Source organism: Apis cerana, linkage group LG8 (assembly GCF_029169275.1).
Source record: "Apis cerana isolate GH-2021 linkage group LG8, AcerK_1.0, whole genome shotgun sequence".
In the NCBI taxonomy this organism is placed as follows: domain Eukaryota; kingdom Metazoa; phylum Arthropoda; class Insecta; order Hymenoptera; family Apidae; genus Apis; species Apis cerana.
The window spans coordinates 7,870,229-8,014,407 of NC_083859.1; the positions used below are offsets into that span (position 1 = coordinate 7,870,229).

A 144,179-nucleotide genomic window follows, 5' to 3' on the forward strand; every position below is an offset into this window, starting at 1 on the left:
TCCTAATACAAAGTGGAATTTTTGGCCAAAATGTCTAAATTCAAAATTTTGCGAAAAATTTCACGTGCCACCTCCTCACTGATCATATTCTCCTAATACAAAGTGGAATTTTTGGCTAAAATCTAAAAATTCAAAATTTTGCAAAAAATTTCATGTGCCACCTCCTCACTGATCATATTCTCCTAATACAAAGTGAAATTTTTGGCCAAAATCTAAAAATTCAAAATTTTGGGAAAAATTTCACGTGCCACCTCCTCTCTCATCATATTCTCCTAATACAAAGTGGAATTTTTGGCCAAAATCTAAAAATTCAAAATTTTGGGAAAAATTTCACGTGCCACCTCCTCACTGATCATATTCTCCTAATACAAAGTGAAATTTTTGGCCAAAATCTCTAAATTCAAAATTTTGCGAAAAATTTCACGTGCCACCTCCTCACTGATCATATTCTCCTAATACAAAGTGGAATTTTTGGCTAAAATCTAAAAATTCAAAATTTTGCGAAAAATTTCACGTGCCACCTCCTCACTGATCATATTCTCCTAATACAAAGTGGAATTTTTAGCCAAAATGTCTAAATTCAAAATTTTGCGAAAAATTTCACGTGCCACCTCCTCACTGATCATATTCTCCTAATACAAAGTGGAATTTTTGGCCAAAATCTAAAAATTCAAAATTTTGCGAAAAATTTCACGTGCCACCTCCTCACTGATCATATTCTCCTAATACAAAGTGGAATTTTTGGCCAAAATCTCTAAATTCAAAATTTTGCGAAAAATTTCACGTGCCACCTCCTCACTGATCATATTCTCCTAATACAAAGTGGAATTTTTAGCCAAAATGTCTAAATTCAAAATTTTGCGAAAAATTTCACGTGCCACCTCCTCACTGATCATATTCTCCTAATACAAAGTGGAATTTTTGGCTAAAATCTAAAAATAAAATTTTGCAAAAAATTTCATGTGCCACCTCCTCACTGATCATATTCTCCTAATACAAAGTGAAATTTTTGGCCAAAATCTAAAAATTCAAAATTTTGGGAAAAATTTCACGTGCCACCTCCTCTCTCATCATATTCTCCTAATACAAAGTGGAATTTTTGGCCAAAATCTAAAAATTCAAAATTTTGGGAAAAATTTCACGTGCCACCTCCTCACTGATCATATTCTCCTAATACAAAGTGAAATTTTTGGCCAAAATCTCTAAATTCAAAATTTTGCGAAAAATTTCACGTGCCACCTCCTCACTGATCATATTCTCCTAATACAAAGTGGAATTTTTGGCTAAAATCTAAAAATTCAAAATTTTGCGAAAAATTTCACGTGCCACCTCCTCACTGATCATATTCTCCTAATACAAAGTGGAATTTTTGGCCAAAATCTAAAAATTCAAAATTTTGCGAAAAATTTCACGTGCCACCTCCTCACTGATCATATTCTCCTAATACAAAGTGGAATTTTTGGCCAAAATCTAAAAATTCAAAATTTTGGGAAAAATTTCACGTGCCACCTCCTCACTGATCATATTCTCCTAATACAAAGTGGAATTTTTGGCCAAAATCTAAAAATTCAAAATTTTGCGAAAAATTTCACGTGCCACCTCCTCACTGATCATATTCTCCTAATACAAAGTGGAATTTTTGGCCAAAATCTAAAAATTCAAAATTTTGCGAAAAATTTCACGTGCCACCTCCTCACTGATCATATTCTCCTAATACAAAGTGGAATTTTTAGCCAAAATGTCTAAATTCAAAATTTTGGGGAAAATTTCACGTGCCACCTCCTCACTGATCATATTCTCCTAATAAAAGTGGAATTTTTAGCCAAAATGTCTAAATTCAAAATTTTGGGAAAAATTTCACGTGCCACCTCCTCACTGATCATATTCTCCTAATACAAAGTGGAATTTTTGGCCAAAATCTAAAAATTCAAAATTTTGCGAAAAATTTCACGTGCCACCTCCTCACTGATCATATTCTCCTAATACAAAGTGGAATTTTTGGCCAAAATCTAAAAATTCAAAATTTTGCGAAAAATTTCACGTGCCACCTCCTCACTGATCATATTCTCCTAATACAAAGTGGAATTTTTGATCAAAATGTCTAAATTCAAAATTTTGGGAAAAATTTCACGTGCCACCTCCTCACTGATCATATTCTCCTAATACAAAGTGGAATTTTTGGCCAAAATCTAAAAATTCAAAATTTTGCGAAAAATTTCACGTGCCACCTCCTCACTGATCATATTCTCCTAATACAAAGTGGAATTTTTGGCCAAAATCTCTAAATTCAAAATTTTGGGAAAAATTTCACGTGCCACCTCCTCACTGATCATATTCTCCTAATACAAAGTGGAATTTTTGGCCAAAATCTCTAAATTCAAAATTTTGCGAAAAATTTCACGTGCCACCTCCTCACTGATCATATTCTCCTAATACAAAATCGAAATTTTTGATAGCAAACTTTGGAAATTTTAACTTTTTATTAGGAGAATATAATGAGACAAGAGGTAGCTTGCAAAATTTTTCTAATATTTTCAAAAACAAGAATTTTATTAAATTTTATATACTTACCTGAAATACTTACCTGTGAAATACTTACCTTTTCCATACTTACCTCTTGCAGCTATCATTTTTTTATGTTTTTTATTGTTTTTTCAACAGTTCTCTTAAATCTAAGTATACTTACCTTATATACTTACCTGTTATAATGAGAGATCATCTTCTTGCAGTATTGGTGAAGCTTTCTATAGTGTTTTTTTAAATCTAAGATTAAAGAATGTAATGAGTAATATTTTTATATTTGGAATATTTTATTTATTTTTTGTAATAAAAAATACTTCAAATAAAAATTATATACTTGCAATAAAGCTTGCAATAAAGCTAATATCTTGATATTATTAATTTTTTTATAATAGGCTGCGCAAAAAAAATCTCTGAAGATCAACTTTGTTTCTTTATATGTAATAATATTCTTTTTAATCCTTTGTTAATGCTTCTGAATATTCTCTAAAAAAAAAATGAAAATATTTAAATATAAATTTAATAAATTTAATAAAATTTAATAAAAACGAGATTAACACGCCACAGCGATTCATTGAATGTCTATCTAACGAAAGAAGAAAGTAAGAAAGACTTCTGTATCTTTCTATCGATTCCTCGATCGATGCTTGCGCAATAGTGTCGAGAATCACTCTGGTTGCATCGAGCAGGGATGCATCTTTCCTCTGTCACGCCGAATATCGATAGCCATCGTTCTCCGCCGCTTTCGCGAATGCCGCCGACTTATCTCGGCCTCTGATTTACATGTTAACACCTCGTATCGACTTGATAACGTTTAATTAACTCGCACCTGTTAATAAAGTCCTTGCTGTTTCGGCCCAATTGAAAATGATATCCCCTTTCGAATCGTCTCGGAAAAACTTACCAACTCCTCGATTCTTATCCTTAAAAAAATTCCTCCTTTCGTTTTCAAGAAACGGTGAATTAAGAAGAACGAGAAAAGAACTGTTTGAGATCTCATACTTGACATTTATTTCATTTTTAATTTTTAGCTTATAGACAGATTCATTCGTGTTCATGGAATATAATTAAATGGAAATTAAATAAAAAAAGAGAGAGAGAAATGTGTACGAGAAATTAGAGATTTAACGATTAATATAATTCTTACAAGGCTAACAAGATAACAACACCAGCAGTGGATTCTATCTTCTCCAAATACTAACATCTCGTGTACCATCCATAATTAACACGATCGAAAGACTCGTATATCTTATTTATTTTCTTAAAATATCTCTCGAGTATCAAATATCGTGACAAAAGCGAGGTTTTAAAAAAAAAACCATCGTGCTTAATAAAATAAGAAGATAGAAACAAAAGAAAAAAAAAGAGCTTGCGTGAATTATGCGTGAATTATCGTTAATTTATTTTTAAGTTAAAACCTTTTTTTACAACGATATCTTACAATGTCGCTTTATACATGTCCACGAAAAAATCAGTGTCGCCACGAAACGCCCATCATCGATCGAACATTCGTCGAATCCACCGTCGAGACATTCCTCTCGCGTCCTCTTCCTTCCTTCCTTCCTTCCTTCCTTCCTTCCTTCCACGAGATGTGACCACCGATACACGCGCCTGGATCGTATCTTCCATCCATTACACGCCTCCGCTTTCGTCCTGTCACCCTTTCCCGTCCAACTTTCGTCTCTTTTTCTCTTCCCCTTCGCTACAGTTCGTATATTTTATTTTTTTCCCCTTTCCTCTCTCTTTATACAGTCTACACGCTACTCCCTAATAATACTATTTTTTTTATTAGAATAACCTCGTCTGCCTCTCCCTTCCTCCTGTCCTCCCTTCGTCCTCTTTACCGAACTGTGATCCGATCGCGAGAAAATGGGGCGGGCCGGCGTCTCGCGGACAAACATCCCTTTCTTTCTCCCTCCTTATACGCTCGTCAGTCTTTTCTTTATTTCTTTTTTTTCTCTTTTTCTTTTTCTTCGACATCCCTGTCGTCGTTGCCGGTTTCCTTCGAGCCCCGATCTCGAACAGATTCGCGGACATTCGATCCGTCGCATTTCGACTTCGAGACCAGTGCCTCTCCGCGTTAATAATTCTATTCTCTTACAAAAATTTCTTTTTTTTTTTTTTTCCGACCGTACTAAAAATATCGAGGCGACGCAAAGAGGCTGCCCGCTTCGAAACACTGTTCTTCCAAGTTGTTGTTTTCATATTCAAAAGAGCCAGGGGTATTTGGATCGTCGTTTCTCGATCGAACCCGACCACCACTACCACCACCCTCCTCCAAATCCTGGTAGCAAAATGGATGCAAGTACAAGCTCGAGCGAAAAACACGATCCAAAGTATTCAAAGTTCGGAGCGATATGTTAAAAATTGAAAAAGGGAAAAAAATTCGAGAGCAAAAATTAACACGAACACGGTGGGGTAACGGTAAAAGAATGGTGGGAATTTTGAAATGCGAGGGATCGATCGATCGATCGATCGATTCGAACGCGAAGAGGGCGGAGGGTTTTTTACCCCCCTTTTTCGTGGTGAAAACGCGGTCTCAGCGAAGATCGAGAAAAGAAAGGATCGCAATTTGCGGCGTGTCTTGGCCGGCTCGTGCCGAGTGTGTATGTGCCCGCGCGATTAATTAATTAATTAATTAGAGAAGGAGAGATTAATGAATAATCGGCGATACCGGCCGATCGGCGACCACGATAATAGTAATAAGAATAATAATGATAATCGTCATTCACGGCTATTAACCTTTCTCGCTCGCGATAAATCGTTTTAATTACCATCGCGCGCTCCGACTATCTAGATGCAAATCTTACGATGCGCAATTAACCGCTAATTTATGCACAATCACTTTTACTCCTCTCTTCCCTCTCCCCTCTCCTTTTGACTCATTTTGCTTTTCGCCAGCCGCGCGCGCAAAACGCACGCGCACGCACACGCACACGCACACACACACCACATGCACGCACGGATACACACGACATTCACGCAACTCGCATACGCATACGCGTCTTCTCTCTCTTTCTTAATTATTATTTATAATATTTATAATATTTATATTCATTTTTATATATATATATATATATAGACTTTTTTTATTTATATATTTATAATATTTATATATATATATATGTACTATTATTACAATGATAACGGTACACAATCTCGAAGATACAAAATTTACATTTCGCGAATTTTATTTACCCTATTTTATTATTATTTTATTATTTGTTTACTTATTTATTCTTTTTTTTTTCCTTTTTTCCCTTTTTTTTGCATTTTCGCTCTGGCATTTCTGCCTCCTAGTGCTCCGTCTCTCGTGTCCACAGTCCCATTTCCCATTTCTTCCCCCCCTCCCCCCTTGTATACAATTTTCTTTTCCTTTTTTTTGTTTTTTTTTTGGTTTCTACCTTGGAAACGATTATGTTTCTTTTTTTTCCTTTTTTTCCTTTTTTTATCTAATTCTGAATCTCGGGACTTTCTCGACTCCGCGATCTGGATCACCGGATCAAAAATCCATATAATTTACCGACTTTTTTTTTCTACGTGTGCTTTATACACCTAACGTTGCTGCTCGCTATCGCTAAACACGACACACGACGCGATGGCTCAAACGACTGGACGCCGATTCTCGTGCACGGGAAATAAAAAGATCGAGCATTGTACGACATCACAATTCACCGTAACTACACTCCGTTGAAACGAGCAGAAAATATCCCTTCGATCGATTGTCCGACTAATTTCTCTCCTCGCGTCGAACGCGATTGAAAGCTTCCATTTAACGGCACTCCATCGCTGGATTAATCGTGGACGAGTATATGGCGCCACAATCGCGTTCCAAGTGGAGGGGGAAAAACTCATCGCGCCTCGTTGGAACCGTAGAAAATATACTTTCGATCGATTATTTAATTCTTCTCCTCGTCGAACGCGATTGTTGAGATTGGTTCCATCGTTGTAAAGTATCGACGAATAGATCGCGTTCCACGAGGAAGAATCGTCAGGTTGGAAACGTTGGTACGTATAAGACAAGTCTCCGTTTGCTACTGAATTTTGTCGACGAGCAGATGGCGCCACCGCGTCGCGTTCCACGGGCAAGCGGATCGTCATATTTCCTTCTTCGAATAACGTTCATGCAAAATGTGTATTCGATCGCGTTAAATTCGTTCCTCGTGGAACGAAGGGGGAGGAATCAAGAAAGGAATGAAATGATGAATGAAAATCGGCGTCCAATGGCCCTTTCCCTCACGCGGGAAATTCTTCGCGTTTTAATAAAAAGACTTTTTAAAATTGCACGATGTTTCGCACGATGTTGGATGATATACACGCTTACAAACTAGATAATACACCTCGGCCTCCGAAGACCGATTCCGGTTCCCAAGGGTTTCATACCCTTTTCGAACAGAATTGAACACGTCGTATATATATATATATATATATCCTCGAATAAATAATTTTAATCCCCGCTCGTTCATCAGTAAAAGAAATTCGTCTTCGAAGGGGCGATCCTCGACAAAGAAAGGAAGGGAGGGGAGGTTAATAACCCCCCATTATTTTTTATTCTCTTTTATTTCACGCCATGCACTCACGTTAATAGAAACTCTTGTGATTTTATAGAGATATATATATATATATATATATATTATTATATATATATATAATTGTCCGTCTATTTACAGGAGCACGTCTAATTAGACACGATACGAGTTATTTAGCTTGACTTCGTTTGTACTTGGGGCCTGGGCTCGACTGCCCTTACCTTGTGCGAAACTTTACATATTTACATTCGATATTTCGAGATCGCGAAACGAAAAAGGGATTCGAAAGAAAGAAACGAAAGAGAGAGAGAGAAAGAAAGAAAAAATGGGGGAAACATGCGTTTTCGCGACTCGTCAATTTTTCCATTTTCGTATTCCTTCGTTTCTTTTCACCGCGCCTCTCGAACGTCTCTCGATACAATTCGCGGAGAGAGAAAGAGAGGAGAGCTCGGGTCTCGCGATCTACGTTAGAACGAGAGTGGTGGGCTGCGTCCTGAGCTGTTGATCGTTCACGATTCATGTGTACTCCGATCGCCAACCGGTCTGAAAACAGGCAAACAAGAACAAACCATGGTGGTTTCTCTCCTCGTAACCACTCCCCTTTCCGCGAGGGGGTGGGTCGACGATTATCAAATTAAATTCATCAAATTTACACATCATCGTATTCTCGCTTCTTTGTTATCCCAACTTTTTTCTCGTTATCCCAACTTTGTCAAAACACCCTTACTACCCCTCGCGGGCAATAATTTCATTCAAGTTTGAATAATTTTGGGCGAGGCGCGAGAAAGAAGGGGTTGGTCAAGTCGGACTCACCATCGCGTTCGTCGTGGCTGCCAACTGGAGACCCTGAAGACTCGTCATGTGATGGGAATGGGAGTGCGAGTGCGAGTGGGGGTGGATGGGTGGCGGCGCAGGGGGCGCGAATCCCTGGTGAAGCCCACCCGCGACCCCCACCCCCGTGTGATACATATAGTGCTGCATCGCTGGGTGCATCGTGTGGTGATGCTGCGACGTACCTGTAATCACCATTATCATCATTATTATTCATTTTTCCCCCCAATATATATATTTTTCCATTTTTCCAATGTAATTTTCGAGCGTAATCGACAGATTGGAAAAGATATCGAAAACTCGTATCGCGTAATTAATTATGCATTCGTACGTGTAAAGAGTCGGGGTCAATTATTAATGGAGCTATAACGGAGAGACAGGTTCGATACTGAATGATATAATGAATGGTGTGAAAGCAAACAGGAAAAGAAAATTCGATCAACTCTAAATAGACCGTTCTAGGCTCGATTCTTTGACTCAATTCTAGGCTCGTTTAGAAAAGCGTCGAAACGAAAATTGCAAAAAGAAAAATACGTTATCGTTAAAAAATTATCGAATAATTATTTCGATTATCCTGCGCGAGATAACAACACTGTATGTAACCGTATCAAATTAATCAAAGAAAAAATATAGGAGGGGAAAAATTTCGCCAACTTACTCATGGGTGAACCGAAGCCCGAGTGGAAGGGTTTGTTGTCGAGGTCGAGGTGGCCGCTGGCTTTGATCATATCGCCCATCACGCCACCAAGCCCCAGACAACCGCCAGCCTTCTTCTTCTTGCTCTTCGACGACAGTTTCCTGTTCCTCGTCTGGATGCCCTCCTTCTTCATCGTGAGCGGCCGATTCACCTGCAAGAGTCGTAGCCAACAATTCGTTGAGTCGATCGGTTTTAATCTAAACGTGGCTTCCGGATTCGGAGAGGAACGCCTCTGCCGTGCGAATGACGTACTAAACCGGGAGGGGCGAGCGAAGGGGATCTCGCCGGGTTAATCACCGCGTTTCAACGCGTAATTAAGCGATTCTCGTCCGCGTGCGTACATTCTCGCGTTGGTTCTCGTGCAAACACATCTCGCCAAGGTGGAAAAATCGTGTTGGAAGGGAAGGGGAGGGAGAGTTTTTCTCCCACGACCGGTAATTTTCGTCTAGACGCGGTGTTTCCCATTTCTTTATCGAGAGATTTTATCGACTTTTGTAATAGCCGAATAAGTGCAGCGACTTCCCTGCAATTACGTAGAAATGTATTTTTAATTCTTGCGTAAATATCTAGATTCGGTTAGTCGATTATATTATTATTATTTTTCTCAACCGGGAGAAAAAGAGAGAAATAACATCTATTCGATCAATTTTTTCGCTTCCACGATGAATGAATTTCGAGTTGAAAATCCTTTGAAATTTTATTTATTCACGATCCATAAATAAGAATGTCCTCATCGGTTACTCAACAACCACTCTCGATCAACCACACTGTTACAAAAATTACTTTTAGCTAATCCAAAGAAAACCAAGATCACCCAACTTTTTAACAAACGTATAGTCCTTCCTATATTCAACACATATACATAAACAAAATCGTCACGACACGTAATGATAACTGGAGACGTCTGATACCGGTTCAAAAATCAACTGCGCGCAATGAATTGGAGAAGAGACGGGCCGTGAAACACGCGCGGCGAGCACACGATTCTCGCGTAATCCGGCAATTTCGAGCAATCGCGTGATTCCGAAAAGAGTCGTTGACCGTCTGGGGCTTGGGTGTCGCGGGAGAACGAGATAAAGAAGGCTGGAAACAAAGAGGGAACGGGCGGAGGGGGAGGGGTGGAGGACGAGGGAGGATGATGGCTCGGCCGCCACCTCCGGAGAGGCCCTCCTCGTCCGTCGTTCGCTTATCCCGCAATACCGGGAACCTTTTCCTTAAGTTGGCAGTTGCGTCACGTCGCGGCAACTACAAAGCGCTCCGCCGCCTCCTCCTCCTCCTCCTCCCTGCCTCCCCCCCGACCCGTGCATTTCCTTCCAACGATGCGGCACACCACACTTGCATACCTAGTTATTTCGTACTTAAAGCATTGCACGCGCATCGCGCGCGCGCGCGCGCATAATTGGTCCTGCGTCGCGAAAACGCGCGAGTGTCGCGAGCCGCCGCTACGCGGCGCCCCTGTGTTATTGGCGATCAATGGCTCGCGGTGCGCGTCGCTTCCACGTACGCACGCACACAACGCGAGGATTATTCACCTGTTCCTGCATTTCCGCCGAAATTGTAATTTTCGACGCGATCGTTGTATTTGATTGAAATTAAGAAATTAAGGAGGATTGTATCGTTGTTTTCGTGGAACTTTGGTTATCGTGAGATTTGTCGAAAAGTTGTCCAAGAAATCGAGGATTCTATTGAAGAGTGGTTGAAGAGTAGTCGAGGAGTTATCGTGAGATTTATGTAGAGAAATTGTCGAAGAAATTAAAAAAAGTCTACGTTGAAGAATAGTCGAGGTGTTATCGTGAAATTTATGTAGAAAAATTGTCGAAGAAATTAAAAAAAAGTCTACGTTGAAGAATAGTCGAGGAGTTATCGTGAGATTGTAAAAGAGTTGTCGAAGAAATTAAGGAAAATCGAGAATTCTATGTTGAAGAGTAGTCGAGGAGTTATCGTGAGATTTATGTAGAGAAATTGTCGAAGAAATTAAAAAAAATCTATGTTGAAAAATAGTCGAGGAGTTATCGTGAGATTGTAGAAGAGTTGTCGAAAAGTTGTCGAAGAAATTAAGGAAAATCGAATTCTATGTTGAATAGTAGTCGAGGAGTTATCGTGAAATTTATATAGAAAAATTGTCGAAGAAATTAAGAAAAATCTACGTTGAAGAATAGTCGAGGAGTTATCGTGAAATTTATGTAGAAAAATTGTCGAAAAAATTAAGAAAAATCTATGTTGAAGAGTAGTCGAGGAGTTATCGTGAGATTTACGTAGGAAAATTGTCGAAGAAATTAAAAAAAAGTCTACGTTGAAGAATAGTCGAGGAGTTATCGTGAAATTTATGTAGAAAAATTGTCGAAGAAATTAAAAAAAGTCTACGTTGAAGAATAGTCGAGGTGTTATCGTGAAATTTATGTAGAAAAATTGTCGAAGAAATTAAAAAAAAGTCTACGTTGAAGAATAGTCGAGGAGTTATCGTGAAATTTATGTAGAAAAATTGTCGAAGAAATTAAAAAAAAGTCTACGTTGAAGAATAGTCGAGGAGTTATCGTGAAATTTATGTAGAAAAATTGTCGAAAAAATTAAGAAAAATCTATGTTGAAGAGTAGTTGAGGAGTTATCGTTAGATTTACGTAGAAAAATTGTCGAAGAAATTAAAAAAAATCTACGTTGAAGAATAATCGAGGAGTTATCGTGAGATTGTAAAAGAGTTGTCGAAGAAATTAAGGAAAATCGAATTCTATGTTGAATAGTAGTCGAGGAGTTATCGTGAAATTTATATAGAAAAATTGTCGAAGAAATTAAAAAAAGTCTACGTTGAAGAATAGTCGAGGAGTTATCGTGAAATTTATGTAGAAAAATTGTCGAAAAAATTAAGAAAAATCTATGTTGAAGAGTAGTTGAGGAGTTATCGTTAGATTTACGTAGAAAAATTGTCGAAGAAATTAAGAAAAATCTATGTTGAAGAGTAGTTGAGGAGTTATCGTTAGATTTACGTAGAAAAATTGTCGAAGAAATTAAAAAAAATCTACGTTGAAGAATAATCGAGGAGTTATCGTGAGATTGTAAAAGAGTTGTCGAAGAAATTAACGATAAAATCGAGAATTCCACGTTGAAGAGTTATCGTCGAAGAAATATAAGTAGGATTGATACACACGTTTTATAATAAGCGAATATTTGCCCACTCGATATTAAGATTAATCATTCAGATAGCATTTGCTATGATAGCTACGAAACGCTCAGATACATACTGATCGACTGATGAAAACCATCGTTGCAACATATTCATAATATATAGCAAAAGCAAACGGCAACAGCGGTTGAAAATTCTGGTGAATTTTCTAAACGTGTCTATATCTTTGAAAAAATTTTCAGAGAATCAGTCGAACAGTATCATTGAAATTTCACTCGCATTTATATCAATCTATTATTACATATATATATACACGATTAAAGATCCTTTTCTTAAAAGAGAATATCGACACGAAGTTGGAAAGAAGAAAAAAGAGGGAAAGCATAATTGCCACGACAATCGTAAATAAAAAACTTTTCTTCCTTTGCCAAATCTTCCATTCAACCGATTCCATCCACGATCAATCTACACGATACGACAACCGTGACGACAAGAGGCAGCAAGAGGGGTGGGTGAGTCGAAAACGCAGTATTTTACAGGATCGACGGATGAAGCTTAATGAGCGAGCAAGAGGGAGCGACGTAACGGCAGCAGCAGAAAGAGCAGGGAGGGTGGACGACGAAAGAAGAGAGCTTCGAACCGATTTGAATACAATACGCAGCGGCTTTAATAGGAACCGAGCGACGAAACCGATCGCGAGGTGCAAACAAAAGAGAGACGGTGGAGGGAGCGAGATGGATCGAGGGGAAGGAAGGTGTATGAAGAGAGAGGGAGAGAGAGAGCCATCCGCGGAGATTCGAAATGCAGATTGATGTGGTCACACACGATGCAACCGCACACCGATCGAATACGAAATCGCGCCAAGAAGAGCCTGCGCCCGCGGGTGGGGTCAATGAATGAAAGATCGAGAGGGGAGGCTCGGTCGAATTTCCACGCCGATCCCTCCCCCGTTCCACGTTTCCACGAATTTCCAATTCCCCGTTGATCGACAAACGTGAGAAAACAAGATGGGCGAAACGAGGTGTTGGAACGTGTTACGTGTCGCGAGATAATCGAGTCGATCATTTCGAAATAATTTATCGAAAATTGTAGTAAATTAGGAAAGATTAAATTTATTGTGCGAAATTATTTATAAATCAATTTTAAGAAATTTAAAAAGATTTTTATTAACGCGATATTCGAAAATTTTAAAGAATTAAAAATTCGAAAATCGAAAAATCGAGCATCGCCTATCGTCTTTCGAAAAAAAAAAAGGAAGAAAATTATTGTGTGGAATTATTTATAAATAAATTTTAAAGAATTATAAGATTTATAAAAATTTTTATTAACTCGATTTTTATTAACGCGATATTCAAAAGTTTCAAAGATCGAAAAATTAAAAATTCGAATCGAAGAATCGCTTATCGTTTTTCCGAAAGAAAGAAAGAAAGGAAGAAAATTATTGTACGAAATTATTCATAAATAAATTTTAAGAAATTATAAAATTTAAAAAGATTTTCATTAACGCGATATTCAAAAATTTTAAAGAATTAAAAATTCGAGAATCGGAAACTTCGAATCGAAGAATCGAGCATCGCCTATCGTCTTTCAAAAGAAAAAAAGGAAGAAAATTATTGTGCGGAATTATTTATAAATCAACTTTAAAGAATTATAAAATTCATAAAAACCTCGATTTTCATTAACGCGATGTTCAAAAGTTTCAAAGATCGAAGGATTAAAAATTCGATAATCAGACTTCGAATCGAAGAAGCACCGCGTATTATCTTTCCGAAAGGAGCCGGCGAAAATAATTCAGGACAAGATCATCAAGGATACATACATATATATACACGTATAAAATTATTAAAAATCGAGAGAAAGGCGAATTAAAAAAAAAAAGAAAGAAAGAAAGGCGTGGAAAAATGTGTAGCAGAAACGGATCTCTCCGCTTAGGCTCGGCTAAAAACGTTCGCGGAACGAGGCACGGAGGAATGTCTCGTAGCCGGCTCGTCGGGGGCATATCAATTGGCGGCCCTTTGCGCCCGACGCCCCCCTCCTCCCCTCCCTCTCCCCCCCTCTTTGCGCGCGATTTTACAACTTCCTCGCGGGACACAAAGCAGCGCGTTCGCCGAACGGAGGAGGACTCTCGGCTACTCCTCTCCGTCCCACGTGATTTATCCGCGAGCCGCGAGTCGAATGAGAAGGAAGTGTGAGAACGCTTTTGCCGCTTTCGCCCTCCCCACCCCTCCGCCAAAACCGTCGCCCGAAATTCTCCCATTCCCCGCGTTTATCGCGTTCGTGGATCGAAGCGCGAGGGGGCCACACGCGCGCCGCGCTATCTCTCCCCATCGGGAGAGATACGTATCGGGAAAAGGACAAGGGGGGGGTCTGTTTAACGGATTCCTCGCCGTGCCTATTTTCGTGTCCGCTTTTCCATTTCAAATTACAAACGCGGGGCTCTGTGCGAATGTCTATCTGCTCGTCTCTCTCCGTCTGTCCTTAGAGATCGATGAGAGAGATTGGTAGTTTCGATTTTTCGAAAGATGGAGAGGGGACGATCAAGAAGTGTGAAGGTATATTCTTTTTTTGTCTTTTCGAACAATTAAGATTTTTCGAAAGATGGAAAGAAAATGTAGAGGTATATTTTTTTCCATTTTGATCTTGGAGATTGTTGATTATAGGAGTTAATTTTTAAATGTGGTTTTTATTGCTTTGTATTCGTAGAATTTCCTCCCTTCTCCATTTCAATACTGTGAATATTCTTCTTCTCATCTTTTTCGAAGGATGCGAGGTTGATTTCGGAAAATGGAGAATCAATTTACATCGGAGAATTAAAAATGTGTACGATGATCCATTTTTGTTTGTCGCGTGATGTTTTCGTCGCGCTTTTCCATTTGAAATTTTAAATTTGGATTTGGAGTGAATTTTGAAAAATTGGAGAATTGGAGGATTGATTTCGTTGGAGATACTACAGGAGGATATCTGTCTGCGTTATTTTAATTCATAAAAGGCTAATCACGTAATCTCGTAAAAGTTAAATAATAATTGTATATGTAGCCATATTTTAAAGGGTTTCAGAAAATTTTTAGAAAAGTTGATCGATTTATCTTCTAAGCGGCTCATTTCCATATTACGTGCGCGTAATAATAATATACCTGCAGCATAACAATGTTCTCGTGTCTAACTCGAAAGAAGTTGTTCTCCTCCTTTCCTCCGTTAAGCGAACGTGATTTCCGGAAAATTTTCATCGCGAGCCGATCAAATTATCTCCTAAGCGACTCGTTTGCATATTATTTGCGCATCCAATAACTCTTTACAACTCGATATCCTCGATAAATTTTCAGAAAATTGAAACTTGATACGTTTAAACCTTCCAACCCCAAAAAATCCTCTCTTTCCTCTATTATATTTCCAAAAAAAAATTCCTCATCGAAAACGAAAGAACATTCTACGAAAACGGGATTTCGATTTATCCTCTCATTTCCTTTCTCTCTCGAACTTGACCTAATCCGCTCCTGTAATCCACTTATATCCAATGAAATAAAGCGTTCCCCTTTCCCACTACAAAAAAATTCTTTATCGAAAGAACATTCCACAAAAACATGATTCCCAGAAATCTTTTCAAATCTCCTCTCCTCCATCGCGTTTCCAAATTTCCCTCCCAAACTCCCAAAATCGAATCCGCTCCTGCACCATCTAATATCCAACAAAATAAACTGTTCCAACTCGAAAGCTCCCCTTTCCTCCATTGTATCGAACATTAAAAAAAAAATAATAAACGAATTCGAAAGAACATTCTACAAAAACAGATTTCCAGATTTTTTCCAATTTTTCATTGAAATTCCCTCTTCGAATCCTTGATCGAATCCACTCTTGCACCAAAATAAAGTGTTCCAACTCGAAAGCTCCCCTTTCCTTCATTGTATCGAACATTAAAAAAAAAATAATAAACGAATTCGAAAGAACATTCTACAGATTTCCAGATTTTTTCCAATTTTTCATTGAAATTCCCTCTTCGAATCCTTGATCGAATCCGCCCCTGCACCATCTAATATCCAACAAAATAAACTGTTCCAACTCGAAAGCTCCCCTTTCCTCCATTGTATCGAACATTAAAAAAAAATAATAAACGAATTCGAAAGAACATTCTACAGATTTCCAAATTTTTTCCAATTTTTCATTGAAATTCCCTCTTCGAATCCTTGATCGAATCCGCCCCTGCACCATCTAATATCCAACAAAATAAAGTGTTCCAACTCGAAAGCTCCCCTTTCCTCCATTGTATCGAACATTAAAAAAAATAATAAACGAATTCGAAAGAACATTCTACAAAAACAGATTTCCAGATTTTTTCCAATTTTTCATTGAAATTCCCTCTTCGAATCCTTGATCGAATCCGCTCCCGTATATGTATATATATATATATATACATATCCAATAAAATAAAGTGTTCCACCTCGAAAAAGAAGCGTCCCCCATTACGTGAACGGGGTTTCCGGAGTGACGAGGATCGTCCTCGTTCGAGGAATTTCTCCATCGACCCCGGCGACCCTCCGGCCAGGATTTCGAGCGGCGATTACCATATTTCGAGCAGCCGGTAGCCCGACGCCGAGAGCACGAATAATCCGTGTATTTTCGACCAGCCACGATGGCTCTCGTCGGCTCGCCTCGCCTCGCCTCGCCTCACCTCGCTCGCTCGCGCGCCACAGCTCGCGCGGCTCGCTATCGGCCCGCTCTATCTTAACGACGCCAGATCTGTCGTTCCCTGTCCCCCCCTCCTCCTCCTCCACGCCGTCTATCTCGAATCTCGGGACAAGCCCCGTATACCCCTCTGGTGGCAGGTACAAGAGAAACTGCCGGAGACGGTGCTCTCGAAATGATTGATCTCTCTCGCCCGTACCTTCCTTACGCATACTTGGTAGCGGCCATCGATTCTCCTCCTAGTCTTTTTCCTTTCTTTCCTTCTCTTTGCGCGTGCGCACCGTGTCCACAGATTTTTCCTTCGTACTTAAATCTCTTTCTCTCGACGATTGAAGGATCTCGTTGTATTTCGAATATTCAATTGAACGAATTGAATTTCGAATTTATCCATCGTATTATTTTTCTTTTAACTATTCTTAATAAATATTTAGAGGGGGGAGAGATGTCAATTTTTGTCAAGCGTTGTTGCGCAAATGGACACGAGTTTCTGGATCATCGAATTTTCGATATCGGCGAAAGATCGGATAGGCGTTCGAGAGGGAAGAACCTTGGACGAGTGCAGGGACCCCTGGTTAATCCTCGCCGTCCGATTGTTCGACGTGGCCGTAGGGGAAGAGATTCGGAGACTGTAACGTGTCGGCTTAACGTCACCCAAGACAGTCGCCTATTCCACAGCTTACCCGAGGAGCGATCCTCCTCTCTCGACTGTTCCTTCCCCAGGAACAACTCGAGGGAAGAAATGGCGCGATGAGTTTCTCGCGTTTTCGTCTCGTTTCTCTTCCAGAGAAAGAGAGAGAGAGGGGGAGAGAGAGAGGGAAAGAGAGATGAGAAAAGAATTTGGAGAGAGAGAGAGAGGAGAGTGTCCGAATTTATTCTCTCTGTTGGTGGAGCGTGCACGGCGTCCCATGTCGCTAGGCGGGGCGGAAGGGAGCCCTACGCTTAATTAATGATTACCAGGAAACGTGTCTGGGCCCGGCCTTTATGCCCGGCATTAACCAACGCGAGGATGTCGCTTGCTGGTAAGTCGCTGTTGGTCACTCTGCGCCACCCTCCCTCCCTACACCCTGATTCTCGCCAGATAAACGTCACGAGGAAACGCGAATCGGGATCTTGTAGCCTTTAACCCTTTCGGGGGTAATGGGATGAGACGGTTGAGGGGGAGTCGAGGTGAAATAAACGAGTTGTTTTTTCGTAAATGGATAATGGATGGTCTTTGCTCGAGTCAATCAATTGACCGAGTTTCGATATCGTTGCTTTAAATAATTTATCTGAAAGAGCGACAAAAATTTCTACTCTTTCCAAATTTTCCAAATTCGCATCTCGATCTAAAACAATTCAATCTGTTCAAAATTTGTAATTTAATCCTGGTTTAAATTTGGTTGAGCACTGCAAATCATGTAAAAGTGTTAAGTCGATGCAAAGAATGCAACAATTGCTTGGAACCGAGTAGTACTCGGGAGGCGTATTCAACGATACGTTGGCGCGTCTGTCTTCGAAGCGCAGATCGACATAGGCCGATAAGCCGGTAGAGTAGGAGGAAAAAGCCGCGTAAATTCGAACGGACCATTTGCTCGGAGCCGGGAGGAGAGGACAGTGGGACCCGTTGTGTCATCGTGGGCCAATTAGGCGAGCTGCAACATACGGAATCTTATCAAGATCCCGCGAGAGAAATTTATTTTTGACCCGCGAAAACTCGAGAGGAAGGATAAAGGAAAACCGAGAGACAATCCTCGTCCACGAGGAATTATAGCGGATGTAGCGCAGCGAGAGCTATCGAGGTCGACGCCCACCCATAATCCACGACGAAGATTTCCGCAAGCGATCGTTCTCTCCGCGTGAAATACGCCGAGTTCCTGAGAAAAACTCCCAGCAGGATGTCCGTTTTTCCCTCCTCCCTTTGTCTTCCTCCGCTGCTTCCTGTGTCACACGCCGTTGAGCACGCTCCACCCCCGCCTCATCGTCTCTGGCGACACTCTTCGCACGTCCGCCGACTCCACAGAGCACCCTAATTGTTGGCACAACAGAGGGTCGAATCGCGTAGACGGAAGGGCTCGAGTGGCCGTCCCGCTCGAGTTTATCGAAAACAAACGAGAAACGCTTCGATTTGGGACAAGATTTACTTCCAGCGGTTGTTTTTTGTCTTACGAACATTATACAATGGAATTTTTAATAACGAGGATGAATTATCGAATCATTTTTACAAGATTACAAATTGTAATATCGATTAGAAATAATTATAATTACAATTCGTCTCGTTTGTGTATCACAATTTGGCACTGAAATACCATATATATATATGTATATATGAATTAGAGTTCACTTGCGAGAAAATAGAAATCAATAAGCCATCCGGCGGCAATCATCAGAACTAGTGAAACGTATTAAAGTTCGAATGAGAAACATTTGGCTAGTGTCTATTCCAGACACATTCGAGGACACGACAATTGCAACGATTTCAGAGAGGAAAGTCGCGAAGAATGCGAGTAGATTGTGGTCGTAGAGAAGAAAGAGGATCGAGGAATTAGGTTCCACGGTACGACAATGGATGCTCGAGAGAGGCTCGCCGCGACAATAGCGATCCGATATTACGTTACACGGGCCGGTTTACGATCAGTGGCTTCGACGGTGGCCAAAGAAACGACCTTTTGCCTCTGCTGTTTATCGAAGGACTGCTTTCATTCGCCGGATCTCGTATCTACCGTTTAATACCCGAGTCCCTTTGTCGGCCTCTCCCTCCTCGAAAACATTGTATCGAGTGGCACGGATCTTCCGCTTTCGATCGTTCGCTCCGATTCCGAACGGAAGTCCCCCGATAAATAAAATGCCATATACCCGCGGATCTCTTGTTAAAGAAATTCAAAAAGACCCAAACGATATTTCAAGAGACATGGATTTAGTTACATGGACGGTAAAAATTGGATAACTGCACGTGTGTTTTTACACACACGTGGAATGTTGATACATTCGTGAGACACTTTTGAAGAGTTGATTCTAAACAAAAAATAAATACGAAAGTTCAATTGAGAATTATTGGTTAAATCGTAATTTGATGTTCGTAGATAATCTTTATCTTTGTCATATGTCTCACTTTATTGTCATTTAATATATAAATTTCAATCAATATTCTGTTTATTTTAGCTTCTAGAATCAATTCTCTAAATATATTAACATCTTATATGCATAAAGAAAATTCAAATTCTGATTAAACTATATTCGGATTAAGAATCCATTACAATTGTCGAGCAGTAATCCAATTTTTACTATATATATATATATATATCGAAATGTATTTAACAGGATTCATTGCTCGATTTCGATCGAAAGACTGGTTCATTAGTCGTGGCTAGGGATCCAGCCGAGAAAACGTCTATGATGGAGGTTATGTATGATCGATTACTTACGTTGTGCAGCTTGTAGTAGAGGCCGCACGCGTTGCAGACTGGCTCTCCGGCCTGATTCCTTCGCCAGAGCGTGGTGGTCGCGGTCTTGCAGTTGGCACAGCTGGTGCCCGCCCGCCTCGCCGCACTCTGCAGCGACAGTTTTGGAAAAGAAAACAGACAGATATCACACCTGTAACGTATTGGAAACCGAGTCGTTCCAATTTCGAAAATATTTAAAGAATCACGAACGACTCGGTTTTACCTAATAATCTGAATGATTTCGTTCGAATTAACCCTTTTGTCTCTAAAGATTATTATGTCACATTAAAAAATAATATATAAAGATGCTTTACATCCTGATCAAAACCGTCTAATATGCAAAATAGAATCTATCAGAAATTGTCTGATAAAATAGGTTATGTTTCTATATACGTAGGCAACTTACGAGACAAAATTTCGCATCAGAATGCAAAAACACTATTAAAATTTTTTGTCTCTGATAAATTAACATTAATTACACAACGTTTAACGATGCACAAATATTTACACTATACACCGTTCTACACTATTGTTCAAATAGCAAAAAGGATCGAAGACGCAAGCGCGAATAAATATCTCTTCATAACCTCTTCATAACACTTTCCAAACAGTTTTTCTAACCCACAGAGTTATTCATGGAAGAAGAATCGAACAGCTTCCAGAATCAAGAAGCCACGAGAAGAGCCGGGATCGCGTGAAATCGGCCGCCCTTAATCCCCCGGGTTCAGAGGATTGGAAACGCGAGCCCGTGTTCGTACCTGACCCGGGATCGTGAAAGGACCCATCTTCTCTCTACACCTGTTTCTCCATCGACAAAGGTATACCTCGCCTCATTTCCGTCTCGACAGTTACCACTTACACACAAATTCCACGGACCCACTTCTCGCAACTTTTCACGTAGGAAGCTTCTTCCTTCGATAGTTTCCATTCACCGGCCACTTAACCTCCTCTCAGCGCGGAGAAAAGAGACCAGGTCGTGCGCATTGTCGCCGCGCAGGCGGAAGGGAGAGGGGGAAGTTCTTCTAATGGAAAACCGATTGAAAGCTGTTTGAGCGAAAAACTCGCCATCGAAATTGCATCCCTCTTTGTGAACTCGTCACAATGAATCTCTCGAGCGCGTGTCCACGAATATAAAATGTCCTGTTTTCCCTCTTTTTCTTCGCTGTCTCTGACGTATCTTTCTCTCGAGAGTGCTCGAGGACGAGGTGGGACGTGCCCCCTTTGCATTGTCGGCACGATGTAACCGTTTTCGAGTATCTTTCTCTTTTGATGGAACGGTGGGATAGAGGGCGCTGTCGGATGAAGTACGTTGATGAAGTGCGCCATTTTTAACTTGCATTACGTATTGGATACGTGGATAAGTAGAAGTATCTATATATGGATTGTGACAGCGGTTTTTTTAACACGTGGTCCAGAATTAATGATCTGTATTTTAAATATATAAATTTTAATCTTGGGGATTTCTTAATATCTTTTAAGACACATAATTCTCTCATTGTAACAATCAAATAATCTGCGAATCATTTTATGAAAATTCCTTTAAGGATAGAGATTTAGAAATTGAAATAACATTTAAAGATTTATGATACAAAAAAAAACAATACAATTATTCTAAACAAACATAATTTCTCCCATATTGAAACATAACCACGATATCACTGTTACAATTAATGTAATCTATACATCGATTTTTCCTTATATCCTTATATTTCTTTATAAAATAAAGATATATATCATATAAACTAATCGAGCACAGATAAATCTTTCCTCGACTCGAACAATTTCTGATCCGGAAAAAGGTAAAAATAATAAAATTCTTTAAGCAAACGCAATGAAAATTTTGATTCATCCAAATCAATGAATAATTAATTACGTGGGAATTCGATACTGGACTTTTGGTCGCCCCATTGAAGACTGAAAAAACGAAGCCAACCATCAACGTTGGAAGACTGTTTACACAGTCGGTGGGCGATACGAAGAGTGGAGAGAAAAACGCGAGTGAGAGGGAGGGGGTGGCTCGACGCGGTGTGTAATCATGGCTTATCTGACCGATCTTATCGGGGTTGGCGCGTAGCAAAAGGGGTCTGCAGGGTGCTCCGGGCCCCGGCGAAACCCCTCTGCCGTGGAATCAATACGCGGAGAGCCAGCTCATCAATATAGAGGCCCCCTATCTGCTCTAGATCTTTCACACCCTCGCCGCGTCCAGCCTTTCACCTTTCTCGCGCCCGCCGGCCTACACAACACGTGGGGGTGAAAATCGTCCGAGGTCTCCTGGCTCTAATGGTTATTAAACCGACGAGGCTGCCCAACGAAACGAGTTTTCGAATAATTAATCCGCAATTCAAGAGGAAGATTTTCGAATTTCTCCGCATCGCGAACAATTTTGCTAATTAATATATCGCTGTTACACCCCGATCGAGCATTCTAAAGAGGTAAAATTTCGAAACGACGGTGAATTCTGTCTCGAGGAGTTATAAAATTAAAGTCGAAAACGTAACTCCAGGGACGGTGGACAAAATCGATTTGGACAGAGCGTTCAATTTGGAGGATGACGCGAGAACAACGAGTGAAAGAGGAGCCGCGGTTGTGCGCGGACGAAAAAGGGGCGGCAAGAAGGCCGACAGGAAATAAAAGCACGAGCGTGCCGGGTGGAAGGAAGAGGAGCCTCCCTTCGGCGGAGGGACCGGAGAGACCGGGTTTGCGCGGATGGAGAGGGAAAAATAAAATCGACGCGCGAGTCTCGAGGCATGGACAGGGGGAAGGGGCGAGGAGAAAGAGGGAGAGAGAGAGGGAGAAAGTGACGTGGGCCAGAGACGAGCAAAACGAGATAATAAGGGAACAAGACCGGCAGAAAAATCGAATCGAAATAAAAGGTAAAGTGAAGGGGGACGTCGAAGGAGCGGAGGGGAGGCAAAGTTGGGCAGCGTGCAAAACGAACGAGAGGATGAAACGTAGATGGCCACGAACTTCAGAAATGTCATATCCGTCAGTGTCCACGGTTGTGTGCCTCCTCGAAGGCAACCGGTTCCCGGGCTGCCTCTCGCGGGGCTCGGTGTCGCCCCCACCCTTGCCACCCCTGCGAACCACCATTGCACTACCAATCTCTTATCTTCGATTCGAATAATTCACGATCTCGCGACTTTGCCATTCCCTGCATTGATTTTATATTGATTTTTAAGAAAGACCGGCAAAGAATCGGGTTATGACGCTGTGAATGTATAAAATTCGAAATGGATAAATTGCGACGAGATAAAATTAACGATAAATGGAAGAACAAGTGACGACTTATGGTTTCTGGAGTAATTTTATTTTAGAAAGAAGGCCCAAGAATTGCAGTTGAAAACTCGGAGAGCTTCGATGATAATCTCTTGTTAAACACTTGTTGGTTTCTTCCTTACGCACGGGATTTCGAATTAGAATTGGTAAACTCATAAGTAAATAATCTCTAAAAAAGAAAAATCTGTGTATCGAACCGATGCATTTTCTTGCATTGCGTTTAGGGGACAATTGAACAAGAGTTTTTCGATTGTTCGGCGGATTCTCCTACTAGCTCTCTAGTCTCGCGTGATTCCACGGAACCAGTCTTCTCGCGGCCAATTCGATCAAGGCCGCCTCCCGAGGGGAATATCCTACGCAGTTCCAACCGCCTAATCGCTCAACAATGCGTGCACGGGTGTCCCGGTTGAGCAGTCGCTCGTTTGCCCGCCGCACGATCCTTCTCGTCCAGCTTTATTCTTCTCGGCCAATTTTATTCCCAGAGAAAAACCCATCCTGCCTGCCTTCTCTTCCCACGGGAAATCGATCGACTCGATCCAAATCAAACGTGAATATCCGAGATTGAGGTTAAGGTCTTTCTAGGAGAAAAGCAAACGCCTCGAAACTGGTATAAAACTGCTCGATCCGATTAATAACCGATTTCATTTACATTTCTAATGTAAGATATTTGATAATTTATTTCTTATTTACGAATAATACAACCAACCATTTCCATTTTATCCAAACTAAATATCGGCGTGTGCGAAATTCATTCGCAAATTGAGGTCGGTAAAAGTGTAAATTCGGTTTAAGGGGATCGAATAAAGATCAATAATGGTTCCATTTTTCACTCGAAGGAGAAGGCAGGTGGCGCGCTGATCGTTTTCGTCCGCGGGAATCTAATATCGCGGGGCGGGTTAAGCGAAGAAAAAGAGAGGAGGGGAAAGGGGGAGGGGTGATCCTTTGGAAACCGGATCGTACGTGACTCGAGACGATTTTTCAAAGTTAATTGCCGGCGAGTTATCGATCGCTCGTGACAGACGGCGCGGGAGTAATTATTATCGTTCTCCGATCCAATATCCCCGAACTCGAAACCCGCCTCGAAATCGTCACTCGCGCGCGTCCTTCTCCTTTCGATTTCTCGGAACAGCTTGCACAAGAACACCCGATCGTCTCCCTCTCGATCGACATGATACCAGCTACTTGTACCGATTATTAATAAACATTTTAATAAACCGATGTGTCCGAGGTATGATTTAACGTTTTCCTTCTTTTCTTTATAGGTAGATTAATGGCGTTACGATTTAAGGTAAAAGTACGACAGTTAAGTTTTATGTATCTCTATCTTGTGTCTAATGTATCCAAGATATAATTCAATCGTGGGGATTATATTCGGTTATATTTCACATTTTCCAGTAATCTGATTTTATCTTCGTTATTCAATTCAGTTGTGTTACAATTCAAGGTAAAATTACGATAATCCTGCCTCGTTACATTCGCGCTTCCGATCGAAGGGAGGCGAGCTGTGCCCCCGATTGTTCGAGGATTATTCCGCGAAAAGCAGCCAATTCGGCGAAAGGCATTAATCGATCCCGATGAAAGACGCGCTGTGGTACGCGGCTACGATCGTTAATCACCCTATCGGGTTAATTAATAACGCTCGACAGACGCATCTTGCGTGGATCGGTATCGATAGCGCCGTTTCCTTTTCCTCCCGCGCCGTTATCGCGCACCGCACACGGATTGGACGCATCATTGTCGCTGGCTTCGCACCTTTGTTTGGGCGAATCAACGATAATTCTATTCCGCGACGATGGTCTCGTGATTCTTGGAAAGAATTGATCGAAAGAATATTTTATAATTTTTATAATTACGATGAAATACGTGGAATCGATGGAACCACGGCACAAGTTTATCCAAAGTTTCTGCAAAGGCGATTTGATTCAAAGATTCTAAAATTCCCGGAATCCTTTACACAATTATTCCGAGAAGAAGCATCTGCTTAAGGACACGGTCGACCTCCCCCCCTCTCTCTTTCTCTCTCTCTCGTTTCCTTTCTCCTCCCGATTTTATTTATTCCCCTATCACGGGGTCCGAGCCGCATCGGCATACGAGCAATTTGTATCCCGATGAGAACAATGTTTGTATCGAGGTTGTATCGGCGCACTCCCTCCGCTTCTAGTCACGATTTAGTCAAGGATACATCGTTCGATCGTTATCGGGCCTACGCTCGTAAAACGATCGTTTACTCGTATACTCGTACACCGGCCGAGATCCCGGCCGGAAAAGTCTCGATCTCTCTTATACGGCCGGCCGGCCGGCCTGGTAATCCTCCGATTTACAGCAATTCTCTTTGAAAACAATGGGGAGGGGCATCGATTCGACGCGCAGTTCCCTCGCGGCGAACGGCACTCAACGGCCGGGGGACCCTGATTTTATTTTAATTGCGTTTCCGATCCCATCGCGCCTCTCATACACGCGATAATTTACGTCTCGTAAGTTTCAGCTTATATACGCGCCTGCCTGTATATACGATATATACGCAAATATTCTCTCTTTCTCTCTCTTCCCTCTTTCCCTATTTTTTCTCCCCCTCCCCCAGTAAGAAGGAAAGAATTTCGAAAGATTTCGGGCTATGCGTTAAAATTGAAGAAGGGCGGCGATTGGCCAGGACCTGTTACGCGGGGGCCAATTATCGGGTAGGTCGCGCGGGATGCGCGCGCATACGGGGTTCAGGCAGCAGGCGAGCGAACGGTTTACGTGGCCGGCCAAAGCGTTCGATACGTACGAAAGGAGAGACGAACGCGCGAGGCGTCGTACCTCGCCTACCGGGCCAACTAACTCGCGCTGCACTTATATTCAACCGCGTATAATACAACGTGCCGGTGGTACGGTGCGCTTGTGACTGTGACAAGCAGTGGTACCACATTCCTAACACTAGCGCGCGCGCTCGACCCGCCGCTGCTCTCGGTCCACGCACGCTCTCTCATTCCTCTTTTGTCTCTCCTCTTTCTTCCTCCCCCTCCCCCGTCCGTCCCGCTGCTGCCGCCGCCTCCTCCTCCTCCTCCTTCGCGATCTCGCTCGCTCTTTCTCTCTCCCTCCCTCGTCACCCGCCCTCCTCTCGCCCTCGACACCAACGAGATAGGGAGAAGGATACGAACGCGATTCGAGGGTCCCGGTGTGCAAAACGCGACACAAACTACGCGCTACGCGCGCGTATACAAGAGAAATATTCGTTGCCGGGATTGTCGTCGTGTTTTCCACGATTCCTTGTGATTCAGCTAAGGAGAGGAGGGGGAGCGTGGCTGGTACGGGTATATACGTGTATTGTATATACCGACTGCCTTGACGAGGTCGTGTGATAATAGTATATTTTATTGTCGGCCACGTGAACACGGTCTGATTTCTTCTTGATTTTAATATTTATGCGGTCACGGAAAGCGGCCTCGTGTTTTATTGTGCGCTTTTAATTGGCCGTTGGCCGGGCACTCGAGAGTGGAAAAGGCAAATAATCGTGATCGAATATCGAGAGCGAACCACCTCTGCACCGCATTAAAATTTTATCATATATATATATAGATTGTATATCTCAACTCGATCGAAGAATTCGTATTAACTTAACATCCACGCATTTTTCTTTCCTAAACGTTAAACACGGTAAACTCATTTTTCTGACAACTTTTCACCTTTCCACTCGTCCCCGGCCGACTTGACATCGGCCAGAAGTGATCGAGCCAACGAGAGGGAAATCGATCCAGAGAGGAGTGGACGCGTTCCACGAATCTTGCCACGGGTTCTCACGTATCGGCAGCGCAACAGGAGGCAGTTGGTACGCGCTCTAGCCACGAGTATGCCGGCCAATCTATATGATAAACAGTCTAGTTACGCGGACACGCGTTCGATTAAATAAATCGGTTAAGACCTGGCCTCCGAGTGTCGATGCGAATTCGGATTCGAATCGTGCGGATGAATTCCACGATGACGCTTTATTCCCGCGATTCATCGATGAATAATATTCTATTAAGGGGAGTTGCATCGTGGCCGATCATTGCTTGGTAATTGCAATTTATGAGTTAGTAATCTTGGCTCGGTTCCGAGAACATGTTTAGTTTCGTGTTTTATCGGTGTATTAAAAACTTTGAAGAATTTCCTGGAAAAGAAATTATTTGTTTATTTACAATTTTAAAAAAATGTTAGAAAATCAATTTAGTAACGATATTAAAGGTGTGGAGAGAGATTTTAACTTCGTAATTTACGCTGCAAATATCCAATCGATCAAAGGCTCCTGTAACAGACACACGATTAACCTCGATGCTCCAAGAGTACAACAGAGCCGCATTACAAAAATATCTAATCGAATTACCGTTTATCGAAAAACCTGAACTCTCAACAAAAATCGTGCCGATGGCGAAAGAACTGCATATTTGCGCATACAAAAATCAATAATCAACCACGCGACTTGACGATAGACGTTGTATCGCATTGTTAAACCTCTGATAAAATCTCGACAACTGCTGTACAGAGATATTCAACCGGAACAAGTTCAAATCCGCTTCCAGCCGATCGATTTAAAAAAAGGAAAATCACCCACGGCATCCAATTAATCCCGAGCCGAAGAGAAACGGAGCATCGAGGCGCCTTTCCTTCCCTCTGGCCACGCTCGCGAAAGAAGAATTTTCCCGCGGATTCGATTAATTCCTTAATTGCTTTTCCTCCAAATAAATCAACCCGGCTACCCCGGGGATTTATTGCGCGAGCTCTCTCGGCGCGACGACGCCGTTTTCCTGCCGCCAGAGGAGCCGGGAGGACGAGACATTGAACAGACCTTGGGTCCACAGCCGGCCAACCTTTCACTCATCTTCCATCCGCTCGATCGACGTGGCAAACGATTTTCACCGCGGTGGTGCAGGCCGCCTGTACACGCTCGATACACGCGGCCACGCCGCGATCGAAACTCTCTGCCTTTCTAATCACTCGAGCCAGCCTTAATTCGTCATCCAGGCCTCGGTCGACGTTTACACCTGGCCGGCTCGAGTTCCTTATCGTTCGACGCGCACGAATCGCGGCCGAATTCCCGATTCTTTTCCAATCGCTCGCCTATTCCGAGAGAAACTTGATAACTCGACCGTAAAAAAGCTCAAACAACTCTGAAATCTATCTACTTTTGTCTTGCATCGTTATTCAGATTATGGACCGTGAAACGATAACCATGATGACTCCGCATCCGGTTACAAATGTAAATGCAAATCTTTTATTAACAAATAAAACCGATTCTGATCTTAATTTATTAGATGCTCCTCTCAAATGCTGCCGTGCTATTTTTCCAGAAATTTATTTCATCCATTCGTGGATTGGGCTCGTTTCACTTTCCACTGTTTGCACAAATTGAACGAGTAAGTTAATTGGAAATAAATCGAACCGTTGATAAAGATATTCTTAAACTTGAAAAATTTTCCGAAAACATGAAAGCAAAAACTAGATTGAACTTGCTCCAACGTATCATTCCTGCTTAGATCTCGCAAATCCTATAATACCCTCCTCCTTCGGAGACGATCCTTCTCCGAAAGCAACGAGAGCGCGACAACGGTTGCTCCCAAGAACAGACGTGGAAGAGATAAAGAGCAAAAACGAGAGAGAGAGAGAGAGAGGGAAAGCTACGAATCCCGAGTCCACGCGGGGACACGGTGAATTTATTTAAATTGCGAGCAATGTTCCAGCGTGTTCAGCAGCTTCTTCTGGGTCCCGGCGCAATCGAAATCGAGCAAAACGAGCAAGGAAAGCGTGCTGGATCGCCAGGTTTATACACAAGGCGGCCAGAGAGAGAGAGAGAGAGAGAGAGAGAGAAGTCGAACGGTGGGTTCGCCCCGTGGGACAACGCCACCGAACCACCTCCACCGAGTGTCCTCTCCCTTCTTCTCCCTCCCCTCTCCCTCCCTCTCGTGTTTTTCTTTTTCCGAACACATGGAAAAAAAAAAGTTGCTCCACCGAAGACATTAAACGAGAGCCAAAACCCGGATGGAACCGAGCCATGCGCTCGCGAATTGCCGCGAGAACAAGAGGAGGGAGGGAGGGGTCTCATACACTCGCGCGGAAGAATTATTATCGCGAAGATTATAAGAGGTTGGGGTAATAAAATAAAAGGAGAAGGTACAAGGAACGGTAGTGGCGATTTTTGCGAGGCAACGTCGAGGGAGGGAGGGAGGGAGGAGTAACGTCGTTAAATAGATACCCAGAAGCCATCGAGCCGGTTTCCGGCTTACGCGGCCGGCTGCAAACGCACCTCGATCGGCACCGGGATCCCTGTCCTCCAAGGATTATTAATTGGATACGGGAGGAATCAAGGAATTGTAATACGTTCGATATTTTCGATGGAAATTGTTTGGAGAGAAAGAGGGGCGAGGAGGAGGAAGTTTCGATGAGGATATGGAACGCGCGTCGATTGTGTCTTTTGGAAGAAGAGAGAGAGAGAAGGAGAGAGGAGGGAGGGAAAGAAAATTACAGCGCAGAATCCCGGCCAGACGTAACGGTACGCGTCGAAGCAACGAAATAAAGCAACCGATAATTAGTTGCCGTCGTACGGAATTCTCTCGTACCAGAACCGTCTACCTACTAATTGCAATCGGTTCAGAAGCTCGACTTTCTTTCCGTTCCTTTTGCATCGCTTCGAATGAAGTTTTTTTATGAGAAGGTAGATAGGATACGTGCGAATATTCTAATATGCGAGAGCAAAATGAAAATATCATCTCAAAAAGATCACCAATTTTTAGGAAAATGTTCAGAGAAATGTTCTTCTTATAGTTACAGTTTTTAGATGCAGACGTTACTGATCAAAAATCCTGAAGTTAAATCCTCGAGATTAATACGATTATCACACCGATGATTTCGATTCAACTAAATCGTTTTCAAAAAAAAAAAAAATCGCCGATCAATTTTTACAAGAAGCTTCCTCACGACGAATTCAAAATTGGCGCCATTTCTCGCGCGGAGGAGACGAAGGCAGGGACCCGGGCGAAATAAAGTGGCGTATTTACACGATGAGGGCCACGGTATGCACGTTTACGTTCAGCTGTAAATTGTACTGTAAATCGTGGCCTGTTATTTGGGCCGCGGAGCTGGATCCGAGCGAGCGAGAGAAAAGTGGAATATGGAGCGGGACAAAGAGGCGCACGGGCAGGTTTATGGGGCGCGAGATGATTTACGGGGCGATAGTTGAAAACAACTCTCGCGGATCAAAGGACGCTTAAATTACCGCATCTTCCACTTGCCTCTAAGTGCTACCATGCGATAGACAATGGGTTAATAACGTGTGCCTGGGAGAACGGCGTGGTGGTTTCCTTGGTGCCCCGAACAGGCGATTAGGATCTTGGATATTTCGAGAAACTGGAGTTCCCGAATCTTTCATCGTATCTTGATTGCGGAATTATTGTTTCGTCGATGGCCACCTTGTGGATCGAAGGAAAAAGAAATTATGAAAAATTGATTCGAAAGGCCCTCTCTTCAACTTAACGTAATATTTGCGATAAAAAGTTAAAACATGTGATACATAACGTAGCATATCATCATACGGAATACATTTTTAAGTAAATCTCACCATGGATGTTCATTATCCGTGTAACCTCAACTTATCCAAACAACCAGTTTCCCGATCAATCGATCCTGTAATAACCTCTATCGATAAAAAGCCCGTAAGAAAATCCACCTCGATCGTACCTAACCTCGAATCTCGAACCGGCAACTCCATCACACGATATCTACCCTACGTACCGATCCCTAAATCTTCGATCGCTATCCGCTGGAAGATTTCAGTGACTCGAATCATTGCCACCAATTAAACGCAACGAACCGAGGGGAGGAGTGGGATCCGACGCGAAAAAGAAATCGACGCACGAAAGAGACTGAAGACGGATGGAGGAATAAACGGCGGTCGACGCGACGCGTCGCGTCAAGCGAGCGTACTAACGTTTCCTGGTGGCTCCGCGCCGCGCGCAATTAAGGTCAGCTCTTTATGCACTCAACGAGGTGACACGAGATTCGTTACAGTTTTGCCGAGATGGTGGAGAGAAAGAGAGAGAAAGAGAGTTGGCGCGAAGCTCGTTCAGCTGCCTAAACAAATATAAAGCTCGCCGGCCTGTTCGTTAATTATTACGCCAGCAGGAAGCGGCGCCGGCACGATCGAGCGGCGTACCACAATGCAGCCAGTTACACCAGGATGCGTTCAAATGCATTGCACCGCTGCATGTGTACCACCCACGCGCGCGCGTGTATATGGGACACGGGCATTAAGGTCGCATACTAAATTCCAAATTAATTTTCGCTCTATCGCGGACCGAACGCCCTCCCCCGTCATTAAAATACATTACACAGGAAATTAATCGCGGGACGGCAGTGCTCCGATTCCGATGTGAGCCGTTTCCTCTAACTAACTCTAAGCGTCCTCGACACTTTCTCCCCGTGAAAACGGGGAGGAAACGGCGTGGGCCGTGAATTATGAGGTTGAACTTCTGTTTTTAGGGCCTCGAGGATTTGATTCGAAACTGGCAAGTGCACGATCGCATATTATTTGAACGCTTTGCAGCAGTTGATCCTTTTGGAGATCGGTTCGAACGTTCGATCGACGTTTTTCATGTGACGGAAAGAATTTTGAAACAATTTATAATCGTTTTTGGAGGTATTGATCGTAAAAGAAGTTAGATAGAATTATTTTATTTAACACGTTATCACGAGATTTTTCTGAGATTTTTCATTATTGTTGATAAAATACTTATATGAAGAAAAAAAGCTGGATATTTTAAACGAAATTAGATTCTGTCTTCAGAAGAAAAAGATTTTTCCACCATCGGCTATTTCCCGTCTCGTTCGTAACTGAATATGCCAAGAAAAACTTTCCGCCTCACCTGGCATAAATAGCAAATAACAAGGTAGTATACTGCCTTAAAAGAGGAGTGTTCCCTGTCCTCGATGTACGTAAACTCGAGCAAAAGAAAAGAGGGAAGGAGGGTGAATTATGGCGGGCCACCCCTATCTACGCTGGTACAATGCATAAAGCACGCGCGTTCCGCGTGCGTGTGCGTCCCGTGGTCGCGATTCAGCTCTCGAAACTCGATTTATGACTTCGACTCTGAAACTGCTCCCTTTCCCCTTTCCAACGGACCAGCTTAAACGCTACGACCAACCGTTTCTTCTCTCTGTCCCTCTGTACCTCCTCTTCCTCCCCGTAATTACCGCGTCTCCGCTTAGGACACGTCCTTCTTTTACCACGATACAAATAATCTCACAAATCTTGAAATCGTTGCAATTCGCGAAATCGAGACGCGAGAAACGCGTGGAAAAATTCGAATTAGGTGTCGTTGTTACACAGATACGACGAGTTTGTGAGGTTAAGCGCCATCTCCAATTGTCGTGATTCAAAACTTCGATTCTCGGAATTAGCAATTTCTCACGTTTGAACGAAATTTGAATGATTTTGACTTTCAAACGATTTGCGAAATTCTTGAATCTCCGTTCGTTTGGAGAGAAGAACGAAGCATCGATCCCGCGAATCCGAGACACAGTCTCGACTCTCTTATGACACAGAATAGCTTCTCGATTTCAACCTCTACGGCTCATTGTTGCTCCGGGATAGTGGCAAGCGTATGCGGCTTTCCGCAAGGATAGCCATCTACGATTCAAGGCGTTACAAGTAAACGGTCCCGACACGACATAAATCTCCACCGGCTCGATCTTTCAATAGCGAACTTCGTTCGACACGGATTTCCACGTATTCTCCCAGCCGAGCGTCCCGCCACCTTGTTTCCACCTTGATCTTTTCCTCCGCGAAGCAGGTGAAGCTTGCGCAATCGAATTCCAACGAATAATAAACTGCGAGTTGTTTCGATTCGGTGCTCTTCTTCTTCTCCTTTTACACAATTTTCTTCCCAAATATCCCTTCTTCGCGAGATTTTACGAACACTCACGTCGCGCATGCGCACGCGAAAAACGTATCGCGCATTCTTTTCCTTCCTTTTTCATCTTTCTCTCGAAATATACATTCTCACCAACTTTGACGAATTTTCGTATCGCGCATGCGCACACGAGAGACATCTTTTTCCTTCTTTTTAGAGAATACGCATGCGTGAAATATAGCGTACTCCTTTCCTTCAAATATCTTGCAAGATTTTGCGAATATTCACGCTACGCATGCGCACGCGGAAAAAATATAGCGTACTCTTTTCGTCGCTCTTTCATCTTTTTCGTTAAATATCTTACAAAATTTGTATACGAATACTCACGTTACGCATGAAAAAATGCGTCGCGTATTCCACTTTTCTTTTCTCTTTTTAACCTTTCCTCCAAATATTCGTCCTTACAAGCTTTTACGAATTCTCACGTCGCGCACGCGAATAAACATAACCTCCACCATCGTCCAAGCGCGTTTTTTTAAATACGCATGTTTTTTTAAATTCACTGTCCACAGCGCGAGGACGGCGGACGATTTGAATAGATACCGTTTCTCTCCGGGGCGGAATTAGAATATTGAGATCGGGCGAATTGTGAAGTGACTGCAACGCGATTACCAAGTGAAATTCCACGGATCACTGTCCCTGCTCCAAGATTCTCGTTGAATTGCAAAAAAAAAAAAAAAAAAAAAGAATAGAGCCATGGACTCGATATGGGAAAAGTCGAATACGGTATTCCTACGGTATTCGACGCGCGTTACGGAGAATTATTCTGCGAATATTGCCCCGATATATATTTTTATCGAAACTAGTAAATGATAATTGAACTTTTACCCTCTCGATGCAATTGTCTGCTATCTAAAAATACCTGTCTAGCGTGAAGAATTCCACCGTGTGTATAAAATATATTCGTCTTAAACGTTGAGCAAACTACCGTCTAATGATCGGTAAAACGGTTGCTCGTCGATAGGAGGCGCGAAACGATACGAGGCGAAGACGACGCGGGATAATTGCGATTCGCCGTCCATAATCCGCAGTTAGATAATATACGGTATACGTATATATATATATGTATGTGATAGGACGACTAGCCCGATTACCATACAGTCGAACTACGCGCGTGTAGACACGTGTATACACGCGTGTGTGGTCCCCCAGACGAGAGCGAGCGCGCACGGCTCGGCTCGATGCCACTTTAATGGCATCATCATCATCATCATCATCATCATCATCATCCTCGTTCACGGCCTCAAACACTATGTTACGCGATTTCATTGACTTAACTGATTTCTGTAATTTTGCAATTAACGAGCCGCGTCCGGAACGAATAAATCGTCGATCGAGCGAGCAATCGTCGTTCTCCTCGCGCAAACGATATCGTTAATGCCATTCAGTCGCAGATATATCCGTAACGCTTCGGTGGAAAAAATGACACCACGATTAATTCTTTTTTCCTCCTTTTCCTTTTTTTCTTTTTCTCTTCGACTTTTGAATATTTCTTATTGCGTTTGAAAGATAATTTTTCGTATTACCGAGGAAAAAGATTTTTATTTTTCCGCGAAGGAAAAATAACGCGAATATTGGCGAAGTCGTAAATTAACGAGATTATAAAGAAGAGGAGGTTCGTATATATGTGTATATGTGCACACCTTCGAACGAGACGCATTTTTCTAAATCGTATAGGAAATTCTAGCGTAGAAAGAAGAATACGTGTTCGCAAATGGAAGGGTATATAATAATAAAAGTACCCGTGAAACGGTCTAAATGTCACTGTTACGTGTCTATGTGTTTCGCGTTAATAATTCAACGTTCAAATATATACGGATAAAATCGACGAACGTGGAAAATGAAAATATTCCTTCGACTCGACGGTGAAACACGCTTTCCTCGACGTCCCCTTGAGAAACGATTGGCAAAGGCTATTAATCGCGTCGAGAGGATGCGCAACTTATCCACAGCAACGTATCCACGGAGGAGCATTTAACGTCGTCATCGATTATTACACGCGTATTACATAGAAATTGCTCGAATTTCCACGTCGTTGGAAAAATTTGGAAGGAAAAAAAAAAAAAGAAAATCGCAAGGACACCGATCATGGCCGGATCGAGGCTCGATCGAGAAGAACAGGAATCGACCGCGTGCTCGATATGCAAATGCGCGCGGCCAGTCGACCGAGATCGCGATATTTAATTTAACTTCCAGGTAAGAAACTGCGACGATTGTTAATTCGTATCGGTCGACATAGGCGGCTTAATAGACGATTCGAATTTTGAGCTCGAATTAAAAAAAAGAAGCGTAGGAATTGTTGGATCGAGGAAGACGTGAGTAATCGTTCTTGGGAAGCAACTCTCGATGCGGCCTGGAAAAATTTTAATAACGAAATGGTAATAATCCGTGATGAGGCGTGTCTCGTCTGACGAGGTGGAGATCGCTTCTTTAACGTACATCGAGTTAAATCGCGCGGATCTAGAATTTCTTTTTTTAAAGCAATGAAGTTATACCGGTCAGATTTTCCATAAGACGATAAAAGATATTTGTCAGAAATTATTTACTTCGAATTTCATCCGCGCTTCCTTCCCAACAACGCGTATATACCTGCAATATCGGGCAGGAGAGGCCTCGTCTATCTCGCGGAGAAAACCGCGTGTTAAGTGTGTTAAGTGTGCTCTAGTGAACTTTTAGTCACGGCCACACCCAGCCTCCGTCCGAGGCAAGGCTGGACCTCTTACACACACCCACACTCGGCACTTACTTTCGTCCAGGCGTATCCGATGTACCGGGTGGCCGAAACGTGAAAGGACGAAAGAGAGATCCCTCCCTTTTCGTGGGCAAGGAAACAAGTCGATAAAACCGCGAGAAAACCGTGAAATCGAGCAATTTCACGGAGAACTCGAATAAGATGTTAAGAGAATTCAATTTAGATGGTTCTAAGGATCGCCATCTTCGAAATCCTTGGAAGATTTAGAAGAATTTTCCAAATTTGAAAGTTGAGAATTTTCGAAAACAGTTTCTAATCTAATCGAAAGAAAATAATCTTAATTATTTCTATGAAATTTACCATCGTTTCCAGGACTGATCGAGCATCCTGCCGTCGAAAATAACGCTACTTGCATTCACAATTCGAGCGGAGAAAGAGATATCATCCCTAACCTATAAATATATCCTTCAAGAGAGGAGTAGTAAGCAGGCGAGTTCATGGGATACCGAACGAACGAAGGATCGTTACCGGCCGCTGGTAAATTAAAATCAATTCCCGTTATCAGAAAATTGCAATGTCGTTTACCGGCCTATTACAAGACAGACGCGATCAACGTGAAAGACAAGATCGCCTAAACGATAATTGAAAATCGTAGCTGCCTTTACGCGATGATTTCCCGTGCGGCCGTCGATCGTGACAAATTGCCACGATCCAATTAGGAGGCGGTTTTTTTCGCCGCGGTTGACGACCATGTTGCAAGGAAAAATTATCTTGTCCGCGCGCCCGAGCAGACCTCACTCCGGCGTTACTCCCGATCGGACGTTAATCGTTTCACGAGCGTCATTATCGCTGTATATTAATGCCGCGCCACGGCACGCCGCTTATCCATTATGTTCTCGCGCGCGCGGATAGGCTGTTTCCACAGAGAGAGAGAGAGAGAGAGAGAGAGAGAAACGAAGAATTTTGTAAGAATTTTTAGCAGTTGAAGCTTCACGCTTTGTTGGTTTGGAAAGATGAAATGCGAGAGCGGATATATCTAGGGTACCCTAGGGATCTGGATGGTGAAAAGACAGTAAGGGCGATAGAAAATTCGAAAGGCAAATTGAAATTAATTCGATTAAGCTTTAGAGCTTTAGAGAAGCGTTGAAGAATTGTTGAAATTTTGATATCGACGAAGGAGAAGAGAAGCAGACCGTTAACTTTTCAAGGCACTTCGTGACGCGGGCGTTTGATAAAATTGTGTGCCGAGCCACGAATCGGGCACGTATCGCATAAACATCTCGCTTATGAGCACGAAGAAACGTTGAAGAAAGGTTGGATCTCCGAATCGTGATCAGGGTTACGCGCAATTGGCCGGTATTACACCGGCCTCGACACGAGAAAGTTCGAGCCTAGCCAGTGCATTAATTACGTCACTGGACAAAACTTCGCCACCGCCGCCGACGCGTACAACGCCGCGTGCACGGCCCTCTGTCTCTCTTCTTGTCTCGTCGACTACACGTGCGTCCTTGTTCGTGCACGTGCGCGCGCGCGCGCGTGCAAAAAGCGACGCGTAGCCGAGCAACACAACAGACGAGTATCATTATCCAGGTGTGTAACGCCGCCGGTGTGTGGCATTTAAGTCGTTTTACAACGCTGCTCTCTTGCCACGACACCTAGTCGCCCGCGCATTCGTAACTAGACACCGTCGTTCCAACTTCCACCGCGATTCCTTCGTCGACGTTGACACGGGTCACCTTTCTTCTGTTCCCGAGTTTTCTAACTTTTCACTCTTGATTCTTATTTTTTTTCTTTTTTAACCTTCCACTAATCTAAATTCGATTCGTGTCTGCAAGTTTTTCTTCTTTTATTTTTTCGGAATCTAGGGGACACCAGAGAGAGAACCGAACGAAAAATCGTACGAAACGAAATTAACGTAACAATATTGGGAAATATCGCGCGATGAATGAACGAGAAAGTGGATTATACGCATCTCTTCTTTTATTGCAATCCTTTAATCGATATTCACAGACGAATAATACTCGTTTATTGCGGTCGTAAAACGTCCAATTAATTAACCACTAATCGTTTTCCATTTTCTTTTCCGTGTAATGCGCAACAGAGGAGCGTTCTACCAGCCGTCTTAAATTTTACCTCTCAAAAATCTCTCCTATTCCTCCAATTTTTCTCGTATCCTCGTCGTACCTGTTAGCCGTCCCAATAATCTTCATCACGATATTATACACCAAGAAACTTGCGTTTAATATTCCACGTAAGATCAATTATCCCGGGTTTCAATTTTACACGTAATAAAAAAAAAAAAAGAGAATTCCTTCCACCTTTTCTTTTTCGTCTTCTTTCAATTTACAACACATTCAACCTTTCCTTCCGCGTCTCGACTCGACTTTCCACTTTCCCAAATATTGATCCTTAAACGCTTTCTCGCGAGTTAATTAAACATTCGTGCAAACGATTGTAATTAATTTAGAATTCGCAATTAAAATTTTTCCTCGACGAAATATTTCTGGTGGACGAGCTGGACAGAACGTCGGAGAAAGAACGTTCGGCCACGTCGATCCACGCCAATCATCCGCGAGAGCGATCGAGGTAACTCAACTCCATCGTCGCGGGCAAGTGGTTACGAGGCGCGCGTGTACACGTAAAACCGTGTACAGGTAAATATATCGCGAGTTTGTCGTGCATAAGCGTGCCACGGATTGTGCAATCGGGCCGTGTGCACGTCAGACAATATACAACACGGCACACGGCCGACAACGGGACAGGATTGAATATCCTGTTCAAGCTTATTGGGGCAAGGTGGCCAGCCTTGCCACCTTTGATACCGGTATCGGCACCGATAGCACTACGCCATGTATCCAATGATGGGATTCCAAACGCGCGAGAAAAGTCGAGGCCTGTAATTCCAGGCCTAGAAACTGTTGTCGATTAATTCGATAATGAGGAGTTTCGACGGCATCTCTTTGCGACAATTTTCCAAGTGAAATCGAGAACAATTTTTTGCGAGATTGCGAGAATCGAGTTAAAATTAATTTTTTGAAAATTGGAAACTGTTCCCAGTGTCGATAATTTATACGAGGAGTTTCGATGGCATCTCTCGTAATGATGGATTCTATTGTACAGGTTTCTTTCGCAAAAATTTTCACAAAGTTTTACCTTAAAATCCACTTGGTTATCTTTCTTCTCTCCAAGCGCGTATTTCGAGGTGAAGAACTATCGATCTTCGTTTCCTGATATTAAATTTATCAAGATTTTTGAATTTCGTAAATTTCGAACCGTTATCTTCGATTCCAAACGCATCGAGGCGAAGGTCTTTCGACGTTCCTGATTCGTTTCTTGATTTTTCACCAGATTTAATAAAATTTTCGAAAATTTTATCTTTCGAATTAGGATAAAATTAATTTTTTGAAAATTTCGAATATTATTATCTTCGATTCCAAACGCATCGAGGCGAAGGACTTTCGACAATTTTCGAAGGATTTTATCTTTCGAATTAAAATTAAAATTTTATCTTTCGAATTAGGATAAAATTAATTTTTTGAAAATTTCGAATATTATTATCTTCGATTCTCCGCGATTCCAAGCACACGCATCGAGACGAAGAACCTTCGTTTCCTGCGAGATTTATTAAGATTTTCGAGAATTTCATCTTTATCTTCGATTCTCCAAACACGGAAGAACGCTTCTTTCCTGACATCTTGCGAGGCTTACCGCGATTTTCCAAAATTTCATCTTTCTACAGTCGCGGCAAAATTAATTATCCGAAAATATCGAAGTTGAACTTGAGTTATCTCCCCAAGCAATTCCAAGCGAAACCAACTCGAGGCGAGGAACTCTCGACTCGTTCGTTTCCTGATTCCTGGAAAGACGGAAAAAAAGGGGGAAAAAAAAATTATCCTTCCAATCGATTCTATATTAAGCATCCGCCTGCGTCGATTTATGCGGCTCAACGTGATTGCCTAGGCGTGTGTACGGCTCGATTTAAATTTATAATGAGCGTTTGCAAAAAGCGACCGCGAAGGCGATTTTTCTCGCGACTTTTCCGCTCAGATGGAAAACGCGACGCGTTTCCACGTGCCACGCCATTCATCAACACCGTTTTTCTTACCTCTCTCTCTCTCTCTCTCTCTCTCTCTCTCTCCCCTCTCCCCCCTTTTTCGATCCACATACGCGCGCGCGCGCATACACACACACATATATTTTCAGGCCACTGTTATTTGTTCGGTCAACGATCACGAGATTAGTCGCCGGTAATTATTCAACCGCTGTCATCCAACGTGCCTCGTGACAATCCGTCTTGGCTTGTCACGTTGGCCAGGTTAATCGTATCAACCATCCACGATGGCCTCCTCCTCCTCCTCCTCCTCCTCCTCCACTTTTGAATCCTTCCCCGCTCCCCGCGTTAACGTTAATTAGATAAGACTTTATAGATCGGTTTCTCGAATACATTTTTACGTATCCATCTCGTACGTATGAATCCGTCGGTGCGCGGACAGGAACGCAAATTATCCGAAAGACTCTCCATTAATGTTATTAACGCGCGATTTTGCACGCGAAAATATAATATATTATTCGTATCAAATAACTGCCTCATCGATCGATAATCTTAACTTATACGACTTGAAGGAGGACAGCGCGATGACGCAACATGGCCGACTCGATTAATCAATTCGGATAATATAATAACTGCACACACTCGAAAGGTTTCTCTACGGATTTCGTTTCTCTCCTATCAACTTCGAGTAACAGTAACAGTCTCTCTCTCTCTCTCTCTCTCTTTCTCTCGAGATTTTCTCGAAACGTTCAACTTTCCCGGCTAAGATCGTCCAATCCCTCCCTTTAATCTCTCGATCTCTCCGGTTCGGTCCCAGTCTATTATAATTGTTAATGGAAGAAAAAATATCCGTGTATCGTCCTTGATTCCTGCCGTCGGCAAAAAACGTTCGATAATTATGTATTCTTGATCGTGTGCCTCGAGAACACAGGCGAGTAAAACGAGAGAGGAGAGACATAGAGAGAGGAAGAGAGAGAGAGGGAGAGGGAGGCGCGAGGACGAGAGAGAGAGAGAGAGAGACCCGGTCAACATTTACCATACGGTCTCGAGCCGCAACAACAATAGAGACAACATAATGACGCTATAAATAAATAATAATGCCACGGTCTAAGCACGGTAGAAAGGCCTCTTTGTTGCGGCGTACCCACTTGCCTCGCGTTTATTATTCCACCGAGGACTGGGCACGCTCCAACGGTTGCCGGATATATCGGGAAAAAAGAAGCGATGTGTATTTCGGCCAAAAAATCACTCGCTCTCAGAGCCGCGGATGAGGATTCGAGCTCGATTGTGACGGAAAGGTGAGAGAAAGTTTTATTTTTTCTTTTTGGTCGTTCGATAAAATTGGAGAAACGTCGGGCGGAGGCGGAATTCGAATTGTTTTAATATTCAAGGCTCGGCCACTGCGACGAGCTCGTGTGCAAAGTATGCAATTTATCCGTTTTATTATTTACGTAAGTATAATGAGCGGATTAAACGATCAGAGACGAGGAGGAGGTGAATCAGCGCGAGGAATAATCATTTTCCTCGCCTTTTATTTCGAGAGAACGAGTCTTTCTTAATAGACACAGTTCGTTAAATATTCTCGTAACGAGAATATATACGATTATGATTTTTCTTTTTTTCAAAAAGAAAGAAATCTGAGTCAAGGAAAATTCAATGGAAAAAGTGGAATCTATCACGAAAATTAAAATATCGAACTCTCTCTTACGGGTATGATTTCGCGAAGAGTAATCGAAAGTCCTCGGCATTCAAAATTAAATTAATGTTTTTAATCGTCTAAGAAGAACTCTTGCAATAAAAAACGATAAAATTAAAAATCTGTTATCTTTTCTTCAAATCCAGCTAGATCGTTATTACGTATATTCCCTTATCGATTTATATTTTAAGCTTAGAATTTTATCACTGGAATATTATTACTAAAATGAAAAGAATCAAAAAGTCTGCAAGTTCTGTAGCTAAGCATAAAGCGTAAAAATAATTTTTTCCAAACCCAACGATGATATTTTCCACTCTATTGAAACTGCAATAAAGAAAGCGGATACACTGGTCGACACGGTGCTCGATAATCGATCGAGTTAGTGGAAAGGAGCGCAAATTTATTCCGCGTAACGTTGAAATAAAAGGCAGGACGGGCGAACGAAACAGATTGGCCGTCCTAATGAGCCAATACCTCGATTAATATTTACCATAAACGCTTTTTATCGACCATAATTTATACTCTATATACTTATCGATACACGTGTACCGGCTCTGCTCGACTAGGTGTAGAACCAGGGTTGGGCCACGTTCTGCACGCCGTTTATTCCCCGAGCGTCGGCCAACCGGCGGACGTTTTAATGATGAGAATGGTAAGTGTATCTTAGCGGTAAAGCCCATGACTGTCGCCGGGAATAGTTGTTGCGCGTTCGTTCGCGTTTATACGGCCGCGATAAATTACATTCCCCACGGTTGCACCGAGACTTCCGAATATCCACCGCGACTCCATCGATCGTACGGCTCCCAGCTGCTTCGGGCAACGTCGTCAACCGAGGAAACATGGCTTCTGATCCCTCCGAACAGTTGCGATTTCACTTATCTCGAGGCTCGCTGTGTTTTGGATTTTAAACGATAAATACGAAAGAAAAACATTAGTTCGAGACTCTACTAACTCTTGTACAAACAGATTGTTGGACAACAAGAACACATTACTTCAAGTATCGTTGTTTTATTTCGACTCTACTTTTTCACGACAATTATTTAGAAATTACGGACGGTCAGATTCTACGAGATGCTTCGACGAATAATATATCTCTAATGATAATATTAATTTTTGATTTCGAATGTCCCAAAAAATCACGTAACGTAGCTAATTCCGTGATAGATACGAGAAGAACTTCGAATCTTAACTTCGATTCTTAACTGGACAAGAACTTTATATAAAGAAGCGACGTAAGCGATCACTTGCGAGAAAGACAATTGGCGGAGTGAGACATCTGGCGGTGACGAGTTTTAGATTAGAGTCATTATAAGACAATTTGGTGACTCTTTGCCCAATTTTACACGCAAATGTGCTCGATTATACGATAAGGGTTTATAATTTCAAACTGTCGACGATAAGACGAAGAGGATCGCCGGTTAATAGGCGAGAGAGGTTCGGTGTTGTCCGAGTTTAGAGCGATCGTCACGCCGTTTATTCAGTCGCGCGACTAATCGCCGGGACAGGCGTGAGCGAGCGCGAGCACGCGGTCACTTATCGGTGGAAATTGCCGGTGCGCGCCTACGTGTTCGCGTGTGCACCGGGACAAAGCGATAAATAACGTCCGCGGCGGCCATTACTTGTCGCTCACCCTCTGGGGGTGCGCACAACCACCCCCGCGCACGCTATTATTCGTTTCCCGACTTTCCACCGGAAACGCTCGAGAATCGATCACGAGTGACCGGCTTCGTCCCTTCCTTTCTCCGCTTTCGCCTTCCTTCCTTCCTTTCTAACCTCTAATCGGGGAATTACGACAGGGAAAAAAACGGAAAAAATCTGGAAAAAATGCAAAGACTCGATAAGTTGAGAGCGAAAGAAAAAAAAAAGGGAGAATCGAAGAGAATTGGACGATTTTGTGCCCGACTCATTGTCGGGTTTCGACAGCCTCTCGATGGAGGAGAATGACAAGCAAATTGTCCGGTAGAGGCAATTCCACTCATATTAATCGCGCGTTGTTGCGCTTTTTGTCTTCGTTAACGATCACTCTGGTTTCGAGTCATTCGGCCTATTATTAGCTTCTGTAACGTTCTCATATACCCGAGAGTTGCTCGTTGTGCGTAAAGGGGTCGGCGCACTTATCCCCGGTGAATGTATTATTTCGTCAAGTGCACTTTCGAGAACGCACCTGACCGATCCTTGTTGAATCGAGCCGCGTTGCCCGAGTGAAACAGTGATTAATAACCTAATCCAACCATGCATTGTCCACGCATCGTAAGAAAGCGTACGTAAAAAAACTACCAAGTGGACCAGGTTTCTATCGATTCTGCCGAAATTCCACCGTTGCGGACGGAAGGAAACCAGCGATGTCGTCCCGACGGCAAGATGGAGCGACGCCAACGCCGCGCAGCGCCGTATCTCCGCCATGAGCGTTGGCGTACGTTACAATTGGCCAACGGCTGGCGTCTGCGCGGCATTCCACCCGCGTATTGACTTTACACCCTCTCTCTGCCCTTCTTTGACAACACCCCTGTGTAACAACAACCACCAACCAACCAACCAACCCTACTCTATCCTATCCTATACTATCCTATCCTATCCTATCCTATCCTATCCTGCCCCTCGCTTCGCCGCGCAACGAAACTTCTCGCTCTATCCAACTTGTCTCCCTGCTTCTCCATTTCGTTCGAGCGTACGGCGCGCGTGCACATACGCTCCTCACACTCGCGCACACCCTTCGCACATGAAGCACACGAGCGCGCAGGAACAAAGAACGAACGCGGAACGAGCGAGCGGGAGGCACGAGAGGGAGTGGGTGGGGAGGGAGGGGGGGCACACAAAGGAAGGTGACTCGGTTCACGGGTAACGCACGAAAGCCACGAGAGCGCGAGGAGGGGAGGGGAGGAGGGGAGGGGGAAGGGAGAGCAGCGGAGATGGATAGAGAGGATGGAGGGAGAGGGGGAGGGAAGGGTACACGCGAGGCGAGTGTCTTACAATTGATTTTCACGCCAGTTTGATTTATTCGAGCGCGCCACCGGCAGCCGCGTTTTTCGTGCCCGCGGGCCCCAACGATGGAGGAGAGCCCGGCCAACCAGTCGGCCTACACCGTCCACCCGCTACACTCCTCCCTCTCTCCTCTCCTCTCCTCTTCTTTTCTCTTCTCTCCTCCTCCTCCTACTTCTCGTTCTCCGCGACCCAAGATTTATGGACTTCCACGACGATTCTTTTTAGATCGACGAGACCCTTTTTCTGGTAGCCGTTCCGCGCCAGCTTCGCCCCGGATACCCGACCATTTCCGAGAGAATGATTCTGTTACGAGATGAATTTTCTCCAACCGTGTTCCCTACCTCTTTATTAGTCGAGTAAACGTATCCACTGTAATTCTTTTTTCCTTTTCGTAATATTTAAATGGTTGCACGAATGGTAAATTGTTGATTGTTCTTAAGTCGGAGATGTGATTCGTGTAAGGAATAAGATAAGATTTTTAAGCTAATCGTAATTGAATTACAAAGATTATTTCTCGAGTTGATCTACGAAGTCAACGATTCGACGTAAAATAATAATTTTGCAATAACACATTTTTTAATTCGTAATAATATTCGAGATGAACGTACACGCGTCACCACGAACGTTTAAATCGATACCGTTCCTGAGCAGAAACTATCGATTATCGCTATATATACGAGATAAAAAAAAATTCCCCGGACACGTGTACCTAGTAACTTTTCCAGAATCCAGGGAGAAGAGAAGAGATAAGAGAAATCCGGGCAATCTCGAAACTTTCAGAAAACTACGTTTCTCTCCGAGGATTTTTCTCCCCGTGTAATTTTCGTCCGGAAGCAGCCCCGAAAATCGAGTCCACCCCAACCAGTGATCCTCTACCCTCGTAGCATGGGAAAGACGCGGCAGGATTGGTCCTCGATCGCTGGAGGGGTCGTTTCCCGGACTCGGGTGGGATCCATAGAGATCGCGACCAATGATAGCGTACGCAGCTGCCCTGGGGAATCCACGAATCCTTCTTCGAAGATCCGGACCCCTTTTGACGAGGGGCAAGCGAGGCTGACGCCTCGAAACGCCGATAGGGCCGTGGATTACCCTTGCCAGGGCTCTCCTCGACCCCTAACAACCACGCTTAATCATGCTTACATGTGGGAAACGATAACAATTTAGCCTGGGTGAATGGAGGCAGAACGATCGAGGACAATGGAGGGAAGGATCGTGGGTCTGGGGCAAGGTGGAATGGATGGTTTTTCGCGGATTCACCCGGCAATTACACGGAGAAACACTTCCACGGGTGAAACATTCCTGCATATAAATCGCCAACTGCACACACGATCGATCGTCGTGAAACATGGTTGCATCGTGCACCTGTGTGCACGAACGCGGTGCGGTGACCTCGAAACAATGCATTCTTCGGCAGCGATCGACTTTTCCATCGGGCGGCGAATCGAGTAGACTGCATTTTCACTTCGTCCTCTGAAAATTAATTTCTTCTTTATTTCGCTAAACGTTTCCCCTTCACGCGTCTGTTTCGCTTATTTTTCCATGGATCGTTATCCTTCACGATCGGAGACGGTTTATCCGAGACAGAAGTCAGAAATTTTTCTCTTTGATAATTAATCTTCTTTAATAATTATTTATTAAGGCGAGATTTCTCGAGCGAGGAATATCGCTCTAAACACCGGTCGGCACGGAAACGAACGAACGAACGCACGCGAGGAAAATTCTTTCGTACTTTCTCGCGTGGTTACGGTCCCGCAAGTTTCACGCGCAAGATCCCTCGCTGCTACAATGTTACTCACATTCGCCGGCGTTTCACCTGCAATTTGCTCGAATTTTTTTCTCCATCCTTCGTTCCACGCTTTATTCTATATCAGTCGCGTGGAAACCTTGAGCCACCTCTTAAGGTATATGTTTATATACTTTGAATCCATTGTTTTTCAAGTTCTACCCTTTTTACAATAATGTCTGAATATGTGACTGCGATCGGTTCCGAACGATGCCGAATACTGCCGAATAGTGCCGAACCGAATGGCCGTACAACGAGAGAATAGACCTGTCGCGCGTGCGTAGTGAGAACGAGTCTAATCTCAAATTAATTGAATCACGTAATCACGTAAAAATTTCACTAATGAATCTTAAACAATCTTGTAGCGATTAAATAAGAAAATGTAAAAAGATTATTTTTTTTCTCTCGTTTCGATAAATTCAATAACAGTTAAATCATCGTAGATGCGGATCACAGATAATAGCGAAACTTGTCTCGAGTGGGCGATATATTAGGAAGTGGTGGGGATAACTCGTGAGCATAAGCGGACAAATTCACGTCCGTATATCCGGACATGGCCGCGTTTCTTTTTCTTTTTCACGGCGTAAGAAGTGGCGTATGAAAATTTCCCAACAAATCTGTCCCGGGATAAAAAGGGGAGCGATCGAGGCAAGCCGAATTGGTCGAGGTAAATCAATTTCGAGTCCGTCGCTTGTACAAGCACGGTAGTTTATCGAGCGAGCCGATTGTTTCTTTGTGTCGGTGAATGATCGATCGACTTGTCGGACAGTCGAAAACTGGTCGTCCAATCGCGGCGTGCCGAATCTTAAGTAGCCGGCCGGCCACGAGAAAAAAGTATTGCCCGGGTTAACGGTGTCCACTCTCGATTCGACTCTCTTATTATCGCGTCGATTGCGATTCAAATTCGAACTCTGGATCGCTCCCGGTCACCGAATATATTCCGCGAATGCGATTTTTGACACAGGGAAACGAGCGGAAAGAGAAAGAAACAGCGATCGTTCAATCGCGAAGTTAATAACCAAACGGAAAGAGTCGATGAAAAGAAGGAAAAGAAGCGTAGGTAAGAAAGATAGAAAATTACGGTTGATAGGTGACGAAGGACAAGGTGCGAAGAAGCCTTTAGGCCGCAAAAAAAAAAAAGAGACGAGCCAATTAGACGGTGGGACGGAATAAATCGAGAGAAGGAGGACGCGTAACGAATCGTCCTAACCTATTAACTTGTAAATTGCTTCCGACTGGCGCGCGGAGGCAATCCTGGCCGGGCATAAATTCGCGAAATAAATCGTTTGGCGTTTGTCGTCGTCCAACAAGACGCGGTTGTTATTAACCGATCGGCGAATCGCTCGTCGTTGATTCCACGTTCGAGCTCCACGTCCTAACCTAACCTCTCCTCTCGACCTATAAACTATACATCCTCCCTCCTTTTTATAACTGAAATTTCACCGACGCCCGTTTCATTAAAATTGCAAATGGGGAAAACATCCTGCAATCTCCGAGGACACCACTCACTCTAATTCCCGATTCGAGCATTCGATAAGGAGGATACGCCAGGATATTCTAAGCGTATAGTCTGACGAGATGGAGAACCTGTTTCTCGCTTCGATCGAAATAGGAACTTTTGCTCGAACCGGTGACGAGCGTGCGATAAAGGGGCGAAGAAATCGACAGGAATACTATCTCGGATATCACCGATACCATCTTCTTGTTCTTATTCCTTTCCTCTCCCCCTCCCCCTCGACTCTTCTTTGGAGAGAAAGAGAGGGGGAAAAAAAGGAGAGCAGCGATGGCGCGGTCGTGGTTGGACAGCGACGTTATTCAAAGTGTGAACGGATGCAAATCTCGTCTCTCATGAGCGGAATTTTCAAGGAAGCTGAAAGATGGATGGAGCACGCCGCCGGCACCGGACAATACGACGACATTTGCATCTGGTACATAATTCAGTCGCCGTTTCTGCCCCCGACCACGGCTGCGTGTGCTGCTCATAAACCACCATGCCGATCTCACGAAATCCGCCTCCCAGGGAAATCGCCTTTCTTTCTCTCTCTCTCTTTTTACACTTCCTCCCACACCTTCGATTCAGACGAGATTCTTTTATTCCTTTATACGAATACGAGCTACGAATTCTTTCTATCCCTTGCATTTCTAATCACACCGTTCGTTGCTTCGTGACGAAGATCATTGGATCATTTTTCTCGTCCAAATTTTTTTCGCTTTTTTTATCTCGTGATCGTTATCGAGAAACACAATATATGTAGCATTTGGGGGGAAAAAAGCATATCTTCTACTTGAGATAATCCAAGTGTCTAATAATAATCGAGACGTTTAATCACGAGACGTTTAATCACGAGACGTGATTAGATTAGATAATTAATTCTGCCACGTAATTGCGGATAATATAATCGCTAGAGTGTTCTAAAAAAAGAAAGAAAAAAAGAGTCATTGTTACATATCAATAAATCAGAGAAACTTAATTAAAGAGATTTGAGAAAGAAAAAATAAAAAAAAATTTCCAAGACCAATTAGACATTCGCGTCTCGTATAATTAAACTTTTTCACTACGCCGAGAAGAAAGCGAACGGAATCATTAATAACCAAATTAATGTTCGAGAAAACTGAAATCAACGCGTACTTTTCCCTTCAAAATCATTCGGGTATGCTGATCTCCATAATTAATCCCGTGATAGCACGTGATAATCTCGGCTGCATTCGGGACGAAAATTTCTCGTTCACGGAAAAACGCGACACAACAAGTTTTACTTTCAGCCGGCGAGGCTGAAATTGGACGACGCTTTCGACGGATCCTACGTCGCGGATCGGACACAATGGCGGCGGCAGATCGCGCGGATAACGCATTGTGCGAGGGCAAACGACATTTTCCTCGGCCGACCGACGAACGGGTTCATGGTTCGGTCGTTCCAAGCGGATTCTTTTCTCGGAAGAGTCGTCGCCCGATCTCTGCTCGCACGTGTCTTGGAAATTTAGGATATTCGAGCGGATTTGCGGGAGTGAAGTTGGTAGGCGTGGTGACGAACATGGCTTCTGAAATACAGAGAGCAGTGTCAACGAATGTTCTTGGCAAGATTTCTTTATGATATTCGCTTCGATTGTATTATATGTTGCAGATGGAGAGAGAGAGAGATTTACTTCGATTTTGTTGTGCATTGCGCTGAAAAAATAAGGAAGAGAGAATTTAATTCGCGAAGTGATCGTAACGTAACATTAATTTTATATATATATATATTAAACTCACGAATGGAAATTCGTTCAATCAAATTGAACTTACGTAACTTACGTACATGTACATCGTTGCTCAAACTCTAACATAGTTTATATTAATTTGAAATGTGCGAAAAAATCAATTCGTTTAACTTCTTAAAATCATTATTTCTGAAACAGAGGCGACAAAAAATTATTTATTTTCGTTTCGTATCGAAACGAAGGAATCGATGATAACTAAAAAAAAAAAATTATCCAACCATCCTTATCCGTATTTGGACCATAATAAGACCTCAGATTTTTTTTTTGGATCGTTTCTCTTACAAATATCGGGACGACGGAAGGATGAAAAATAAAGGAGAAGGATCATTTTCAATTTTCCTTCCCCCCTCCTTCCCCGCTTCGTTATTTAATCGCGGCTGAATTCCCGAGAAAAATGTCAGAGGGCACGCGATACGGCTTCGAGAGTTCGGCGAAAAAATTCCTCTCCCCGGGTGGATTAACGGGTCCCGCGAGCGACGCTGGCGCTTCTGTTGCCACTGGAATGTCCAGGAACGCCCGGAGGACCGTAACTCCGACGAGCATCGCGCGGTGTTGCACGGCGTGGCATGGCGCGCGCGATAACCATCGGCCAGGACGAGAAGGAAGGAAAGGTAGAGAAAGACAGAGAGAGAGAGCTCGTGTAGGACAGCCGTTAACGAGCGATTCCGCGCAGAAACCCGGCCCTCCCCTCCTTCCCCTCCCCCGCCGTGCGTCCACCCTTTCTCCGCCACACTTCAAGGATCGTCGAGGATTCGCTCGTTGGAAAACCTTCCTCTCCTCTTCTTCAAAAAAAGGAATATTACCAGGGGTGGCTGGCTCTCGCCCCTTGTTGCGCCCCGAATAAAACAGAGACATCCAACCGAGCGAGGAAAAAAAAAGAAAGAAAGAAAGCAAGAAAGGAAACGACGCAGAAGAGAAAGGAGGAGGAATAAAAAAAAGAGAGGAAAAAGAAAAAAGCAGCGAAAAGTTCCCAGCTGTTCGAGGCCTATCTCCACGATGGATCAAAGATGGCGGACGGTCGGTTGAGCGGCACGAGAAGAGAGAAAGAGAGGGTTTCAACCCTTGCTATCTGGCCCATCGGGGCTTTCGAGCACGTTGGACTCTGTACCCGGTTCATAATAAACGCTCGGCTGGAATTTCCGTGGAAGAGACACGTCGGCACAATGCGTTTTCACGTGAGCCCGATATGTGCCACGACTTTATTATTTCGGGAGGGGAGGAGAGGCAGAGAGAGAGAGAGAGGAGAGAGAGGGGGTGAACATATACCTGGTGGTGGCCGCCCTTTGTTTCGCTGATCGTATCGGCGACGGCCCTCTTTCTCTCCTCTCGTCACATCTGCGACCGGATTCGCTCCCACCGCTCGGTCGGTAAAAACGCGACATATTGTGCGAAAAGCATATGGCCCTCGTGGCTCCTCCTATTTTTCGGGGACCGTGTCCCCCTTTTTCACCATCTCCCGAGGGGGTCGAGGCCGCTCGATCGTTAATCGACCGGATTCTCCACGTTGCTACCTTCGTTCAAAACACAAGTGTGTTTCTCCTCGAGATATACACGTATATATATATATCTCGGTACAGAGAACGTCGTAACGCGGTCGTAAATCGTTGTATCAATCGACGGTGCAATTGACGTCGCGATGGAATATATATAACGTTGTCGGTAATCGGTACGAGTTGGGATTTTTTGCTCGATCGACTTTACGGCCACGATATATTTCTAGACGAGCTATTATAACTTGTAACAGATCGGTGATTAGACTTCATTAAGCGTGGATTAGCATTCTTACAGATCGACTATTAAACTATATATCGCTCTTACAGATCGATTTCTAGATATCGCCACTTCAAACTTCAACCACCGATTCCACTCGAACGGAAGATATTTCCTGCAATTTTTCCTTTTATAAATTTAAATTGATGCAGTATTCGAATATTTCTGTGTATAATGCTTCGAGCGACGAGAAATCAAAGATTCGACACTGTACAATTTCCAGCAAGTATCTTTTCACGGCTTCTGTCGAAAAGAATAAATTGGATAAAAGAAGAAGAAATATTCGCCCAATCAATTATCGAACACGGTGCGTTTATCCCGTCGTGATATTTCCCGTCGTAACGTAATATCGAGGGCAAACTTTCGTCGAAGCCCGTGGGTACGCTCGGCTCGATTATTAAAATAAAGGAGAGAAACTCGCGGGGAGAGAAAAATTACAGCGTCGAGCCGAAAATGTGACACGCGTACGGCGATAAGGCGACGCCTACCGATTTAAACCGATACATATTTTATTGGGAAGGCTCGCGCGAACAGATCCACGCGAGTCTCGGTTGAATGATAGGTGGGCGGGCACCGCTCGTCCTGCTGTCATAATATTTGGCGGGTTCACAATTTTTTGGCCGGTTCTCGAATTAACCGTTTCCCGAAAAATTATCAAGATTAATTATTATTCGTTTGCGACAAGTTCAAACGTGTTTGAAAATCATTAATTTACTTTGTAATTACTTTGCGGATATTATTGTTAGATTTACTCGTTCGTTTTATTTTATAGACTAACCATGATTTTAAGGCTATAATGAGTATAATATTAAACTTGTTTAATCTTTTCTATCTTGATTAGTAGATTTATTTAGCGAATATTTAGATATTTATGCAAAATTTTATAAAAAGTTAGGAATATGACACACAAAAAGATACGAAATAGTAGCAAGTTATACTTAACATTTGAGGATAATAAAGCAAATTTCTATTCAAGCCCCTCTGTTCTTTTTTTGGTCATATTCACAAAAATTTAATTTTGCAAAAAATATCTGCGACCTAATAATAAGCACTATGCACAAATAGAAAGGATAGATTGAATGGAAAGGTAATTAAGCACGATGACTTTTCGTTTTTTGTGTTAACAGTTGAAATGAAAGATATCTATGATATTCCGATATCATAATTATAAAGAGAAAAATTTGAGAAAAATATATTACCATACTTGCACGTTATTACGAAACACGTTTGAACTTTATAGATTCTTTGCAAGAAATAAAAACGAACAATATAGAAACTTCTGCATCTATTCAATACGTTTGAGTTATCGACGATTAATTGTCGTTTCGAAGAAAAGTTCGATCAATTTCGACTTCTCTCGCGATATAAAAATCGTGGATTGAATCGTGAATCTGATCGAAGAACGCGTCGGATTGATAGAGTGAAGGAACGGCCGACAAATGATGGCAAAAACGTGATGATTAATAAATCTAAGGTGCGTGAGCGGCGTAATTAGAGAAGCGAGCAGGTGGCGGCTAGAAAAAGCTTGAATCCATCAGCTTTGCTCTATCGCGCACAGGAGAAAGCGCGCGAGAGGGATAGTGAAACGTCACTGGTCGGCTATGCGCTTTTGCATCCGCGGAATGCAGTCAGTCTCTTCTCTCGAGATCGTGTATTAAGCCTATGATCGAACAACGAAGCACTTACTTTCCCTTTGAACCGACTCCTCGTACATTCTTATTAATCGTGATTCGAATCCGATTGTAAAATTCTTAGATATAAACTTGTGGATGAGAATTTCTAACTGTTTCTTAGTATTTCCGAGTTTAATTGAATCTGTAATAACGAATAATTATCTGTACGAATAATTATGAATGTTTTAACCACGAAATTATACGTGATCAATCAAATAAAAATAAAGATAATCTCATTTACTTATTAAATATCATAATATTTGTTTAAGGATAAGCAAGCATATTAATATATGTCAATTTTGTTTTTTTTTAAATGGAATCATAAATTTTTCGATAATAATTTATAACGATTTTCGACAGATTTTATAATTATTCGAATGAAAAATTTCAAATAAGATGTAACCTGCATAACCTAAATCCAACACCGTATTGAATGTCATTTGAATTCATCCGTAAATATTGAACTTGATCCGTTTAATTCTTCAGCGCGAAACTCTTCGATGAAAAATTCTGTTGAATAGACCACACAGGTTAGAATTTATGAATCTAGGAACGAAACGAGGGAAGACGAGACCGATATCGAGTTTCGCCATTTCGTCTGCGTAGGTGCCAGCCTGCTCGACGAAAATAGATCGAATTCACACGAACTATACGAGCCGATTGCACGAAAGCCTCTCTGTTACCCTTCGTGGTATCGATCCTAGGCTAAGTCCTACCGATATCCCCCGTAATCCCGAATTTCCATTTCTAACGCGTTTCCCTCGTGTTCAAATCATTTTTCAAACTGCTCTACTCGACGCGTTGTTTTCTTTCATAAAAATAATTTCACAAATGCACGATATAAACATAAATCGTAAATACGCGATCATTTTCACTCGTCGATTCCACTTTTGAGTATATATAAAGAACCAAGAAAAAGAAAGTAAAATAATTTCTAACCTCTTAAGAAATCTGTATCCATCGTCAAGAAGTCTTCTCGTTAATTCCTTTTATTTCCTTATTATTTCACTTTTATTAATTCAATAAGTGCGAATTATATGTTGCGAATTATGTTGATGTAATCATGATTTTTGTTACTTTTCATCCTTTTAATCACATAACATATTTTCTATTCACTCGATAGAATCTTGATTCGACTATTACACACTTCGCATCGCGTGATCTTCTATTTCCTAATTGTTTCGTATGGTGGCGTTCTAGTTACCTTCATTACCTTCGGAAATTGAAATTTATTATTCCATTCTCATATTTTACGTTTCTTTGAATTTCATTTTATACATTTTTTTGGAAAATTTGGGCCACGTATTTACATACATACGTATATATTCTAATCGATGATGAATACGCAAGCAGGAACACACCGTCGCGCGTTAATGGTCACGTACAGGAAATTAGCTTGGCCTTGTTTTATCTTGCATTCTGATGACTGCATCTGCGTATCGCGAGAAACACATAACTCCGTTGCACCGCGAGCACGTATTAATTAAGCATGTGCGGCTCGATGAGCTCCAAGGAAACGATCAAGGACACCGCTTTTACGAGCCAGACAGGTGCACGAAAGCTTTTCAACGAATCGTCGATTCCCGTTCGACGAAAAGGGACAATGATAGGCTCTGCGTCGCGTAAAAATTTCGGTTTTTACATCAAGTTGGAAATATAATAGCGGGCTTGAGTAATAACTAATTCTAAATATCTGGAAATATATTTCCATAATGATTTTTTTTGTTTCATCAATAATTAAGTGCTATTTTACCATATAATACTACTAATTTTATATGCAATTTATTATTCGATAAATAATTAGAGAATTTCAATGAGATGTATCGTTATATTCTTTTGATCTTGTCTTTTTGAATGATTTAAAAGTTAAATTAACCTCACTTTTTGACATTATTTTCAATTTTGACGTCAAAATGTATAATTAATGCCCAATTTTTCTTAAATCAAATAATGTATTTTAATAGAGTTGATCACTCCTTTAATCCAAAACGATATATTCGAAAAATATACGAGGAAGTTCATAGAATTAAACGAGCAACATGTAGACGAGGCAAAAACTAAATGAATATATTACACGTGTTACGTAAGAGCGACAACCTTTATACATCAATCTAATACTTCCGAAAGGCGGATATAAACAGAGATCTCCGTTACGTGTACACGAAATATACACTCTTTATCTCTAACAAGATTCTGATATTTTTCGTAGACACCTCGACCAAAGTTACGTAAAGTTTCCTCTCCGCGTGGATTTACAATTCAAATCACGAACATTGTATGCGTCTTCGATCCTTCCCGACCGAAACTATCCACGCCAAATGTATCGTGCAAGTAAATAAAAAAGAAAGAAAGAAAGAAAGAAAGAAAGAAAGAAAACGGTTCAGCTTAGGTACTTACCAGCCGTCGTTTCGGCTTGATGAGAGGTCGGTTCTGGCCGTTCATCTTGTAGTAGAGGCCGCAAGCGTTGCAGAGGTAGTGACCGGTACCGTCTCGTCTCCACAGTGGCGTCGATGTCGCGCCGCAATTCACGCATTCGCGGCCCTCTATCGGAAGAATACCGTGGAAACGACGAATTCGATTAATCACGCGATTTTTAGGTTATATATTTTGGGACAAGCGTTCAATGATACCGATCGAACGGCCGATAAAACGAATTCTTCTCGCATTAAAATCTATTAACTGTTTATTATTAACCTTTTTCTTTTTTTGGTTGCTTTATTTATTCCAATATAATAATCGAGAAAATTATGATTTTCAATCGTGATTGGAAGAATTCGATTTAGGTATTGTTCGATCGTTCGATCAAGTTACAAAAAAGCTTGTGCACGCTGGTTTCTCGAGACGATACGAATAATCGTAAAAATTTGAATATAAAGCGAGGAAATGATTCGAGAAAATTGAGCGATTTCGAGAATCCAACGTGCTCGAAGCGAACACCAAGTCGCGAAGATCGGTGATGAAAGTGGCATGCAGTTGCAGACATACCATATCAAGCGATTACCAGAGCAAAAGCAGAGTCTTTAGGACCGTGGATCGAACACGTTGGTCCGATAGCGGCTTGTTAATACAAGGGGACTGAGAGATTCAGATCAAAGTGGAAGATGGAAGGAAGAATAGAACCTGGTATCGTTAGTTTCAACCCCCACCAAACAACATGGGAACAAGGAAGGAAGGAGTTCAAACTTTCAGGCAAATTTCTCGTCGTTCTTTTCATTATCGTTTCCACGCGTGTCGGGGAGAAAACGTGCCTGAAATTTTTCGGAATATTTTTCGGAATATTAATGGAAGGGGGAAAGGAATCATTCGATCCAATAATGGAACAAGAATTTTCCTCGAACCGTGAAATCCGCGTCTCTCGAATTGATCCATCGAGCTGCATCCTCCTCGAGATTGGACCGAGCGTTCTCCATTTTACTGGAAAAAATCCGATGACTTGGTCGTTTTGACGTTTTTTTTTTTTTCTTTTTTTTTTCCGCTTCGAACCTCTCGCGACCGACGTGGCCAAAGGATTCGAATATACACAATGTTTCGTCGAAACATACAATTTAAAAGATATTAAAAAAAAAAAAAAAAAAAGAGAGAGAGAAGAAAGAAAGAAAAGAGAATTATAATAATCCACCGATACACCTGACCTAATTTAACAACAGCAATTCTCGTTTAACAGGATTTATATGTTGTCGGAAGCCCAGACGTTCACTCAGAGGCGACCACTCGAGATTGTTTTAATTGCCATCGTTGATTGTTGAACGTCTCGAACGTACGGAAGAAAAGTAATTTTTACCGAGAAAGAGGTTTTTATTTCGACGAAAAGCCGACTTTTGCCGAGAGGAGGAACGAGACCAAAGCGAGCCGGCTGCCTCGCGCCACTTTTGCCATAAACGGATGAATTATGATCCAGGACGAGGAAACCGGCGTTCCGTCATGAATTTCGCCCGGCCAATTTCTTGTCTCTCTCTCTCTCTCTCTCTCTTTATTATCGGCCGATCATTGCGCAGCACAACGATCATCATTCCCAACGTGTTAATATTCTAACCAGGCGTTCTAACGTTCTTAATAACAATCTCAACGTGTTGTTTTGAAAATTTTCTCCTTTCTCGTAAACCCTCGAACCGAATCAACAAGTGGAAGTCGGAAGTCTCGACCGCTTAATAATTCTTGATCTTAAACGTAACGTAACGAAAAAAAAAATTTTTTTCGCATTTATCCTTGAGGATATTTTTAAATTGAACCCAGATCCGCTGATTTACATTGCAAATTTTAGAAATTTTATTATATCGGGGAATTATTAAAATTAGAAACTTAATAAACATTGAAAAATTGTAAAGATTGTACACAGTAGAATAGAAATTTTTTTTTTAAGGAATATGAATATTATAATTGAATTGCCGATCCTTATCGCGGGGATCCTTATTGCTTACTTCTTCTCTCTTCCCCGGGAGGGAGAAACTAATAAAACGTGTCAAAAGAATAAAATTAGAAATTTAATTAAATTTGCAAATTTGAATTAACATGCAACGGGCATAATTAATCCAGCCTCGGGAGGCAAGGGTTAAAAATCGACTCGGTACACAAAGGACCACAAGACCAACAAGCATCGAATCAAAAAGCGTGAAACGTGTCGAGGAGAAAATCGAGTCGAGCAAAATCTGTCCGCCTCGTTAATTGCGATTTTCACTCCTGGCAAAAGGAGCGAGAAAGAACGAAAAAGAAAAAAGGAGGGGAAAAGTAACAGAATCACCTCTCTTCGTTAACGATTAATTAATAAAACCATCATTCTCGAACAAGAGAAATCTCTCCGGCCTACACCTATTAAACGGGCGAAACATAATTTTTAACGAAGATGAAAATTATACATCGTGCATGCACGACGTGTACCGAACACTCTCGCGAATTATAAATGCTAAATTTTTACTTTCGACTCGTGTTTCCAGCGGGGAAAAAAGCTTTACGTTCTCTTAAACACCAATCGCGATCCACCTTGTCTCGATTCGTCTTGCCACATCGCGGCCGAGGTTTCTTCTCCGAACGCGTGTGTGCGTGCGTGCGTGCGCGCGCGTGTATACGTGTGTTGCGTGTGTCGTAAGTCGATTTAATTAGCGGACTTCCACGCCGCCAAGCCGGGCCATTGTTCCCGGAATTAGGATTTTTACCACGCCGTCCTCGGCGCAGACCGACTGTTATTACAGCAATCAACGTATCCGGCATTTTTCAACCGTTTCATTCCCATTCCCCCTCCCCTTTCCACCTCCCCTTCAGCGACCCAGATTCGCCTCTTTCCTCCCTCCTGATTTTTCTCAGTTTCCAACCTCCACCCCTCTTGTCCAATTTCTTCCCCTTGAAAGGGGAGGGGTCGGTGTACCTCGAGTGGTCTCTCTCTCTTTTTGCCGTTTCTTTTCGTCCAAGTACATCGACCTGTACGATGCGAAAAACATGGATGAACTTTAGAAGTACACTCGATTAATTTACTTTCGATCCTCCAATCGATGCAGAATAATTGTCGTGGAAGATATTTTTTTTCTTTCTTTCTTTCTTTCTTTCTTTTTCGATACAAAATCATACGACGAAAGTTCATCAAGAGTATTTTTTTCGCGTACCGTTCCCTTCGATGTCGCGTTCGAGATCGAAGATCGAAGACACTTCACTCTGGAATTTTGGTAAGTGTGAAGAGAAAAAATCGTGCGAGTAAGCACGGCAAAAAGACGCACGCGGTTGGTCCGTGGACTTTTTTTTTTTTTTCTATCTTTCGAGAGGGAGATTCTATTTTGCCAGTGACAAAACCAAAAAACGGTAGCATGTAGCCACACCACATCGAAATAGAGATAGAAGACAGATAGAAAGATAGATGGAGAGAGAGAGAGAGAGAGAGAGAGAAAGAAAAAAGAGAAGAAGGTACGTGTGTGCTGATTCGCCCGCGCTTGTGTGTATTACACGCGTGTCTTACACCTGTGTATTTATATAAAAAATATCGATCCGTAAAGAGAGAAAGGTATACTGTAGAGAAAGGAATGCGCCGTGTCGAGTCGGCCGTTACTGGACGCTCGATACTATCCTCGTCGTATATTTTCGAAAAAGATGCACGAGAATCTTGAAATTTTTGATAGAAAAGAAAAAAAAAGGAAAAAAAAAAGAAGAAGAGAAAGAAATTGGGAGAAAATTTTCATAAAATGTTTACTCGAGGAGAAGTTTCGTTCTCGTTAAAGAAATAAAATTTGTCGAACAAAATTTTACAAACAGTTCTAGTAGATCGGGGTGCGAATCTCAAGTACATTTTCTTTTTTTTTTCTTTTTTTGTCAACAATTTGGAAAATTTGCGACAAGCTTTTCGCGAGAAGATGGAAAAACAAGATGTCGGCAATGTCTATGGCGTTTCCTTTTTCGTTCGTGTCCCCCACCCTGTGCATCGGCCTTAATCACAAAAATCAACCAGGTGTGGTGCTGTTCACGCTCGACGTTTCGCGGGTGCCACTCAAAAAAACACACGGGTGAGGCAAAAATACAAAAATACACGTCTTGTGTGTCTCCCTCTCGCCGAACAACACTCAGCTCGTTCGATAAAAAGATAAAGAAAAAAAAACAAGATATATATATATATCAAACGTGTTCGCCGTTCGTCGTAATCAACGAGTCGCAAGCGAAAAACGACCGCCACCAAAAGCTCGTCGGGGGATTTTTAAACGAAACGAAAGAAAACGTAACGAAACGAAAGAGGAATTCGTTGAAGAAAAAGAAAAAAAAATAATTTTGGTGCATTCCTCCACCAAAACTACTCGTTTCTGGGAACGAATGGAATAAAATCGATAAAGTAAAAAAGAAAAAAAAAAAACCGGTGTGACAAAAGTGAAAGCAAACCGAGGATACTGGAACTCAAAGCGAAAAGACGCGCGAAACCCGTGTGTGCTTTCAGAAATAATTAGCCGCACGTACGGGGTTCGCGCGTAGAAACGCAAGGCGTATGGAAACAAACGAAAAAGCGTTAATTGTCAAACCAAAGGGAGAGAGAAAGATAGAGAGAAAAGAAAAAGAAAAATACCCTCAGAGCACGGTCGTTTCGTACCGACCACGGTAAGAACCATCCCAAAATTTACACCGAATTATCCGTCACAACGTGTAACGTAACCGACACCGAAAATATAAAAATATTAAAATACCCGCTTCAACTTGTCGACCCGAAACGACCGCACTCGCCGCAGCCTCGTCTCTCCCCGACTCGGGAGAAGAACGAGGCGTTGGAACGAGGGAGAAAACCCATAACCGAAAGAATACGTGTACGTACGAAAAAAGGGGGGGGAAAAAAAAAAAAAATACCCGGCAGAGACAAAAAAGAAAAGTGGGAGGGAGAGGTTGGTAGGCGTGCCGCTTACCGGCGGACGTTCTCGACTTGTTCCTGGGCTTTTGCTGCTGCTGCTGCTGCGCGGAAGGCGAGCTCGGCGTGTTGGCGTGCACGTGGCCGACCAACAGCTTCGAGTCGACGTTAACGCCGGCCACGCCGGCCGCGTTCCCGGCCGCGGCGGCCGCCGCGGCCGCCGCCGCGTGGTGGCCGAAAATACCGGAGACCGCGGCGGCCCCGTTGTGCGGATTGTGGGACGAAGACGAAGAAGACGACGAGGAGGCGGCGTGATGATGGTGGTGGTGGTGGTGGTGGGTGGTACTAGGATACTGCAGGTGCTGGTACATGTTATACGCGCTGGTTGCCGGGTCGTACTGGGACCCGGAGGTCGCGTGGTGGGTGTTGGAGGCAGCCGCGGCCGCGGCCGCGGCGGCGGCGGCGGCGGCGGCCGCCGCGTAACTCTCCCTGCACGAGGGCGAGCTCGCCCCCCCGCCGCCGCCCCCGCCACCCCCGCCAGCCACGTTGCTCCCCTGATACGCGGCCTCCTGCTGCTGCTGCTGCTGCTGCTGCTGCTGCTGTTGCTGCTGCTGCTGCTGCTGTTGCGCGGTGCTCGCCTGCTGGCTGCCCGACTGATTATTACCTTCGCGTTGCTTCACCTGCCCGCTCGCCCCGCCGCCTCCACTCGCCCCTGTCCCGCCGTTCCCGCCGCTCCCCGTCCCGTTGTGCTGCTGATGGGGCGGCGACGGCGCGCCGTGGTGATGGCTCAGCATCACGCTCGGCTTCACGTCGCACGAGCCCGCTCCCCCGCCGCCCAGCGCGTCCTGGTGGTGCATGAACGCGCCCATCACCGCCGCGTGGGCGACGGCCGCCTGGTACTCGCTGCTCGCCCCGCCGCCGAGCCCCGACAGGGGGTTGTTGGCGTTGTTGTTGGCGCTGGTCGTGTTGTTGTTGTTGTTGTTGTTGTTGTTGCTGGCCGAGGTGGTGCTCGCGGTGATGCTGTCGGGGGTGGCGTCCTTGGGGGGCGTCGGAGGGAAGGAGAAGAGGTGGTGGCCGGCCCCCGCCCCGCCGTGGCTGGACAGGCTGCCGGTGCTCGGGGGCAGGGAGGAGCCCAGGGGGCTCTGGGGCTTGTCGTCGGCCACCCCGCTCCCGGCCGAGCCCGTCGTCGTCGGGAATCCCCACGGCGTCTTCGACGTGTCCGCCCCGCTCCCCGACAGCCAAGGGTGAAGCACCGAGCTGTGGAAGTGCGGCCGGCACACCTGGCTCACGGGGCCGCTCGTCACTCCGCTGCTCGACATCCTCGCTGCAACAATTCATCCTCGCTTTACACCTTTTTCACCACGTCTTCCCGTACAATTGCGTAGTTAAACGCTGCTCGACGTCCGCTAATTCTCTTTTAACCTCGTTAAATCGCGTTATACTTCCGCCGTCGAGCAACGTTCTCCTTTTCGTACAATAATCGTCGAGTAATCCTTGTTCTTTCAATCTCGTTTTTCCCGATCTCTAAAATCAGATATTGATATTAAGTAACTGCTCGACATCCCCTGCAACAATTAATCGACCCTTGCTAATCCTATTTTAATTTTATCATATCGTGTTATTCTTTCACGAACAACCCGTAGAATTACCACGTAAAGGATGTGGATCATCCCTGATGAGCGATTCAACGGGATCTTTTTCGTGATTAGCGAAGCAGAAAATGTATACGAGAAGAATTTTAAAGGACTTTTACACCTTGTAATAGCAATGACACGAACCGAAATTGCTCCTCGGTCGATCCTAATTCGAGGCTGCTCTCTCGCCTTCGAAGACAGGAGCGTTCGAGCTCGCAAAGGGAAGGGAAAGAACCTGATCCGTGCGTGCGTGCGTGGAATGATCGGGTTTTACCGATCGCGAAGCCGGCTAATTGCCGCGGACGTCTTAATTGCGTGTCTCCCCTCCACCCCCGCGAGGCTTTCCTTCTCCTCGACTCTCCTGGCCTCCCTCGGCCCCGCCCCCCGTAATTAGACGATAATTCGTTGATTATCGAGATTTGAAAAATGGCGATCCAGGCGAAATGCTCGAGTCGGGCGCCAGAGTGGAGGGGAGGGCAAGTTGGGGATCGATATTTATCTCGGACGCTTCTTGCCACCTCGGCGGCATACGCTGCCGATAACGAGCCGATGTTTTGCCAAACTCCTCCCTGCCTGCCTCGTTGGAACACTTGGAGCATTAATTCGTACTTGTGTCTGACGAAGGAAAGCAAGTTTCGTGATTTTTATCGATTGGAGGAAGATAATATGTTTGAATTATTTTAGGGGAGGATGAGACAATTTTGCGCCAATATATTTTAATATTTTTGATACGCCACCTTTGTCCTCTTATTCGCAGTTATTTAGAATTATTTAGAAAATTTTTGCACGCGTGAAATTAATATTTTGAACGCCATCTTAGAACCATCACAATTAGGAAAAGTTTCGTGAGAGGGAAGAATACATAGGAAACTTTTGTCGAATATCCGTAATAAGCCATCTTACTCGAAGAATGGAAAAGTTTTACACGCTAACGAAATCAATATCTCGAGGCGACATCTTCAGTCATCCCACTTCCCCAAGCGCCATCTTCGTCCCTTATTTAGAATTCAAGGATACATCCCGAAGCCGCTCGCTTCACCTTCCACCAAAAATTCTCACCAAGCCTCGAGAATAGAACCAAGACCCCTCCCCTTTTAACAGTTTAAAATCCGCGAGTGCGTCAGGATCGGCGCGCGTGCAAAGTCGTCTAAATTTAGGAGCGTGATATCGCGTTAACCGGGGACAAGCGGGACAGCTGCACTGTCACGCAATTAATCGAATGCCCCGCCTGTAATTGGATCTGCCGCATTGGAACCGCACGTGAAAGCGAACGATATCGAGAAACCTCGTCCATTTTCCTTCCAAGAAAGGGAGAAGAGGGAGCGAAAAAGTAATATTCTTAATATTCGAACAACGACACTTTTTACTCCTCCCTTGCTTTGCTTCCCAACAAATTTTTCAACCCTTTCGAGGGCGTCCAGACGAACGGGCGCCTGTCATTCGTCTTATTCGTTTCAAAGCAAAAACAGGGCGTTCGTTCGATCGAGTAATGTTGCGTGCAAACGCGAAAATGAACGCGTTCGAGGAGGATCTCTGACGTGTTTCTCAGTTTTTTCTTTTTTTAGAAAATAAAAACGAGTAATGGAACCTGGTCGAGATTTTTAACGATTAATCGACCCGATAAGATCCAGCCCGACCACTCGTTTCTTCCCTCGCTCCTGCGTTTCCGGATCTATCGAGGGAAAACGAAGGAAGAGAAGGAGTTGGACACGTTTGAGAGATAATCTTATTCGTGGTATCAGAGATCACCTAGTCGACTCATCTCCAATTATCTCGTATACAATATTTGTATTCGCGATTAATTTCGATTGCACACTGGAAAAATCGAGTTGCTCGAGTGAATCTTCTTCCCTATATTCTTTATATTCTTGCGTGAATTGGCAAACAAACAGGGGGACGGGAGGGAGGAGAGGGGAGAAAAAGGAGCGAGCGTCTCATTAAGGCGGTCTCGAGGAGCTCCTTAGGCGTCGATTCCCAAGGCGGTCGTTTCGAAACAGGTCGCCTCTAATATGGCGCCGCTTTTCCACGCGCGGATGCCTTTTTTCGCTTCCCAACCATTCCCTCCAACGAATGCTCTCCGGCTAAAGTTACGTCCCCAACGGAGACATCCCTCGAGAAGATTAAAATTCGAATGCAAAAGTCTCGCTTTCTTGGATATGCATTCACGAAAAACGTATTTTCGAGATTAGGAGGAGGAATTCTTCTCGTCATTGAACGACGAGGTACAGTTTAGAAACGTGGTTTAGATTTTTGATTTTTGGGCGAAGACGCGAGAAGTATTCAAGGGGATTGTAATAGTAAGAAAGGGGAAGCAACAACAACGATAAACGGACAAAATAAACGAAAACGAATCAGCCGTTTCGAAACCTGTTTTCCACAGGAAGGAATTTCATAGGAACTCGATATTTCCTCTCGACTAGACCAGACGTCCTCGAGGGGTCTCTCTCCACAGTCGTATTATACACGTTCACACACATATATATATATATATATACACATTGCGATCGAGCCTCGATAATACCGCGAGATCTAGATCGGATCCATTAATCGCTTACTCGATCGAGACGACTCCCTCGGCTCAGACTACGCCCACGCGCTGTGAAAATATTCCGAACCAATAAGTCACGCACACTCGCGCTATATAACACATTCCTCCTTGTTAATATGATAATCGAGCCGTCTCTGAGTATATCCACCCCTCTCTCTCTCTCTTTTTCTCTCTCCTGTTTTCGCACGAGAGGGGAAGCAAGATTCGTTTTCTACGTGGGCGCATAATACCAATTGGAAACCAGAATCAGAAACTTTTGTTTTCCCTCTCGGCGAGTTTCGAAGCGAAGAAGTTTCCTCGGTCGGTAAATAAGATCGCGGGTAAGAAAGGAAGGAATTTCTTCGTATCAACTCTCTCTCTCTCTCTCTCTCTGTCTGTCTGTTTTGTGAAAAAAGAGAGACAGGAGGATCTTTATCTCAGTCGAGAAAAATTTCCAGGGGCAAGTGGGAAATTTTCTCGGCCCGCCACGATTTATTACACCAGCGTATTGAAAGGTGGCGCGATTCATACATAACCCGCCCGGTTCGGGTCACACCATTCGACGTCAAAGCTCCACTTCGAATAATTACGCCGCCTCGAGCGACTCTTTCTCTTTTTTTTTTATGGACAGGCGTCGAGAACTCGGTTCAAAGGATTCAAAGCGGCGAGTCTCTTTCAAAGGACGAGCTTTTCCCCCTCCCCCTATCGACGTGTACGGACGAGAAAGAGACTGATTAAAAGAAAGAAGAAACCAAATATTTGCAGAGAGAGAGAGAGAGAGAGAGAAGAAGGCGATTTTCGAATTAATTCGAATTACAGGCTAGAAAAAAAAATTGATCCTCTTCCCGCTTTCAGCTCCCTTTTTCCTTTCTCCCTCCCCCCTCTTCTTTTCCCATTCACAGCCGAGATCGCGGCGGATAACGCGTTTCATTCACGGCGAGCCGGAGAGAATCGCAACGAGAAAGGAAATCGCGTGAATTATTGCGCGGGGATATTCTCTCGTTGGTATTCCGCTCCGCCACGATCCCAACCATTTCCAAGATCCTCGTTTTCCAGACCCCCTCCCCTCGACTTCTCCAGGCTAATTATTCCCTCGCCTCCTCCTTTCCAAGCGAGCTGGACTAGGCTTCGACGATTGAGCCATCCATCAGCCGCCTTTAACCGGCAACGATCACGGTCGAAGCAGCGTTCGGTTCGGGTTTCGGTTGCCGGCAGAGGGCAGGAGCGAGTTAGGTTCATCGAACGTTCGGCTTTGGACCACTTTCCCGTCCACCGTGATTAAGGGAAAAAAGGACGGTTATTCGAGAATAGAGGCGCGTAGAGGCACGTCGTAAATCGTGGAATTACGAAGGGGACGGTTAATAAGATTCACGGCGTGTATACACGAAATTCCAGGAGAAAATAACGTCTCATTTCGCCACGATGCTCCTTTCTCGTAATAACATGCAATTTCAACCCCCGGATACGCTTCATCCATTCTCCCTCTTCCTCTTTTCCTCGCTTCGAGGAAACCTCTCCTCAAACCCTCTCAATTATCGCTACTCCATTATTCTTCCCCCGAGCGAGGGTCCACGAAAATCGGCCATTCTTCTCGCTTTCCCGAATTTCCCCTTAAAAAATCGAAACATCGTCAACTTGCTATTATTACGTTACCGTTTGAAATTCGATTTAACTTCTCTCGACGAGAGAAAGTAAGGAGAAAAAGGGGAAGAGTCCGTGAGCGACGATGGTCCAGTTTGCCGAGCTCCGTTTTAAAAGGAAAAAAAGAAATCCTCGCAACCTGTACGCCGTCGAATCGTGACATCGAGCTACCGAGGGGAACGGATTCTCGAGAAGGGAGTGCTGTTGGGCAGAGGAAGACAGAAGGAACAACGAGGAATAAGATTGATCGCGGCGAGGCTGCATCGCGAGCTGCATCTGCCGCCCGCGATACTTTCCTCTCTCTTCAGGGGGAGGAGGGAGAGGGAGAGAGAGAGAGAGGCTGGCGAGAAGACGGACGCGGAGAAAGAGAGAGAGAGAGAGAGCCCTGGGGAGAGGCTCCGCCTTCGGTTGGCGTGTGCATTTGCGCAAGATGGCGGCGGTCGCGCGTTTTGCACGACCCGCGCGCCGCTGGATCCTCTTCTCTTTCTCGAGAGAGAAAGCCGCTAAACGAGACCTCGACGTATCCTTTACCTCCTCGAAACCTTTACTTGCTTCGACTTGAGCACACAGAGATATTTGGATAGATTCGAATGATGCACGATTCTGAATCGAATGTTTGATGAATGATCGAACGTTATTTAGCGCTGCTTGTTTATGGAAAGATAGCGTGTCTTCGGTTGCCTCGACCAGGTATATTTCGATACTTGGATGCTTAGTCGATTTAAAGTTGAATAATTGTACATTTTTATATCTTTATTCGCTTCGATTACGCACATTTCGATGCTTGGTATCACATTTAATGGGTATTTGGATATTTAATGTCGCTCGTGGAAAGGTTTTATGTCCTCACTTGCGGCTATATTCTTAGTTGATTTGATAATTTGAATAATTGCACGATTTTGAATCGAATGCTCGATGAAATTTTAGTATTTCGATGTTCGGAAAGCTGGTCTTCAGTTGCTCGGACTTGAGCATCGGCGAGATTCCGATATTTGGACGGTTTAGATTCGAACAGGTTCGAGTAGAACGTTTGACCAAATTTTCCACTTATTTGGGCAGCGAGCATATTCGAAATAACGAATATTTGATAAATTTAGATTCGTATCATGCCTCTTCTGGTATACCTTCACTCGAACTTGAGACACTTGGATGTTTACCTTAGAATAGTTGAACGATTTTGAACGTTCGATGAAACCTTGTTACTTGAATATTATAGCGTTGCTTATTCACTGGAAAGCTAGTCTTATCTTGGACGCTTCGGATTCCAATAATTGGACAATGAAATCTTGTTACTCGAATATTTCTAGTATTCTTTCGAAAGATAATACTTTGTATGGATAGCTAGTTTAGATTCGAATGCTCGCTCTTGTCTACTTGGACAGAATTCTTGGATATTCGATTTGGAATACTTATTTAGACGCTTATCGAATGTTCACTTGGATCTCACTATACAGATAGATCCGAGTGTTCAGCTGATCTAGATATCAATATTAGAGGAACATTACTCTTACTTTCATATACGAGATCAAACTTCGAATCACCCCCACCATTATTCTCCAATCTCTCAAATTCATCATTCGCCGAACTCTCCAAGAATAACTCGATCCACGAATAATCCTCTCGAAAAACTCAAAGCATCCTGCTCACGAGAGAGTCGAATCAAAATTTACCTGCCATAATTTGAAGTGTATCAAGTAGCTGAGAAGAAGAAAAAAATCAATTCTCTTTTCAACATCCTTCCTTCTCCCCAAGGTATCGATTCGCGCATTCGTGAATCGCAAAGGCGGGAGAGAGGGGGGTAAATAGAGCAATTAAGCGAGCGGAGGGGAGAGGAAAGCGAGAGGGAAAGATGGTGGTGGACGGAAAAACTCGGGGCGAGAGATGGAACGGGCGAGATAAACACGCACGGAGGGAGGGGAGGAGGAGGAGGGGTAACCTACAAAAGCAGCGCCTCCCGCGTGGCCTGCAATTACGTATGCACCTCTCTGAGAGAGGCCCGTGGCGGCTTCGCGGTTGGCTGCGCTTCCTTCCTGTCTGCCGCAACCACCTCTGCGTGTGCGTGCGTATTATCCATCCGCCTGCCTTGTTTATTTTTTCCTTCTCTTTTTCTTCTTTAGCCAAGCCACCCTACGCGCCCCCGATTCACCGTTCGTTTCGACGATCGATCACTCGGGGACGGGAACATCCTTCTTGGATCGGTTGCACACGAAGAGTGGCCGCAGTTTCGGAAATTCGGAGGGTATGCTGGGTTTGAAGGAGGGGTTTGGCGAAGATTTTCGAAAGGTTTGCAGGGATTGGACGATTTTTTTGTGAAACTAATTTCGATAAAACGATCGTTCGTGGATAGGTGCATCTTCTTTGGAGTTGGTTCAAGAGTGGTTCTGAGATTTGGATTACAAGTTTGGAAAATTTGTGTTGAGGTTTTGGAAAGTTTAGAGGTATATAGGAAGCATTCAACAATTTTTTGGAGAATATGAAATTGTAGGTAATGTGAGATCATTCGTGGATAGAAGAATTCTCTTTAGATCGTTGGTTGACGAGTGATTCGACTCTGAGATTTGGATTACAAGTTTGGAAAATTTGTGTTGAGGTTTTGGAAAGTTAAGAGGTATATAGGAAGCATTCAACAATTTTTTGGAGAATATGAAATTGTAGGTAATGTGAGATCATTTCTGAATAGATGAATTCTTTTTAGATCGTTGGCTGAAGAGTGATTCGACTCTGAGATTTGGATTAAGAGAAAATTTGGAAAATTTGTGTTGAGGTTTTGGAAAGTTAAGAGGAAAGATTCGACAATTTTTAGGTATGAAACTGTGGATAGTTTGAGACGATCATTCGTGGACAGGAGCATCCTGTTCAGATCGCTAGTTGAAGAGTGGTTGGACTCTGAGATTTGGATGATGAATTAAAAGTTTGGAAAATTTGTGTACAGGTTTTGAAAAATTAAGAGGTATATAGAAAGGATTCGACAATGTTTTGGATGTAACTATGGGTAGTTTGAGATCATTCCTGGATAGATGAATTCTCTTTAGATCGTTGGCTGAAGAACTCTGGTTGGACTCTGAGATTTGAACGATGGACTAAAAGTTTGTGTAGAGGTTTTGGAAAAATTAAGAGGAAAGATTCGACAATTTTTAGGTATGAAACTGTGGTTTGAGACGATCATTCGTGAACAGGAGCATCCTGTTCAGATCGCTAGTTGAAGAGTGGTTGGAGTCTGAAATTTGGATTAAAAGTTTGGAAGCATTTGACAATTTTTTGAAGAGTATGAAACTGTAGGTAACGCGAGATCATTCGTGGATAGATGAATTCTCTTTAGATCGTTGAAGAACTCTGGTTGGACTCTGAGATTTGGATGATGGATTAAAAATTTGGAAGGATTCGACAATTTTTTAGAGGATATGAAACTAGTCTCGAAACGATCATTCGTGGCTGAAGAGTGGTTGGACTCTGAGATTCGGACAATGGATTAAAAGTTTGAAAAGATTCGGCAATTTTTGAACGTGAAACTAGTCTTGAATCATTCGTGGAGCATCCTGTTCAGATCGTTGGAAGGAAAGTTTGGAAGGATTCGACAATTTTTGGTTACGAAACGATCATTCGTGAACAGGTACATCTTCTTGGAGTCGTTCGCTCTGAAATTTGAATGATGAATTAAATGTTTGGAAGGATTCGACAATTTTTGAACGTGAAACTAGTCTCGAAACGATCATTCGTGACAGGACAGGAGCATCCTTTTGAAATAGCTGTCCGAAGAAAGACATTCCAACATAAGAACGGATATGATAGATTAAAGGTTTGAAAAGATTTGTGTAGAAGTTTCGAAAAGTTAAACGGAACGTAGAAAGGATTCGACAATGTTCGAGTGTGAAACCTGTTCTTAGGAACATTGTCTGAACAATGGCTCTAATATTTGAATGATAGATTACAAATTTGGAAAGTTAAGGAGGATTGGAAAATTTTTGTACGAAACGATCATTCGTGGACAGGACCTTTCACGATGACTGAACGGTGATTAGGCTTCGAGGTTTGGACGATTAAAAGATTGGAAGGATTTGCGATGATGTTTTGCGGGCAAAGATAGGACCTGTCCAACACTTCAAATTTGAAGAATTAGAACGAAATCGGATTGGATTCCGAATTGAAGACTAATTTTGGAATAATTTTGGAAATTTTTCTCTTGATACCATTTACCCACGAAGATCGCGTGGAAAATTTTGGAGAGTTAAAAAAACCGACACACGAATATAATCCAAAAATATTTGGAATCCTCGATCGGATTCCAAAAAGAAAGAATAGTTGGCCGTGAAACGTCCGAAGGATTCTCCAAGGAATTTTTCCACCGATTCCGAGATCCATCTCGAGAGAAATTCTTCACCCCTTCGCTCATTCCTTCATTTTTCTAACCGACTCGAAAAAAGAGAAGAACGCCTTCCAACTTCTCCAATTTTCATTGATAAAACACTCTCCTCCTAAAATACTCCCTCCATCCCCCCTCGACACTCGGCTCGATTTAGCCAGAGGAAGAAGAAGAAAAATCCAAGGGGGATGCACACGTGTAGCACACCGATCCATATTCCACGAGGGCCACCGTCACCTGTCAAAACACGTATACCGTTACACCGATGGATGAGAAGCAAGATGCAGGTTTTCGATCGAGGCCGATAATCGAGGAGATTACACCTCTCTCCTTTTCTCTTTCTCAAGCTCTCGCATGGTGAGCTGGTAGAGGTTCTCCGTGGCCCCGTGTCAGAAGGTCATCAGCACCGGCCGCCTCTCGCAGGCCTCGAGAGAAAGAGGGTCGTAAGAGAAGTCGTAAAGAAGTCGCGGAGATTCCGGCCAGCCGCTTGCCCAGCGACAGATAGAGATTTGATTCCGATTAGGGGAGGGGGGGAGGTTTGGTTTTTTAGCGGAGCACGGGTTAACAGAGGGCCGAGTATGATCCATGCGCGTCGGCGAGAATCAGGGATATCGCGTTCCAGGGACCGGAGATCCGACCGGCTGTATCGAGTTTCGAGTGGCGGCCTCCTCGTCCACTTTTTGGCCCCCTTTCCTTTCTCTCTCTCTCTCTTTCTCTTCCTCGAGCGATACTCCTCCGCTTTTTTCACGCTTGGCAGGCGACGGAGAACCGAGAACTATCGGCGTTACTTAGACCGTACGCGCTATCGCTTCTCTGCTAAAAGAGAATCGAGTTGTGCGGATCAAGTATACATATATGTATATAATGGAATTATAGAAATACTGCACAAAGGATATTGTTCTCGATGACTGAAAATTAGGGCTTGGTATGTCGAATCTTGTACGATATTTTATTGAGAAATGAATTAAGGATGAATTTTGTAGTTGCTGGGTGAAAAAAAGAAAGAAACAGAAAAAATCAAAGGGGGTGAATCGTAGGAAGCATATTACGTAAAAAGTAGAGTTTTATAAGAAGAGAAATCCAGTTATGATAACGTTATAAACGGATAATAATTAGTAACTGAATTCTGTTTAAGAGAATATCGATAAAACGTTTCTGAGTCATTTGCCAAAGCAGAGAAAGAGAGAGCGAGAGAGGCGTTTCGGCGATCGCGTGCTCGTCCGAACCCGGCTGAATCGAGAAACGGCTAGCTCTCAATCGCCTTCCAACTCGTGGCCGTCGGTTGTTCCATCCACTTCCGAGCGATTTCGAATTTAACCTTTCCCGTTTCGAAACGAATAACTTATCAATTGGAACGTTTGTCGATCCGTTGTTAAATTTTTTCGGGATAAATTCGATTGCGATTCCTTTCCGTTCTCGATTGGAACGGAGAGCGAAGAGGGGGCAAGTTTTCAACCAATTTCTCCTGTTTCTTTTCTCGTGGCGAGGGCAAGGGTCGAACAAGACGACATAATTAAACATCCGCGGCGTAATTAACGAGCTAGAGAACCGAGAAGAGGACGCCATTAGCGACCGTTGAACCGAGTCACGAGGGGAAAACCAGTCGACGCGCATTCTAACTATCCCCTGGCCACTCGTGCCCGACGGTTCGACGATCGGCTGGTGGAAATATCGCGGAGAAACCTGCCTGGAAGAAAGAAAATTTGACAAGAGCGCACGATTTTAGCCTTATCGATCGATTACACCTCTTCCTCCTCCTCCTCTTCTTTTCTTTTCTTTTCTTTTTTTATCGGAGAGAAGACAGAAGAAATCGGCGAAGGGGGAAGATAAGATACGGGGTCGCGCAACGCGCTGCCTTTGGGGTATTTGCCTTTGAGTGAATCCGGACCGATATCTTATCGAGCCGATTTACCAAACATCCTGTACAACAAAATCCCAACCGCACCTTTTTCGATCGATCGTGAAAAAGTACGGCTCCTCTTTTCTTTTCTTTAAATACAAATCATCCACTTGGATTATTAGAAAAAGAAACAAAACTACAAGATCAATTAAAAAACAAACCTGTCCTAAAAAAAGGATTCAAGGAATCAAAACCTTTAAACTATCCTCTTTATCGCGATTCCTTGGAATCCAATCCAATCAACTCTCTCTGACACACCCGCCCACGCGTAAATACACGCGTAAAAACCCTTATAAGAAAGCATCCCCGAGTTTACTTACTGTGGGCATAGTGAGCGGCTGCTGCTGCGGGGTGATGGGCGGTCGGCCCCGCGTGAGGGTAGTAGCCCCTGTAATCGGTGGGATTGCCAACGACTCCCGCGACTCCTGCACCCCCCGAGGGCGGCTCCAGCGTGGATCTAGGGGGCTCGTACCACCTGGCCGCGCTCGACTCGCTGCTCATGTCCATCCTGTCCGACTCTTTGCCGCGTCCTTTGTCCCGCGAGGCGTGATGAGGGGAGGGGGGAGAGGCCGACGATCCTCCTCCGGCGTGCGCTGCTCCTCCGTCCCGAGGAGCGACGTCCAGGCGACGGATGGCGGAGGAGGGGGAGGAGGGGGAAAGGGGCGCAGAGATGGGGGAGAGGGAGGGATTAGGAACGGTGGCAGGAACGGTGCCTCTCTGCCGGAAGCCTGGTGGTCCTAGTGGGGCCTCTCCTCCGAGGGGAGATCATAGGTGATTCCCGGCGGTTCGTTCACGATCCAAGGATAACAATTGCTTCTGTCTCTGACCCCGCCTTCTGCAACAAGAGGAGAAAAAAGGAATGGTAAGAAAATTCGTTTGTTTTTTCTTCTTCTTCTTTCTTTCCAAGATTGCAAGGGGGTCGACTCGTTTATCGCGCGATTTCGTGAAAAAGCGCGCTTACCAGAGGCTCGCCAGGAGGGAAGGAAGGATTGGCATTTCGCGGGAAGAGAGAGATCGGTCGAGCACTTCCCTTCCTCCCTTCGAAACTTTTCTCTTTCCTCCCCGCGGACCACTTTTCCGACCGATTTCGAACGATCGACGAACGAAAGGAGGGAAGAAACCGGGAAAGAAACTCACTCGCGTAACCGATAACCGATCTCAGTAGAGATCCAGCGTTAATTGGAGAAGCTCCGGAGGTTTCGAAACGGCACCGATCCCCAGCCCGCTCGGCGATCAAGTGGCACGAAATCGTTTTATCGATCGCGGCGCACGGCCGATGATCAAGGTCATCGGTGACGCAACCGAAGGGACCCCTCTCGATACCGATACGGGGACGAGAACGAATGGAAAAATGGCCGAACGACTGGTGGGGGGAGGAGGCCTTTCCCCCCGTTGGAAAATTTACAATTATTTTCTCCCCTCCGTCCCCTCGTTTCACGAGCATCTAACTCCGAAAATCCGAAAATTCGCCACTCTCGATTGGAGCAAGTTCGAAGAGGTGTACGGGGAAAGATATTTTCTGTAAAGGTTCGTCGAATCGAGGGGACAGAGTCCTTAAAGGAGGGAGATAGGGAGAGAGAAGAGTGTGTATCCACGTGCGTGTACGTGGTGTGCAGTCGGTGACGGAGCACTTCCAAAATTATAAACGTACGTCCGGGGCAAATAAAATACTCGAGAACGAGATCCGATAAGATTAAACGCGAAAAGCCTCGAGATAAGATTAAAACATCGGCCGCTGCCGCTTCTCTTAATTTTTCATTTGTAGGATTTTCGTTCTTTATGTGTTCTCGATAATGTGTAATTTTTCTCATCGATCATGTTTTTGCGGAAAGAAACGGAGATTACTGCTACTAGTACTGCTACCAACTACCGCTCGACGAGAGAATGAAAAAGAATGAACATCCTACCTCGATTCTCTTCTATTCGTTCAATTATACATTAAATCATCGACTCCGTTATTTGAGTTATCGAGCTAACGTCCGGAATACGATTACAGATACGAGCGAGGAATATCAATCAAATTACGTTGGACGAGCCGTCGTTTACTTTTTTTTTTTTCTTCTTTTCGATCGATAGTTTTATTTATTTCGTTTTTTTTTTCCTTTTCCCCGTGGAATTAAGAAGGCAATCTAAAATCAATTTATACATTATACCGTAGTAAAGTGTCGTTTAATCCTCCGGCCTAGTTGTTCCACGAATGTTAACTATAATCTTTTAATCCTCTTCGTTATTCGTTATTCGCGAGTAAATGTTATAAACGATGTCATCTACGAACGATCTATATATAATTCTGTTCCTCTTTTTTATTTTTTATTTATAGGTAAAAATGAATCTCGAATTTGTCGGTTTGACACTTTGAAGAAGAAAGGAAGAATCGAGCCGTGAGAAGGATTTTATTTTCCGTTTCTAAAAATGTGTAATCGTAAAAATGGATAACCTATAGGTCGATGGAAAGACGATCGAGATATCGGCGCCAATATTATTTTCAATCGATCACTTGTCCGCATCGTGGGCCTGCACGAGTTTAGATTAACGAGATAAGCGATTTCGAAGATAACCGAAAATTGATTTTTCGTTTGGAAGAAGATTATAAAAACAATTCCAAAAATTATTTTCACCGCTAATATATATATAGATAGTTCTAAAAATAAAACTATCTGTTTAAAATCCAAATAGATACTACGAATCTACGAATGAAAATTCAACTCTATTATAAAAATCGAATTAACGTTCAATAGCCCGTTCATATTCCCTACCGTTAAACTAATACACCAAAAATAGATGGCTATCTGGTGGTTTCGAGCAACTACGATATTTCATCGAATCGCGAAAGGATGCGAAGCGACGAACCTTATCTCGACTTATCGACCGAGCATAGATAAGATTTCGCCTCCGAAAAACATCCAACCCAAATCCCTCGACGAACTTCCATCGGAGAAACACGTTCCCGCGTCCCCCCGTCGCAAATTTTCGTTTCGAGATTTATCGCGAGAAGCTTGCTTGTTACGTCATTGAGGCGAAAAAAACATCTCCATCGAGGCGAGCCGACCGATCACGTATCGCATCGACTAATCTTATCGAGATTCGAGTTAATCTTGTTCCGTCCAAAAACGGCCGTCCGTTTTACGCGTGCAAGCAAATCACCACCGATGACACACGCGCCGATGACACGAACAACACGATGGACAATCTCGAAATTCGGCCAAAGTCCAGCCAACGTTTCCACATGGAAGAAATATATTTACGCGTAATTCGCGATAAACATCCCTAGAGAAAATTGAGAGAGACATCTATACTCTCATCTAGTGACAAATGAATCCAGTCCCTTAAATGTAACCTCTAACGAGTTGTTTGATGCAATTGTCGTTCCTAAGAATAGCGCGTGGTGATCGTCTTAACGTTCCGTGATAATTTACAAGATTCAAATATAAACTATGATGGTTGTTAATCAAAGGTTAAGTGCAACTACAATTAGCATTGCGAGAATTTCGAGAGAAACGCGTAATTACGAGTCGTTATGTTTCGTGTAATTTTATTCATCTCGACATAACCTCTAAGTGTCTTATCGAAGATGAATCGAAGAATAAAGGCATTAGTTAAGAAAATCTCCGAGGGATACGTGGATGATTGGTGGAACGATATAAAGAAAAAAATGAGAGAATAATAGCAAAAGTATCGGAAAAGTATATATTCAAAGACGCGTACGATTTTTAGCCGTCGGATCGAGCTCGTATCGAAAGAAAAATACGATGTCCAGAAGAAAATCTCGCGAATGAAGAAGAATGAAAGAATTCGATTTCGAAGAAAGTATTTCTGAAAACGTAAGTTACATACGGAATGTCTAACTTATTAATGTCTAACTTATCGTTAATCGTACGATTTTGCTCTATGCGAATGAATACATTTTCGTAATAAATTGAAACGGAAATAAGCGATCGATAAAAAGGATTCTACACTATCGATTGTTTTGTAAAGGATTCGATCTGTAATAATAATTTATAGTTAGAAAGAATCGGATTTATATAGGAATGGGAAATACCAGATTCGAAGATTTCCAATGAAAAAAATACGCGTAAATTATTATATATCCATTATTACCGAGAATCTTTATACTCTGAAAATCTTATTCGTGATCTAGCTGTATCGATAATTTTATCGTTAACAATGGAAAACAATGGCGTTGTATCGTTATATCCTTCTCAACGACGATTAATCTATCGACGACGAGAACAATTTTCCACGTTTAAACGCGAAATTTTCTAATCTAATCGCGAATAAACGAAAAAAGCAAAAATACAAGAAGGAAAATGGAAACGTTATCCGTCCATAACCTCTCTTTCTCCGTCAAAGAAAAAACACGTTCGCGAACTATTAACTCTCCCCGATGAAATTCACTGTTGGGTCGAAAAGAAATCGACAATAATGGGGTAATTACGGAAAAATTCTATTGGAGAATCGTCGGACGGCCATGTAAGAGGAGGCACGGCACCGTTTCGCCGACGAAAAGAATATTTATCGCGAAGGAACGAGCGAGTCGGTTTCAATGCATCGTTGCGCTAATAAGCGGAGGCATTTCGCGGCTAATAAATGAAAACAGAAACCGGCGGCCGTTTATTATACTTGCAAATTACCAATTATAGACCGCGCAAACTGCCACCCGATATTCTCTCCCTTCTGCGAGGGGAACACCCGCCGATTTTCCTCGACAAACCCATCGAGTTTCTCGTTCTCTTCCAGACCACTGACTGACTCGTCCTACCCACTCTTCTCGCTTCATTTTGCGCCGAGTAATTGAATTTTTTTTTCCTTTTTTCAATGTTCCACAGTTTTATATATATATATATATATTTTAAGTCGTAACAATTAATGGATTAACTTAGTTAACGCGCGCGTTCGCGACTCGCGTAATGGATAAAGTTTGAGTGAAACCACGGAGAAAAAAAACAATTTCGCAAAAACATGTAAATATTCCGTTTTTTTTTAAATACGTGATATACGGATTAACTCGATCGAGCGATTATTATGCGATACTTTTATTGAATTAAAAATATCGCGATAATGTATTCCTTTTTTTCTTCTTTTTTTTTTTTCTAGATACACGCTACGATGATAGCACAACTATCAGATCGATCGAGCTTTATGAATTTAATCGTTTCACGATCGAAACTTTCGATACTTTTGGACAAAAAGAAAATGAAAACTTCTCACTGTGGACCGTTTCTTTTCAATACTCCAAAAAAAGGATCGTGATTCATAAGAGGCCACGTTCCCAATCGATGTTCGTTCATTGCATGCGCATAGAGTTACCATACGTTTCTAAATACAGATCGCGCCTGAATATAAACTATCAACGGTTCCAATCGCCTAATTATCTCGCGAATCCTAAATATCTCAAAAGAGAGATATTTTATCTCCGATCTAGATTCGAATCTCGACGAAAAAGGAAAAATCTACCACGCGCCATCAAACCTGTTAAACGAACCTCGATACTGCGTCGAAATACGCACGTGAAATCGCAATCGAAGAACGATATCCATCCCCATCCCCGAAAGGGAGGCACGCAACACTTTCAGCCATTCCGAGTCGTCCGAGTGACGTCACCGGGCGATCGAACGACGTCCTTGGTCGAGTAATCGATGGAAAAAGAGCTTACACCTTAAGGTCAGGCCTTAGCCACGGCAATTTTTAGGTAAAGCCTCGTCTCTCCGGTACTGCGTACCTGACACTCCTCGGGCAACACGTCAATTTCAAGTTACGCGTCAATGGGTTTTCACCACGGTAGTCGTGCAAGAACAAAGGAAAATCCTCGGAGGGCCGGGGAAAACCCCCTGGCCGGCGGATAATATACCCCTGCGAATACCTGGACCGTCGGCGCCCGTCGATCTACTGCGCCTGTTTCACCGCGTCTCCGCCGTTTTCACGGAGGAGAACGAACCGTTATGCAACCAAGCGTAACCAACTTGTATTATTTCGCCGGTCGGGTTTCTAATTTCCCATGGAATATAATTCCTCCTCCTCCCCCCCCTCCCCCTCCCTCCACCCCCCCGGGTAATCCGATCGATCGGAAAAACTCGGCTCTCTCGAGGGATTCGAAGAAATCGAAAGGATTACGGGCGAGAAGTTTAAGATCTTCGAGCTAAGTTTAAGATCATCGCCATTTCCTCAGAAATCTGAATTGAACGAGGATATACGGAATATCGAAGATTCCTGCGTGTCGAGGATGAATAAGCGAGAGTGAATAAGCGAGAAATCGCGAATCATTTGTATAGGTGGGTTTTTTTGGGAATAAAAGAAAGATTCCATCGCGTTACGAGATCAAGGTTCGATTTTATTGGGGTGGAAGATAAACGGTGACCGTCGGCGCCATCTTTCCGTCCCACTCCAAAAAACGAATTTCTTCGACCTCTAAATAACGAGTCAACGACCTTTCCCAATGAAAAGGAACGGATTTTGGTTCGTGAGACACCTGACTCTGAATTTCCATTATTCCATTTTCTAACGCGAAGAAATATCTATCTCGTGGATTCGAGAGAGAGAGAGAGAGAGAGAAACGAATCCTACCTAAAAGACTAAGCTCGATAATCCTAACGAAACACTTCACTCTCTGCGAGAATCGGATTACCTTAATCTCACTTTTTTAAGATTGGATGTTAAAAAAATCCAATTGGAAGAAAATTTCTACTCGAACTTGGAAATATATCACGTCGCTTCGCATAAAAATTTCACTGTCTCTGACCGTTCGAAAATGTCTGCTCGAGGGGGGGAATTTTTGCATCACACTCGCGAACGAATGAATAACACTGCGCAAATAGTTTTAAACGGCGAATATATAAATATCGGTGTGTCGTTTAACGGCGGTCGTCCGTAATCGTAACGATCCAAAACACGCTTACCTTAAACTGTTATCAATCCCGATAAGTCGCCGCGCGACGTCTCGTCGCTCGAGGGCGAGTTTTCAAATATTCTTTCAATCACTAAGTTAGCACCAAGAAGACACTGCACTGTACACACACACAGCACATCGTGGCGTTCGGATGGTACCCGCGTAATATAATGAGTGGCTGGGCCCGTGTCTATCGCGCGCGTGGTACACCCGTGTCCTCTCTTGTCCGCGTGTCCGACAACAAACAGAGTCCGAGAGGCGTTGGACGTACGCGGCGAAAAAAAAAAAAAAAGAAACGGAAGAACGGGCGGAAAAGCGTGCCGGGAAGATTAGGCGAGAACTCTCTCTCTTTTCTTCGCTCGAAGAAACCGTCTCGAGATGGTTTAAAAGGTTTCGCGTGTCTCCGCGTTCCCCTGCTTTCCTTCTGGCCGTCTGTTTTTCTCTCGGTCGGCTGGTTGATCCGCGTCGAGGGTGGGGAGACGAAGAGGGAGAGAGAGAGAGAAAGAGAGAGAAAGATTTTTGGAAACACGCGCGTGCGCGCACGTAAACTCGAGTCGATGCGACTGTCGTGGCACCCGGCGCGGAACTAAGGCGAACGAAAACACCGGCCTCGACGTTCCCCTCGCGTTCACCGGCGTTCGTCAACGCTCGGCAAACATCGCCGCGCCTCGGCGCCGCTCGGCCACGCCCACCAACACCGGGCCAACCTACTAGCGGGCGTTTACTCGCACCCCACCATCCAACGAGACGAGAACGACCCAGCCGCGTTTCGTGTTGCTTCTCCTGTCAACACTGGCCCTCTCCCTTCTTTCTTACCGAACCCTGGCGACGCTCCTTTTTCCGCGATGCCGAGCCCCTTGTTTTTCGCTCCGAGATTTCTCTCTCTCTCTCTCTCTCTCTCTACTTTTTAGGGCCGCTTCTTTACACTCGAATCGAGCGTGAAAAGAGAATTCGGGGATTTCGGGTTAATGCGTTCGACAAACTCGCGATTAGAGTTCATGATTCGGGCTCGCCGCTCGTCGTTTATTTATTAACACGTTCGCGGTGAATACACGGCACGCGGCTTTTATTCGAGTTGCATTGCTCGGCCATTTCTCGCGCGTATATCGTCCGTCCCCACCACCGAATGGGGATGAAATTTGATCCTTAAACTCCGCGGAGCGTGTTGTAATGCGACACTTTGCATACGTTTCTTCTAAACGCTTCGATTTTTAATCCTTCTTCGTTAATTCTCTCTCTCTCTCGCGAAGATCAAATTTCGCCGAGCTCGGTACGAATTTAATTATTTGGCGAAATTAATCGGGAAATTTTCCAGCACCAGCCGGACTCGTTATCATCCGTACACGGGTGATAGAAACGAGTTCCCAGCCGAGGATCGATGGAATCGAACGAGAGGCCGGAGTTAAACGGAGCAAATTTTTGAGTCAGATTACGGCTCGATAGCGTTCGTTGAAAGCGTTCTATCGTGGCGGTGATCTTCGCGCGGGGCACGCGCCGTGCCCTCCCGTTTTCCTCGATCCGATCTAAATTTGGGTCGACCGATCGCGGAAGCCATCTCTTTCATTGCTACGCGTACACATAGACGCACGCCACACGCACACGCGTACGTGTACACCTGCTGCGTGGAGGGCACGCGCTCGCACACAATCGCGACGCAGTTGAACGATGAGATCAGCGCACTGATCCGACGGAATTATTCAACACCTCTCTGGCTAACGGCGGGATCTAGATAATATTCGCTCGCTCGATAAGCTCCATTTCACCGGGGTGGGGACGTTTTTACGCAACTCGGAGAGGATCTTAGAACCTTAGAAAGTCGAATCCCCGTGTGTCATTCCGTAACTCTTTTCGTAATTTCTCTCTTTCTTCCATCAAAATTTCTCGAGTCAAAATTCTTTTCGCCCTCCCGATCTTTTATTTTCGTTGTAATTAACTAAGATGCCTGTCCTCCTGTTCCTTTTTCTGTTTCTCTCCGTTTGAAATATGGACGAGGCGCATCGATACTCATCCGTTCGACCAAACCGTTGATAATTTCAAATGGGAGGAGGAGGAGGAGGAAGAGTGGTGGCAAAAACTCGTCGAGCCACCAGCGTTGAAGACTCGTGACGTACATAATATTTACAACGGGCAAATATTTATAAATTTCCCCCGCGTCCCATTGTAAAACGCTTTCCGCGTTACGTTAGACGCGGCGTTTATCGGGGATCTGCGCAAATTTGTCGTGCAAATATCCCGAGTCGCCCGGGGTTATTAATGTATTCAAAGCAGGCCCGGTGGGTAGCCGTGGTCTGTCTGATGGAACGATTTGGCAGCGTCGGGCCGCCAGTATCTGCCAATCGGTGGTGAGAACTGCATTAAATTCGCCCGGCAACATTGAATTTTCCATCTGGCGCCCGTTCCATCTGGATGGATAATTGCAATTGGCTCCGTGTCCGCCCCTTCGTCGATGAAACTTTACAAATTTCCCGAGTTAAAAATTTCAATATTCCAAGATCGAGTGGAGAGATCGGGTTAAATTGCAAGAAACGAGTAATTGTTGAAACGAGACGCTTCGAGTCGTATCGATGGGGCGGCGAGAATGATCAACAACGCACAGAGGTGCACGCGTTGCCGAATCTTGATCCTAGCCCTCCTATCTAGATGAGATACGGCGATTAAGATACAGGAAACCCCCACCTCCGAAATCCAAAGAGCAACCGACCGGCGTTACAAGTTGGCCCGGGCCGTCGATCCGATAGCGCCACTACTTTTCCGCCATTATCTCGATACATCCCGCCTCCCCGAGTATCGAGGAAACCAAGGATCGATCCCTCGCGATCGATATCGACGAATTCTCCGTCGAAAAGCGATTTTTCGATGGAGCGAGAGAGAGAGAGACAAAGGCGGAGAGCAAGGGGGAGGGGGGAGGAAGATGTGGCCGAGAAGGGTTGCCCGTGTCCGCCGCGGTTTCGATCCTTCCCGTGGCGGGAAGGACGCGTGTCTCTCGCTTTCACGGCGCTTGGAGTGGCGGAGGTGGAGGGGGAGGGGGAGGCAGGAGGTTGACGGGGCACGGTGGTGGGGGTAAAAGGGACGTGGACGGGTTGGCGGCGTTGCCGGGTCGCCGGGCGGCTGGGTGAGTACCGACGAGGAGAGTACAACCGAACAATCTGTAGAAGCTTGTTCGGGACGAGAGAAGTCCGTAGATCAGCCAATCAGATAGGCATGCCCCCCCTCTCGCCCATTGTCACAAAATGGCGGCCCTAAATCAGCCTGACTCCGCCTATCGCGGCCCCCACCCTCCGGCGCCTCTAGCGCCGCGTCATGAAAAACTCCGCCTATCGATTCATTTTTACCGCTCTTGTTTCCCCTCTCTCCGACCCCACCTCCCTTCCCTCCCTCGCCCTCCCCTGTCCCTCTCGCAGCACTCGTCTCGAGACCACTTCTCCCTCTGCATCTCTCCTCCTGACGTGCGTGGGGGGGAGGGAAAGGGGAGGCTATGCATCTCCAATTTCTCCACCGCCGCTACCGCTGCTATTACTTTGCTATCTTCTTCGAAAAATCGATGTACAAGGGGCAAAGTAATGGCAAAGAGTTCTCGTAGGTTCTCGTGTAGAGGATAATCGGGATGAGTCATTCGGGACAAGCACGACGTCGGTCGGCCCGCGTTGTTCCAAGTTTTCACTTTCTCTATTCTCTAAATTGCCTCACCCTTTCTCCCTCCGTTAATCACCTTAAAGTGCCGTGCTCGCCTATTTCCGATTTTCCGAAGCTAGGGGCCAGCCTACCGCTCAACCGCTCCGTTATTCGTCCCACGTACCACCTTCATCCGGAATAATAAATCGGCGTCGATATCTCGCAAGACTCACGTACCCTCCCAACACCCGCCGTGATCTACGACCATTCTTCCAACTTTATCCCGAGGCTAGGCGGAATAAAAATCGTGGAAATTGTACGAGCACGGGATCGATGAGGATAATATCCACGCGTAACAAGATCCAAGCGTTTGAGAACCAAAATGCCCTCGACTCGTAGAAATTATGTTTCATCCAATAATTCGTCGGATTCGAACTCGCTCTTACTATTTGCTGCGACGATCGAAGAAATTGGACGAGCTAGCTAATCGGAAAGGAGGTTTCCTCGGGCGGAAATACCAACATTTCCGATAAATGCGCGATAATTTTCTGTCTCTCTGACCTTAAGGTTGATCGTTGGTCGGCCATTTATCGCGCTACTTGCACTTTCACCGACCCACCCCCGTGTTTATCCAGATTAGCGAGGAATAAGCGGGGCGCGAAATAATCCCTGCCCCTCCCCTCGGTCGGCCGGACCTCATTATCGTTAAATGTGTTCCGAAACTCGTTCGAATAAAGCTCGGTCGAATTATTTGTCGGGCCGCGAGAGTTCGTTTTCGCTGTGGCTCGCGGCCCACGATTAAATCGGCCGGCTCTCTCTAAACGATCACGCTCTATTGACTGCTGTTGCTCCTGCAATCGTTATACCGATGCACTTGGAATAATTTCGCCCAACGGAACGAAATTCACTCGAAAATTGTACGTACATGCACTCTGTGGACTAATCGGGTCTTTTCATCCTGGTTGCTTGATCGATGACCCAATATTTTTCTTTTCTTTTTTTTTTGTAATTTGCTCGAAAATTGGAACAATAATTGGATAGAATTTTTAATTTTTTTTTGTAATTCGCTTTTGCAAGAATTTTGGAAGAATTTTTGCAGATTGCTGTTCACATTATCGAACGTTTTCTCTCTCTTTTTTTTTTTTTTTTTTGAGGAAGTTAAGGAAGGTTGTTCGATGGAAAAGATAATTTCGCGATTCCGTCTAGTTCTCGGTGAATCATCGGTTCTGTTTTAATTTTTCCAGGAAAATTCTTGAGCGAATTTTCATTTGGAGGAATTTATGAGTTAGTCACGTGTCGATAATTCCCATCCTCTCCCCCCTCTGACTCTTATATAAATCGAATTTTTATTTATTTTATAATTAAAGAGCATTGTTTCGAGATAGACGTAATTTTTCGTTACGCGGCTAATCATCGTTGGAATAACCAAGCCTATAATATTTTAACTAATTAGTTTAATGGCGTGTACACACCCTAATTCGACTTGATTGAAAAAAAGAAGAAAGAAAATGGAAAAGAAGAAGAAACAAAGCGTAAGTTTAATTTTCATTTAAGGAATTAGCGTTTAGTTACGGTCTGGGGAACAGATACGATCTAATCTAAAAAGATTAGAAACATATAGATAGATACCCGGTTACCTCGGTAATCGAGCAAAGAGAGAAGTGGTTTCTAATTTGTATTCAATTTGTGCAAATTTCAAATTGCGACACGAATAAAAATTCCCCCTTAAAATCCTTAAAGATAAAGTACGACGAGTAGGAAATTTTTGGAAAGGAATTTCGTTTTTATTAAATCATCGATAAAAATCATCGAAGATGGGAGAAGATTCTCCCGTTAATGAACTATTCAAGCAAGAACAAGACCAAGAATCCAGCCATAAAGGAAACCACGGAGGATTCCAATGGGATTCTCGTTTGTCCGAGAATTCAGGTAAAAAGAAGACGTGAAGAAGAATTTTCCATTTATTCCGCCATTTGTTTCCGTTCCGACCTTGCCAGCCAATTTCTTATCTGCGCTAAAAGTATGATGAGAGAAGCTTTCAATGGCTAATTTGGGGAAACGTCGTTTCTACGGGTCGAAGAATTTCACGTATTAATAACGACCTGTACCCTAATCGGCCCCGATGATTCACCAACTCTCTCCATTAACCCTCCCCCCTCCTCCTCATTAGCCTGTGCGTCCAACCACCGTTTTCCAAAACCGACACTTGAGATTTTCCAAGATTAGTTTTTATACATGACACAGTTACGGATAAAATACCCTTTCGAGCAAGGAAGATCTTTGAACCGTGCTTAAATGGCTTTAAACGATGATTTTTACAATAGTCTTGGGTAATAGTTTCAAATTGATTCAACCGTTCGAATATTCCTTTAATTCTTAGCGTTTAAAAAGGTGGAAGAAATGTTGATGCGTTTTTAAGGAAAATGGGTTCGGTGAATTATCAATACTCTTTTAAGTCAACGATTTTTGAACGCTCTAATTGTAATATTTTTAAATTAATACACCAAGTTTCGAGTATTCCTTTAATTTTTAGTGGAAAGTTTAAAGGATAGCTTGTTCATTTTCAGAAATAAAAAAGAAAAAGAGGATACCTCGCTTCAAATTTCGATAATTCTTTCAAGTGCAAAGATCTTTAAACACTCGTTTTAACTCGCGTCTTATTGGAAAAAAACGAATGGGTGATTAATTTAAGAGTCTATGAAAAAGAAATTCGAAGGTCAATTCGAAGGTAAGAATGTAAGAATCGTTTAAAAGTAAATTTGAAACGCATCGTCAGTTTACAACCGGATCAAACGTTTGATATCGGTTTGGGGGATTAAACGCGCGTGGACTTATTTAGAGAAAAGTGTATATTTGAATGGTTAATTTAGATGCCTTTGAAAAAATTAAAGCAATATTCGAATATTAGTTTGAAAGTAGATATTTAATAATTCGAGTAGTTAAATGTATCAATTTGAAAGTAAGATTATTCAAAAATCGTAGATTCGTTTAAAAATATTTCAAAAATATTTGAAAATCGTTTTCGGATCACTCGTTACTTTCCAATCAACGTTTGATATCGGTTTGAAGGATTCAACGCGGACTTATTTGGAGAAAAGTGTACATTTGAATCGATGGTTGAAGCTTTTGAAAAAATTAAAGGAATATTCGAATATTGGTGTATTATATAAAATAAAAAATCGCAGATTCGTTTAAAAATGATTTTAAAAGTGATTTTAGAAAAAAAATGAACATTTGAATCGATTTGAATTAATTTAAAAGCCTTTGGAAAAGGAATATTCGAATATTGATGTATTAGTTTGAAAATAGATATTTAACAATTCGAAAGTAAAAAGAAGAAACGTAAAAATCGTTTTCGGATTCGTTTGAAAAGTATTTAAAGTTTAAAAGTTGTTGAAGTTAAAAGTATTTAAATAGGACGAGTGTTTAAAGATTTTCACTCGAAACGTGTCGTTACCCTCCAACCAGACCAAACGTTTGAGATCGGATTAAACGCGCTTTAAAAAAAACGAGTCGACGATTAATTTAGAATTTAGAATGAAAAAATTAAAGAAATAAAACACTCGCTCTATTTAAATATTTCTAAACGATTCTTACTTTCCAATTGATCTTCGAATATCTTTTTCATAGACTTTTAAATTAATCGTCGATTTCTTTCCAAGTAAGATTAATCCACTCCTTCAAACCGATCTCAAACGTATGATCCGAATTCGTTTCAAATAAAAGATCTCTTAAACATTCGCTCTATTTAAATATTTCTAAACGATTCTTACTTTCCAATTGATCTTCGAATATTTTTATCATAGACTTTTAAATTAATCGTCGATTTCTTTCCAAGTAAGATTAATCCACTCCTTCAAACCGATCTCAAACGTGTAATCCGAATTCGTTTCAAATAAAAGATCTCTTAAACACTCGCTCTATTTAAATATTTTTAAACGAATCTATGATTCTTATTTTCGAATTGATTTTCCAATTTCTTTATCATACACTTTTAAATTAATCATCGATTCGTTTTTTCCAAGTAAGACGCGTTTAAACCGATGTCAAACGTTGCAAAGTGATCGAATTCGTCTCGAATAAAAGATCTTCGAACATTCGTCCCATTTAAATATTTCTAAACGATTCTTACTTTCCAACTTCTTTTTCATAGACTTTTACATTAATCATCGATTCGTTTTTTCCAAGTGAGACGCGTTTAATCCAGTTTCAAGCGATCCGAATACGATGCGTACGAGCCGACGATAGAAGTTTGAACAAACTTGCTGGGTGGGAGAAAGAGGAAGAGAAGTTTGGTCGCGAGATACGCGGGGAAGAAAAGTTATTATCGGCGGGAATTCGACTTGTGGGAGCCCGGCAAGAAAAAGAAGTCTTGCTATCTGAAAGGGGACCCAGAAGAGAGACCTCCCTCCCTCTCTTCCACGCCCCCCGTTTCGTACCAACGCTTTTTCCCCTCCGCGAACTCGCGCCAGCAGTTACTTACTTTACCTTCAACCTCCTCCAAACGTTACTCACTCGCTCACTATCCCACTTATCGACCTCCTCTCCTCCCCACTCACTCCTTTTCTCCAAAAATCCACCCTCGCTTGCATTTGTTTTCGAAATTTCTCTCGACTCGAGAGAAAGTGCCAGAGAGGGAAAGAACATCTATTGAGACTACTTCACGTTTAGGCAGAGAGAGAGAGAGAGGAAATGTCTTGAGAATGCCTCCTGAAGAATATATATATTGAGATTTTTGAGACCTTGTTCCTCGAATTGTACATTTCTCCGGAGAAAGAGGGGATTATTATAAGAAGTGATATCTTCGAATTCGTTTCAAGTTCGATTCCTCGAAAAGATGTGCTGCAGGAGGAAAGAAGATCGTGTCTCTCCTCACCGATTTATTCGATTTATATTCGAAAAGGAACCGTCTCGAGGATCGTTCCTTCCTCGACTCGATGAAGGATAAAAGTCTGTCGCAAGTTTGATTTCTCTCGCTTATAACAGACGTAAAGATTCGCATTTCGAGAATTCCATCCCCGAGCAAAGGATATCATTCGCAGAGGAATTCTTCTTCTCTGGAAGAAGCCGCACTGCAGTCTGGATAAACAAACAATGGCGGGCGAGGGAAGGAAGATATCGGTGGTGGATCCCCCCTGGAGAAAGGGACGACGAGAAAAAGGAAAAGCAACCCTGCTTTCCTCCTCCTCTCTCTCTCTCTCCCTCCTTACCCTCGGCTCCCTTAATTTACGACGTTTACTTTTCGAGGGCCCAGCTCGACTTTTCTACATTATGCAACCTGGACTCGTAAAAGACACGGACACCTTACCCTGACCACGAGATCCAACGATCCTCGTTAGAAGGACATCGATACCTCCTTAAAGGGCATACAACTGCGGCAGGTAACAGAAGGGAAGGGGAGGAAGAAGAGGAGGAGGAGGAGGAAGACGAAGAAGAAGAGGAACCCTTTTTGTTTTTCGCGGTGTCTTTCGAAAAGAGTTCTTCTTTTTTTCTTCCTTTTTTTCCCCTCCAAGGATGGAAAATCCTGATTTAAGACCGTCTAACAGTGTCGGCATTTTGTTTCACGATTTTAAACGGGATGATGCGAAACCGTGTTGCTTTGCGTAACGAATGGGGGGAGGGGAGACTCTTCTTCGAACCGAGAAACTTCTTTCCAGTGAAAACACTTTGTGAATAAGGCTGAATTAAACGCTGTTTTCTCTTTTTTCTCTCTCTCTCTCTCTCGTCGAATTCAAATTCGATTCACGTATTTCAAGAAGCATACGATCTTTCTCTCTCAGGAAATCTCAATCACATCCCTAATCACATCCTCAACGTTATATTAATTTCGATGATATGACTGGACATGTCGAAAGAGAATCAGTCAGTTATTCTTATCTCGATGATTAAATCCGTTACTTTAAACTACTTTAAATTTTCCTTTTCCATTTTCGATGCATGTACACAAATTTTCGTCGAGTTGATCTCTGCAAAATTAAGGTAGCACTGGGTTAAGGGGGAAAAAAATGGAGGGAGGATATCTCATCCATCCCTTGTTCCCACCAAGTGTAGTTAGCCAGTTGCGGAACGCGAGTAAATCTCAGGGCGAGGGAGGGGGTTGGTTAATTAAAGAGGACAAAATTGGCCGTTTTCTCCCTTCCCCCCTCGTCCCCTGAGCCATCGATTTCAACTTACAGCTCCAACGCAAACTTTAAAACGCCTCCTCGCGCGAGTTGCCGGCAGATTTACCGGCAAACAGAGAACAAAAGAGGAATTTCTTTGCTCCACGAGATAATGCACCCTTTCTTTAACCCCCTCGCAATTAAATCGCGAGATCCCTCCCCCCATTTCTCGAGGTGAAAACTATATATATATATATATAGATCACGATCGCCTCGATAATCGGCAAGATAAGAAGAGAGGAGGGGAGATATCGCTCTCCTCGCGGCAAAAATCGAATTTCTGCGGAGTCACGGGAGCCAGTTTGGATTCCACTGGTCGATCCACTTTTCAGAAACGAGTTTTCGTTCTATTCGGATCTTACGACTTTTACTTTGCAAAGACATCGCAAGATTCTCTTCCGTTCTTCTCTGAAACTTCTTTTCTCACTTTTGAATAATTAGATAGACTGAGATTAGGTTAGATCATTCCTCGTCGTGCGATTTTTGAAAAATGCGAACGACGTGGGAGAAGAAGAATTTAGCCGAGAAAAGAAAAAGGAAAAGAAAACGCGTGGAGCGGTGTCGAATTTTTTTTCTGGAATTTCTTGAGATGGTATCTGCTCGAAGGAAGCCACGAAAATCCTGGAAGAAGAGGGAAGTGCACTTTGTGAAAAGTTTCTCTCTTGCCCATTGTCGATGGTGGACAAAGGGGAGGCACGAACAGTTACGATTTGTACGCAAACAGATCGGCGAGCCTCTTTGTCCCATTGATTCGATCGATCGCCGATCGAATCGAGGGGCTTCTTCGTTTGGAGAAGAACGAGAGAGAGAGAGAGAGAGAGGGAGGAACGGTTTGGTTCGAGAGTTGTCACGGAGGAGATTCGAAGGCGCAGGTGAGGCGAGGTGCATCCTGGTCGGTGCATTAGCGTAATCACAGAGAGAGACCCGATACGAGGGGGCCGTCCTCCACTTTTTCCATCGTGCAACACGTTCCTGACACGCGTCTACGCGTTACCACCTTCCTTTCTCTGCATCCTCTTTTTCCTTCTTCCGATCCAACGCTATTCTCTTTGATCAAAGCTCCGTTTCCGAGATAAACGAGAATTTTGATACGACATCTCTTAATACGTTTCTTAATAGAAGAGCTAGTTGTGCTCTTACGCGATTCTTTTATCCACACTTTTCTATCGGCCAAGATTTTCCAGATAATCGAGGATTTTTAGAATTTTCGTACATACGTTTCTTGATAGGTTTCAGAACACCTATTTTGTATTTGAGGCCATTTTGCGTAGAATCATACTCGATTCTTACATAGATGGTTAATACGTGATTTTCTATTGATTAGAATTTTTCGAGAATTTTTAGAATTTTCATGCATACACTTCTTGATAGGTTTCAGAACACCTATTTTATATTTGACGCCCTTTTGCATAAATACACATTTTTCTATCGACCAAGATTTTTCAGATAACCGAGAATTTTTAGAATTTTCGTACATACGTTTCTCGATAGGTTTCAGAACACCTATTTTATATTTGACGCCCTTTTGCATAGAATTATACTCGATTCTTACATAGATGGTTAATACGTAATTTTCTATTGGTTAGAATTTTTGATGTATACATTTTTAATAGGTTTCAGAACACTTATTTTATATTTAACGAGCTTTTGCATAACAGAATTATACTCGATTCTTACATAAATGGTTAATACATGATTTTCTATTGGTTAGATTTTTAGAATTTTGATATATACATTTTTTAATAGATTTCAGAACACCTATTTAACGAGCTTTTGTATAAATACACATTTTTCTATCGACCAAGATTTTTCAGATAACCGAGAATTTTTAGAATTTTCGTACATACGTTTCTCGATAGGTTTCAGAACACCTATTTTATATTTGACGCCCTTTTGCATAGAATTATACTCGATTCTTACATAGATTTTTAGAATTTTGATATATACATTTTTTAGTAGGTTTCAGAACACCTATTTTATATTTAACGAGCTTTTGCATAAATACACATTTTTCTATCGGCCAAGATTTTCCAGATAACCGAGGATTTTTAGAATTTGATTTGACATACATTTCTTGATAGGTTTCAGAATACCCGTTTTATATTTAACGCGCTTTTGCATAAATACACGATTCTTATGTCCACATTTTTCTATCCAAGATTTTCCAGATAACCGAGGATTTTTAGAATTTTCATGCATACATTTCTTGATAGGTTTCAGAACACCTATTTTATACTTAACGAGCTTTTGCATAAATACACATTTTTCTATCGGCCAAGATTTTCCAGATAACCGAGGATTTTTAGAATTTTCACGCATACATTTCTTGATAGCTTTCAGAACACACTATTTTATATTTGACGCCCACTTATACACGATTCCTATATCCACATTTTTCTATCACTTTATTTCCCGTCTCAAGATTTTCAATTCAGCAACGAAGAGTTCATTATCGAAAAACGAATAAAACGATAAATTTCGAGTCTCGAGATGAGAACTTCCTCTCTCTCTCTCTCTCTCTCTGTGCAAAAATTTTCCCCAAAATGTAAGGAAGGATATTCGAGCGGAACGGGAAAGCGCTCGAGCGAGAAGCTGGCGAGAACAGCTGCGCGGCATCGCGTCCTCGTTGCAGCGTGAGGCGGCGCAAAAAGAGGCGCAGAAACGGGGAAACGCGGAGAAACTGCTTAAAGCCGTCCTGGCTAGAGGATCTCGAAAAGGGCAAAACATAAAGCACGCGCACCGTTCTACAATATGTTCCATCCTCGCGGACCACTCTCCCTCTCTCTCTCTCTCTCTCTCGTCCCTCGTTCTCTTGGAAGAAACACAAAGCCAGGGCCGGAGTTATCTTGATGAACCCTAAGTACTACAAGACCTATTTGGAGGAGAGATAGGCCCGGCTCGCTAAGGAGGGAGGGTGGTGGCACGAAGGAAAGGCGAAGGTAAGAAGGAAGGGGGAGGGCAGCGTCCACCTTGGAAAAGAGATCTTTCACGGTTGTCGATGCCACGATGATAAGGGGGACGGCATTCTCCATTGCTACTCTTTTTACTACCACTTCTTCTCAGGACCCCCTCCTGTATACGTATATATATATGTGTGTGTATATATATCGCTTCTGTGCCATTTTGCCGTGTTGGAAAATCGGCTCGTCGACGAACTCTGTGAAAAATCGCGAAAATTGGAGATTGATTAATCATGGGACATCTCTTGGACTTGCATAAGAAACAAATGGAAACAAATTTCCCTTCGAAAGAGGTATCTTTGTCGTCACGAATAGGGAAAGGAATTTTTGAAAACTTGGATCAACTTGGCGGCCGTGGACAAAAATCGTGAGTCGTTTCGAGAGGCACTTCCAAGGAGGTAGGTTGGAAGGAGGAGGGGCTAGCTAATCCCGTTACTGCAAGTTATACACCACCTCTCCCTCGAGGCCTCCTTGTCCCCGGCGATTTGGACGACGACACGATAGTCGAGGAGTAATTAACGATCCAATAGGTTTAAGCCGAGCCCGTGAACGGGGAGGCAGGGCAAATTACGGCGAGCACTCGTTGTCATTCGTCGTGTTGTGTATGTTCGGGAAGAAATTTGGGTTTTCGAGGGGCCACGCGTTCGCATAAATCATCCGTGGTAATTTTCAAAGCGTGGCAATTTCACGAGGTAATTGAAAGGTGATTTAAAGGCGAGCTCGAGTCGATATCTTCACGTTTTCAATGGGGAAAGTTTAAACCGAGCCGGTCTTCAAGGCCGTCGTCGATTTATTAAGCACATTTTCCATTCATCGATGGAATATACTTCGCGCTCTATTGTCGTTGTGATGCGTTTCGAGCATTTTCTTTTTATCGTTTTACAAATTTATCGTCATTATTGTTCGAGGGTCGTTGTTTTTCGCCGGCCCTTTTGTTATTCGGAGGGAAGATGTGTATCGTGGAGGCGTGGAGTTGACGAGCGAATTTTGGAAACGGACTTGGTTGGAAATTTGGCCGAGGCGCCAGGGAAATCGGGTCAGGAAGAAAATGGAAGGGCGACGTCACGCGTTAACTCGGCACCGATTCGTCGCGCTAATGTCTTTTCCCTTTCAGATTTCACCGCAACGGTCGCCGATTTCAAACGAGAATTGCGGCAACGAGGTTCGTGTACTAAGAGCATTTACACCGACTTCGCGCGTGGGACTAGACAAGAGACAAGATCGTCACGAATTTCGAACGAAGATCGTAACGAGCTTCGTAATTGGAGAAAAAGAGTGTTGGCCAAAGGCTCCCCTATCCGGGGTTCGCATCCACGGAATTCTATCAGATATCTGATATACGTTCGTATAAAATTTTCTTTTTATTTCTATTGATTTCGTCAACGAGAAGTTTCGTCCCACAATTTTTCAGAAATTTCATCAATCATCGAGGAATCGAGGAAGAGGCTTGATTCTCTTGAGCCAAAGACTCAAAGTCTTCCCCTTATTCGGGGTTCGCATCCACGGAATTCTACGAAATGTGCACGCGTTCATACGAAATTTTCTACTTTTTATTTTTTATTTCCTAGAATCTCTCTTCCATATTCTCCGAAATCTAATAAACGAAGCTTTATCGATCAAAATAATCAATCCACTTCTTCCCAAACGCGAGTTACGTTATTGAATAAAATTGCTGGAATAGAGAAATTATTCCAACGCTCTGAGAAATCGGAGAAGAAACCAATTTGAAAATAAAAATTAAAACGCGCTCCTATATATACCCTCTCTTATATTACTTTGTTCTCGATTAAAATCGAAATAGCAGTTTCTCTCCTAAAAAGAATCCCAGAAAAAAGTAAAAACCTACTCCAGTTACAAGCGCAGGGATCAAAGAAAGATTAAAAAAAAGATGGCGGGGTGTCAATCTCGGTGAACGGTTGGAAGGAGAGGAGGGGGTGAGGATCGATCGATATCTTATCGGTGCGAGATAACCGGTTTCCTCGTGAGAAACCGGTAGAAAATGAATACGATAAGCGCAGCGATGGACGGGGCTTTGACGTTCGTATCCGAAGGAGATCGGAAAACGGGCCGGCCGGCCACTTATCCGCTGCTCTGGCCCCGGCCAGATAAACCCGCCGCGCGGTTTTACACGGTGTCGGGGCGTGTCGAAGATACAGCCAGGGGTGAGGGGGTTGGCTCGTTTGTTCGAAATTGAAGTTTATCGATGCGCCTGTTGTCCGTCGCCCCTTATCTCTCCGAGGCGTGGCCGATGCTCCGGCCTTTTACGCCACCAGGAAACACGTGTAATCTCGCCAATTCCAAAGGCTTTTCCTATTCGATCACTTTTCTTTTCCACCGTTTCGACGCGGTGAAAGGGAACGATGATTGCATTCGTTTCGAAGGGATCGGGGGAATATTTGAAGGATAAAGGTATTTTTTCGGATATTGAATCAAGTATCAAGTTGAACGAGGCAACGAAAGAGGATACGATAAATATAGGCGATGAAGATATGAGGGGGGCTGCTCGCGAAACTTTTATTGATTTTTATGCAAATTTACGGTTTCGAGGGGGGAGAGGGACGTTCGAGGGGGAAAGTGTTGGAGGGTGAAAGGTCAGGGCGCATTGTGAGGCGAGGCGCCAGGTCCCTTCTTAACCTTCCAAACACCGCCTCTCCCATTCCTCGGCTCCCTTTTCTTCTCTCTTCTTCCCGTGAAAAGCTCGGCGGCTTCGTCTTACGCCGCAAAACTTCTTCTTTTCAGCCGGCGCGCATGTCGTTCACCACGTGTCTTCGTACCGTACATATTCCACGACCCTTTTGTGGGAGCAGCACAATATGTGACGTGACTCGACATAATTTCGATCGCTGGTTTTTTCCTTTCTCTCCCAGAATCAACCCTTTCCTCTCCTCTTTTCAAGTCCTTCGCCACGGTTATTACTTTCGAGATTATTGTACGAAAGAGAATGAATAAACGACGCACACTTGTTTACTTTTTCCGGAAATTTTCCAACACGAAAAGCGTCCCTTATTACGTCGAGTGAAATATTACGGAGCCTTTATGGGGGCTTTCGCTTTTAAGAATATTTCCAATTGTTGCACAAAATTGTAGATAGGAAAGGATTAAGTCGTGTTTAAGCTTTGTCGTTTGTTAGTCTCGGCTCGTAATTTCATTCAATAAAATCGGTTTTAAAATCGAATTTTTTGAACCGTTAATCATTCGATTGAAAGAAGCGACTGTTGCAAATAAAATCGTTCGATTCAATCTGCCTTTTACTTGGCTAGAATTGCTAAGAATTATGGGAAGAAAACGTCGCCGCGTATAAATTTTTAAGATGGGCACGAAATTTTTACCCCGATTGGTAAGAAATTTGGACGATAACGGTTTTTATTTTAAAACGTGGTTTCGAAACAATATCCTTCCTCTTCCAAATGATATTCCTCCGCGTGTTTACCTGACCCCTGTCACCGAGCTGCCACGACGAGGAAAATTCCAGAAGAGCTGGACAATTCGAGGGGTGACCCAATTTCGCATTACCGATATTTACCGATCACAGCAGGGGTGGGTTGGCAAGGTGCACTGACTGAACCCTCGGCAAGGCACTTTGCTTACCTGGATCCGTGCGCTCAACAAGAATTGGAAGCAACGGAGGGAATATTCTCCAATTTTTAAGTCTATCTTTAAGATCCTCCCAGTAACGGATTTCAAGTAATTCGCGTTGGACCGAATGTTCTTCGAATCATCGCGAAATTTATGTTAATTAATAGGCAATATTAATATTTACGACGACTCGTCGTTTAAAACGTGACAATCGGGAATAAAAGCAACCTCGTTTTCAACTTTGTTGAAACTCTCTCGAATTGTTTCACCCTTTCGTTTCTAAGCTTACCTTTTGCCCAAAGTTCCGACTTGGAAAATGTTGAAACTAATAAATCTTCGTAACGAATTAAAGAACGGAAGGAAGGGAAAGAAAATTACACCATGCCAAATAAATGGAACGAAAGAGGGGATTTTTCGGAACAACTTGCACGAATAATTCGCCTAAAGTTAAGGAGGGGGGAGGGTGGACTCGTTAATGGAAAAGAAAAAAAGGATGGACGAATAAATCGTGAGAGGGGGTGGCCTCCCTTCCTTCTCACGACGCTTTTTACGTTTCTACGTTTCTCGCCCGTCCATAAATCACCCACGGCCGACCATAAAATCGTGGTATTCGCGCCGACTGGGCAGCGGTGCTCTCGTCCACGGGACGAGTCTGTCCTGGGGGAGGGGAGGGGAGCGCAGGCAGGGTGCCACGCAGGAGACGCAAGGACAATGGGGCGTAAGACGTTGCGACATTTCGGGGAGAGGAGATCCTCCAGCCTTGCTCGAGTTCGAGTCCGAGGGATTTTCCTTGATTTTAGGTTAAATTGTTCATCCTCTTCAGATTAAGAGAATTTCTTTATTTTCGAGCCAATTATTTTCGAGTCGTTTCCTAGAGTTGTCCAAATTCTTGAGGATTCTTTATCCGGCGATTGAAAAGAATTTCGTGCCAATTGTTCTTAAATGCTTTTTCCTAAAGTCGGGCGAAGGGAAGATTATTCTTAAATTTTTCGCTAAAATTCTCCAAAGGGAGTATTGTAATATTTTTTTAAAGTTGTTGTAACTTTTTCAACAACCATCTCCTCCTTCGATTCTGCCGATTATTCTTAAATTTCTTCCCAAAGGCTGCTCGAAAGACAGAGAGCATATTCAATCCTCGAAAAAAGGTAGATAAAGAATATCACGATGTTCTCGCGAAAAATCCTTCGAAATTTCCTTGTAATACATTTTTAATACAATTTTCTTGTAAATATTCTCGTCCCAAATTTGCAGAGCTCGCATACAACGTTGAATACCCATTTTCGAAAAATTGAAAAATGGAGGGAAGGGAAATCTGGAGGTTGAAAAAGGAGGTTGACCGCATCAGGGAAAAGGCTATATTGTCATAATTGATCTCCAAGGTATCGATTTCAACGGTCGTAAATAACGATCCACCCTTCGATGCGGGGTGTCCTTGTGACTCGAGCTATTTCGTTATTCTTCCCTGGGATTAGGGTAGCGCGGCTACCTTCCTTCCAATTTTATGGCACGTCGGTCCTCCAAACTTCTCCCCCTCCTCCTTTTTCCACCACGATTCGATGAAAAGGACGAATTTTTACGAGGAGCGAGAAAGAAAGAATGAATCGTACGACGATCCAAGAAAAGAAACCTTCTCTTCTCCCTAAATTCTTATTTAACCAGCGATTCGCATTTGCCAAATACTTCCACTACGAGGGGCTTCGAATAAACAAAGTAGATGGGCCTTCTTGGACCCCTAATCGGGCTTAATTACGGTTAATCGTGATTAGCGCGTCTGACACGTGACGAAATTCCGCTTGTTATAATAACAGGTCCTGCGAACCTTCCTCTCGCCAAACCATTCCTCTCTCCCTCTCTTCCCTCCTAGCGGGCCCACCAAAATGACTCGATGATCGTTATACGGTAGCCAACGAGAGAGAGAGAGGAATCGGCGCCAACAACACCGGAAGCCCGATCCCTAATTTCTGTTATTAACTCTCACGATATTTTCCACGACACCGTCCAGATATCTCTTCCCGCTCTTCGTAATTGGCGGGTTGTAGGCCGATGAGGAACAGGAGGAACTCTATACTTTTCGGTGATGGATCGACGCGAAAATTGAACCAGTGTTGTTTTATATATATATATATGTATGTACGTGTGTGTGTGTGCGTGTGAAGAAGCGTGTTCATTTCGAACGAATTTGTTTGTGGAACGTCGGATGTCATCTATAAAAAATGAATTTTAACAATCGCCGGTGTTTAATAGTATTAAAAAGAAAAATGAGGAACAAACGTGTGATTTCGGATCGAGAGATTGGCTTATTCGAGCTCTTTTGAAATAACAAATATTTAAATATTCGATTATTGGATCGATTCTCGCTTCTAATTTATTATAAAATAAAAATAAAGAGAGATAAGATGAAACTCGAGACAACGGATTATTTGTACGGCAAATCGCTTCCGAGATTAAAATTTTTGACAAATTTTTGGGGAGTGACCAAGTGGAAAAACAAGGAAACACGTGTAAGAGAAATATTCCCGCGAGGATGATGGAGGAAGATCTAGTCGAACGGGGGAGGAGGAAAAGGAAAATTTTTGGGCCCTTGGGAGACGCGATTTCCCCGGCCGTTCGAAAGGATCGTGCATGGGACACGCCTGCCTCGTTATCGACGACTCAAAATATCCCCCACCGCGATTTTTAACGTTCCTTTGACGTCCTTTTGATCGAGCGAAAAGTTGGAAGGAATGAGTTAGTTGAAGATGGATCAACGATGTTGCTCGTTTTAAGTATCAATATTTCGAAAAAAGAAGAATTGGGAAAATCCAATTTTTAAATTCGTAGCCCACTCGTGGTTCGTCGTCGCATCAAGCCAGCCAAGCCTCTCTCAACTGAAAAGCTTAATTCGCAAAAAAGAAGAAAAGTGAATAGAGAACAATGGGCAAACGAACGGAGCGAAAGATGGAACGTAAGACGCAATAGGGGGTTAACCGTTGGTTGTTGACTCACGACGAAACACGAGTCCGCGAGACTCTCGAGAAGGAGAGGAGGAGGAGGAGGCTATCGTTGCACGAAAACCGTTGGCGCATCGAGGAAGAAACGATGGAGGAGGGAGTGGGCTGCGTTAAACGGTTAAAAGCGCCCTCCATAGATGTCGATAGGGCAGATCGTGGCCTTTCTCGAGGCCTGCTACGCCACTTCACGTAAGCAAGGCCTCCAAGGGTGAAAAAAAAGGTAACTCGAGTCACCTCGCGACGACGTCGAGAGCCCACCTCTCTCTCTCTCTCTCTCATCGTCGCCCGGAAGTATTCTCTCAACTGGTCGACGCGCATCTCAAGAGACTTTCGAGCAATTTCGTTGAACAAGAAGAGAAAGAAGAAAAAACGCGAAAATCTCTTCCCCTTCTTCTCTCGCGTTAATTAAACAGTCTTGGATTAAACGCCAAGTCAAAACACCTGGCGCGAATTATCGGCCAATTACACGTGCCATTAGAGGCTGCCGGCTCGCTGCGAGCGAGACGAAGACACGCGGAGAGGCTCCTCTGTCTCGAGCGAGATAGAGCGAGAGAGAGAGAGGTCGACGCGCAATCGTCTAATTTACGCAAATTGCGAATCCGCTTTCTCTCTCTCTCTCTCTCCCTCCATGGCCTGTTACGCGGCAGTAACGTCGGCGACGATCTCTCCTCCGTGGGTAAACGCAAACGCTAAGATCTAATAAAGCGACAAATCAGCCTAACGAGCGACACGCGGACGCTGGAAATGCGGCTTAATGCGGCACGGCCAACGTACGTTGGATTAACGGTGCCGGCCCTAATGGCTTTCCTATGCCGCGCGATGCATTCCTAGGACAAGTATGATTTTCCTTATCTCCGTCCGCTCGAATTCAGGGATCGTTTATGGACTCCACCGATCCGTGGCAGCACCGTCTATGCGCATATACATATACATATATATATATATTATATACATATACATATATATATATATTATATAAAATTCGTGTCGTCGAGACGCGCAGCGCGCCATCTGCTCAACGCGTTAGAGATATCACGCGCTGGTATAATCCCGGGAGAAAGTTTAACAGGCGAAGAGAAAAAGTATGTAATCCTTTATTATCCTTGAAATTCTAACGATTTCCCTGGAAAATATTCTAATGGATTCCCTCCCCAGCAACATTTCGTATCGTCATCAAGATCTCGCGAGAAGAAAAGTAAGCGGGAAGAGATAAAGGTTAACACGAGGGATTTGTATCCATCGTTGGCGAATTAATCGAACGTTGAGCAACGTATTTATGCAAACGCGTTACGCGAGGGATAAGACTTTCGGGCCAGGCCCGCGGCTAATTGAAACGCCACTGTGCGCCCGATAAGCCCGATTGCGACGGAGAGTTATGAGACAATATTATGAGGCGTCGTACGTCAAGCTGAAATTAATTTCGGCCATCGCTTCGCCGGGCCGCAGATACGATCCGCCCCCCCTCGCCTCGCCTCGCCCGTTCTATACGTCATCGCGATGGATCCGCGATCGTTCCTACCTCCCCCTCCTTCCCTTATCTCGAAGGAATAGGGCAGTTCGACAACGATGCGTGTAATTACGCGATGCGATCTTGACTCGGACAATTTTCGTATTGAAATAGCGCGAAACGATTCCATAATCGCGACAACGAGTAGCTCTCCAATTTTTATTAAACGTACGCCTCTCGATAACACACCTTTTCGAAGAGAAAGAAAATAAAAGTTTCCTCCTCGCTGATAATAAATCCGAAAGTGCTGCTCGGATTCACCTGTTCGACGATGGATAAATCGAGTAAATCGTGCGAGGGAGGGGGAACAGCAAAGCGGAACGGGCGTTTCGTGGAGAGGACCTTGCGATATTGTTCCGCGCCGCAACAACCGGTCGTTAAGGGTCGATTTGGACCCCGTGACGGCCACCCGCGGAGGTCAATTGGCCGGATCAAAGCGTGGTCGCGCATCTGTTCAGCGAGCAGGAGCGAAAAGGAGACGTTGGTGTTGACGTGGAAATTATTTTATTCCCTCTCTGGGGTGTCGTTCGCCCCATCTGCGTGCGTAAGGAAGATATATACGAGAACTCGTTGATCTTTGGCGCAATTACGAAATCTATCGATGCAGCTTCCCTTATAGAATCCAGAGATTTTTCATCGATATCGTTGTCTCTATTTCCCGTCAATTGCGATTTCTAACGATTCGAAATTCTTACGTTCATCGATAGAAAGAAGATTGTATATTAATTCAAGAAATGCAGAGACAATTCTATCGATGCGTGAAAATTGTCTTTCTTTCTCCTCGATCAATTTTGCTAATTTTTCAATATTCAAATTACAAGCAGAAGATGGCACGTTTATACTTTCTTCATTTCGCTTTGATATCCTCAACTTTGTTAAATAATATACTCATAGCCACTATTAGTTATTAGAAGCTAATCTTTTTCTTCCGATTGTTTCTTTTAATTAGTATTGACTCTAATGACGAGTAAATAATGGAAAAAGAAATCAAATCAATGAACGAAAAGAAATAAATATTAAGAATCGTGTTCCAACCGTTTCACCTTTCTTTCTTTATTAATCTTCCAAAACCTCTCAAAGGCTGCTCTAAAACGAGAAAGAGAGAGAGAGGCGCGAAAGAAAATTCGTTTGGAAGGGGAAAGAGGAAACGGAGGAGGCATAAATCAGGCGGGCAGGATAGCCGCGGAATACAAAACAGACGAAAAGATCCACCCTCCCCCCTCCTGGCAGGCGAAGGATCTCAGAGCGGCCGACTATTTTCCAATAATTTACTCCGTGGGAGGGGGTGGGCAGCGCCGAGTGGCGGCGGTTTTCCGGGCAGGGGTGGGTGGTACTCGAGAGCGCGCCAGGACTGACACTATCGCGGCCATAAATACTGGGGAGAGCAGAGGCTCTGACGTCACCGGCGAGGGCCCGATATTATACTTTATCTCCAAACTAATTCCCCGCGAGCAGATTTATTGCAAGAAAGGGGTGAAAAAATACACCTTCTCCCTTTGCCTTTAGGATGGAAAAGTAACGAGGTTGGTTTTGCCCAGTCTTCTCCTCGAAATCTAGGGGAATTTTTGTTTCAGAATTCCCATGATATTCGTCCGATTTGCTTCTCCTTCTTTTTCGCCGATCTTCAAATCTCCGTGGGAAGGCTCGTCGATTTATTTAAAATTCGTCCATTTCCAAATTTTTCTTTCCGTCTTTTTCATTCCTCTCCGCCGCGGAAATATATATACGAGCAGCAGGAGGAGGAGGAGGAATCCTGGAGAGGCAATGCGCACGCGATATACGTATATATCAGAGATATCGGCGTTATCTGCTCCGCGGATATATCGAATACTCGTATACCTCGGCACCAGTCGGAGGACGCGAGCGGAAAGACATTTTTACGAGGAGCCTGCGGGATATGCGTACAAATACCGGCAATATATCCTATTGGCAGTCGACCGGCAGTCATTCTCCTGTGTGAAATATTTTAACCGACAGATAACGATCCCCCCTCCCCCGTTTTATTTTATTCTTCTCCCTCCCAATTTCCCCCGATCGTTGTTTAATTAAAACAATCTCTTTTTTAAAAAAAGAAGAAAAGAACCTCCTCTAAACTTTAATCGTCGAAAGAGCCGTAGGAGGGAAAATAACAAGGAAGAGAAATTGAAAATTAGCCGACTCTTTCGATCGACTCTCTCCAACCGTTGTCCTCTCTGTTGAAAAGAAGAGAGGGAGGAAAATAGAGAAGCTCTTCTCTGGAAAAAAAAGGAAAGAGTGAAGCGAGATATATACGAGGGAGGGGGTGTCGCGACACGAAGGGGGTGAGAGAGGAGGGGTTGCACACGCAGAGGAGGAGGAAGGCCGGAGGCGAGTCGCGTTTTACATTTTTACTCCACGCTCTCCTTTTTTCGCCCGGTGAACGAACGATCGACCGACCCCCTCGCACTCGCCCCTTCGCGGTGGCGGTTTCCTGGACAGGCTTCCTGTGCCGTATCTCTCCGCAAGGAATACGTAAAAACGCGCGGGGTTGTTACTCCCCCTCTCCTTCTCTCACTGCAGAGAGAGAGAGAGAGGCACACGCGTGGATCCACAGGGTCGCACGCGCCGCTGCAACTTTAATTTAGAAAATAATTAAAACCGCGAAATTAAACGCGAGCTCCTGTCCTCCGTTTCCACCCCTCCTCTCCACTCGATCGCTTCCTTTCGATCCCCTAAGCTTTCCATCCCCCACTAAATTTCCGATTCCTTTCTCTCTCTTTTCTTCTCTTCTCTTTTCTTCCTCGTCGACCACCACGAGGGGCACGCAGTCTATCTACGCGAGCCCCTCTCCTCTCTGCTTTGCTCGCCGCTAGGGAGCCCTCCCTCCATGCGGGGACAGGAACGTGACTCGACGCGTGGGAAGGGGTAATTGGAAGTACAAAGAGAATAGACACGGATAACCGATGTCTCCATTAAAGCGTTGGCCGATTGCTGCCTCCATGCTCGACTACGCGCGGGAGGGGAGAGAGAGGGAAGGGGTCGAATTCGATCACCGAGGTAATTGTAACCAGCTCCACGTTCTTTTTCATTCCTTTTCCATTCCTCCCTTTCCCTTTTGTTCCCTTTTGTCCTTCTTCTTCTCCGATCGCGTTTTTTCAAGGATTTGTTTTCTCCCCCCCTCGAAAGTTTTTCTCGATCTACGTTCCTCTTTCTCTGCTCCAAAATTGTCTGCATCGTCCCAAAGTGTCGTATATAATTTCACTGTCTCGATTTCACTGTTTGGAATAAAAGAAGTAAAGTGAATAACCCGAGTAATCGGATAATCGATCGATTGGTTGCTTGGTCTGCTTAAGGAGAACGAATTTGCACGGCATTTTGTCGTTTCTCGAAGGGAAAGAGGGAAGAGAGAGGAAGGTATTTCGGGTGAATCCGGATTAGGGCTGCTCCACATAGCGGCGTTATCCTGTCGCGAGATCTGAGCGAGATCTTTTGCCACGCTTGTTCGAGCATCCACCAGGTTTCTCCTTTCAACGAGAGATCTCTTTGTATAATATATATATATCGAGATCGAAGCCGTTTTCCACCATCGTTCGAAAACACTACACGTGTTTGACAGGTTGGCCGGTGCCATTATCTCGACACGTTTATCTGGGGACGAAGAAAAGAAAAAAGTATGGTGTAGAATTCGAGGGAGAGAAAGGGGTTAAGCGGAGAGTGGTAGCTGGGTGAGGAGGAAGGAAGTGTTCGTTTTCCATCCGATTAAGTTCAATTTATAAATTTGTATTTTCGTGTCATGTTTAATATTATCACGCTCTGCACACCTCCGTTAAAATTTATATTCTACTTTCTCCCTTTCCGATACATGTATACAGAAAACTTTATCTGATTGATACTCTTTGTCTATAATTGGACAGGTTCGAAATCAGGAAACAATGAGCAAAGGAAAAGAAAAGGAAAATCTCGAGCGAATTTCCGCTTTGCGTGGAAAGCGAGCGTCCTTGGGTGTTGGTCGAAGGCATCGATATTTACAGAGCTTAGCGCATTAAGGCATTGTCCGTGGCGGGTTGAACGTGCAACAACAGTCCGCTCGCATTGCTCGCGGCTCTCGTTATATCGGCGCCCTAACTCTTTTTGTTGGCCACGGATTAAGGACGATCCCTAGCAGCGGGGGGCCGCCGCACACCCGCCCGTGATCCTTCAGTTTTTAACCGGGGCAAAAGTGGGGGAGGGGCGCCCACATCCTCGACAATGGCCACTGAGACAATGGGCCGAGTTGCAAAGCTCCTGCGCAGGATTTCGTCGCATGATCCTCGTCGTAACTGTCGTTACTCGCGACAGAACCTTTCTTCTTTTCCTTTTTTTTTTTCTTTTCTTTTCTTCTTGGAGATGAACACTTGGTGGAAAATCTTGCAATTTTAAATTTCCAATTGTATGTACAATTTTTATTTTTTCTCTTTCTCTGCAAGATAAGTAAATTTTCCCGCGATCTATGGCTCCAGAGTTTATTCAATTGTCGATGCGTTCTTGTAGATTAGTAGCGAACTTTTAATTTTTCTTAAAATTAATATTCGTTGGATTATCGGTGCATTCCAATGGATTAATGGAATCCTCTTAATTTTGTTCTTACGTTTTTGTGAAGATTCGAGTTGAGGTAGAGTTTCTTCTGAGATAAAGAATGATTTTTGAGTCGTGTCGTTTCTCAAAATTAAAATTCATAATTTATTAATTAATAATAAACCTTTAATTTTCTTTTCGTAGAGTTTCTTCTGAAATAACGAGTGATTTTCGACTCGTGATTTTTCTTCTTACGTTTTTGTAGAATTGAAGTAAAGTGATTTCTGAAAAAGTGATTTCTCAAAATTAAAATTTATTCAATTATCCATTCTAATGGATAAATAATAAACTTTTAATTTTCTTTTCATAGAGTTTCTTCTGAAATAAAAATAATAGAATCCTCTTAATTTTGTTCTTACGTTTTTGTGAAGATTCGAGTTGAGGTAGAGTTTCTTCTGAGATAAAGAATGATTTTTGAGTCGTGTCGTTTCTCAAAATTAAAATTCATAATTTATTAATTAATAATAAACCTTTAATTTTCTTTTCGTAGAGTTTCTTCTGAAATAACGAGTGATTTTCGACTCGTGATTTTTCTTCTTACGTTTTTGTAGAATTGAAGTAAAGTGATTTCTCAAAATTAAAATTCATTGAATTATCTAAACTTTTAATTTTCTTTTCGTAGAGTTTATTCTGAGATAAAAAATTTTTGAGTCGTGTCGTTTCCCAAAATTAAAATTTATTGAAAAATCCATAATTCTAATGGATTAATATAATTTTATGGATAAACTTTTAATTTTGTTGCATTTTTACGCGTTTTCGTAGAGTTTCTTCTGAAATAAAGAGCGATTTTTCACTCGCATCGTTTCCCAAAATTAAAATTCATCGAATTATCATTAAATTCATAATATACGGGTTAGTAAAATCCTTTTAATTTCGTCTTCTTATGCGTTTCTGTATTCCATTTTTGAGTCGTGTCATTTCCTTAACGATCTTTCCTTATCAATTCCTTCAGATCAACACTGCAATGTTTCTGTTCTAATAAAACATTCATTCTACCGATAGAATTCGAGTGTATTACGCGATGATGAATTATTTCCAACTTGGCATTCCATCATTCGCTCTAATCTCTAAAACTCAAGAGAATCTTGCGAGAAGCGTGTCGAAACGAAGAGTGATTCGTGATTTTTCTTCTTACACGTTTGTAAAAATTCGATCGACAACGAAAAACCACTCGACATCATATTAACGCAATGAACGAACAACGAAGCCTCGGAACGAGAACGTTGAAAACCTTGATCGAAATTAAAACGTCTGGCCGTGCAAAAACTCGATACCCAAAAAGAAAAAAAAAAAAAGAAAGAGACGCTCGAGCGAAAAGGCCAAAGTCCGCAAAAAGGGTTGTCGAGTCGCCCCACGGTTCTTGCAAAATAAAAAACGATCCTTCTGCGGCGGCGCAATAATTCGATAAGCAAAGGGGGAGCCTCGGTCGAGCCTTCATCACAGGTGTCGCACTCGAATCGGATGCACCTGCACGAGATATCACGGCTCGATGATCGACATCTGCGAAAAAAACCGATATTATTCCAACAACGGATTCGTCTTCATCGCGTTCATCCTTGAATACTCCATACAGACGCATATTATGCTGTGAGATACCGCGTTTCGAGTACACAAAGCGTGGTATTCGAGGAGGAGAGATATAATGTTAAAATGGAAAACTTTAAATTGCATTCTCATGGCAATTTGGACAGAAACTCTTTCATTTCTTGTTTTTTCGATATTTGAATTAGGAGAGAAATTTTAACGATTATTAAAGATTCGCTCGAAACGCATATTATGCTGTGAGATACCGTGTTTCAAGTACACAAAGCGTGGTATTCGAGGAGGAGAGATATAATGTTATTCAGAATGGAAAACTTTAAAGCACTCTCATGGCAATTTGGACAGAAACTCTTTCATTTTCTAACGATTATTAAAGATTCGCTCGAAAAATTACCCAAAATCACGTGACGGATGCATCAGGCAAGTTCCTTTTCCTCTACGATTATAAATCTTTACAATTATTATTCGTGCCGCTCTTTGAGAATCCAGTCCAACTCGAGCAACGCTTACTTTTTGCATCCCAGCACGAGAAATCCTTGAAGCTACCGAAACAGTTTACTGAAAAGATTTAAATTTGAAAGACGAGTGGATGGAGAAATAAAATAAAATAAATAGAAACAAAATAAAAAACTAAAAGAATAATATAATACGAGTATACGAAAAGAATTAATGTAAAACAATAATTTATCCAAAAATTTTTCTTACAAACTTCCTCTTCCCCTCCCCTTTCGATTCTCCGAGTAACCTGGATTAAAGAAGAGAGAAAGAGAGAGAAGAAGATATCCGCGAGAAGCATCCTGTTATCGAGCTTCCACCGCCCCACCCGTCGATCACGAAATTGCCCAAAGCGGTTGCAACGTAAGCTATAAAGATAGCTGGATACTCGGCCGCGCGCGAGCCCTTCCTCGCAAAGATACGCGTATCCTGGATCGAGAATAATAATTATATAGAGAAGGAGGCCGCCGTCCGTGAACAGATTCGTACCTTAGATTCCTCCCCCCCTCTCTCTCTCTCTATTCTTTTTTCTCGAACTAGCTTTCTCTTTTCGGAAAAAAGATCAAAAATCTTGTATATATATATATATACACAATTTCGATACACTCGTATGTTCAAACGTTTCTACCTTCGTATTTGAAATTTGGAAAAGGAACCGCGCACGTTTTCGCGTTTGGAAAAAACTGCGTGTGTTTCCGGCGCATCACGAGGACGAGGACGTATCAACGCCGGGCTGGGAGGAGAAGAAACAGGTCTCGAAAAACGGGGACGGAATCAAAGGGACGACGCGGGTACTGGGCGTGACACGGGGAGAGAGATGGGGAGATGGGGAGATGGGGAGATAGAAGGAGATAGAGAGAGGAGATTCGTTGAATGCTATCTATATTATCCGGCGGTGGAAGGGTTTGCCGGTCGCGGTGTTTGGCGTAGATGGAGATTATCTGGAGCGGTATCTGGACGCCGCGAAAAGCAAAGGGTGAAGAGGAGAGAGGGTTGAAAAGAGAGACACAGAGGGAGGAGATTATCGCGAGATACGTTTGTGAGCACGCACGTTTGCTCTCCAAATCTAATGTGACGTCTGCGTCACGTACCTCTCCTCCCCCTCCTCCTCTCTCTGCCCTCTTTCTTCGCCGTCGCACGGCCAACCCCTATGATCGCCCGTGAATACCGTTCAAATGTGGTCTGGAAGGAACTGGACCAAATTATTTTTCTTCCCGCGTTTGGAAACAGGATTAAAAATTTTCGTCCAGAGTTTTGATAGGGAGGATTCGAACGAATCCTCCAACGTTTCGAAGAGTTTTGGATTTCTAAAGATTGGAAGATATCCTACGATTCGAGGAATTCTTTTATTGGGTTGTTCGTTAATTTCGCATTTCAACTTTGTTCTAAACCGTGTTATATATTTCGAGACGACAAATATACCGTTTTCGAATATTTTACTCTTTCATGAAGGAAGAGGTAAGAATGGTACGAGGAAAGGCGTTATTTTAACAATACTCCAGTGCCAAAACTGAAGTTTTCGAAGCAACAACTCGAGAAACTCGGCGAGAAAGAGCAAACTTAACGACAGCCCAATAAAAATTAAGCAAAAAGAAGGAAAAAGGAATGGGATACTTGGACGGTTATACTCGACGAAACAGCTCCTTCGAATTAACTTTTCCAAAAGTTTTCCACTCGAGGCTTGGAGGATCGGTATGAAAAGTAATAACGAGAAGCGAGTTTCGAGGGAACAAGAGAGGACCTCCTTCCCTAATCCCTTCATTGTTTCGACCCGTGTGGCGAATAATCGGGCAGATTTCGAATCGCAAGGAAACCCTTACCTTATTAGTCCCTTTAATCCGTTACCTGAAAGTAGAGCGGATTTCCTCCGACTTGCTCCAACAAGGAAACGGGCGTTTTCCACTTGCCACCTGACCGAGAACCCGTTTCCAGGCCAACGAATCAACGCTAATGACCCGAGAGGGATAATCGGAGCTCCCACCAATTTCTTCCCTCCTCGATCGATTCCTCAAAAATTCTTCCATCCATTCATCCGCCAGGAAGCCTGATCAGTGTCTCTCGATTCTGGCGACTCTAGGAATTAATGTAATAAGGCCTTGTTCAATCTAATTAGCGTTGGATCTTGACTCTCCACATCTCGTCTAATTGATTTACGAGCGTCCACGCGTGGCCTCTGTTAATTGACGTTGAAAACCGAGCCGATCTATCGCTGCGCCCCCAATCCTCTCGCGGAAACCCTCCTCGTTTCGAGAACTTTTCCTTTTCTTCTTCTTCTTATTTTTTCTTTTCTGCAGCTTGAAATATACTCTTGGAAAATTTTAAAGTAGAGTTAAATATTTCGGAGGAAGGATATAAGGTATATATGTACGATTTGACGTAATCTTCTCAATTTAAATTTAGATTAACGAATGTAAATCGTAATGATTTTTGCGCATTTGTCGAGCCTTTATAACTCCAACTATCACCAACTATGCAATTTCGATTATTTTAAGTCACTCAGAAATGATGATCGAATCTTTATTTAACTCGATATATATATCACATTGCGTGTTTAGCTACGAGTTGCCGTTATTCTTTGGAAAAGTCTCTTCCTGTCCCGCGTTATCGGCGCCCGGTTCCAATGACCGCCCTCGTGATAACTCGAAATTAAAGCTGATACGAGATTTACGAGGTACGCGCCTGCAATTGTTGCGCTCCATTACGATTTCTACGACAAGGTTTTGTTCTTCCTCCTCTGCGTCCGAAATTCGCTCGTTTTGTCGACCGGTGAAAACGAAATATATACGTTGGAGTGAAACGATATTCCCAACAATCGTATCTTCCAATGGTTAAAAAAATGATAATTAAAGGAGGAAGGAAAGTTTCGACTAAACGATATATATATATATTGAATTATAAAGGTTCGACAAATGTGCAATGATCGTTCGCGAGTTTGTGATTAAAATAATCGAAATTGCATAGTTTATGTAAATAAAAGTTGAAATGTTTTCAATATATATATATCGAGTTATAAAGCTTCGAATATACGAAATATATAGTTCATGAATAAAAGTTGAAATATTTTCAATATATATATATATATATCGAATTATAAAGCTTCGAATATACGAAATATATAGTTCATAAATAAAAGTTGAAATGTTTTCAATATATCGAATTATAAAGCTTCGAATATACGAAATATATAGTTCATAAATAAAAGTTGAAATATTTTCAATATATATATATCGAATTATAAAGCTTCGAATATACGAAATATATAGTTCATGAATAAAAGTTGAAATATTTTCAATATATCGAATTATAAAGCTTCGAATATACGAAATATATAGTTCATGAATAAAAGTTGAAATATTTTCAATATATATATATTATAAAGCTTCGAATATACGAAATATGTGAAAATTATTCGCGAGTTTGTGATTGGTTAAAATAATCAAAATTGCATAATTTATGTAAATAAAAGTTGAAATCAATATATATATATATATCGAATTATAAAGCTTCGAATATACGAAATACGAAAACGAAAATTATTCGTCAATTTGTGATTGGTTAAAATAATCGAAATTGCATAGTTTAAGTTGTAAATAAAAGTTGAAATGTTTTCAATATATATATATCGAATTATAAAGCTTCGAATATACGAAATACACGAAAATTATTCGCCAATTTGTGATTGGTTAAAATAATCAAAATTTCATAATTTATGTAAATAAAAGTTGAAATATTTTCAATATATATATATCGAATTATAAAGCTTCGAATATACGAAATACACGAAAATTATTCGCGAGTTTGTGATTGGTTAAAATTATCGAAATTGCATAATTTATGTAAATAAAAGTTGAAATGTTTTCAATATATATATATCGAATTATAAAGCTAAATATACGAAAATTATTCGCGAATTTGTGATTGGTTAAAATTATCGAAATTGTATAATTTATGATATAAATAAAAGTTGAAATATTTTCAATATATATAATTACAAATGATTTTTGCATATTTGTCGAAGCTTTATATATATATTATATAAGAAATACACGAAAATTATTTGCGAGTTTGTGATTGGTTAAAATAATCGAAATTGCATAGTTTATGATGTAAATAAAAGATGAAATGTTTTCTTGTATCGTCATTTGTCTCATCGTCGATATATATATTTTTTATATATTATATATAAAATTTCGACGAATATACGAAAATCATACGCGAATTTGTAATTAAAATTATCAAAATTGCATAGTTTATGTAAATAAAAGTTTTCAATATATATATATATATATGCAAAAATCATTTGTAATTTAAAATTGATACTAAACTTTAATTTATATGTCTCGTTAAATTTTATCTATCTCTGTTATGAAGATCTACTTCAAAATATCAATAAATAATCGAAAAATAAATAAATAAATAAATATAATAAATAATGAATTTGTAAAGAGATCTCTCCAATTTATCGAAAAGAAGAGATCGAAATTACATTGCGATCGTAGAACGGAAAAGGAACAACGAAAATGAAATCCAGGATCATCGAGCGAACCATTTTCAACAAGTATGAAAAGCAGTTAGCCGATGGCAGGGAATTTCACGCTCCGCGTATCCAGGTGATAATACGAAGAAGAAGCGAGTCGTTGAACGCGTCGTCGTGAATAAATTGGCCGTGCTAAATTTTTCTTTTTCTTTTTCTTCTTTCCCTCGTGCCTCGGGCAATTCCAATCCTTTTCGAATCTCTTTCCAGAGAGAAAAAGAGAGAGAAACCAAAGACCTTCTCTGCGGCCGTTCAAAATTCCAGGAACAAAGGAGTGGAACACGAGTTGGAGGGAAAAAAAAGAAAAAAGAATCGGGGAAGGATCGAGGAGGATCTCGATTCCGGCAATTAATTACCAAGTGTAGCGAGACCGCGACACTTCATCGACGTTCCTGTCAGCGATTCTTTCCGGCTCGGTCAAAGCCAATTGCGCGTTAAACCCTTCTCTTCTTCTTCTTTTTTCTCTTCTCTTCTCCCTTCCTCGTAAAAACAGGGGGAGGATCGTCTTCTTCTTGGGATCGTCTCGTTATGCACGCGTGTTTTCCCGGAACACGCCTTTTCTTTCTCGCTTCCTCTTTTCTCGTTTCTGTCCCCTCCTCTACCGTTCCCCTGTAAATATTTGGCGACGTCGTCTGGGCTCGTGGGTGGCAACGCGAGAGGAATCGGAAGCGACGCGTGCGACTTTTTTCCTCCCTCTTCCTGAAAAAAACTCCAATTTTTCCGTTTAAAAAGTAATTATAACTTTATATACGTTGCATGCAAATAGGCGATCCGAAAAACTTAAATATTTCGAGTCTAAAAAGTAACGATAACTAACGAGTGTTGTGTGTGTGCAGCGTAATAAGTGAATTAAATGTATCGAGTTTAAAAAGTGACGATAACTAACGAGTGTTGTGTGTATAAATACAATGTAATAAGTGATCCGGAAAATTTAAATGTTTCGAAATGTTTTAAAAAGTAACAATAACTAAGTTAGCGTCGTGTGTGTGTGTGTAAATGTAGTGTAATAAGTGAATTAAATATATCGAGTTTAAAAAGTAACGATAATTAGAAAAACTTGTATATTTCGAGTTTAAAAAGTAATATCTAACGAGTATCGCGTTACGTACAAATGCAGTGTAAATAAACGATTCGATGAATGCTTTCTGAAAAGTAATAATTGATTTCGTTTACGGTTATAAACGGAATACAAAAGTCGACAAAAATTGCGTCGTATAATAAACGGTTTCGTAAACATAGATAAGCCTCGCGCTGCGAAGCACAAATGTGAGTCACGCTGTTTTTGTTGACATTCGTGGCTATTCTACGTTTCTTAATTCTTACGGTCTTCATAGGAGAGGAGAGTTGCTTTGGAAAAATAATCTTGGAAAAAGGACTAAAAAAGGAGGGAAGGGAAACGACGAGTACGTTTTTTTGGAATGGAATAGAAGGGTCACGGAGGCGTAAAATTGATAAAATTAATAAAATTATATCCGTATTGTAATAGAAAATAATATAGATATATATATATATATATGTGTGTGTATTTACCGAGCACCGTCGTCGAGCACGTGTTTACACCTCGGCGTTCGGAACGAGAATAAGGAAATTGAGTCGAGACAAACGAAATTCGTTATCGATATGGTGGCAGCACCTTATCTATCCTATTTCTTTTATAATATTAAACGTTTTTAATCAAATATTAATTATTAAATATTTAATGCGCATATAATGCATTGTGAAAATTCTTAATATTTTACCATGCATAAATATCGTATAAAAATATCGTATTCTTATCACTTTAAAGTTTTTTTCGTATCCTATCTTTTTAAATACGTGCGTATCATCGATTAAATTTTTTCCTACCCGAATCCTTTTACCCGAAATGCATCGAAACAAGCGTGATTTCGAGAGGAGAAAAATCACGGGGATATTGAAAATGACATATATATATATATATATTTTTTTTTTTTCTCCTGTATCGTGTTGCGGTCGTTGAAACAGCGGGGGTGGAGTATCGTTTCGCGATACCAATCCGATAAGTTATCGGCATTATGCAGCGGCTTATAAAAACTGGACTGTCGTCGAACGGGTGCGCGGAATTAATTTCGATCAAGGCTATTTTTTTTCCTTCTCCTCCTCCTCCCCTCTCTCCCTCTCTCTATCTCTCTCTCTCGCTGCGTGTTCGTGTGCGTTCTTTTTTTTCTTTTTTCTTTTTTTTTTGTTTTTTTTTTGTTTTTTTGTTTTGCGTTCGTACGAACTAATACTGATTTATGGGCCGCGTTAATTCGAGATCATCTGCCGATTGTAAATATACGAAGTGTAAAAAATGTATTTTTGAAAAGGCCGCCAGATAACACGGAAAACGGATTTATCTGATTTACAACCCGGGTAGTACACGCGGTTCCGCGGGAAACTTATTGTGAAATTTTTCCGCGGACTCTCGATTCTGATTTATCGAATCGAGATCCTTTACCGAATTTATTTATTTATTCGACGTTTGCGCGAATAGTTGTGAAATAGTTTCGTTTCGCTCTCGCACGCGAAATTCTCGAACGAGGGGGAGGGGGTTAATTACTCGCGATTAATTATTCGCGGATTATTCGATTTTTGGCTTTGTTCGAATTAAAAAATATTTCCAACTTTCGTTTTTTTTCTTTTTTTTTTTTTTCTCTCTCTTGAAAAATGTTCTTTTCTCGCGGGAAAGTGAAACTTGGATAAGAATAGATTTCTTCTGATGTTAATTATAAGCTTCTTAATATCCGTTCATCGACAAGATTCGAAGAATTTTCTATATTTAAATATCGATTATACGTTTCCCAACAGGATCGAAGAAATTCAAAGAGAAAAATCAAAGTTAACGTTTCAATTTTTTTATCCTCGATATTTTTATAAAGACGTTTGCATCAGTAAAATCAACGTTTAAAAGATCTCTCAAAGATCTCTCTGTTTCATTGACACAGATCAAGATCCATCTTTTTGGCAAATAAAAAAAAAACATTTATCGACAAAAAGTAATATCCAAATTATTCATTTTCCAAAAAAAGAAAAAAAAAAGAAATCGAAGAAATCTACATACATTTAAACACGAATACTTGAAAACTTTCCATCTTCGGTATTAATTACAAAAAATACAAATTAGAGAAATCCACGTACAACTAAAGATTTCGTAAAAATTTTCTACTTTCAAGATTAATTATCCGCCAACGAGAGAGTGAAAAAGAGAGAGGAAAAACGCATTCATCATCATCATCAAACATCATCGTTCCAAAAAAAGAAGAAAAGAAACCCACTTTTATTAATTATCCGAAACGAGACAGAAGAAGCGAAGAAACGTTCCAAAGAACGAGGATTTCGTTGATGGAGGAAAGCAATCGCTTCTCCGTCCAATTTTTCCTCGCTTAATAAGGATGTCTCGACGCGGCGTTAGCCGTTAATCCGACCATCTAAATTCGCGTGGAATGATATTCGACTCTCTTCCACGCTATCCCCGTGGCGTTCGGTTTCGGCTGTGCACACACACGCACACACACACAGGCGGCGAAACCGCGGCCGGGGGCTGGAAGGAGGAGGGATGCAGATGAGATCAGTATCTCGATGCGCGTAATCGTTGGATCTCCGGGAGCAGGACAATACCGGGTGTTCTCCAGTGTTCGGGAACACTCAAAACATCGCGCGACAATGGCGCAGAATGGGCGACAGCTGCCTGACACGCTGCTCTCCCGCGAGCCTCCCTCTCTCTCTCTCTATCTGTCTGTCTGTCTATCCATCTTTCTCTCTCTCTTCCTCCTTGGCGGGACAAAGTGGAAGAAGAGAACGAGTTCATTGTTGGGCGAGTGAAGTTTTGATGGAAAATTTTTTCGAACGTACACATTTTTAACGAAGTTGAGAGTGCAAAGTTATTTCCAAGTTCTCGAGCAGACTCACTCGTAGAAGAGTATTTACTACTTTGTTTATTTATTTGTTGTGTCTCGACGACATCATTAGATTTCGACACTCGATGACACTTTCGATTATTCTTTATCTATATAGATTTTATTAAGATTAAATAATTTGCAATTGGACAACGCTCAAAATATATATATATATATATACGATTGTTCTCTTAAAACTTCAAATTCGAATTTTCAAATCCGTGATAAAAAATTGATCCAAAATTATTCGTCTTCGACCTCTCCTCCTCTTCCTTTCCTTATCCCCGAGCGAGGGGAAAAAAATGTTTCGAAAAACCCAAGTGAAAGCGGGGTTCCATTCTCAACGGGGGGGAGAGGGGGGAGGAAGGCCTTCTCCCCTCCTCGGCCGTAAAAACCGAAAATCCGCAGATCGGCGATCGCCGATAAACGAAAATACAGCTGCGGTTTGCGGTCGCACAGTTGCACGCCGCATCGTAGATTCTCGGCCCCGATTAACGAACGATGGCGGCGTGTATTTTGACTATTAGGACTTGGCCCCGTAATTTGCCCAGCATTGTCGGGGCCCATTGTCGAGGAGGGGTGGCGAAAAATTCGGCACGTCTTCCTCGCACGAAGAAAGCGAGCCTCAGCGGGAGGCGTTGGAGGAATTCCCCTCGAGAGGACTCGTTGTTCGCGGTTCCTGCCAGCTCTCCCCGTTGTCCATCCATCGAGAGTTTCCTACGTTTCGTGAATTATTGCGAATTTTCCACGGATCGATAATTTTTTTAATTCTTTTTCCTCCAACGAGCAAAAATTCTCCTTTCTTCGAGAATTTCGTGAATTATTGCAAATTATCGATAATTTTTTTAATCCTTTTCCCTCCAAGGAAAAATTCTCCTTTTTTCGAGAATTTCCTGAATTATTGCAAATTATCGATAATTTTTTTAATCCTTTTCCCTCCAACGAAAAAAAATTCTCTTTTCTTCGAGAATTTCGTGAATTATTGCAAATTATCGATAATTTTTTTAATTCTTTTCCTTCTAACGAGGAAAAATTCTTCGAGAATTTCGTGAATTATTGCAAATTATCGATTCGAACAGAATTTTCCACGGATCGATAATTTTTTTAATTCTTTTCCTTCTAACGAGGAAAAATTCTTCGAGAATTTCGTGAATTATTGCAAATTATCGATTCGAACAGAATTTTCCATGGATCGAGAAAATTTTTTAATCCTTTTCCTTCCAACGAGCAAAAATTCTCCTTTCTTCGAGAATTTCGTGAATTATTGCAAATTATCGATAATTTTTTTAGTCCTTTTCCTCCAACGAGGAAAAATTCTCCTTTCTTCGAGAATTTCCTGAATTATTACAAATTATTAATAATTTTTTAGTCCTTTTCCTTCCAACGAGCAAAAATTCTCTTTTCTTCGAGAATTTCGTGAATTATTGTAAATTATCGATAATTTTTTTAATCCTTTTCCCTCCAACGAGGAAAAATTCTTCTTTCTTCGAGAATTTCGTGAATTATTGCAAATTATCAATTCGAACAGAATTTTCCGCGATTGATAATTTTTTTAATCCTTTTCCCTCCAACGAGGAAAAATTCTCCTTTCTTCGAGAATTTCCTGAATTATTGCAAATTATCGATTCGAACAGAATTTTCCACGGATCGATAATTTTTTTAATCCTTTTCCCTCCAACGAGGAAAAATTCGAGCGTCGCCTTGAAACTTTTTCTCTTTCCTTCGAGAATTTCGTGAATTATTGCAAATTATCGATTCGAACAGAATTTTCCATGGATCGAGAAAATTTTTTAATCCTTTTCCTTCCAACGAGCAAAAATTCTCCTTTCTTCGAGAATTTCGTGAATTATTGCAAATTATCGATAATTTTTTTAATCCTTTTCCTTCCAACGAGGAAAAATTCTCCTTTCTTCGAGAATTTCGTGAATTATTGCAAATTATCGATAATTTTTTTAATTCTTTTCCTTCTAACGAGGAAAAATTCTTCGAGAATTTCGTGAATTATTGCAAATTATCGATTCGAACAGAATTTTCCACGGATCGATAATTTTTTTAATCCTTTTCCCTCCAACGAGGAAAAATTCGAGCGTCGCCTTGAAACTTTTTCTCTTTCCTTCGAGAATTTCGTGAATTATTGCAAATTATCGATTCGAACAGAATTTTATCAGATCGATAATTTTTTTAATCCTTTTCCCTCCAACGAGGAAAAATTCGAGCGTCGCCTTGAAACTTTTTCTCTTTCCTTCGAGAATTCGAGGCTAAACGCACAGGTATCGTTCTTTCCTTTCCTGTTCGAATATAATCGAGGAGGATCGGCGAGGGGTGAGAGGGTGCTGCAGGTCGTACATTTACGTGTTCGGTTATGTTGGGATAGGTCTCCTCGCAGCGTCTCCCATGGGGGAGGATTGGTAGCCCGATGGCTAACCGTAGGTGGGCAACGCGACAATATCGGAGGGGGGAGTGGGGCGAGGGGTTGCGGGATCGTGGATCAATCTCGACACCTGGCCGCCAGACTGATTCTCCTCCACGGGCAAGTCACTCTGGTAATTTATTTTCACGGTCACCCACCCACGCCCACGTCTTGGATATTTAGACCAAGCGCTTGCCTGAAAGAAGAAGCCTCTGTTAACAACCGTTTCCCCTCGTTTCATCGCGGCTGGTGGATTAAATAAAATCTAACCCCCATTATTCCGTGGTGGAAAGAAAGAAAAGGGGGGAGGAAAGGTGTGGCCAGACGGTAGCCAAATCAGCGTTTGAGTCGATCCCCTCCCCTGCCGTCCCTTCTTGGGGATAACAGGATGTCGTTTGATTGCTCTCTTGTTGGACCAACGCTCCAACGACCACCGAACTTCTACGCGTATTAGCATTTCTTAACGGTGGCTCCAGGCAACCGATTTGAAATATCGATCGACTCTTCGAAATCTCCATCGAAACGTGGACGTGATTTTTGTGTATATATTGTGTATAAGAAAAATTCGTTCGATTCTATGTAATTGTGTTTTTCGCACAAAAACCTGCCATTCTCGTGATATTCCACTTCTTTATTAAAAGGAGTAAGAAAAGTTACGTTAAGTCTGAGAAGGAGAAGGTGTAATTAACTCCATTATCAAGATACTGGTTTTTCAAACGTTCCACTCGAAGACGAAACAAAGCGATTAAAACGAGCAACAATGACATATATTAAAAATTCTCGATTAAATTAAGACAACGGAGGTTTTCTCAGAGTCGGTTGTCGTTGGAGAACCTACTCGACGAGTACGAGACACGAATTAATTAGAATTAATTATAATTGGACGACGAGATGTATATATATATACAATTTCTCAGGCAGCCGTCTAATTAGAAGAGGAAGACAGAGCCCTCCTTCCCTCTTCTTCTCTTTTGTGCACCGTTTCGTGCAAACTCGTGTCCCTCGCTTGTCCGTGTCAAACAGGAAGAAGAGACGCCTGCTCGCTTTGATCGTCGTGGAAAAAAAAAAATATCCGGCGAGTAAAATACATATATCCCCGAAAAGCGAGCGTATAATAACGATAATAATAATAGGAGGAGGAAAATGGAGGGACACCCTGGTGGAAAAAGGAAAGAAGAGAAAGAAATACGCGAGCTGGAAGGAATGGCGGATGAAATGGAGGGGAGGAGGGAAAGCGAATGGAGAAGGAGAGAGGGAGAGAGGAAAGCTGGTTTCCTATGACGGGGCATGAGCACATCGTGTCCCGTCGTCCTCGTCGTCTATGCAGATACGCCGAGCTGATACGTTTCAAGCTCCCGGTCTAGCCCCCACAGATAGAAGCGATATTATTCAGCTAGCCTCCTCACTAATTCCATTCATTCGCTCGAAATGGAGACGCTGGGAGGGAAAGGAGAGGGGAGAGAGGGCAGCAGTACCGGACCCTAGCATCGAGGAACGTGCCCTGGCACCCCTCGAATCTGCGTCAACGCACCACCCCCTTCTCCTTTTTTTTCATTTTTTTACTCTTAGTCGTTTGGATATGTTATCCTTGCAAAGCGATAGATTACGAGTTTTGAGATTTGATGTGCGTTAAGGCGTTAATGCAAATTTTTGCATTTTTTCTCTCTAATGGATTCGATCTCTTGTCAGTTTGTAATACGAATTATCCAATCTCAAGAAATCGAGTCATCAAATATCAGTGGATAACGCTATATTTTTCATTTTTATTCGAGTATTTCTTAATGTAATTTTTTTGCGTGAATTTTTATCAAGTATGGCTGTTAATCTGCTTAAAAATGAGTGCGATCGAATATGAAATAAATAATAAAATTTTTGCTTTGGAATAACTGTTGCGAAGGAATATCATCATCTTCGCTGTTAATAATCTAGTTTACCTTTATTTTATTATTTCTTTCTTTCCATTGCCAGACTCGTCTTTTGAATCGTCGCTACCTGATGGTATATCTCGTACATTGATTCTAACATCCTTATCTTTTCCACGAAACATCGACGGGTGCATCCCTGTACACGCCTTTGAAATTTAAGTCTCCAATTGATTACTTCCATTCTCCTTTCTATCCTATATTATATATATATATTCAAAATCCTTTTCTAGTTTGCCTACCTTTCGAACCGCCATGCGACTCTCGAGCGTTAACAACGACACTATTGAAATTAATTCTAAATTTATTCATATTTATATATTGATTACTTCCATTCTCTTTTCTATCCTATATTATATAATTAAATATATATATATATATAATATCTCAAAATCTTTTCTTCCAGTTCGTCTCTCGAGCATTACCAGTGGCACTACTGAAATTAATTCTAAATTTATTCATATTTATATATTGATTACTTCCATTCTCTTTTCTATCCTATATTATATAATTAAATATATATATATTCTCAAATTCTTTTCTTCCAGTTAGCTATCTTTCGAACCGTGTGTCTCTCGAGCGTTAACAGTCGCACTATTGAAATTAATTCTAAATTTTTATTCATATTATTCCTTATAGATCGTAAGTTATATTATATGTTGTACATATTTCTACACTTTTGTATATTGATTACTTCCATTCTCTTTTCTATTCTATATTATATAATTAAATATATATATATTCTCAAAATCTTTTCTTCCAGTTCGAAATATCTTTCGAACCGCCTCTCTGGCACTACTGAAATTAATTCTAAATTTATTTATATTATTCCTTATAGATAAATTATATTATAAGTTATATTATATGTTATATATATATATATTCCTACATTTTTTGTATATTGATTATTTCCATTCTCTTTTCTATATTATATAATTAAATATATATATATATATATATATATATATATATATATATATATATATATATATTCTCAAAATCTTTTCTTCCAGTTCGCCTATCTTTCGAACTATCATGCAACTCTCAAGCATTAATAGCCACACTACTGAAATTAATTTTAAATTTATTCATATTCATATATTTATTACTTCCATTCTCTTTTCTATCCTATATTATATAATTAAATATATATACTTTCAAAATCTTTTCTTCCAATTAGCCTAACTGCCATGTCTCTCGAATGTTAACAGTTGCACTACTGAATTTAATTTAATTCTTATTCATATTGATGTATTGAATATTCATTTTTTATATATTGATTACTTCCATTCTCTTTTCTATCCTATATTATATAATTAAATATATATACTTTTAAAATCTTTTCTTCCAGTTCTCTCGAGCATTAACAGTAGCACTACTGAAATTAATTTTAAATTTATTCATATTTATATATTGATTATTCCATTCTCTTTTACATCCTTTATTATATAATTAAATATATATACTTTCAAAATCTTTTCTTCCAGTTCGTCTCCCGAGCATTACCAGCGGCACTGCTGAAATTAATTCTAAATTTATTCATATTGATGTATCGAATATTCATTTTTTAAATATTGATTATTCCCATTCTCTTTTCTATCTTATATAACTAAACGTTATTACTATTATACCAATGAATTTAAGAATAACACGTATAATCCATATTGTCGACTCGGAGCGTCGACAACCGACTCTAAATTTATTCGTGTTATTTATTTACTCCGTACAGATCGCACGACGTGGAGAGGATCGGAGATAAATTTATTTTAACACCCGTGTCGAATCCGATCATCCCGAGAATGCGACCGAGTCGTCGCGAATCGAGTTGGCCAGCTCGTTTCGAGCAGATGCGAATTACACGGGCGGTGTTTGGATTCGCCACGGGGGGTGTTTTCCTCCGCGTTACGTCCTTGCCACGTAACCCTCGTTAAGGGGTTTCTTAATGGGTACAGGCCACCATCCCCCATCCTATGTACGATAGTTTACTACGAGCAACGACTATTTAACCAACCTGCCGCCCTGCTAATCCCGCCACTGTTCAATCTCGACTCTCACTCGTGTAATGGCTCGATCCTTCCTCCTCGCCGGTCGTTGAAAGAAATCTATCTAAATAAATTAACGATGAGAAAAGATGATGATAGAGAGGGTGTTATGCGAAAGAAATATGCGCGTAGCAGGGAAAGTTGTGGAAAGTAAAATGAAAAAAGCATCGTGAGTGTTGCGTATCGATCATCGAAAGGAATAAAGGAAAAGCAAAAGTTGTAATAACATCATTGTACGTGACATTATGATGCGAGATTAAAATTAATTCATAAATAAAGAATGAAAGTTTCTTACAACGTATAAAAAAATCATATATCGTGTGAATTTCTCTTATTAATTAATAAATTTAATTGTAACATTCCTATTGAAATGTCATCTGCCTGCGTATTTTGTCCAATCTGTAAAAAGTTTAAAAAGAGGATTTAAAATTTTGTTATTACATTACATGACATCGAAACGATTATTTCATTTACATATTTGAAAATTAATTTTGTCCAATTAATATACTCGAACCTTGATCGGATATGAAAAATCTGCGCAGATATCCGAATTGAAAAAAATCGAATATCGAGAAATCCATCTCAAGCTAAGAAAAACGAAAGAGAGAAATATATATATATAGTTAAAGTAGATGCAAAGAAGACGACAGAAGGAGTACAGGAAACGGTATGACGTAATTGGCCGATCAGCCAAGTTGAAACAACGTAGCGGTCTAATAACAGGGGAGGGAATGAATGCGCCGCGTCATCATCACCGGTGCTCTCGAGCAAGAAGGTCACACGGTTAATGTATTCAGATTTCCGTGGATGGGCGTTTATCGAGGCAAAGTGCTGGGCGTCCACTTCTTGCCCTTCGAAATTCCCTCTCCTCTTCCATTCCTCTCAAGAGCCTCCTCTCCTTGAAAGAGATGGAACAAAATTTGTCGCGAATCTCGATCGAAAAGTGCGTGCACGAGGAGGAGGGGGAGGGTAATCGAAATCGAGAATCTTCCGCGCCGAAGGAATCTAATTGGCCGACTTATCGAGCAGCCTGGAGCCTAAATCTAAAACATATTCGCCTGTTAAACGAACCGGAAGGTATATACGCTTAGTCGATTTACTCTCTCTCGCCCCTGGGGGAGGGCGTCGACCCTCGTGGTGTCGTCGTGCCGCCACCCCTGTTGTGCGAGGGCAGCCACACGATACCCTTATGCGATTTATTTATTATCGTTCCCGAATTTTCACAACCGATCCGATCTCTTCAACTCGATAAATTTATCTCCTCCCCCAGCGCGAGGGAGATATGGATACGATTTTCGTTTTAATTCGAATATTCGTGTAATTTATCTCTTAGGAAGAAATTCGAAAGAAGCTTTCAATGATGTCGAATGTAGTATTCGTGATAATTTGTCTCTTAAGATAAACTCTAAAAGAAGCTTGGAAAAACTTGAGAAGGAAAGAAGACGTGAAACGACGCGTTGTATATTTGACACGACGATGATATCGCGTTTATTTATTAAAAAAAAATTCCTCGACAATCTTAATTCTCATTTAAATCGGGCTGATTTAAATAAAATTAGAATATAAGAAATTAATTACACCTGCCGAGAACACGAATCGACCAACAAAGACACACCTGTCGCCAATACCACAAACCCGTCCAATTTCCCGCGAAACATACAGCTCGAATCGACGAAGAAAACCTTCCACTTTCCTCCATTCGATCGATTCGCGCCGCAGAGAAAATGCGAAAGAAACGTCCCCTCCCCTGCTCGATACGAGGTCGACATTCCGTCCCGGTTCCCTCGCCGTAAGAATACTGGCTCGCCGAGATAAGAGTTATCTGCCGGCCTCCGATACGATAGAGCCCCCGGGTATTCGGGGTGCTCGCGGCGTGTGCGCACACGTGGCACACATGCACACTGCCTCTCCACGCGGGCCGCCTTTCTCCTCTCCTAGGGTGTTATGAGCCATTGTTGGCCCGTGATGCATCGCCTCGTAAATATCGTATCGGGCGGCAAGAAGTAGCCTGCGCTTTTCCGCGATAAACTTTTTTTCCATTCTCATTTCATCTCTACGTTCTGTTAATTTGTACGCTTCGTCTCGTTCGTTGCTTTTAGCATGTAACGCAAGTTCGATTTCCAGCATTGAATTTAGTTTCTCGAGAAAGAGGAAGGAACTCGAGGAATCTAATTAAAAGTTTGGAAGGAAGGAGGGAAAATTGGTTGGACGAATTTTTTCAGTTTTATTCCTTGCTTCTTTTCCCCTCGGTGGAGAAGAAGCGAGTCGCGGACACTAATGCTCGCGGCTCGCTAAGTATAAAGCCCGGAACGGTTTTGTCCCTCTCGCTGAGTAGCCAGCGTAATCTTCGTCGATGCTATCTTCGTAGCCAACCGCACGGGACTATAATTATATCGGATCCCCGAGCCACCGCGTATATTATTATTAATATACTTACTTGGAGCGGCCGCTCGTACGTGTGTAACACGTTCACGTTCGAGTTTCCCCTCGGCTTGGTATGGGTTCATACGTGCCCGTAGCACAATGGACGCCCGAGGACGGGGGTGGAGCCGAGGGAAGGAGAAAGAGAGAGCCCTATTTGCATACGGATCCACCCTGTAGAATGTGGATCGGTCGTTCCCTCTCCTCTACAGGGTGTTCCAGGAGGAAGCGGAGTCGAGAAAAGTGGTATCAGTGGAAGATAAAGAGAATTTTTATTCTCTGAACGAGGTCGTGTAAGCGACTTCAATCGTTATTAAATTTTTGAGGATTTTTTTTTTTAAGGAGACGTTTATATTGTATTTTGTTGATTCTTTGAAGTTATGCTCGAAATTACGAGGTCGTGTAAGCGACTTCAATCGTTATTAAATTTTTGAGGATTTTTTTTTTTAAGGAGACGTTTAATTGTATTTTGTTGATTCTTTGAAGTTATGCTCGAAATTACGAGGTCGTGTAAGCGACTTCAATCGTTATTAAATTTTTGAGGATTTTTTTTTAAGGAGACGTTTATATTGTATTTTGTTGATTCTTTGAAGTTATGCTCGAAATTAATATTCCGATCAATTGTGAAAGTGAAGAAGCTGCGCAAGAAAGGTGGAATCAGGATATAATGTCTGGAATTACACAATCAATCGCATTACTTTTAAACGAGGGAAAGAAATCGACGAACAATTTTCGCGTGCTGAGTGACAGATTCATTTTCGCCAGGCGCGGACGGCAATTCGCTTTTTTCCAATGGAATTCCCCTGTCTTAAGATCCTTCGATCAAAGTCCAACTTTATTCCATTTCGACTTGGAAGGGAAAGAGGAGTCTTGAAGAGGGGGTGAAAAAAGGTATTCTTGGTTCCGAGAAGAAATTTTATTGGAATAGATGCATGCTTGCGATGCACCGACGCCTCTTCCCCCGTTTCGACCATCCGTTTTGACGTTTTCTCGACATATTTTGACGCATCATTCTTCCCCAAATATTCCCAGACCGACCCTTTTCCATCCATGCTTCGTCGTGACAACCTTTCTTGACCACTGTCAACCCTCGAAATCGAGGCAAATCCTAGGGGATACCTAAAAGTGACCCTTACCTCTCCTCACTAAACGTCTGCCCTCCTGATTTGAATTCCTTTGATCACGTGGGATTAATGAATCGTACGAGTTTTTGGTTCTTCGTTTATTTGTCTCGAAAAGTTGGCCAGATATCTTTGTAAATGGAAAATTTGAAATATAAATTTCGCCTCTTTGTTCACGTTCGTGATAATTTTGTACCAATATCTACTTGTTTATTAATAACGAATGTAGTAGAACAAGTTTTATTACAGTGCCTGTAATTATCTTAGAATTTAAGCTTTTATCGCGAAAGATTAGAAAAAGTTTCACTGTAATTAAATAAATATCTCGCTTAAGTTTCTTCAAAGTTATTCGTAATTTCAATTATTAAATTTTTATCCCCATCACTGTGAGATTGTCGATTACAGGATTGATTTTTGAGAAGATTTGATTGAACGTTCTCCTTTTTAACTTTCTGTCCTCGAACCACGCTAGATTCTTACTTACGATTATTAATTTTTTCGAAAAAAGGAATTGAAAATGAACAATGTCATAATTTCGATACCTTTTATTTTTTAAAGGAACAGAGTTGGGCGTTGAATTATAAAAATTCGAAACCTAAAAATTTCGAATAAAGCGATCACTTATTAAAAATAACAACATTTCTTATTCCATTGCAGTTATTGCAACTTTTATTTCATCCATCCCGATGAAGTAGCTTATTTCACTAAAAATGTATAATTGAATTAATAAAAGCTTCGTGGAATTAAAAACGTACATCATTTCGATACCTTATTAAAAATAACAACATTTCTTATTCCATTGCAGTTATTGCAACTTTTATTTTATCCATCCCGATGAAGTAGCTTATTTCACTAAAAATATATAATTGAGTTAATAAAAGCTTCGTGGAATTAAAAACGTACGTGTCATAATTTCGATCGATCGAAGTAACTCGAAACTCTAACTTAAAATGCCGTAATATATCGAAATAACTCGTGTACATTCACGGACACAGGGGAGCAGAAACTTTTGACCTGCACTGTATGCATCGAAGAAACGCACGGGCCACGGTTCTCGGTGTGCGTGTACATCGATTAGTATCGATACTCGGATAGTCCTCTGCCCCATCGTTCGACAGACTGACTTCATTGTCCCGCTGACGAACATTGTGCTCCTGCTCTGCCTTTTCTTTCCTTTTTCATCCTCCTCCTCCTCCTCCTCCTCTGTGTTTCTGTCATTCCAACCGTCGTTCCAACATCTATCCCCGATGATGCGCCTCTCCTCTCTTGTAGAGGGAGAGAGAAAGCCGGCACGGTGACACGTGGAATTTCGAGACGGGCTAATCTCGTGACTAAGTGGCCGGGCAGAGAGAGTTTCCACCCGATACAAAATCGATAGAGCGACTCTTGGAATCTCTCGACATTTCGATCGCAGCAACTTCCGACGACAGTTTCTGTTTCATCGATCGATATCGTCCGCCTTTAGAAGAATAGAGGATACTTGTTCTTTTTCTTCTTCTTCTTCTTCTTCTTCGGAGCGTTATTGATAAATTTTTTTAAAACTTTCGTCGGACGTTGTACGCAGGAGGAAAGAGAGGTTAGGAGGATCGAATCGCGCGTCCGATTTCTCGAGAGGGTGTCATTGTTAGCCGTAGAGCTGAGGGCCTAAGTGATTCCTGACAGCGTTCTGTCCGTGAAAACGGTTGGTTGGATAGGGGTGGCCCTCTCGCGAAGAAAGGAATGCCGGATCGATCGATCGATCGATCGCCATTACCGGCCAACCTTTTTTGTTTCGATATCCAATCCCTCTCCCTCCCCGAGATGACGTCCAACAATCCCTCGATACAAGGAACACTCGAGTTCAATTCCTTCGATTTTCCTATTTTCCATTTTCCTCGAGAAATCTTGGAGAAAGAGGGAGGGAGAGAGAGAGAGAGAGAGAGAGGGAGTATATGGTCCGGCGCGAAGCCAATAAATTTTCCCCGACAAAGACGCATTAAGAGGCCCATTCTTCTCCTCGGGCTCGGTTTCGAGAGAAATCTTCTCGAGACAATTTCACGGCCCGTTCCACGGCAGGCCGTCTTTAATTTTTCATCCCCTTTCTCGAAGACGGACACGATCCTCGGGCCAACGAGGATCGCACGCTCGAGCCTCTCTCCCCCCATAGGATAGTCAAAACAGCCCCACCCACCTCGCGCGGGTCACGAGCGCGTTACCTAACCTCCCCTCCTCCCCTCCCCGAGGAACGGATCTCTGGATGAAGGATGAAGGGAAGAGCGCGTGTCCCGAGGGGAGGGAAGTGGAGAAGTTGGAGGGCGAAGAAGCGTGACACCATCGAGTTACGAGCCTGTTTTGTACACAGATTCGCCACGGCCAATATAATGCCTGTTTCGCCTGGTCCGCCACGGGATATAGGCGACTGCCTACCGATCCAATTATCCAAGGTAGCACATTATGACACCACCGATGTGAGGATGCGCGACACTCGCAGCGGATGGTATACAGCGGAGGACCCATTGTTCCGAGGCACTTGCGCGAACGTATTATATAGACGCGTTTCAATTACCGATCGAGGAGAGATGATAGATGATAGGTGTAGTGGAGGGTAATCGGGCGGGCGTGTGAACTCGATCTCGCGTTATGGATAATAACGCGAGGAGATGGAGACCGAGTCGTAAAAACGTGACTTTACGATCCGGATTTGTCACGCGACGCATTTTCATTTGGGTAATTGAATTTTTGTAAGAAGGACGACGGGGTGAACAACGAGTCGATATTTGTTATCGAGTTATCGCGTGAGTTATTGCGAGATTTAAAAAAAAGAAATACGAAACGCGAGTAAGAAAAGTTTCAAAATTCCTCGCAATCTCGATACTCGCCGCTTGTCATCGGGAAGCCGAGTCGAGCCGAGTCGAGCCGACCGAGCCCGAACGTCGGCGCTCGGGTAAGATCGGCGCTGTTCGGGAAATGCGAAGCCTCTCGGCTACCATCGGAAGTCGGTGTGTATATACGGTAGATAGGGAATCGAGATAAATTTCGTACGAGAAGAGAGAACAGTGGAAGTGCACTGGGTTCGAAAATTCGGCGCGCATCAATCAGCCGCAGATTGCACGGTATCGTAACTGCATTAGGTAAATTACACGTTGTACCGTACCGCCTAACCGATGAAGAGACTCATTATCGTCCGGTAATGATTCAACGACGTGTTATATAATTTACGAAACACGCGATGCCAATTACCGTGACGCGTTGATCCTCGTTTGCGTACGGACGACGAAAAAAGGAAAAAAAGAAAAAGAGAAAGAAAGAAAAAGCGGATCCCTCGATACACTTGCACCCTCGAGGGAGTAGGAAACAGGATTTAAACGGTTGCCTCGAGTATTATTCCTCGAAGGAAATGAAGACGAAACGCGTCGTGTAACGCGTGCGATAACGGTGGCCGATAAACGCAACGTTGCACACAGCTCGCGACCATATTTCTTAAACGCGTTCACGACCAATTCCAACTTTCCGGCCGGCTCGCGTGTCTGAAACTTCTTCTCCTGGCATGGAGTGTGTCTTAACGCGATGAATAACCGCGCGTTGCGCCCGCAACTTCCGCGACCAACTTTGTGTTCTCGCTACGATGCCTCGCGTCGAAACTTGTTAAATTTCCGCGTACACGGGCTTCACCCTTTTATCAGATGCGGCTCTTAATTGGAAAAACCCAGTCGGGCCGGCGCCAACTTCCTTTCAAGACAGGATAGAGGAGAGTGGAATGAAACGAAACGTATCGTATCGTATATCGTATCGTATCGCATCGTATCGTATCGTATCGTATCGTATCGCACGAGATAGCTTCTTCGTTTCCCTTTAAAAAATGAAAGAAAAGTAATAACAACAAAATAATAAAATTTAGAACGATATACCGACCAACGCGAAACTATTTCCCAAGAATCACGAAATCACGCGATTCGGAACAACGTATAGGGGAGGGTCGGAGAAAGCTGGCGTGGATTCTCTTCAGGGGGAATATTTCCAGGAATCTCCCCGTGAAATCGATCAAATTTCGATTCGGTGGAAACGTTGGTCGGAAAAGGGCAGCGTGAGGCGGGGAGGGGGAGGTAAGGTGCGCGTCAAGACTTCGCACGAGGACTTCTTCTCCACGGGTTTCCCATGGAGGCAGGCAGGTTGGCCCACCCATGGGTTTCTCGAGGACGCGGCGCGTATTGAGAATAGGAGATAGAGTCCTTGGTCCACCGTGACAGCGGGGGCTCTCTCTCCCTGTCTCTCTCTCTCTCCCCCCGGCTTGGCAGAAGATATAAACGTGTAATTCTTTCGCACTCATTGTTCCCCTAAACTACGGATTGCGCCATTGTCGCCGTGCACCGTCTCTCTCTCCACGGGAGAGGTGGGGAGGAACGCCATTATCCCGACCGTGGAAGGTGAATATAAGCAAACTCACGCGGGACGGTCCTCCCCCTCCTCCCTCCCCGCTCGTTAACCGAGTTGAAAACGATGCACTTGACTCGTGGGACGAACGGGGGAGGGGGGGAGGGTATCTGAAAGACCTCCTTCGGAGGAGGAAGAGGTGAGGTTATTCTTCAAGTTTTTTTTTTCTTTTTTTCCTTTTTTTTCTCTCCTTTGAAAACGTTAGAGGAATATCTACTTGTTTAGGTGTTAAGGGCTGGCTACCAGGATGGAGTGGGTAAAGGAATGGAATAGGAAATTGATCCATCGTTAGAAAGTGTTGGTTAAAAAGTGATGCAGTTGGTCAAAGAAATTGAAATAATTCCATCCAAGGAAAAGTTGGAGTTAAAAATAGAGTCCGTTCGGTCCTACTTTTTTCATATAATTTGGAGATAGAATTGCAATTGTTATTGTTTCGAACGATAAAAATTATCAAAATATAAAACTTCGATTATTAAATTTTCACCACTGGATGCGAGGTTGTTGTCGAGTTGCAGGAGTTTTGCTTTCGAAAGATACCTGATTATCTATTAAAAGACTTATTTAAACTTTTATTATTTAAACCATTACTTGATGAAAAATTAGGAAATCGTACAAGATCCATCCCTTGTCAAAAGTTTCGTTGCAATTAAATAAAATTAATCCACTATTTTCTCGTACACCACGATCGATCTCGCCCGGGGTTTTCTTCGTGGATCAAACTTACTAAAATATTCGCACGTGAAATTTTTGAAAAATGGAGTATTTCGTTACGGGTCTGCGAACGTTCACAGGTTTTTTCTCTTTCCGTCCTCGAAGATTCTTGGCTGAGATTGTCGATTTTTTTCGAAAGATGGAGAGGCGATTTTGCTTCGTGGAATTAAAAATGTACGCACTATTTCGATACGGGTCTGCGAACCTTCTCCTTTTTATCTCCTTTTCGATCTTCGCGGGATGTGAGCAGAGTTGGTCATTGACCCGTTGAGAAAGTAACTCGAGTTAAAAATTTCGAATAAAGTTACTTCGAGCAATTTAATTATTAAAATGCTCGAATAATAAATTTATTCGTAGCTGTTTCCCATTTATTACGATATAATTTTATTTTAACACATCGTTCCAATGAAGCGAAAAAGTTTCGACAAAAATAAAATAGGTAATAATTTCCTTGCGCATCTTTAATAACTTTATGTTTTATACTTTGCGTTTTGTTGACAAAAGGGCTGTAATTTGAACATTCAAAATGATGAAAACGATTTTCATTTCGAACGAGGAACTGAAACGAATTTTCGAGGCTGATTAATTATGGATTTCTGCGCCTATCCCGATGCATCGAGCTTCAGATACAAATCTTGGTACATGGTGAACCCAAAATTAACGTTTATAAATTAAACCTATCTTTATATCTATAGAATTCTATCCCGAGACGAAAGAAAAATTTCCAAGTTTACCTAAGAAAACTAGAAGAAAAGAAATTGCTTAAATAACAATACCATCATTTCTATAAAAAAATACATGCGAGACCGACTTCAAGTCTCTACTCCCAGGGGAGGAATTTCATCATAAAAATCATAAAAATGTATCGAAATGGAGTTCGAGAAAAGAGCGAAAGTGTCGGGGCTTAGCGCCTCGAGGCAATCGGCCCAATCGTCCAAGATGGGATCAAGATGGCTGGACCGACAAGACAATTTCGTTCCTTCTTCCGCGTCGTTTCCGTTTACTTTGCCGGTGGGGGGGTGTGGGTCGTGGCGAAAGTGGTTGCAGCATTGCGATAAGGAACGCAATCCGATGCGCGTGCCAGATAAGTGGCTGATGCCTTTAGCGCGGGGGACGTTTCCTCGTCGAAACGAGGGTTCCTCGTAACACCCTCGTGTCTCTGCGCCGGCCAAAGCCGTGGATCGAATTATGCCCCCGGGGGAGGATGGAGAAGTCGTTCACCGAACCAAATGGCTGGATTAAGCGGGTCCGGGTCATTAATTGGTCAGCTTTGACTTTCGACCGACCCTCCCCTCCCTTCGCGCGAAAGTCTTATTGGATTTGCCTTCCTCCTTATTGTCTCCCTCGTTATCTTTTCGTTGTTACTGCGAATCGATTTATTTGGCAATATTATATTCCATGATTCTTCGAATCGACAGTGCCCGTTCAGTATCGAGGAGAGAGGTAAGAAATATTAAGGAGACAGAATCAGGGATACTCTCGAAATATTGCAACAAAGTATAACCGAGAAGGTGATAACCGAAAAAATATTCCAACTTGCGTCCAACTGCTGCTTCGAATGTAGCGAATGAGAGGAAAAGTGGGGGAGCGTGGTGTCTCCGCGAGGGAAACCTCCACGTGTTTCTTTCTGATGTTTCGTGAAACGATATTTCATCCTTCCTCGAAGTCACGCTCCTCCTCGAGAGATGATGTATGATCGGTCACGAAGGCCGGGGAATCACGCGAGGAGAGGACTCGATAGTGAATCGAGCAGCCTCGAGGATCTCGAAACATCCCGTCGTCTCGTGGCGAATCTTTTTCGAGGAAAGAGAGAAAGAGAGAGATGAAAAAAAACATAGTTACGCCGTCGTACATTATATCACGGACATTGTGTTTGTACGAGCCCCACCATGTGTCAACGTCTTATTCTTATTCTTAGGGGGGGTCTATAGAGAAGCCTGGGAAAAGGTTTGAGGGAGTACATTATTATACTCCAGGCTCCATTATGGTGTAGCTCGAGTAGTACAACATTAAAATGTTGATAAATCGTGTCTGGCAGTTGCTCTGAAGAGAAAGGGAGAAAAGAGGAAGAGGAGGAGAAGGAGGAGGAGGAAGAAACACACCTCTTTTTCCCAATCTTAAAACATCAACCCCCGTGAAAATAACGTCCCCTGGCACAGGTAGAATAGAATCCAACAAGGGGGAAACACACGGGTCGGGGAAGAATTCCTAACTGTTTCAAGGATGAGGTAAAACTGAATACCGTTATCAACAGGTACGTAAGTCACGATTCTTATGATGGGTTTGCTCCTCTGCTTGTTATATATTCTTTTCCTTTTTTTACTTTTTTCGAACTCGTTTGTCCAACTTTGTCCTGAACTCTCTGTTACTGCATTAGCTGATATTTCGTGACTTATTCGTAAGAAATAAACGTATTAAATTACCAAAAAGGTAAGAAAAAAGTTTCGTAACGAAATTTCGTTTCTAAAGTTGATGCAAAATACGTTTCGTTTACTTCGCAACCCGACATATAATACATATCGGAAAGAAAAAGCGAGAAGGAGGCATTCGAGGAATGATCAATGAAATAGGCCGCGACTTGCGTGGGCCATCCTTGCGTGGAGGGTCGCATTCTCGTAATTGATAGACCGAGACGGAGGGGGAGGGGAATAATGGCGGACGATTTGTCCGGGTTACCCGAACACAATCAGACTTATTGCCGGCGAACGGATGCATCGCATTCGTAATCCTTTATGGCTCGCGTGGCTGCCTGTGTCAGGGGAGGCGCGCGCGAACGCCGACACCCACACACGCGCACACACATGGGGGGAGACGCTTCTTTGGAAAAGTGTCTTGTTACCCGGGCCGATATTAATCCAGGGCCATTAAAAACTGGACGAGTGAAAAATAGTGGCGCAAAAGGAGCGCAGCATCCTTGGTCCGCCGTCGTTGGCAGACCTGGCTACCTGTGTTCGGATGGATGATCGCTTTGGAGAGACCGGTTGCGTCTCTCTCTCTCTCTCTCCGCTCCTCTTTCGGCCATCTCTCGATCCTTGGCGAAGCTTTTTATTTTTTTCGCGGTACGAAAAATTGTTCTTAATCGTGGCTGGGAAGGGAAAATTGGAAAATTGTTTTTAAATATTGGCTTAAATGGAAGATTAATTAGAGATATCGTTATAACTGTAACAACGATTGGAAGAGAAATTTAATTCGATCATTTGTCTTGAATCTCGGCTCGATCTTGATAGAGCCGTTGGAATCGTGGAAATCAAAACTTGGTTCAGAACAGGAAGCTTGGAGGAACAAGTTGTGTATACGTATAAATATATCACGTGTGTAGACCGCGAACGAGGAGAATCCTAGCAAGTCCCCTAGGATGAATGGTGCGGTAGGGGTCTAAGTTTCTTCTAACTAGGAGCAGACACCTAACTCTAGCTCACCGCATAATGTTCCCATTCGTCATGAGGTTGCCTCTCTCTCTCTCTTGCACCAGGTTCGTGGCGTGGAACCGCATAATATGGGGCCCGGTGGGGCCCCTCCACCGGGCTACATTGGGGGTGGTCCCCGAGTCTTGGAAGGACGCCACGCTGGGAGAGACGAGAACTCCCTAATTGAAACGTTCTCTTTCATTTATTATTCGGAGGCAGGGAGATGTCATCTTCCTTCCACGGAATTGAAACGGGTTCGCCATCGACGACCAACGCCCTTCTTCGAACCAACGAGATTCCTCCACGCGATTCTTTCGTCGGGGAAACAAAAAAATTACGTATAAACGTGTATCGTCTTAATGGAAATGGGCCAAATGGAGAAGAAACATTTTCTATACGTTAGGTGGAAGAGTTTTTGGATTTTTCCAAGTTGCGAAAAATCAGTTTCGATAAGAGGAATTTCTTTGATTCGAATTAGATTATATTTTTTTGTACTTTTCATTTATTTTCAACTCTTCCTTGCGAAATGAAAACAATAATCGTAATATCCAAAGATCCTTTTCTTTGAATTTTTATCTCTTCCTTACAAAATGAAAACAATAATGTCCAAAGATTAACAAATCCTTTTCTTTGAATTTTCATCTCTTCCTCGCAAAATGAAACCAATAATTTTAACATCCAAAGATAATAAATTGACAAATCCTCTTCTTTGAATTTTCATCTCTTCTACGAAACAAACTTAACGCCCAGATAAATCGCTTTTGTCGCATTTCCATTCGACGAAATCTTAAAAAAAAAAGAAACTCTGCTTCGACGAAACCTTTCCCTTAATTCTCGGAAGAAGAAGAAGAAGAAGAAGACGGAATTAATTCGCTCCCGATTTCCGGCAATAATATAATAGATGGACGAGTGAGTGGCAGTGGCACGTACAGGTAGACGAACAAAGCAAATGGGATTGGCGGACAACAATGTGTGCATGCAGGGACGAGATTCGATCTACGGGGTAGATACGCATCAACAACAACAACAACGCGGATTTTCTGGTGGTATCTGGTGGAATAGGAGAAGAGGGGAGGGGGATGGAGGAGGAGGTACGCGGCGGCTTGCAGTTAGCGGATAAGATCTGTTCATCCCCCTAACGGGAGGGTAGGACATCGCGGTTTCAACGTCACTCCCATCAACTCCCTCCGTTCTCCTCCCAGGTTGGACGAGAAAACGCTTTTATACGCCGCTCGTTTCGCTTTACTGCCGCGATACTTGGGGGTGGGTGACTGTGCACAGCCAGGCCTCCCCCACCATTTTTGCCAAGAAGCAGTTTCGCGAAACGGCAACCGGAGGGAAATTTGAATTTCTCCTACGTGCAATTTTTGATACGCTGCTTGCACGATCGTTTACCTGCTTCTTTTTTTTCCTTTCTCTTTTCGGTCGCCTCTTCCTTCCCATTTCGACAATTATATCGTAAAAAATTCCGATTCCATTATCCACGTCTTACAGGAAAGTAGAGCGAGAGGAGAATATTCAGTTCGATTCGTAAGCTTCTCACGAAAAGAAATGTTTGGGGGAAGGAATTTTTCCCTCTTCTGTAATTTAAATTAGATAGAATTAATAATAAGACTAATCCTATGGTGAAAATTTCGCGCGAGATTTCTTCGATTTTTTAACAAATCGGCGATAACGAACCCTCTCTTTCGAAAGAGAGAGAGAACGAAGGAACGAGGAATCCTAAAAATCTCCCATTAATTCGCGCGAGATGGCGGTATCGCGACAAAGGTTACAGGCTCATCTCTCCTTTTATTATTCTCCCAGCAGTCCACCGTAAAAATTCTAATTTCGCCAACCCTTTTTCGCGTGCGCCCGTATATCTATGCCGCTCCCTTATCGGGCTTTATGGTCTTATATACGTTATACTTTATATTTTATAGCGTATACACCTTTCCACCCGCCCCAACAGCCTCGACCAACCCCTGTCTCGCGTATACTCCCCCTTTCACCCCTGTTGTTCAGCGGTTGCATGCACACCGAGCCGCGGGATATTATGCCGTTGGCGTAGCCACCACTCTGCTTCCTCTCTCCCTCTCCCTTTCTCTCTCCATCCCTGTCCCTATCTTCCATCTCGGAGTCGAGCACACGTTCGAACGTCCCGCGCGGCGGTAGAGCATGCGCGCATGCGCGCAACAATCTCGTGTCGGCCGCGCGGCAAAAGAGAAACATTTTTCCGGCGCATTACTTTTATCGCTCAGCCTCGTACGTGCCGCGATACTATCCGTTAATTAATTGCCGAAGGTGGAGAGAGGGGGAAGAGGAGTGGAAAAAAGTGGAGTGGAAGAAGGAAGGAAAGACCGAGGATCGTCGAAGGGATCGGTTTCGACGTGCGCGGTGTTGCGCGTGCGCGTGAATGCGGCTCTCTCGTGCAAAATGGCAGTTTCGAAACCGCGACGTGTTGGGTTAAGAATCGCGAGGTCTACTGTTTTCGCGTACAGCCAAAGGGGTTCGTTGGTATAGAAAAGCGTTTCTTACTTCCAAGATAACTTACGAGATAAGTGAACAGCTTTTAAACTTGGAGGGGAAACTTCGAAAGGTGATTTCCACGCGTTTAAGATAAGGCGGGAAATTTAAAATGTTTCTTTCTTAAAATTTTAAAAAATCCACTTGACAATTTCCCGGAAAGGGTCGAAACATCCGTTCGAAAACAACATTCGAAAATTTACATTTAATATCAACGGAAGGGCACATCATCCGCCAACACTCCCACGAATATGGATCGATGAGAAACCGATTCGAAGAAAAATGTTCCGACAAACACGGAGATCGCGATCTACCGCTCCTCGTCAAGATGGAAGATAGCTCTCTTTGCCGTCGGATTCGAAGATGTTGGGAATCTAATCGCGGCACGCGAAACGACTAATTACTCGTCCTACGCACAGGTAATCCTGGCAGCGTGACTGACAGATAGGATTGAGAAGGGGCCACGATTATCACTCGTCATTGGCGCGGCCGGCGTGGCTTCCATGGTAGTCGATGTCATCTCGATATCGGGTTATCGTATCAGATATACGCGTCCATATCCCGCAAGGGGTATTACGATTCACTTCGGCACAATGGATATTGTTGGCGAGTGACGTGTGACTGACAGACGCGGCTTTTGCGGAATGCCTGCTCAGAATGCCTCCCTCTCTTATCTATCGCCCGCCGAAGGATATGGATTTCGAATGAAGATCGAATGAAGATTCGATCTCGGCCAACGAATTAATAGGCCGCGAAAAGTATTGATATTTCTCTCTAACCTATTTTCGGTATCGCGCACCAGTCCTCGAGGGGAACTATTTTCCAAACTATTTCCATCGTCTATGTACACATCCAAATGCACGATGGATTATACGAAATATTGTATTTCACGTTTAATTTTGAAAATGACTTTAATTACGCGATATACGTAGATATATATAGATGTTGTAATATCGAGATAATTGATAAATATAAACGCAACGAGTGAAAGTAATTTTCACGGAATATTCGAACTATTCTTCCGTCGCTATTGTGGTCGAGATTGGGGATCAAGTTGGGGGATAGGTGGTCCTGAGGAAGGCTCGTTCTCACCGGTGAACGGTACAGGTGTTTGGCGGAGATGCGTTCGGTTAATTTCGCTACCGGATATATTGGAGGAGGAGGAAATGGTGGGGGGGAAACCGGACTGGCTGGTTACGCGATTTTCTCCTTTTTCTCGTCTGTCGATTTCTCGGTCTCATTAGCTATTCACCACCAGATTCATTGCCACCTGAACGATATGAGTAACCGGTAAGATAACGTTCGTCTACAGGGTGTTTTCTTGACGCTGATTTATTCGGTTGAATATTGTACATCGTGGAATACGTGATTTAAAGTGCAATTCTTTTTCTTACTTGGATGTTTAATCTCTCGTTGGGAATCTGAATATTTTTCCAACAGAACGTTCCGATTCTTTTTATCATCCTCAAATTCTAATCTCTGAAAATTCTAATTCCGAGAATCATCGATCATTAATCGTATCTTTAATAAGAATAAAATTTGTATATATATATATTTTTCAGAGCAGCGATGGCAAAGATTTAATCGTTACTTCGATAATTATTACTTCAAAATAATTTGTCGTTCAAATCGTGATGATAATCGTGATAGTTAAAAACTTTTTCGACTCTGCGCATTAACCGTATCCTTAATAATTAAACGCAATCTCGTGGGTATTATGTATTTCGAAAATTTAATAATTTAATAACTTTGAGTTACTTCAAAATAATAATTTAATCGTTCGAAGCTATATATATTGTAATGCCGAAGGTTACTTTTAATTAATTCTACCTTCGACATATCCGTGGAAACATTACATTAACCGTTATCCTCAATAATCAAATTTTATTCTTCGTATATTTTATTCGTATTGAAAATTCCTCTCTTAAAAAACTCTAATATTTCTATATATTTAAACGCTCGAAACGCAATCATCTCTTTACTTTTTCAACGGTTCAACTTTAAGAAATACTCTTAATAATCGTTCGTATTGAAAATTTCCCTCCTATTAAAAAAAAATCCCAATCAAGAATATTTCTATACATTTAAACGAAACATTAAGAATAAATATCCTTTATAATAAAAATCATAAACATATTGAAAATTCTCCTATCTCAAAAAGCCAAGAATATTTCTATGTTCATTTAAACGTTCCAACTTCTACTCCTATCCCTCCTCGACCATATCCTTTCTAATCAAAATCATAAACATATTGAAAATTCCCCTCCTCCTCTCAAAAAAGCCAAAAATATTTCTATATTCGTTTAATCATTTCTAACCATTTACTTTTTTCAACGGTCCAACTTCTATCCTCTTCTACCATATCCTCTATAATCAAAATCATAAACATATTGAAAATTCCCCTCCAATCTCAAAAAAGCCAAAAATATTTCTATATTCGTTTAATCATTTCTAACCATTTACTTTTTTCAACGGTTCAACTTCTATCCTCTTCTACCATATCCTCTATAATCAAAATCATAAACATATTGAAAATTCCCCTCCTCCTCTCAAAAAAGCCAAAAATATTTCTATATTCGTTTAATCATTTCTAACCATTTACTTTTTTTCAACGATTCAACTTCTATCCTCTTCTACCATATCCTCTATAATCAAAATCATAAACATATTGAAAATTCCCCTCCTCCTCTCAAAAAAGCCAAAAATATTTCTATATTCTATATTTTATTTAAATTCTATTATTTCTAACCATTCACTTTTTTCAACCTCTACCTACTCTATTCCCCTCCTCGACCATATCCTTTATAATCAAAATCATAAACATATTGAAAATTCCCCTATCTCAAAAAAGCTAAGAATATTTTTATATTCTATATTTTATTTAAACGTTCGAAATCATATCTAACCATTTACTTTCTTCATGGTCCAACTTCTATCTACTCTACTGCTACCCCTCCTCGACCATATCCTCTATAATCAAAATCATAGATATCTTCGTGTATCTTATTCGTATTAAAAATTCCCCTACCTCAAAAAAGCTAAGAATATTTTTATATTCTTATTCTACATTCTATATTCCTATATTTCATTTAAATTCTATCATTTCTAACCATTCACTTTTTTCAACTTCTACCTACTCTACTCCTACCCCTCCTCGACCATATCCTCTATAATCAAAATCATAGATATCTTCGTGTATCTTATTCGTATTAAAAATTCCCCTACCTCAAAAAAGCCAAGAATATTCTACATTCTATATTCCTATATTTCTGTATTCCTATATTTCATTTAAATTCCATCATTCACTTTTTTCAACTTCTACCTACTCTACTCCCCTCCTCGACCGTATCCTTGATAATCGAAACGCAAAAAGCCCAGCAAACGGACAATCTGCCCCGAAAGGAGCGCCTCTAACGGCGAGTATCTCGGTTCGAAGCGAAACGGATTTCGCGGATGTCGTTAATCTCCGGCGCACGGACGAGAATCCTTAAGGTTACACGACTCTCCGACCGTTTCGATCCTCTCCCTCTCCCTTTCTCTTTTTATCCCCTCTTCCTCCCTCCCCTCACGCTGCTGCGTGAAATCTATCGGCCTGTGTATTTCCACCGATGTACCGTATGTATTACACGGCCGAGTACATAGACACGAGATGGAGGAGGAGGGGGAAGGAGGGCCGCATAGCATTATTGTGTATCTGGGCTGGCATCGTGGCTCGGCAGGGATGCGGCATAGGTGCAATCTTCGCACGCATCGACATGTGTATTTAAATTAGTCGCTCCTACGGTTCGCAGGAGCTCCGTCCGTCCGTCCGTCCGTCCGTCCCCCGAGAATGCCTCACACGTATTATCCGCGTGTGCGTGGGCGCACGTACGCGAGGAGGGGAGGAAGAAGGACTCGTGGTGTGTGCGAGCCGGCTTGTATTCAAATTAAGCTCCCCGAGAAGCTGTTAATTAGCGGTCCTATTGCTACAGGCCCTTTCATTAGCGGCCCTCGCGCTTCGTTATCCGCGCGTAACTCTTTAAATATCGGCCGCTCACGTGCCAAACCGCCGCCTCGCATTCCGCGGACCTCGAGATCTCGAGATTCGTTGGAGGGAGGGAAATCTCGGCTCGGGGATGTTTCCTTCTCTCTCTTTCCTTCCTGGAAGTTTGCCCCGAACCACTTTTCCCACTCTTGATTTATCGTAAGAGAAAGGAAAAGAGTCTTGAAAGGAGTAAGTGAATCGATGATCGGGCGGAGGGAAATTGGAATATATATTCGTCGATTTAAATGTAAATGTATCGTTGCGTCGATTAAAGTTGGGAAGATTCCTGCACGGAAGAATTGAGAGAAACGACTCCGTTTTCTGTTTTTATGAAATATATATTGTCAGGCTTTCCAGCTATTCGTAACGAAGACATTGGATAAATGTAATAGAAATATGTTATTATTACGATAATTTCTGTACAGACGAAAAATTCGGAGAAACGTTCCTTATCGAACCCTCGACTTTTGAGAACAAGTATCGAAGGGACGAAGAGAATGGAAATTCGTAACGAAGACGTTGAACAATAAAAATATGTTATTACAATAATTTCTGCACAGACGAAAAATTCAAAGAAATGTTCCTTACCAAACCTTCGACTTTGGAGAACAAGTATCCAAGGAACGAAGAGAATGGAAATTCGTAACGAAGACGTTGAACAATAATAAAAATATGTTATTATTACAATAATTTCTGCACAGACGAAAACTTCAAAGAAACGTTCCTTATCGAACTCTCGACTTTCGAGGAGAACAGGTATCGAAGACGTTGGACAAATGTAATAAAAGTATGTCATTACAATAATTTCTGCACGGAAAAATTCGGAGGAACATTCCTTATCAAAAATTCCTAACGAAGACTTTGAACAAATGTAATAAAAATATGTTATTACAATAATTTCTGCACAGACGAAAACTTCAGAGAAACGTTTTGACTTTCGAGGAGAACAGGTATCGAGGGGTGGCGAGGACGAAGAGAGCGGAAATTCGTAATGAAGACAAAAGGTTCTGTAATTTCAAATCTATCGCTTTTTATCGATCATCGATTAAAATTGGAAAATTTAATAAAAATATGTTATTATTACAATTTCTGCACAGAGGAAAACTTCAGAGAAACGTTCCTCACCGAACCCTCGACTTTCGAGGAGAACAGGTATCGAAGACGTTGGACGAATAAAAGTATGTCATTACGATAATTTCTGCACAGAGGAAGCTTTCCTTATCGAGCCCTCGACTTTCGAGGGAGAACAGGTATCGAAGAGAAATCGGCGACGACGTTGGACAAAAGGTTCGGTAGCTTGGGAAGAACAGATGTCCGGAACGGCAATAAAGACGTCGACGGCAACAAGTGCCAATCCCATCGGCGGCAACCTTCGCGGCCGGTCGCGTCCTCTATCTCGATCCATCGGCTGAATATCATCATCGCCCGGCCCCCGTCACGCGTCCACGTCGCGCGAAACGTATATGCAAATGGGCAACCTGCCTCGCTTAGATACCCGGCCACGATTACCACCTCCTCCCCCTCCCCTTCCACGACACCCTCCTCCTTCCTCAACCACCGCGACCATCGAGTTTAAGGCCCGTTATCGAACGAGAAAACAGCTGCCCTGCTCTTCGATCCCCGATAAGCGGCTTAATTTCCACCGCCAGGAGACACCTTTCCAACGGACGCAGACCGCGTTGCCTCGAAAGGGGAGTGCAACTCTGTGCACGTTCGAGGATAATGCGACGAACGTTTCGAGTTTCGGGAGAATATTTTTCTTTTTTCTAAAACATCGAGAGGGGTGGTGCGTTCGAGAGAGGGGAGAGCATTCATCGGCGCGACGAATCAAAGTTAAATCCTCCAAGTAACAACCCCGTCAACAGAGGGTAGATGCTGTCTGTAGCCACGGAGATGCGATCAATATTACGCCTCTCTCTCTCCCCATCCCCCGCCTCTCTCCTTCTCGCCCTCGTAATCTCCCTCCGCCCCCACTCGCGCGCAGTTTCTCTCCGATTATTCCTCCTCCACCCTTTCCTCGCCGTCTCGCTAGCGATGGCCTCGAAACGCCGTCCAAATTTCGAGAAATCAAATTCCCTCCCCCCGAGTTTCCAGGTAATTTCGAGATCCGTGGAAAGGGATTTTCGTGGAAACTTGCTGGAAAATAATTCGAGGATTCGATTCGTTGGATCCAAGTCGTTGGAAAAATTTCCAATTTCCACCCGTCGCTACTCCCCCTCCGTCGCCTTCCATCCTCTTTCCGCCCCTCCACCTGTGACGTCACTATCGTGGGACGCCATCTTGCCATCAGACAACCAAGGCCTTCCGTTATCGTTCCTCTCTACAGCCTCCCTTTTCCAACCCTCTCCTCGGAGAGAGGGAGAGGAGGATCCGTCTCGGCTGAGCATTCTCTTTCTCTCTCCCTTTCTCTGTCCACGTTAGCCCGCACGCAAATTAACGAGATTACTCGAGAGGGTTTCCATCTTCTGGGATGACCCTCGCCGGTTCCTTTGTCCACGTGGACACGTGGGAGAGAGGTTCTCGTTTCGGGGAGTTTGAACAGGAAACTCTGTCCAACGGAGAGATTCCAAGGAACGGAGTTGTATATTTTTATATTCGAGAAGGAGGGTAAGCTTGAAATTGAATAACCTCGTTTTAAATCGGAATTAATTCGAAATTAAAAATTGCTCTGGTCGAAACTTAGCGGAGTTTACTTTACTTTTCGAAAATTGATAATAATAAAGAAGTTTCGTTAATGACAATTTCGAAGCTTCTTCCCCTTTCCTCGAAAGTGAAAGAAGCGAAGAGGGGGGGAAAGGATGGAACGAAAGTCTCGAGGGGTTTTCTCCTCGAAACCAAATTCCGTGGAATAAAATGGCGTTTGAAAAATTATTGCGAATTCGAGAAAGTGAAACGAGATTCGGAATTAATTAAAACGAAGGCTGCCACATTCGCAGGAAGCGAATTAATTAATCACGGACTACGTTCGACGAGGCGTATGTACATATATATAAATATTCAACCTCGGTCTGTTTGCATCACACACGATGGGTTTCTCGCTCGCTACGTGTCAGCCTCGAAACGAATATTAATTTTCATTAATTCGAAGGAACGAGCATGCGAAGCGAGCGGCTCGGTGTCCACTAAGCAGAAACTTTTGCCGCGATACGTAATTAAGAAAACTGACTTGGAGGAAGCTACTCGTAAATAACGCCATGGCGACTCGATAAACCGAGCAACGAAACAGTGCAATTAACTGGAATGTGAGGGTTGAGAAGAAATTTTCGTTACTCGATTTCGAGGTTGTATGTAGGAATTCGTGGCGAATTAACGAAGAGAATAGCGAATGTTGGAATCTCTGCTGGAGCAGAGTCCAGTTTTGGGATTTGGAAATCTCATTTTATCCAAAACTTTGTCGATACGAAATCGAAAATCTTCACGATTTCCACGAAAATACTCGAATCTTGAATAAATAATTCAACCCATTCTCCTTGTACAAACTTTTTTATTAAAATATTCAATCGATCGACAGAGCACAAACGGAATGTTAAAGTTTCAATAGATTCATTGAAATTCAAAAATATTCAAAATTCTATCCAAACTTGAAATATTTAAACAAATCTTGAAAATTCTAAAGATAAAAGGTTCACTATTCCGGAAAAATTCTATCCAAACTTGAAAAATTAATTTAAACAAATAATTTAAACAAATCTTAAAAATTCTAAACATATTCACTAAAATATTCACTATTCCGGAGAAATTCTATCCAAACTTGAAAGATTTAAATAAATCTTGAAAATTCTAAAGGTAAAAATCAACATTTGAGACAAATTCTATCCAAATTTGAAAAATTAATTTAAACAAATAAATAAAATTTAAACAAATCTTGAAAATTCTAAAGATAAAATATTCATTATTCGGGATAAATTCTATCCAAACTTGAAAAATTAATTTAAACAAATCTTCAAAATTCTAAAGATAAAATTCAATATTTGGAAGAAATTCTATCCACACTTGAAAAATTTAAACAAATCTTGAAAATTCTAAAGATAAAATATTCACTATTCCGGAGAAATTCTATCCAAACTTGAAAAATTCTAAAGATAAAATATTCACTATTCCGGAGAAATTCTATCCAAACTTGAAAAATTAATTTAAACAAATAATAAATAAAATTTGAACAAATTTAAAAAATTCTAAAGATAAAATATTCAACATTCGAGAGAAATTCTATCCAAACTT

General features: G+C 42.5%; 1 protein-coding gene and 4 long non-coding RNA genes across 11 annotated transcripts; 1 reads left to right on the forward strand and 4 right to left on the reverse strand.

The window, feature by feature from the left end:
- Positions 1-3,898: 3,898 nt before the first annotated feature.
- Positions 3,899-79,790, reverse strand: LOC108003869 (GATA-binding factor C). 6 transcript variants are annotated; one of them, XM_062078591.1, is made up of 8 exons: positions 79,154-79,790; positions 72,581-73,095; positions 60,257-61,522; positions 55,293-55,438; positions 19,777-19,911; positions 8,539-8,704; positions 7,863-8,065; positions 3,899-7,592 (listed from the first exon to the last, which is right to left on the reverse strand). In XM_062078591.1, exons 2-8 carry the CDS (start codon positions 72,765-72,767, stop codon positions 7,566-7,568), a joined length of 2,130 nt encoding a protein of 709 aa, XP_061934575.1. In that variant the 5' UTR covers positions 72,768-73,095; positions 79,154-79,790; the 3' UTR covers positions 3,899-7,565. The 6 variants fall into 6 exon arrangements, with proteins under 6 accessions (XP_061934575.1, XP_061934574.1, XP_061934570.1 ...); XM_062078590.1 differs by having other exon boundaries at positions 8,539-8,728; positions 19,777-19,902; positions 79,154-79,781; XM_062078586.1 differs by having other exon boundaries at positions 8,539-8,728; positions 79,154-79,770.
- Positions 42,203-54,732, reverse strand: LOC133666587 (uncharacterized). Its single transcript, XR_009830922.1, has 2 exons — positions 53,835-54,732; positions 42,203-53,037 (listed from the first exon to the last, which is right to left on the reverse strand). It is a non-coding gene; the product is annotated as an uncharacterized LOC133666587 (long non-coding RNA).
- Positions 75,636-93,498, forward strand: LOC133666588 (uncharacterized). 2 transcript variants are annotated; one of them, XR_009830923.1, is made up of 3 exons: positions 75,636-76,081; positions 92,991-93,217; positions 93,288-93,498. It is a non-coding gene; the product is annotated as an uncharacterized LOC133666588 (long non-coding RNA). The 2 variants fall into 2 exon arrangements; XR_009830924.1 differs by lacking the exon at positions 75,636-76,081 and adding an exon at positions 92,242-92,568.
- A 10,192-nt stretch (positions 93,499-103,690) lies between these two features.
- LOC114577342 (uncharacterized) lies at positions 103,691-109,856 on the reverse strand. Its single transcript, XR_009831004.1, has 2 exons — positions 104,881-109,856; positions 103,691-104,745 (listed from the first exon to the last, which is right to left on the reverse strand). It is a non-coding gene; the product is annotated as an uncharacterized LOC114577342 (long non-coding RNA).
- Positions 109,857-125,497: 15,641 nt separating this feature from the next.
- Positions 125,498-128,623, reverse strand: LOC133666512 (uncharacterized). The gene is made up of 2 exons (XR_009830728.1): positions 125,670-128,623; positions 125,498-125,605 (listed from the first exon to the last, which is right to left on the reverse strand). It is a non-coding gene; the product is annotated as an uncharacterized LOC133666512 (long non-coding RNA).
- Positions 128,624-144,179: the final 15,556 nt, after the last annotated feature.

What these genes read in the sequence shown, in the direction of transcription:
- LOC108003869 (XM_062078586.1), bottom strand. Translation starts at nt 72,767, where the DNA reads ATGGACATGAGCAGCGAGTCGAGCGCGGCCAGGTGGTACGAGCCCCCT. An exon ending in GGGCTTCGGTTCACCCATGA is followed by an intron (nt 8,066 to 8,538) that starts GTAAGTTGGCGA and finishes TGGTGATTACAG; the next exon opens with GTACGTCGCAGCATCACCAC. An exon ending in CAGCCACGACGAACGCGATG is followed by an intron (nt 7,593 to 7,862) that starts GTGAGTCCGACT and finishes GCCTGTTTTCAG; the next exon opens with ACCGGTTGGCGATCGGAGTA.